The sequence below is a fragment of the Solanum dulcamara genome, chromosome 1 (genome assembly GCF_947179165.1).
Source record: "Solanum dulcamara chromosome 1, daSolDulc1.2, whole genome shotgun sequence".
NCBI classification, from domain to species: Eukaryota; Viridiplantae; Streptophyta; class Magnoliopsida; order Solanales; family Solanaceae; genus Solanum; species Solanum dulcamara.
Window position 1 is genome coordinate 37,963,454 of NC_077237.1, and position 144,179 is coordinate 38,107,632.

At 36.4% G+C, this 144,179-nt stretch overlaps 1 protein-coding gene across 3 annotated transcripts; it reads right to left on the reverse strand.

Moving 5' to 3' along the window:
• Positions 1 to 31,079: 31,079 nt before the first annotated feature.
• Positions 31,080 to 74,336, reverse strand: LOC129887651 (uncharacterized). 3 transcript variants are annotated; one of them, XM_055963639.1, is made up of 15 exons: positions 74,100 to 74,336; positions 73,857 to 73,934; positions 72,854 to 72,903; positions 72,675 to 72,728; positions 72,437 to 72,489; positions 69,892 to 69,964; positions 69,369 to 69,430; positions 65,524 to 65,592; positions 60,168 to 60,273; positions 51,644 to 51,705; positions 42,151 to 42,251; positions 34,040 to 34,135; positions 32,920 to 32,987; positions 31,766 to 31,811; positions 31,080 to 31,455 (listed from the first exon to the last, which is right to left on the reverse strand). In XM_055963639.1, the coding sequence occupies exons 1-15, from the start codon at positions 74,154 to 74,156 to the stop codon at positions 31,375 to 31,377; spliced, it is 1,056 nt and encodes a 351-aa protein (XP_055819614.1). In that variant the 5' UTR covers positions 74,157 to 74,336; the 3' UTR covers positions 31,080 to 31,374. The 3 variants fall into 3 exon arrangements, with proteins under 3 accessions (XP_055819614.1, XP_055819153.1, XP_055820350.1); XM_055963178.1 differs by having other exon boundaries at positions 51,644 to 51,708; positions 74,100 to 74,334; XM_055964375.1 differs by lacking the exons at positions 51,644 to 51,705; positions 60,168 to 60,273 and having other exon boundaries at positions 74,100 to 74,335.
• Between the last annotated feature and the right edge of the window lie 69,843 nt (positions 74,337 to 144,179).

Here is a 144,179-nt window from a genome sequence, read left to right on the forward strand (position 1 = left end):
GCCCTCTTGGCAATGATATACAATGTCCCTTTTGGCAAATAAAAATGCAATGGCCCTCTTGGCAATGATATTACCACCTCCGGTAATATAATATGAATAAAATAAAATATGAATGACCCTCTTGGCAAATGATATTACCACCTCCGATAATATAATATGAATAAAATAAAATATGAATGACCCTCTTGGCAAATGATATTACCACCTCCGGTAATATAATATGAATAAAATAAAATATGAATGACCCTCTTAGCAAATGATATTACCACCTCCGATAATATAATATGAATAAAATAAAATATGAATGACCCTCTTGGCAAATAAAAATGCAATGGCCCTTTTGACAATGATGAATGCAATGGCCCTCTTGGCAATGATATTACCATCTCTGGTAATATAATATGAATAAAATAAAATATGAATGACCCTCTTGGCAAATGATATTACCACCTCCGGTAATATAATATGAATAAAATAAAATATGAATGACCCTCTTGGTAAATGAAAATGCAATGGCCCTCTTGACAAATGAAAATGCAATGCAATGTTACCATTTTTTTATTTTTTATTTTTTTTGAACAATTATTTTCGTTGGGACTCATGACTTGATAGAAGTTTATACGAGGCCTCGGTGGCTCGCATCTTGAATTTGTGTTCGCTCCATTCTAGCAATGTTGGAGATCATTTGGAGTTGACTTCGAACTTCTGACAATTCTTGACTGAATTTTTGAGATCTTCCTCAAAAATTCTATCCCAGTTAGATCTCTTGACAAATGTCGAGCTGCTGAAAAAGGATTTGACATTTTTGTAGAATTTTTGAGATCCTCTCAAAAATTCTGTCTCAGTTGCATATATTAACATGATCTCCAATCTTGACTTGCTGGAGATAGTATCTTCTTGTGAATTTTTGAGATTTTCTCAAAAATTCTGTCCCAGTTTTCATTGTAAGGGAGAAATAAAAATCTTACCGGGAACATGACCGAGCCATTGTGGCGCCTACATATCCTATTGGTGCAGGAATCAGGTCAAATATAGTTCCAATTATGTGGATTATGAGTACTGCAAAATCTGAGACAAGATAATTAGTAGACACATGTGCAATATGAGTATAATGATATGAAAAACTGTATTACTTGTAATATTTACAGCTTAAAAGCACGAGATATGCCACCTGTTTGATATGGACGATCCAATGAAATAAAATAAGCATCTCACCCCGATGGGATTAGCCTAATGTCACAGTATTTAGAGTAAATCATCCAATTTCAAAGGATAAATGCAATTTTTTTTCTTAGCGAATGTAAAGAGATAGTCAAATTTTGACTACAATTAGTACCAACAATTAGGATTGCATAGAAATATTTCTCATTTCCTTTCTTATAACTGAGATTGACTTCGAGGTAATTCCTATAGCTTCAAGTAGTACCTCAAATATACTTAAGTGTCAACAAGAATTTTTCATCTTTCTTCAAACAAAGGTTTAGAATTATACCAATCCTCATGTTTCAAGTGCCCTCACAATAAAGAAAATCCTATTTCGCACATATCTGAAGTGTTTGATTTGAGGACATTTTGCAAAGTGCACTCATACTCTCAAGAATGTTCAACGCATAACTGTGATACCATATGCTTGGCCTGCATGTAAGTCTCCACTAATGTGAGAATATTTGGAATGAGATCATGTAGGGCTTGTCATTGGGTTGTAATGTGGGTTTGGGAACAAGTAGGATATTTATTTAGGATAAAAGTAACTTAATTCCTCCTTGAGTGTCACACTGAATATGTGCTTTTGACGATTGATACGCCTTTAATGTCTGATCCTCTTTCTTTTGTCTCGACTTCTCCGAGTCCTTATTTGATAGAGTTTTTCCTCTTTTCACCTTTTTCTTTTGTCTTGACTTCTTTGAGTCCTTAGTTGTTAGAGCTTTTCTCTTTTCTCTCCTTCTTTTTGAGGTTTCTCTTCTTTTGTTGGAGTAGTTTCCTTTTTGTCTTACATCGACCTTGTAGGATTTTTTTTATGAGAAAGTCTTCTTTGCTTTCTTGACTTTGGAGACTTTACGTCTTTTGCCTTTGGCAATTTCAAAGTTGGATCTTCTTCTATAATTTGCACGTCTTTGGTGCGCTCAAGGAGGTTGGGCCAAAAGAGGGATAGTGCATGTAAGCACTCAGAAAGAAAAGAGCTAAGAAGTGGTTGTCCAAAGAAAAGGTTTTAGGCTCAAAGTGGGAAAACTAGGGATTGATGTTATTTGGTCGGCTTTGAAAGGCACAATCGGGTCAAAAAAAGGCCTACAATCCTTTCTCAAACCAAACATAACTCAGGATTTCGCCTCAACAAACATATCAAGCCAAGTTCTAGATCAACAGTGCGATGCAATTGAATTTTAATCTAAAGCTCACCACACAATGCACATGAAGCCATGAGGTTGGTTATATTCTTACCTTGAATGCCCGCAAGAGAATTTTCAAACATCACAAAAGTACAAATGAAAGATACCAACAGAAGCTATGGTTTACCACAAAGCCAATCATTTTTATCATCCCAAATATTTTGCATGCTCCTAACTGTATTCGTCCCAATCAAGAAGATATGACTCTTAAAATATGTACACAATTTATTATTTTATTTATTTTCTATTTTTAATTTTTTTTTTTTGAAAAAGGAAATACCGAACCCAAAAAGGGCTGCCTACGTATCTCATCGAGATGAGAATCAGGTGTGCGTAGTTCTTGCAGATATGATATATAAAATAATTTAAAGATTTAGACAAACTCAGAGTGACTTCACTTAAGTCCAGTGCTAGTTGACATTTTTTCAATTGGGAAGTGTCCTTTTCCTATTTGCACCAATACATTTCGTGTCCTTTCAACCACTGGTGAGGACACCTATCGTTGTATTATTTTTTTTAAATATTCTTCAGAGATTATACATTGGTGTGTTCTTCCAATTTCCCGCAGGAATCAACTTGTTATTGTGCTCTTTTTGGGGATTGTCTCTTATTACTTGAATTCTTCCAATTATTCACGAGAATCACACATTGTTATAACCATCCCCGACTATTGTCGGGGACAGTTTTTCCTGCAAAGATATGAGAAAAGTGTGAAAGCGGGGCCATTATAAAAAAAATAAGTAACAAGATATAAGAGTAAGACTTCATAATCAAAGACTCCCCCGATTTATCTTTCAAGCTGTGTATTGGTGTGTCTTGTGAAATTTAAGGGCATTCTTATTTTCCATGAACTCTTTGTCTCTGCAAGATCCATAAGAGAAAGGGTAATAATTTTTCTTAGATTAAAAAATTGAAAGAGATTAGGGTTAAAGTTTATGGTTGAATATTGCCGTCGATTTGGGATTGCCGTGATTTCCTCTCTTGAAATAATGTCGTTTATCCTGTGTACAAAGAAAACTTCTCAGTTAGGGAGAGGGTGTTGACCTCAAAATTGAGATTCAATCATTTATCGCTTGATGTCATTTGATAACAGCCTCTACAAAGGAAAAAAAGAATCAACTTTGTTGAACCCTCGATCTTTGAGAAGTAAGCAAGTTTGATTTCCAAACAAATCAGTCTCTTCCTGAAAAAGAAGAATAACTCAAAAGCCAAAGTATTAATCTGTGTTTGTAGTAATTAAGGCAAAATATCACACAAAGAACTAAACATATAAATGTTGCTTTATTTGAAGACAAACTAATCCATGGGTGAAGAAAGACTAAATGAGTAGAAATTGACCCATTTTACAATTGATGTGTGAGAAATGTTGACTTGTATTGAATCACAGATTTTTTCTCTTCAACTTTGTACCCTCATTCTTCTTAGATGCATAAGAAGTTTTCAATTTCTTTGAAAGAATGAGGAGAAACTAAAACTTCAAAGACAGGACCGAGCCTTGAAAGGCTGCCTACGTATCTCACAAAGGAAAATTCAGGTCCGATGTAGTTCAACCAGATCGAGACCTTTCCAACTTGAGATGACAAATCAAGTATTTTTTGAAAGGAGAGAGTAAGATTTAGGACTTGAAAGTGAAATTCGAATTTTGTAGTGAAACTAAAGACTCTAGGAACATTTGGTCGCACTTTCGAACATTTGCTTTCGATAGTGGGCTAGAGTGTCTTCAAATAAAGCAACACATTCATTCAAACAGTTATAGTATATAACAAATAAACAGTCACTGTGTGTCCTAAACATATATGTGACCTTTTTATGCCAAAGGTAAGCCTAACTATTTTGAAGGATGTATAACATTATTTAAAACACTCCATTGCCCCAAAACTTATATTTATACAAATATTATGAATAAACTGAATGGGGATACATAATGGGGAGAAAGGGATACTAATGATCAGTCCCACGCAAGGGTACAATCCTAACTAAGCCTTTGTGGAAAATTCTTCGTTCTTGACTTCTTGACATCAACCTCTTTCGGATAGAATAACAACTTGCGAAGATCCTTCTTTGACTAGACTAAGCTACTAAAATAAACTTCCAACCCCGAGGGACAATGATTTGTCAAATGGCGTATACAACCTTCAAATATAAACACATAGGTATGATCGTCCATTTAGGCCGAGGGCCGCTTTGTACTTAAGGTGGTCTTTCTAATGGGCCCACTACGCCTTGGGTATTGGGTCATCTTAGGCCAATGCACTAAATAAGAATTTTGGTTTCGCTCTACGCTAGGTGGACTAGAGTGAGTTTTGAAAAGAGACTGGATACCCGAGTCGGATAAACTGCGGGCTGAATATAATAAACGGCGTTGAACGACCACGAACCAACTACCCATTTATTAATTCAAGAAGTAATGGTTATTTTCTGAAGGAACAGCCGCAGGTGACTACGTAACCGTCCTTAATCCTAATGCAAACTATTTGCCATTTGATGGAATTTAATGTCATGAAGTGCAACAATTATAATTTATAAAATTTAAACAAATAAAAACAAATAAACATTATTACAAACATAGTCAAATAATCAAATCTAATGGTTAGAACCAATTAAATTCCCCAGCGGAGTCGCCATTTCTGTTATGTCGAAAAATGGACAAAGTGTAAAATTAATTTCATCTTTATAAGAAAAAATCAATTTTAGTAAAAGAAGAGTCGCCACTTAATTTTTTAAAGAAATTAAGAAAACTTAATTTAAAAGACTCTAACAGATTTAAGTGTTAAAAATTTAGAGAAAAAAGATACGAGGTTCATATTACTATTTTAAGAAGGTTTTAGCACTTAAAATAGCCGCTAACATGCGGTTATCCAACGATTTAAAAATTATTTGACTAATTTTGAGAAATATTAATTTAAAAGGAAACGAAGACTTTGAAATTATTTTTTAGAAAAAAAATTGATAAAACTTAAACATTTGATTATAATATACATATATATATATATATATATATATATATATATATATATATATATATATATATATAAAGTAAAAGTTTATCAATGACTAAGTAAATGTAGAAATCATTTTAAGAATAAATTAACATGAATTGGTTTATCCTTAGGGGAATTCAATTAAGTTAAATCAAACTAATCAACTTCTACGTTAGTATAAACAAACGTAAATAAATAAATAAATTATTACAACCCGAATTAAATATAAATGAATAAAGTATGAAAATTTGGTCCAACACTTAGTTTCTGTACGCCTGGACTAAGTTATTGGGCCATCTGTATTTTGGGCCTTAAGCTCAATTCCATTATATATCGCATCTGTATATACACTGTATTGAATTGTATATACACCATATACCACGTGTCTGTTTCCTTTAGATGCTGTATATCATTGTAAATCATTTTATATCACTGTGTATCAGACTGTATATACATTGTATACAGTTTTTATTCCTTGTAGCTGCTGCATATTACTGTATATACACTATATATAGTGTTTTTCCCCTGTATCTACTGCATATCACTGCATATATATTGTATATAGTGTATATACAATATATATATAACACTGTATACATTGTTTTACCCCATGTATCTACTGTATATCACTGCATACATACTATATACAGTGTATATAAAGTGTATATAACACTGTATACAGTGTCTCTTCCCCTGCACATACTATATATCATTGAATATACACTATATACAGTGTTTATAACATTATTTCCTTATATCAAATTGTATACAAATTGTATATCAGTGTATACGACACTATTTTCTGCTTGTATTCCGTGTATACAACCCAATATCAATATTCAAATCATAGATATTACCCTTTTTTCCATGTATCAATTTTCAGTCATTTGATCAAGATGATAGGAGACTCAAAACTCAACGATATGCAAGGATGAAGTCCAAAAATTGACTCGAATTGATTTCACATGCACCAAAAATAAAATTACAGAAGCATTTACTCATTTTAAACTAAATCAAGGAATATATCATGGTATTTTGAGTTATTAAATTGATGAGCATCCTAGAAGTGATTAACAACATGCTAACTAGCTCAATTTTAAAGAAAGAATCAAATCAATTAGGTTATGAAGGTTCTAACTAAATATAACTTAATCATATTTTATTATCTACATTATGTTAAAAGAAGATTTTGAAAACATGAAAACCTATATTGTCAAGGAAAACTACTTGAAAAAATAATGAACAAAACTAAGTGTTTTCATTAGATAATCCTAACACATGCTAGCTAATTAATCCTAACTATAAGGAATTTCTATCACTAATCTAGCTATTCTTAATACATACTAACTAAGAAAAACAAAACTACAAATCAACTAACTATAAAACATGAAATAATATGAAATAATTAAATAAAATAAAGCTAAGAAAATATTTTACCTTTTTCCGGGCCACGAGATGGAAGACGATGAGCGGAAGACATTCACCACCATCCAAGAACTTGATGGAACTCCAATCTACAAAAAAGATAAAATAAAAGATTAAAAATTTAGACTCGAACATTCGTGGGTTCGACGTTATAAGAACACTGTTCTTAGCCTAAATTTTGACTTCAATCTCCTATTTTTCTTGAAAAAAAATATAGATTGAAAGCTAGAAATTTTCACAACTTTTAGGCTGGGGACAAAGTCCAAAAATCCTAGCCAAGTTAAGAAAATTTCTAACTTTGGGGTGGCTAAAAAACCTCTCACTTCTTCCTCTTCCTAATGAGAATATGAGCCTTTATATAGGCTCCAAAACCCCCAAATTTTCCATGTATTTTCGATGTGGGAGAAGTGCATTTTTAGTTTGTTTTTTTTTAGAAAAAACATTTCAAAAATACAAACCATAATTAAACTAACCTAACTAAAATTGTATTTAGTAAAAAATAAAATCTTTTGAGATAATTTTCGAATAATCACATAAATAGTAATCAAAGATATAGTTATATAGAAATATGTATATTATACTAAAATTTATATAAAGATAAAAATAGTTAAGAATAATATGAATATATATATATATATATATATGCATATATGTTTTTTTTATAAAAGCTAATTATTTCAAAACATTCGAATTCAAAGAAACTGGATAGCTAATTTGCATTGTGGATGGTCAAAATTGGGTGTCAACAATATTCTCACTCCTTTTCAGAATCCCATACGTGCCTCCCCCCCATATTCTAATACTTTTAATATATATATATTATTTATTTATTTATTTTATTATATAATTGGATAATATATATATATATATATATATATATATATATATATATATATATATATATATATATTCTCACCCATTTCCTTCCTACTAAAAATAAATAAATAAAATAATAATAATAATAATAATATACATATATATTTCCGCCCATTTCCTTCCTACTAAAAAATAATATATATATATATATATATATATATATATATATATATATATTTATATATATATAGTATTCAAGGCGTGCCCCCCTTTCCCATACCTTTACTATTTTATTTCTTCAACCCACGTGTGTCCCCTTCCTTGAATATATATATACATTAATCTACCATGAGCCCCTCCCCATTTTCCCATATATATATTAATCAACCCGCGTGCCCCGCCCACACCCCTTTGTCTCTTTTAAAATAAAAAATAAAAATAAATAAATATATATATCCAATTAAAAAATAAAATAAAATAAAAATAAAATATTAAATAAATAATATAATTCATCCGCAATGAAAAAATAATAATAAAATATATAAATAAATAAATATATTTCCGCCATTATGTTTTTTTATTTTTTATCCATCCCACATTATTTTATTTATCCGCCCATTTTGCGTTATTTTATTCATCCGCCCACTCCATATTATTTTAACCATCTGCCCATTCTGCATTATTTTATTTAGTTATTTTTTCTTATTATTTATCTCATCCGCATATCCCTATAAATAGAGGGGACAGACAAAAGAGAGCGAACACGGAGGAGAAGGAGGAGAGTAGACAGAAATTTTAGAAGAGAGAGTTTCGTATATTTCTTAAAGATTTTTTTTTCTCTACTACATTGGTCTTTGCTTGAAGAACAGAGGTAGATTGCAAACCAAATAATCCTCGCTCACTGCCCCGCAACAGGTAATATTTATTCCATATTCTTCCATTTTTTGCTGTCATTGTGATAAAATATTATCCTAAAAAATGTTATCTTGCTAATTTCGTCATTCTCTTCTTATTTGCGTGAACACTTTGAGAGCAAAAAATTAAGTCTTGATTTGGGACTCTAAGAAATTCGAGTCTTTAAGACTCGATGAAATCATCATTCCTTCCACACGGAGCTGATATCTTAGACTTCTTGAATAGCAAATAAAACAAGATGGTCCCATTCAGAGTCGATTCCGCCTGCTTATATTTTCAGCATTTATTATTATTATTATTATTATTATTATTGTTATTATTATCGTTATTATTATTATTATCATTATTTTTTTTTACCATTTTATTATTAGTATTATTATTAGTGGTAGTGATAGTAATATTAGTAGCAGCAATAATAGTAGTAGTAGTAGTAATAGTATATTTTATTTATCGTTATTGTTATTATTATAATTATTATTTTCGTTATTATTATTATCATTATTATTAGTATATTTTATTTATTGTTATTACTATTATTATTATTATTATTATTATTATTATTATTTTCGTTATTAATATTACTATTACATGTTAAACTTGCTTATATGATTTGAACATGTTCTCATTCATGCAATAACTAATATTCTATAGATGTTTGGGTTTGGGTACCTCTAATTAAAATAAGTCATTATAAAGGCAACTTTCCATTTTTTTTTGTATATAAAGAGATCAATATTTTTAAGCTAAGCTACTAGTGAAAAAAATAAAATAATATATTCCATTTAAACACACACTTATTTTATGCATAAACAATATTCGTCTATTATTTTCAAGTTCAAAAATCCTTTTCTCACTTAACTATTCAGCTTTATTTTTGAATTGTTTTAAACAACCTTTTCAGTTTAATTATTTAACCTAAGTTTGGCCGGTAATCGTTTTTAACGAATCTTAAAGAATGCTTAACCCCTTTCCTTTAGGATAACTAGAATCCTTACCTAGAATCACATAAGTTAAGTAGACCACTAATTGAAGTTTATTTTTAACATTGAATTAGTCAATTATTTAGGTATCCTAATTTACCTTAAAATAATTATGTGGCGACTTCTTAAAATTAAATAATTTAGGAATCATCAATATGTTGTACACCGTTTGACCTCGAGTTAAAATGTGGTATAACACTCACCTTGGATTTTCAACTCGTTAGCTCTAAATAATGATAACCTCACCAACATCATCTGTATTCTCAACAAAAACATTTAGCGAGGAGTTAGACGCTAGCTCAGTGAGTAATAACACTTAACCACAACTGTTTTAATGAGGTACAAGTCAAAAAATATGCCAGTTTTGATAACCAAAATCATGTATTAAATGCCTTTTCAGAAAAATAATAACAATAACCAATCTTTTGTGTGTCATGCAGCAACATCAACTTAATCATTTATTAATAAACTCAATAAAACACTTTCATATCAAATCATATATTTAGGAGGTTTTCAAGAATGAATCATGTAATCGGTGTGGCCCCTCATAAAGGAGTCAAATATTCATATTAGAAGATACCTTCTCGAGGGATAACGGTATGCTAGTTCTACCTTTCCTCTAGCAAGGGCTATATCGGTAATCTATAAATACAAGATGCACCAGGTCTATCGAACCCGCCGTTAGCTGAAATCCATCAAGGTCTACTCCTATCTATTCTTTTTCTTTATAAACAGTAGAAGCATTTTCAAAATAGTACAAGGTATTTAAGTTCTTATTGAATCATATTATATAAGACTTTAATGGAAAACACACGTTAAAATACTATTTTTCAAGAAAATATTAAATCCTTTTGATAATGGTGATCATGTCTCAGTTCTCAATAAACATGTCTTAAAATAGCAAGTTCATCTCAAATAACAATTTCGATATCATATCAAGTAAAAGACTTATCCCACATGCAAATTCGAAATATTTGGTAACATATTCACCTTATAAACTATGTATAAATCATGAAAATTATAAAACACAAATTGTGGTAAGATTACTACTCACAGAAGTCATGTCGAATTACCAAACTCTTCACCTCAAGCAATTCATATGACTTCCTTCGATCCATCTAAAATTCACATCATATCGATCTCGTGTTAATTTCTTCGTTTAGGATAATTCATACTACATTAAATATCCAACCCTCGAGTTTCCATGATTGACTCTCAATCTATCAAATTATATATAATTGGTTCTTCAAGTCATGCAAAATAGCCCCATTATTGATTATTTCACACTATAATAAATAAAGCTAACCTTCCTGTCCATCTACTCTTCTTTAGTATATGCCGAAATACAAAAATTTAGTCCAAACATTTAACGTACTCACTCAAATAATAAGAATTTAATAGTCCTATTATCTCTTTATACTTATTTTCCTAAACTTACAACCCCAAATCTATAACCATGGAATCTATAAATTTAAATCTTTAAACTAAGTTGAGAAAATTTTACCTTCCTCTTTTACTTCTCTTCTTAAATTATTCCTCAACGCCTTAACTTCACTTCATGTTCCTTTACTGGAATGAAAAGTAAGACCCATTAGCAACGGTCTTCTTCTAGCTCCTCGCGGATTCTCTGTATTCTCTTCCGAACAACGGATTTCCTCTTTCTATTAAGAAACCTGTGCAATCCTTTCCATTAAGGAAGAGCTCGACCCATTCATTCATTAGTATTAGTAAAGGGGCTAGTACGCTCAAATACAAAGAGATAGACTTAGACCTGCACAGAAAAAGGGGGAGTTTCTGCAAGTTAATATTTCATAACATAAACCCATGCGCAGAAGGACCAAGGAGGATCCTATCCTAAAGGAGAAGGAGGAGTCCCCCAGGTGAACATATTCTGCCGTAATCTCTTCGATCCCCTCATTTATGTGCTTGACAAAAAAAGGAATTTCAATAAGAAAGCAGCCCATTAAATGTTTCTTTTTTTTTCTTTTCTAAATCCTTTATGGTAAAAAAGGACAAAAAAATCTACCTTTTTTTTAAAAAATTAAACCAAATGACATCTGTGACCTTATTTTAGCACACAGGGTATTACAGAAGCGCGCCACATCTATGAATAAGAGGCTATAAGGAGTTCTCGAGAATTCTCACTTCTTTCATGATTTATGTTGTGCGATAGAGTATATTCTAAGACTCACTTACCTAAAGATTGTCTTTTGTGATTTTTAGAAAATGCCTTCAAGAAGAGAACCTACGCAAAGAGCAGTCAATGTTAATGAAGACCAAGCTCCTCTAGTCCCTCATGGAAATGGTCCCCTACCAGAACAAATAACTAATCTGGAGTTCGAGACCACTATCACAATGCTAGCCTAAGTAGTGGCCAACCAAGGGGTTGTGGCTCCTCCTAATGCTCCTAGTCCGGCCTCTAGAGTGAGGGACTTTGCAAGAATGAATCCTCCTGAATTCCATGGATCGAAAGTCGATGAGGATCCTCAAGAATTCATTGATGAGATATGTAAGATAGTTAGTATTATAGGGGCGACTATGGAAGAGATAGCGGATTTGGCATCCTACCAACTCAAGAGTGTTGCTCAAGTTTGGTATGCTGAATTTTGGTACACTCAATGGAAGTCAGAGAAAGTTGATGAAGGTCCTATTGAGTGGGAATCCTTCAAGATTGCTCTCTTTGATCCTTTCTTCCCTCTTGAGCTGACAGAGGCAAATGTGTTGGAGTTCATCAATCTTAGGAAAGACAACATGGTTATGAGGGACTATGCCCTCAAGTTTACTAAGCTATCTAAGTATACTCCTTCATTGGTTGCCGATCCATATGCCCGAATGAGCCAATTCATATCAAGAGTGTCCGACTTGGTTGCAAAGGAGTGTAGTACCTCCATGCTTATCAAAGAAATAGACATGTCTCGGCTCATGACTTTTGCCGAACAAATTGAGGGAGAGAAACTCATAGAGATGAGAATGAGGGATTCTAAGAGGGCCCGGTATGAAGGTGGGTTCTCTAATGCTAGAACTGGTGGTGGTGGTAGTGGCCATTCTCAACAAGGCCAAGGTTTGGGGAAGAAGTTTGTTAAGTATAGGGTACCATACCATAAGGCTCAAGGAGGAGGTATGAATGCTAGTAGCCCTTCATTTCCCAAGTATACAAAGTGTGGAAAGAATCATGGAGGGAAATTCTTGATGGGAATAGTGCTTGTTATAGATGTGGCAATATGGGCCATAAGTAATCCGAGTGCCCTCATGTTGCCACAAATGTGGATAAGGTCTTCCTCAAAGAGGTCAATTACAATAAGGTACCCAAGTTCAACCTAGGGGTATACAACGCAACAACCAATTTTATGCCCTTCATGCTAGGCAAGAGGTGGAAGAGACTCCCAATATGGTTACGGGCATGTTACAGGGTCTTTCACTTTGATGTTTATGCCTTGCTTGATATGGTGCCAACTTTTCTTTTGTTAATCCTTACCTTGCTATGAAATTTGATGTGTGCCCCAAAGGCTTGTTAGAACCTTTTTTGGTTTATACTCCTATTGGTGAGTCAGTGCTAGCCAAAGAGTCTAGAAATTGTCATGTCGTCTTGCATAAAGTTATTTCTTATGATCTTGTTGAATTAGACATGACCGATTTTGACATTATTCTTGGTATGGATTGGTTACATGCCTCTTATGCCTCCACTGATTTTAGAACCCCTAGGATCAAGTTTCAATTTCCTAATAAGCCTACTCTTGAATGAAAGGGTAATGATTCGATGGTAAAAGGGTCGATTCATCTCATGTCTTAAGGCCCAAAAAATGATTTCCAAAGGGTGTATTTATCATATAGTACGAGTTAGGGATGTTGATTCTGAAACTCCTACTCTTGAGTCGATTCCTCTAATTAATGAGTTTCCCGATGAATTGCCCAGTGTTCTTCCAGAAAGGTAAATTGACTTTGCCCTAGATCTCCTTCGTGATACTTAACCCATTTTTATTCCTCCTTACCATATGGTTCCGGCGGAACTCAAGGAATTAAAAGAGCAATTAAAGGATTTGTTGGATAAGAGTTTTATAAAGCCAAGTATATCACCATGGGGTTCTCCCGTGTTGTTAGTTAGAAAAGATGAGTCACTTCGAATGTGTATAGATTATCGGCAATTGAATAAGATCACCGTAAATAATAAGTATCCAATTCTGAGGGTAGATGATTTGTTTGATCAATTAAAAGGAGCAAGTTACTTCTCTAAGATTGATCTTCATTTCAGTTATCATCAACTAAGGGTAAGAGAGTGTGATATTCCTAAAATGGTGTTTTGAACAAGGTATGGTCATTTTCAATTTCTAATTATGTCGTCTGGGTTGACTAATGCTCCTGCTATTTTTATGGATTTGATGAATCATATTTTCAAGCTTTACTTGGACATGTTTATGGTGATATTTATTGATCACATTTTAATTTACTTTTGAAATGAGAAAGATCATATGGATCACTTAAGGATCATATTTGTAAGACCCCAGGGATGTAAAAGGTCCTAAACCAAGGAACAAAGGATGAATTTTTCAGAAAGTTGTAGAAAACTAGCACTAGAAGCTGACCACGAAAGGATTCACGGACCGTGATAAGCACCACAAACCGTGGTGTGCAACCATGGTAGAGATTCAGAGGCTCAGTCTGTAGAGGACGAACCATAATACAGGACCACAGAACATGGTGATCACCACGTGTAATGAAGCCCTTCGTGGTGAGCCCTTCCAAAACCCTCAGGAATTTTCCCAAGGTAGGGTCCACGAACGACCACCACAGGCCGTGGAGACTTTCGCAGACCATGTAGTGGTCCGTGGTTGCCACCTCTGCAGGCCTTCTACAGGACCTGCACCATATCTATATTTCATGGGCCGTGATGTGTTTCACAAACCGTCAAGGTGTCCGTGAAGAAGCTTCAGAGACTACCCTGGAAGTCCTTTTTCCAAAATTCTCTAAGTTCCTTATCATGGGACCCCACCACAGACCGTGGTGAGCACCACAGACCGTGAAGGGTCCCCGTGAAGTCTCTTTCGGTCAGATTTTTATAGGGGCATTCTAGTCTTTTCCTATATTTTAAATCAAAATGATATCATTTTGAGGAATGAATTATCTTATATAAAGACCTTAAACCCTTCTAAGACCTCATTCTTCACACTTAAACTTAGGGCTCTCAAATTCTCTGTTCCCAAACTCTCTCAAGAACCTCAAGGGAAGGCTAGGATTTCTAAATTCAAGGCATTCAAGTCTTCTTTCTTCCTCAAGTGTTCTTAGGGATTTCGTTTCCCTCAAGGTATGTGAGTTTTTATCCATGGGTCCTTCTATCCATGGAGCCCAAATGTTTTCTCAAACTAGTTTTTTAATTTTAAATGATGAAATCTTATGGGCTTTTACATGATGACTTTAAATGCATAGATTATGATATATTTGAAGTTTCTTTACATATATTGATGGATATTGACTCTTGATTTCATGAAGTTATGATGTTATTAAAGTGCCTATATGAAGGCTTGAAAAGAGTTTTAAGACATATATGGTGTTTTTCTTTAAGAATGTGTATTTTATGTATTTCCATTACTCTCATGCATGCAAGAATTCTTTAAAGGCATTGAAAGGTTTTTACGAAATGAACCCACCTAGTTTCTTATGATAAAGCAAAGTTGAAATGAAGTTTGACTCCAAATAAATGTTATGAAGTAAATGATTATAAAAGGGAGTCTTTATGAAATGATTGATTGATGAAGGGCTTCTTAGCCAAAGTAAGGTTTCAATGTGAAAAGACAATTTTTGCATTGAATTAAATGAAAGGTTTTAATGGGCTATTTCACCGATTGATGTTCTAATGTTAAAGTTATATAATTCTTATATTATATTAATGTTTACATGTTATTCCGTGGGACTTGACCTAGCACCAAATGTAGTATGTAGATGGGGGCTCGACCGAAGGGGTCCTTAAGTAAAGTCTCATATTGCATTAACTATGTGCCACCATAGGGGCCCTCGTCGGCTATTTTAGGCTAATAGATCCAGGATTAGCCATTAAAGTTAAAGTTAAAGAATGTTTAAAGTTGATCGGAGTTCTACCTGGCAAGTTGTCTCTTCGTGCAACGTAGGGGGATATGTTGGATTCCATGTAATAGCTCGCATGGTATTAAACGTCAGTTATGGTCGCTCCCCCATATAATGAATGTTTTAAGGATTAACATGATGATTTATCATGTATGCATTCACTTATGCATATTGCCTATACATGAATTTCTCTTATGTTCTTCATTTTATGGCATACTCACATACTTAGTACATTCAAAGTACTAACACATACTTTTGCCTACATGATATCACCATGTAGGGACCGGTTTTGCTCCACACTCTCCTCCCCATGGCTAAATTGAGCATTGAAGGCTGCTACTTTGGTGAGTTCCCATGTTGCAGAAATGACAGTCTTATCGTATCTAGCTTATGTTATGTTTAGACATTTAAATTAAGTTTGGTATTTTGACTTAATCTTGAGGGTGAGCTAGGGACATGTCTTAGCCTCCACCAAGTCTTAATGTAGAAGGTATTATTGGACATAGTAAATGATGTTATGTTGTCTTTGACTCTTATTTATGTGAAGCTCCTTAGTCCCTATATCCCTTATGTTTCCGCTTGATTTGTTTATCATTATCAATAAAATATTTAATGAATGCTAAGATGTTTGGGTGAGGTACCTCTGGGTGTCTCATTCGCCGTTTCACGTCTAGGCCCTAGGCTTGGATTATGACAAACTTGGTATCAGAGTACGAGGTCTTGAAATGGTCCTTAGAGTCCAACATACCACATCAAATAGGGTCTTGTTCATGGTTTTGAAGTGCACCACAACTATGAATAGGAGACTATGGGATGTTTAAAAAGGTCTTCACTTTTTTCAATTCATGTCGTTCCCTAGAGTGTCCTAAGTTTTCCTCTAACTAACAACTAATTTTATGTTCTTTAGATAATGCCTCGTAGAAGAGCACCTCCAAGAGCAACGGTTGATGATGAGGACCAAGATCTTTTGATTCTGAATGTCCCACATCATGAGGAAGGGGTAACTCATGCTGAGTTTTGTAATATTATCGCATTATTGGATCAAGTTGTAGCCCACCAAGGGCATCATGGTGTCCCTTCTCCTCAATTGCAAAATACGGCCTCTCAGATTCAAGATTTTCAAAGGATGAATCCACTCGAGTTTGATAGTTCTAAGTTAGATGAGGACCCTATGGAGTTTATCGATGAGGTGTACCATATTGTGGCTATCATGGGTGTGCCACCGAATGAAAAGGTTGAACTAGTGACTTACCAACTAAAAGGCATGGATCGAGTGTGGTATGATCAATGGATTGTTGATAGGACTTAATAAAAGGGACCGATAGAATGAGAAAAGTTCAAAAGTGCCTTCCTCGACTATTTCTTCCCATTGGAGCTTAGGCAAGACAAAATCCAAGTGTTCATCAACCTCCGTCAAGGGAGTATGAGTGTAAGGGAGTATGCCCTCAAGTTCACAAAACTGTCCAAGTATGCTCCTTTTATGGTCTCCAACCTCTGGGCAAGGATGAGTAAGTTTATTTCCATCGTCTCAAGCTTAGTGTCCAAGGAGTGGAAAATGTCCATGTTGGTCAAGAAGATGGACATCTCCGGTTAATGACTTATGCTGAATAAGTTAAAGATGAGAAGTTGAGGGAGAGGTCTAGAGGATTCAAGAAAGCTAGAGTAGATGGTGGAGGGTCTAACCCTCAAAGGTCCGGTTATGGTAGCATTGGCAAGGTTTAAGGTGGGCAATGATTTATGGGACAAGGTTACATTAATACTCCTCCTCCCAAGTTCAACAAGGATAAGGGTCCTAATCAAATGATCCCAAGAGGTAATATTGGCATCCATGTTTTTCCCCCATGTAAGAAGTGTGGGAGAAATCACAAGGGAGAGTGCTTGGCCATCTCAAATGCATGCTTCAAATGTGGCAAATCGGGTCACCATTCTAAGGATTATAGAGTTGGTGGTTGTAATAGGCCTCAAGGCAAAGTTGATCATGGCTAACAAGCTCAAGGAGGTGGCCAATGCACCAACCATTTCTATGCCTTAAATGAGAGGCAATAGGTTGAGGAAGCACCAAACATTATTACCGGTATGCTAATGATATTTACTTTTAATGTATATACATTATTGGACCCAGGTGCAAACTTGTCATTTGTTATCCCATTCTTAGCTAATAGGTTTGATTTATTGCCCAAAATGATAGTAGAGCCTTATTTGATATCTACCCCCGTGGGTGAGTCGGTTGTGGCTAGAAAGGTCTATAGGGGTTGTCATATGTCCATCTTATATAAAGTCGTTCCTTGTGATCTTATAGAGCTTGACATGGTAGATTTCAATGTCATCCTTGGGATAGATTGGTTACATGCATCTTATGCTTTCATAGATTGTAGGACTCATCGAGTAAAGTTTTCATTCCCAAATGAGTCCATTCTTGAATGGGAGCGTCGTGATTCGGTGGTGAAGGGTAGATTCATTTCTTGTCTCAAGGCTCAAAAAATGATTGCTAAGGGTTGTATCTACCACATAGTGAGAGTTAGGGATGTCAACTCTGAAAGTCCTCCTCTTGAATCAGTCCCCGTAGTTAATGAGTTTCCTGATGTCTTTCCCAATGACCTTCTTGAAAGAGAAGTTGATTTTGGTATCGATCTCTTCCTTGATACCCAACCGATATCTATTCATCCTTGCCAAATGGCCCTGGCAAAATTGAAGAAGTTGAAGGAAAAATTAAAGGATTTGTTAGAAAAGGGGTTCTTAAGGCCAAGTATTTTTCCGTAGGGTGCCCCCGTTCTATTTATAAGAAAGAAGGATGGGTTACTTCAAATGTGCATAGACTACCGACAATTGAATAAGGTGACTATTAAGAACAAGTATCCACTTCCTAGTATAGATGACTTGTTTGATCAACTGCAAGGGGCGAGTCACTTCTCCAAGATTGACCTTCGGTCTAGCTATCACCAACTAAGGGTGAGGGAGTGTGAAATTCCCAAGACGGCATTTCGGACAAGGTATGGTCACTTCGAGTTTGTGGTAATGAGTTTTGGGTTGACGAATAAGCCAGCGGTATTCGTGGACCTAATGAATAGGGTGTTCAAACTCTACCTTGATACCTTTGTTGTGGTGTTCATTGATGATGTATTGATCTACTCTCGGAGTGAGGAAGAGCATAAGGATTATTTGAGGGTTGTGCTTCAAACGTTGAGGGATAGACAATTATTTACAAAATTTAGCAAGTGTGAGTTTTGGTTGAAGGAGGTGGCCTTTCTCGATCACATAGTATCCGGTGAGGAGATCAAAGTGGATCTAAAAAAATAGAGGCAGTTAAAAATTGGCCTAGACCATTGTCTCCTTGGGACATTAGGAGCTTCTTGGGTCTAGCCAGTTACTATAAAAGACTCGTCGAAGGGTTTTATTCCATTTCATCTCCTATGAAAAAGTTGACTCAAAAGAAGGCAAAATTCATATGGATGGATTAGTGTGAAAAGAGTTTCCAAACTTTGAAAGATCAACTTACCTCTGCTCCTATTTTGACTCTACCGGAAGGAATAGAAGGGTTTGTAGTTTATTGTGATGCTTCCAAGATTGGTTTTGGTTGTGTATTAATGCAAAATGGTAAGGTCATAGCCTATGCTTCTAGGCAATTGAAAGTGCATGAGTGTAACTACCATACCCATAATCTTGAGTTGGCGGCCGTGGTATTTGCTTTGAAAATTTGGCGGCACTACCTCTATGGAGTACATGTAGATGTGTATACCAATCATAAAAGCCTTCAATATGTGTTCACCCAAAATGACCTCAATCTTAGAAAAAGAAGGTGGTTAGAGCTCCTCAAGGACTATGACATGAGTGTGCATTATCATTCGGGTAAAGTCAATGTGATTGCCGATACACTTAGTAGAGTATCTATGGGAAGTAAGGCCTATGTTGATGAAGGAAAGAGGGAGTTGGTGAAAGATGTTGATCGATTGGCTAGATTACGGGTGAAGTTGTGCAGTACCGATGATGGTGGTATGGTTATCCAAAATGGGTCCGAATCCTCTTTGGTAGTGGATGTTAAGTCAAAACAAGACCTTAACCCGACACTTGTTGAGTTAAAGAAGTTGGTGAAGTAAAAGAAGGTAAAGGTTTTTTTCACAAGGAGGAGATAGGGCATTATATTATCAAGGTCGGTTATGTGTTCTGAATGTGGATGACCTAAGGAGTTTGATCTTGGTGGAGGCACATAATTCTGCATACTCCATTCACCCTGGCTTGATGAAAATGTATCGAGACTTGAAAGAGTTGTATTGCTAGGGTGGTATGAACAAGTACATAGCAAAGTTCATGTCCGAATATCAGAATTGTCAACAAATGAAGGCCAAACATCAAAGGTCGGGTGGTCTAGCTCAAGATATTGAAATCCCTACTTGGAAATAAGAAGATGTGAATATGGATTTTTAGTGGGTTTGCCTTACACTCGGAAGAGACATGATTCTATTTGGGTGATTGTTGATAGAATGACTAAGTCGGCTCACTTCCTACTAGTTAAGACTTCCTATAGGGCCGAAGATTATGTAGATTTGTATATTCGGGAGTTGGTGAGATTTCATGGTGTGCCATTGTCAATCATTTTGGATCATGGTAGTGAATTCACTTCTCACTTTTGGAGATCATTTCAAAAGGGCCTCAGTACTAAAGTAAAGTTAAGCACTGTATTCCATCCATAAACCGATGGGCAAGACGAAAGGACAATTCAAAACCTAGAGGATATGTTAAGGACTTATGTGTTGGAGTTCAAAGGGATTTAGGATGATTACCCACCATTTGAGGCTTTGAATGAGAGGCGATGTAGATCCCTTGTTGGTTAGTTTGAAGTAGGGAAGATGACCTTGTTAGGTCTCGATTTGGTACTTGATTCTTTGGAGAAGGTGAAGATCATTAGAGAAAGGTTGAAGACAACTCAAAGTCATCAAAAGTCAAATTCTGACACTAGAAGAAGGGATCTTGAATTTGAATTTAATGTAGATGATTGGGTGTATTTGAAGGTTTCACCCATGAAGGATGTGGTTCGATTTGGTAAGAAAGGGAAATTTAGCCCTAGGTATGTAGGGCCTTATAAAATCCTAAAGCGGGTTGGCAAAGTTGCGTATGAGTTGGAATTACCTTCGAAAATGACCATGATTCACCCTGTGTTTGATGTGTCAGTGTTGAGAAAATATGTGGGAGACCCTAACTCCATTGTGCCTTTGGAGGTAGTGAAAATTGAGGAGTATTTAACCTTTGAAGAGGTCCAGTTGAAATTTTGGACCGGCAAGTCAAAAGGTTGAGGAACAAAGAAGTTGCCTCCGTTAAAGTACTTTGGAGGAATCAACAAGTCGAAAGCGCTATATGGAAAGCAGAAACGGATATGAAGAAACGTTATCCTCATATCTTTCATTCTACTCAAGCTTAAGGTAATAAGTCACTCATGTTCAAATGCTCAAGACTCTTATGTTTCAGTTTTCCTAAGTCCTCATATGCTTTCATGTTCATGAAGTTGAATTTTAAAGTTATGTTTTATGTTTAAGTTTAAAGATCTCATGGTTGATGTATTTCAAGTGTCATTGTATTCATATTGGGTTGCTAGTCCTCGTGCTGTGTTCTTTCTATGCTAACGGTTCTCATTCAGGGATGAATGTTCCCAAGTGGGAGATATTGTAAGACCCCGGGGATGTGAAAGGTCCTAAACTAAGGAAAAAAGGATGAATTTTCAGAAAGTTGCAGAAAACTGGCACCAGAAGCTGACCACGGAAGCCTTCACGGACCGTGGTAAGCACCATGAATTGTGGTGTGCAACCTTGGTAGAGATTCAGAGGCTCAGTCTTTAGAGGACGAACCACGATGGAGGACCACAGACCATGGTGAGCCCTCCCCAAGACCCTCAGAAATTTTACCAAGGCAGGGTCCACAAATGACCACCACGAGCTGTGGAGACTTTCACGAACCGTGTAGTGGTCCATGGTGGCCACCTCTATAGGCCTCCTGCATTACCTGCACCATGACCACATTTCACGGACCATCAAGGTATCCGTGAAGAAACTTCAGAGACTACCCTGAAAGTCCTTTTTCCAAAATTCTCTAAGTCCCTTATCACGTGACCCTACCATAGACCGTGGTGATCACCACGGACCGTGAAGGATCCTCGTGAAGTCTCTTTCGGACAAATTTTTAAAGAGGCATTCTATCATTTCCCCATATTTTAAATCAAAATGGTATCGTTTTGAGGACTGAAATCTCTTATCTAAAGACCCTAAACCCTTCCAAGACCTCATTCTTCACACTTAAACTTAAGGCTCTCAAATTCTCTCTTCCCAAACTCTCTCAAGAACCTTAAGGCAAGGCTAAGGTTTCCAAATTGAAGGCATTCAAGTCTCCTTTCTTCCTCAAGTGTTCTTAGGAATTTAGTTTCCCTCAAGGTATGTGAGTTTTCATCCATGGGTCCTTCCACCTATGGAGCCCAAATATTTTCTCAAACAAGCTTTTCAATTTTTAATGATGAAATCTTATGAGCTTTTAGATGATGACTTTAAATGTATAGATTATGATATATTTGAAGTTTCTTTACATATATTGATGGATATTGATTCTTGATTTCATGAAGTTATGATGTTATTAAAGTGCCTATATGAAGGCTTGAAAAGAGTTTTAAGACATATATGGTGGGTTGCTTTAAGAATGTGTATTTTATGCATTTTCATTACTCTCATGCATGCAAGAATTCTTTAAAGGCATTGAAAGGTTTTTACGAAATGAACCCACCTAGTTTCTTATGATAAAGCAAAGTTGAAATGAAGTTTGACTCCAAATGAATGTTATGAAGTAAATGCTTATGAAAGGGAGTCTTTATGAAATGATTGACTGATGAAGGACTTCTTAGCCAAAGTAAGGTTTCAATGTAAAAGGATAATTTTTGCATTGAATCAAATGAAAGGTTTTAATGGGCTATTTCTGTCACGACCCAACTCCGTAGGCCACGACTGGGGTCCGACCTGAACCCCCATATACAAATCTATCAGTTGTGGTCACATCAAATTATAAACATGCAATGCATATAAATCAAGTGTAGTCAAACCAGACTACAAACAACATGATACGTACATGAGAACCCCCATGGGTCATAATATTTCATATATCTGTAGCCTCTTTTATTTGCATCATAATATGAAAGGGCACGCAAGCCGACAAGGCTGCCATAACATAATAACATATATCATACATCATGTAGACCTAGCTGAACCAAACTGACATATACAACCCACATATACATGTTTGCAGACCTCTAAAAATATTAACGACAATATATGGTGGGACAGGGCCCCCGTCGTACCCCTGAATCACAAAAAATATTATATACATTAGTGGCTAGTATCAAAAACTAGACTCTGATACAATCGAGCCTCTTCCAGCTGAGCTGAACGGAATCCTAAACTGACGAACTCCCAAAACCTGTATCTGTACCTGCAGGCATGAAACGCAGCCCCCCGAAGAAAGGGGGTCAGTACGACATATGTACTGAGTATGTAAAACATAACATAATACAACTGGAGCATATCTGGGATAGAGAAACAGGGGATAAAATATTAAATAAAAAATCTGTACCTGTACCATGTGAATTATAAATAGTATGCATGCTCAAATTATACCATTTAGCCATCCCTATTAGGGATCCGGTGGATACATCTGTCAAACCATCATATACCCAGTGCCATCACCACCTTATTACAACATATCATCATATATATACATACGTAACCTGGCCCTCTAGTGAGGGGCAGTGGACAATGCAGTAGAATTGAGTATGAATCTGATAACCAGCCCGAGACTCAGAGAAGAAGTGTTACAGTATACACGAATAGAGTAGTGATTAACCATATGCAATTTAAATCATTATCAGAGACTCGACAGAATAAGAAAGTTAAGCTTTTGCCTGAGGACTCGAGTAGTAGTGTAGTCATCTCGAGTGTCCTCTAAATGCCATTATGGGCTATATCAATTGTAACCTCGGGGACCCTAAACATGTACCAACGTAAGGCCAAGCCGCGTATGGAATCACAAATACTTGTTATCATATAGTCTCTAAGACTTGGAGCTTGTATATTTGGTACTTCTTTAATATATAGAAGTTTCCAGGGAAATAGTTCAACTATTATAGGAGTTCAATCTTCAGAAGTAAATAGGAGATGCTTAAGAATGGAATTACCCCGAAGCTCGTATCATATTTAACTTACAACTAGGACATGCCAAAAGAAGAAAGAGAACAAGCTCTATTTAGTTTGTACTTCCCTTCGTGTGGTCATCATGTACATATTTCATACCCGGCCCATCTCGGGGATCGGTAAACAACTATGGCATCATAATCTCATTTTCATATCATGTACATATCAAGAGAAATGAGGGATAACTTTCCACATACTACTTTTTGACATGTAGAAGACTTAACATACAATACTCTATTCTTGCAGGAGTTTTAGTACTAAGCAATGGACATGGATTTTGAGGCGTACTTGGAGTTCTGGGAATGGAATTATCCTCTCATTTTACATACAATTTACTTAAGGCTAAAACATGCCAAAAGGGATGAAAGATAGCTTTATATACTTATTCCAAAAATATGCCAAGAGAAAGCTTCGCATACCTCTTATTTACTCTTTATCCCGTTTGCCTCGTCGTCCTTTGAACCTATTCAATATGGAAGTAATACGAATATCAACCACTCTTGACTTTCCATTATCTTAAGTTGCACCTTAGTATTCATGGAATCTATTTCCTTATTCGTCTTCTTGACTAGTTCTTTAATTAGTTAAGACGTTAACGAAAATCGGGCAACATTTCGTCTATAATGTGCCCTATATGAATTTCTAATTACACCTTTAATACCTACAGTCAACCAACAACCAGTTGAGCATTGAAGGCTACTACTTTGGTGATTTTGCATGTTCTAGGAACGACACTCCTATCGTATCTAGCTTATGTTATGTTTAGACATTTAAATTAAGTTTGGTATTTTGACTTAATCTTGAGGGTGAGCTAGGGACATGTCTTAGCCCCCGCCAAGTCTTAATGTAGAAGGTATTGTTGGACATAGTAAAGGATGTTATGTTGTCTTTGACTCTTATTTATGTGAAGCTCCTTAGTTCCTATATCCCTTATGTTTCCTCTTGATTTGTTTATCATTACCAATGAAATACTTAATAAATAGTAAGAGGCTTGGGTGAGGTACCTCTGGGTGTCTCATTCGCCGTGTCACATCTAGGCCCTAGGCTTGGATCGTGACAGTATTGCAAATATTAAGAGATAAGAAACTATTTGCCAAGTTTAGTAAGTGTGAATTTTGGCTAAGGGAAGTTGCATTTCTAGCCATGTGGTGTTCGGTGATGGTATCATGACTGATCCAAAGAAAATAGAGGCAGTAAAGAATTGACCTAGACCATTGTCTCCTTCGGATATTAAAAGCTTTTTGGGTTTGGATGGATACTATAGAAGGTTTGTTGATGGATTCTCCTCTATTGCTTTGCCTTTGACTAAGTTGACCCAAATGAAAGTGAAATTTCAATGGTCGGATGAATGTGAGAAAATTTTCCAGATATTAAAGGATCGTCTTACATCGGCTTCTATTTTAACATTGCCCGAAGCTTCGCATGGGTTTGTTATTTATTGTGATGCTTTACATGTTGGTTTGGGTTGTGTTTTAATGCAACATGGTAAGATTATAGCATATGCCTCTAGGCAACTTAAAGTGCATGAATGAAACTATCCAACCCATGATCTTGAACCTGCGGCGGTTGTGTTTTCTTTGAAAATTTGGCCTCATTATCTTTATGGGGTGCATGTTGATGTGTTTACCGACCACAAAAGCTTGCAATATGTGTTTAGCCAAAGGGACTTGAACCTTAGGCAAATGAGGTGGCTTGAACTCCTAAAGGACTATGATATGAGTGTGTTGTACCATTCGGGTAAGGCAAATGTTGTAGCCGATGCTCTTAGTTGGTTGTCCATGGATAGTGTTGCACATGTTAAAGAAGGTACGAAAGAGTTGGTTAAAGATGTTCATAGATTGGTACATTTAGGTGTGTGTTTGGTTGATTCAAATGATGTGGGTGTTCTTGTGCATAATGGTTCGAAATCATCTCTTGTGGCGGATGTTAAAGCCAAATAATACCATGATTCGATTTTGGTTCAATTAAAGAAGTCGGTTATCAAAAATACCATTGAGTCTTTCTCCAAGGAGGAGATAGGGTACTTCGTTACCAAGGACATTTGTGTGTTCATAATGTAGACGGACTAAGGGGGTTGATATAATGAGGCCCATAATTCTCGGTATTCAACCCATCCGGGATCTACCAAGATGTATTGTGATTTGAGGGAAGTGTATTGGTGGAATGGCATGAAGAAGGACATAGAGGATTTAGCTCAAGACATTGAAATCCTACTTGGAAGTGGGAATATGTGAATATGGACTTTGTGATGGGCTTGCCTCATACTAGAAGGCAACATGATTTTATTTGGGTTGTTGTGGACCAAATGACTAAGTCGGCACATTTTCTATCCGTTAAGACTTTCTATGGTACCGAAGACTATGTTAAGTTGTACATTCGTGAATTTGTGAAACTTCATGGAATTCCTTGTCTATTATATCAGATAGAGGTACTCAATTCATTTCACATTTTGGAAGTCGTTTCAAAAATTCCTTGGTACAAAAGTTAAGTTAAGTACCGCCTTCCAGCCTTAAATCGATGAACAAGCCGAAAGAACCCAAACTTTGGAGGATATGTTAAGAGCGTATGTTATTGATTTTAAAGGAAGTTGAGATGAGCATTTGCCATTGATTGAGTTTGCCAACAATAATAGTTACCACTCTAGTATCCGATTGGCTCCTTTTGAAGCCTTGTATGGAAGAAAGTGTAGATCCCCAGTGGGATGGTTTGAAGTGGGTGATTTGGTAGTTGATTCAATGGATAAAGTAAGGCTCATAAGAGAAAGATTAAAGATGGCTCAAAGTAATCAAAAGTCCTATTCGGACATTAGAAGAAGATAGCTTGAATTTGATGTGGATGATTGAGTGTATTTGAAGGTCTCACCTATGAAGGGTGTAATGCGTTTTGGTATGAAATGGAAATTGAGTCCTAGATATGTAGGACCTTATAGAATATTGAAGCGTATTGACAAAGTGGCATACGAGTTAGATTTGCCAATTGAGTTGGCTATGGTTCATTCGGTATATCATGTGTTGATGTTGAGAAAGTTTGTGGGTGATCCAAACTCTATTGTGTCATTGGAAATTTTGAATGTTGTAGAGAATTTCACTTATGAGGAGGCTTCAGTTGAAATCTTAGACCGGCAAGTAAAGAGGTTAAGGAATAAATATGTTGCGTCTGTCAAGGTGTTGTGGAGAAATCAACAAGTAGAGAGTGCTACATGGGAAGCGGAAGCAGACATGATAAAGCGTTATCCGTATCTCTGTCCTTCCACTCAAGTCTAAGGTACTAAGTTTTCAATGATCAAATAGATTAAACTTCTACATTTCAGTTTCGTATGTCTTTCATATGCATGCATGTTCATGAAGTTGGTTTTAAAGTCATGATTTGTTAAGATTGATAATCTCATGGTTTATGGTTTGCTATGTGTCATCGTATTCATATTAGGTTGCTAGTCCTCATTTTGTTTCCTTTCTATGCTATGTTAATCTCATTCGAGGACGAATGTTTCTAAGGGGAAGATATTTTAAGACCCCATAAGATGAAAAGTTGAACAAAAGGAAAATATCAGGAAAATTTGGACTAACCCCAGGTCTACGAGTCAGTCTACGACTCATAGTGACTATTATGAGTCATAAATGAGACTCGCAGAAGTGGGGTTAAGGTGGGAAATTGTCCAAGTAAGGAAGGCAAGTTGACGATTCAAATGACGAATTATAGAACAAATGACGACTCGTAGAACTGGGTCATCATTGCAGGGTCTGATGACCTGCATATGCCCACCCTCGGAACCTACTCTATGACTCAACAAGATGAGTCATAGAGGAGTTGACAACTCATCAAAACGAGTCGTACAAAAACATCAGAGACATGATTTTTAGGGGTTTTTCCAAAACCTACAAGACGAGTCCTCTTGACGACTCGTCACTATTCCTACGACTCGTAGAGTCAATTCGCAGGATCAAATCCGAGTTTTTAATTAAGGTCATTTCCATTTTTTCTCAAGTTCGGTTCAATAAACCTAGATACTTTTATTGCCAAGTTCAAAATCTTTATATACCCAATTCTTCAAATTCCCCTCATATTCAATTCATTCTTCAAAAATTCTCCTAAAGCAAGGTCACAAATCCTCTCAAGCTCTCCTTCAAGTTCCAAGCTAGGGTCTCAAAAGCAATCAGATTCATCTTCAATTTCTGAGCAAATTCACCAAGTTACGTGGAGATTAATCCATGGGTTCCTTTCATCCATGGAGTCCCAAGGTTTTCCTCAAAAATCTCATGAAATTTCATTATCTTTAAACCCCAATTTTGATGCATTGTGTTGGGATGTTTCAATTACATTTTTAATTGTTATCAATGATCATTACAAGTATGATTTTACACTAATAACGTGATTTCAAGTTGAATAATGAATGCCCATGCATGAAGCTATTTTCAATGATGGTTTACATGAATCATGATTATGAAGTCCAATGATTTTCAATTAAATTGATTGTGTATTCAAGTTTTACCCTAATTTCAAGTATGAATTATGATTACGCATTTCAATTATGATCAAATTATGAATTTCATGCAAATTATGAAAAAGGTATCTTAGGGCCCTATGTTGGTGACCAAGAAGCATAATAATATGAATTATGTAAGTATAATATTGTGATGTTGAGAGGATTATACTCACATTACAAGTATGTTATGAAAATGAGCTACTCTATGAATGTTAAATCTATGTACACGTTTCATGATATATGTTAAGTATGATCACTATGTATGTATTTCGTGGGATTTGACTTAGCACCGAATGATGACTTGAGGTGGGGGCTTGACCTACAGAGTCCTTATATAAAGTCTCTTGTCTCATAACTAAGTGCCACCGTAGGATTGCCCTTTTTGGCCTAGCTAGTGGATTCACATATAGCGTATGAACATGACCCGCCGAGCGGGGTAGAGTCTACCTTGGCAAGTAGATTCTCCTTTTTTCGTTGTATGGGGAGACAACGAAATTTCATGTTATAGCTCGCATGGTTTTATTGTCGGTTATGGTTCCTATCCCACATATGTATATTCTCTTATGTTTTTCATGATTCAATTATGTCTTTCAAATGCTTTGATCATTATGATTTTCTCATGACTTTACTTACCCTCTTTATTATGTACGTTCTTTGATCATTGCCTCCTATGATTTACATTGCATGACATGTCCACATACTTAGTACATTCAAATGTATTAACGCATGTTGTTGCCTACATTGTCTAATAATGTAGGGGTAGAGGATCACATTCCTACACGTGGCTAGTTGAGCTTCTATATCGACAGAGTTTTGGCGAGTCCTCATCTATCGAGGACTAGTTATGAGTCGAGCGTTTCATTTCAAAGACTTTTATTACATTCATGTTGAGGGTGAACTAGAGATATGTCTTAGTCTCCGCCCTTCTCTTTTAGTAGAGGCATTTGTTGGACAAAATGTTATAAAGTCTACGTAGTCAACTTTACAATCTCATTTATGATTCATGTTTAGATTCTTTCTTATGCTATGTCCCACTTTACTTTATCTTATGTACGCTTACGATATGTCAAGAGGCTTGGTTGGAGCCCTTCGGGGTTTCGATCGCCATATTACGACTAGGCCGGTCGGATCGTGACATAAAATCATCCCCCGAATTCAATGAAATCGTCGAAAATCCAATCCGAACATCCAAAATCAAAATGTCGATCAAAGTCAACTCTTGGCCTAATTTCACTTAAACTTCCAATTCAAGGGCTCGATTCCACGTAAAGACTCCAAAACTGAAAACAACAACATTCCTAAACCACTTTTCACATTTCAGAGCTGATGAAACTGACGAAGTTCCATTCTGAAACTTGTAGCTTCAGTTGTTACCAAAAATCACTTTTGAACAACTTAAGCCTCCAAAACTAAAAAACTTCCAAAAATCACAACTTTTCAATAAAATTTCAAAATCAACTTCACAAACTGGTAAAGCAAGACTCGGGTTAACTATCAAGAGGAATAAAATGATAAAAAAAAGACAGCTCGGTGCACTAAAACTCCCGCTATGCGCAGGGTCCGATACTAAAACGATAACTTTTTCAAAAATTTCTAAAAAATTACCTTCAGGGTCATTACATGGGCCAGGTTTCGGGGTCGAATTTCAAATTGATCGTCAAGATCTTGTCCTAATTCAAGTGTCAGGTTGGGGTCGAGTCCCAATTCGCATATCGAATCTCAATTCGAGAGCCGAGTCAGGTCCTGAATCGAGTATCGAGGACGAGTCTCAATTTGAATGTTGGGGTCAGCTCCCAAGTCAAGGATTGGGGTCGTATCCCGAAATGATCATCGGTGTTGCATCCCGAATCAATCATCGAAGTCGAATTTCAGTTTGGGTATCAGGGCGAGTCCCAAATCGATTATTAGAGTTGATTTTCATGACATAAACTATTTTCCTAAAAGATATTTTCTACTCTCTATTGAAAAAAAAAGATATTTTCTGAAAAATATTTTTTATTCACCAACCAAACAATAGAAAATATTTTTACTTACCAACAAAACATGATAAAATAAGTTAGAAACCCATGAAAACATTTTTCATGGAAAACAAGCCATTTCGTTTGATTGTGTAAGATGAAATCTTCTATTAACTGCTGAGAAACAAATGGCCTACTCCGGGAGGTTCGTGCACTTATACCGAGGGGCAATTGCTTTTTTTTTATTACTTGAAATTTAGGGTGACCAGTGGAAGAAGAAATGGAAGTATTGGGGGTAGGGTAAGATAAGGTTAGGGTGGTGGTGACATTCCACATGGTGTACACGTCACCCAAATATTTAGGAATTTTAATAGTTGGTCATAGTCATGGGGAGTTCTGTTAAAATATGGATACATGTGATAAGAATGATAACGGGACATTTTTGTTCGCAAAGCATAACAAATGTAAGATGGTAACAACATTTTAAAATAAAGGAATAAATATGACCCCTTGAACATGTTTCTGAATAAATAAAATAGCATTATTGATTATATTTGTAAGGATAATGTTGCTTACCTTAAAAATGAGCTGACAAGAGGTAAGAGAACATTCACATTACCAGTGGCAATGCACTAAAGATAAAGCTATTCACAAATGCATCAATAGAGAGATTCTATAGACCAACTTGAGATTCAGTACTTCCAAGTTGCAGTCACAAATTTCAGTTATCTTAGCTGGGTTGCTAAGCAGGTTGGAGGGAGGACCACGGCTAAACAATGACAAGATCACAGCAATGGGAGATTACCTTCACTTTCTTAACTTGTTCCAGCATGGGAATTACAAAAAAACAACAAAGGACAAATCACATTTGGTAATGAATAAATCAAAATTGGCTTCTTCCAAGTACATGAAGATGCAAGGCATTGTTATAATTGCTCAACATTGAAAGCATGAATTAGAACTAGATTTTGTATAGATTTTGTAAGTGCAAGAACTTGTCTTTATTAGAATGCCAAAATCCCATTTCATAATATCACTATTGCAATTATAAGTAACTGTTTTCGTACTGCTCCATGTATCCTCAAACAGAGAAATGAAGAAGCTTTTCAAATCTACTCTGGTAACAACTATATCAGCTTTACATCTTGAGGTGGTAATACTTGTCAAGGAGCTTCTCAGTGTATTCTCCAAAAGTAAGAGACCCATTGGATTGAATCAACTGATAAATAGAACAGACATCACAGTTAACGAAGTCGAAAAATCAAATTGCTATTGCTTTTTGTAGACCTGCCAACTGTAGCTATATATTCTCTGGCAGGGGATGGAGGATGGAGGGGGGAGGGGAAGAAAAGTAGTCTATGAACAATTTCAGCAAAGACATCATCTCAACTATTCATGTGAAGAAATGGAAATTCAATAAAAAAAATTCACAAGTAATGGCTTCCCTTTTTTAGTACTTAAATTAGAATGTGGTTTCCACTTATCCAAACAAGACATCTGTTATAGTAATATATAAGTCACATGTATACCTCCCGATGAATATGCACCTCCCCTGGAAAATAAAGCTTTTGGTTCCTATAAAGATTATAGAACAAGTCAAGTATCAGTTATATTTACATGCATAATTGGATTAAGCATGCAAAAGAAAATACTTGTAGTAACATAGGTGTTTAAAGTCAAGAGAATCATTACGAATATTGAATAATAACTATAAATGGTTGTGCTTGCACAGAAATTGTTAGTGTTGTGTAGAATATATGAACTCTATATTACGCAATTAAGAAGTCCAAGAATTAAGAGAAACTTTCCTCATTTTATGTTGTTTGGAATTCATTTACAATGAGTCCTCTATTATTACTTTTTTTATTAACAATGAGTCCTCTTTACTCATCAAAAATAAATGAATCAACAAACAACTGAGGTCCTCTTTTATTTTATTACTACTAATAAAAGAATCTTCAATAGAGTTTTTGAAGATTTTTCTTTTTTTCTTCTTTTCGTCTTGTTCTATCTAAAGATTTTATTAGAAGAAAGACTTATATTTCCGTATATTTTTACATTCCATGAGAAGGGGTATTTATACAAGTGAATCCTAACTAATTAAGGAGAGACCATCAATTACAATAAAAGGAAATATTTTATTCCTATAATTACGCTTCGAAAAGGAAAAATAAAGTTTTCAAAAATCATGCTAATTAATTTAACACAATCAACACACACATGTCTAACTTGCAAACCAAAGCATGGAAGCACTTTAGCTGAGGCCTTTTGTACGCAAAACGCAAGGAGCCACTAGAAAATAGAATTTCCTAGAACTCTAAAAGAAAATTATTTTTCAAACATGCCTCAGAGAAGAACGGTTGAAAGACTTTCAGAAATCACATTTTTCAAAAGGGCTTATTAAATCTTCTTTTCTATTTAAACTACTTCTCTTTCTCCAGTGGCACTTTTAAAAATTGAAATTTAGATGGACAAATGTCTCTTCTCCATTTTGACTTCATTCTATGGTCTAATGCCAGGGAAGGACTAGTGTAAAAATATTCTACCTCAGGAGAGAAACTAGGAACGTCCTTTGGACTTGATTAGTTTTATGTACAAGTGGCAGGAGATAGAGGGAACCATGGAACACTATGAGCATGACCCAAGGCATAGGGTCAGCCATTTTTAACAGAAAATTCCATACCAATCAGGTTGCATGAATAATGCAAATGTTGTGCGATCAACACCAGATGCAGCATCACCCCTTGGTGCCTGTTAAAAAGTATGAACAGAGAGAAGTTACAACACCAAACATTTCAAGAACTTGTCTTCTGTGGAAAAGAAAACCTCTAATTTTGCAAGAACTGGAAAAGACAAATTACTCTGTCCACCCAAATATAAACACATACAGAATGCACTAGCACTTGACTGACCTAATTTGAGTGACAGGCTTCCATGTCTAAGTCAAATGAATATTATAGAAAGAAAGCAGCAAGGTAGAAGCTTTTTGGTAGAAAAATGATTGGCTTACAAGATTTTTAGATTTTACATTATCTGCAATTTTACCGGTCAATTGCTCTCATTCTGCAACTCATAATCAGTCAACTACTTGGGTCATCTTCTCATGTTTCTGGTGTCCACCAAGGCCCCTTGTCAGAATTCTGGGCTCCAAGGTCATCTTTCCTAGTCAATATCTTGTTGATTCCTAAAGAACAGCACTTGTAAATAATGCAATAGCTCTCTTGATTGACTATGAATAAATGGTGATGTATCCCTCGTGTTTTCTTCATATTGTAAATGTTTCACTGACACAAAACACCAACTCCTTTGCCTATTATTCAATAGTTACACTCAAAGGGAAACTAGCAAGCATTCTACAGTTGCAAACCACTTAATGCATAGCTTCCCAACAAAATAATTTGGTTACATGAGGTAGGCAGAAAGGTTATAGATTGGGGAGTTACAGAGGCTCTTCAATTCCAAGACAGAATTGTAACAGGACTGATGAATTCCTACTGGAAATTAACATTTACCATTGTCAGGACCCTGATCTTCCATGGGAAATTTTACTTATCATCTTTATCCTCATGGTATTAGCCATTCAATGCAGGAGGTCGTACCACATACTTCAAGTGAAATACAATAACTATAATATTTTAATAGATAGGAAAGGATGTAGTAGGAAGAGTATGTAAAAAACATGGATTCTCTATTTCAACAGCATCTCTCAAAAACCCAGCAATTAAATTTTTATAAAAGAACATATGTAGCAAGAATAACAAACAGCTCTATAGAAAAGTTATTTTTTTTTAAGAAAAAAGTACCCGAACACAGTGTGGTGTCGCACAAAGTCGGCCACTTGAGAGGATCTCAGTTGTTTCACCTATTTGGTATGCTATTTCATCAACCCCATACTCCACCTAAAATAGGAAATAGTACGTTAAGATAGATTCCAGACCTTCACTATAAGAAAAATCATGGTAAACTCTTCATACATCTTTAATATATGAATAATCACAGCAAACTCAAAATGAGACAAAAGCTCAGAAGTCAAGAATGTACATGACAGACAATAAATTAAGCATACTTGCAATATAATTATGCATTGCAAAATAGAAGTAAAATTAAACAAACAAATAAATAAATGAAAGAATTGACAAAATGCAACATGAAACAATTTTTTTACATGTTTAAATGATATTCGATGGTCATTCAATTTTTCTTCTTAAGTGCATCAGCGTATTAACAAATGTACTCATTCTTGCAATGCAATTTGAAATGTTCATCAAGAGGATATGGGTATCATTTCCAATTTCTTTTCTCAGAAATTCATAACAGGTGCCCATACTGTACATGGTATACTCATGAGAATCACACGCAAAATGTGACTTAGGGTCAATGAAGTAGATGAAAGCCATGAAAAAACAAAGTTCGGATTTAAAGAAGCTAGATGATTTATTCCCAATTCCTAAGATCTGGTGGCAAAGTTACCCAGACGTGTACTAGTGGAATTATTTTGTCAACCCAAAACAAACAGGCACACAACAATAGCCTCTAACGACACAATTAGGTGTATTCTTGATATCATCCTAGGAAAATCAACTTTATTCAAGGACAAGAATGAAGCCTTGGAATCTCGTAGAAGGCCTATTTAAAAGAAGTCAAAATAAAGAAACTTCAAAAGCTAATTGGGCTTCAACTGGAAAAAAAAAGAGTCTAATTTTGGAGGAAGGGAGGATCTTTTGCCCAAGTGTTATAACTATTTTAAGGTATAAAATTTAAGTCCAACATGAGGTAGGTTGGGGATCAAAAATCAGCCTTTGAATGAGGTCAAAACCAGCCCACATTAGGACTAAGTTAGTAGTCTAATATGTGCCAAACTTGCACCCCAAGAAACTCCCACTTTGGTCACGTTCTTAGCATCATTCTTGAAGTTCTTGAATTCAATTCTAAAATTTCTTATTATCTTTATTTCTTGTACTTTAAACTTTGTTTTTAGATTTTGCATATGCTTTTTATTTATGCAATTCTTATCAAGTTGTATCAGCACGGGTAAATCAAAATTTTGTTCTTGATTATCTTGAGTGTTTCTTAAAAAAAATTGTAGCTAACCATCAAAAAAAATTCAGTAGCTTAAAAAATAAGCTACCAGTTGAGATTCTTGTCCAAGATCAAAATGGAAACCAACAAGAGGGGTAAAATCAAGAGTTTGAAGGTTAAAGCAACTATTACAAATTCTTGTTGGTCGAATTTCTTGAAAATTCTTTTTCTTTCTGGAGTTGATTCTTGTTTCACCAATCCAATATATCCTAGGACTTAGTAAAAAAAAGAAATTCCATATCTTCCATCTGGGGGTGTGACATGTAAGGTTTAACCATAAATCACAAAAAATAACTTTGAGAAGATGAAGGCAAGAGTATGAGAACATTAGAGGCAAAAAAGCTGAAATTTAATTTTTTGAGAGATGTAACCTATAGGTATTAAATACGTCAAAGAAGTACTTTCTAGAAGCCAAATTAAAAGCTAAGGATGGGGCATGCTTTAACTGTTTGAAAAGTTGGATGTACAATTTGCAGAATGGAATGTGGACCAAGGTAATGTTAATAAGGGCCATGAGAACTGATATAAAGTTTGGATACAGTTTAATTAATACTTATACTGTTGAGGTTGAACATACCTTGTGTTGAGCATATTTTACCTTAAATGTTGAAAAGACTAAAAGTAGATAAAATTGTGTTATTGTCATTCACTCGTGGAGTTGGAGATATGAGGATGTGATTTGGTGTGATGTAATTTCCATGTATGACTGTCATATCTTGTTGGGAAAACCATGGTATGCTTGTAATGGAGCTTAATAAAATATAATGAAGAATTGATACACTCTTAAGATGAATGGGAAGAGACCCTATCTTGCATCGTTGACTCCACAAATCTGTGAAGAATGAAAAGCGCATAGAGAGAATATGGATAAATTTGAGATAGAAAAGATTGAGAGGAGTACAGAAGTGTCTGTTGGGTGAAGAGAATGGAATGTCGAATGAGAGGAAAAAGTGTGTTTGAGAGAAAAAGAAAAGAGAGATGGTCATGAGATAAAAAAGGAGAAGGATGGTCATGAGGTAGAGAGAGAAAAAAAGGGTTTGAATGAATAAAAAAGTTTTGGTGAGGAAAAAATGCCCCAAAACACCCTCAGACTTGACCCTAGTTGTTTTTTTTTATAAATGAAGGTTATGTTGTATTCTTTCAGAATTAAGGAGATGATGGCTACCATCAAAAGAGATTTGCAGTTCGCTCAAAGTTAAAACAAAAACTTGCAACACAAAAACCTATAAGGATCTTATAAAATCTAAAATCTGCCGAGCATCCTCTACACCCTCTTAACACCAAAAAAAAGAAAGTCCTCATACAATTCCATTTGATTTTCTGAACTGATTCAGCAGTACTCTCAAAACATCTCTCATGTTTTTTTCTGTTGAAATTGTCCACCATATGCGGGGGGGGGGGGGGGGGGGGGGCATATTCCACCACTTCTTCTGACTTTTACTCCCCATCTTCTGATCCAGCAGCTCAATAGATCAGCAGGATGTTCTGGCTTGGTCCATCTAGTCTGTGTCATGTCCAAGAATAATGCCCACAACTGGGAAGTGACTTTGCAATGTAAGAACAAATGACTATTTGTCTCTTTGTTTCATTACAAAGGGAACGCCAAGAGGCTATCCGGAAGACTCTCCTTTGGAGCTTTTCATGGGTAAGGCAGGCTCTTCTAGCAACCAGATATGAAAACATCTTACCTTAACTGGCAGTTTGTTCTTCCAGATCTTCCCCCAAGGGCCACCAATTTTCCCTGGTATAGCCTGCACTTTCCTTCTGTATAGCCTGGTTACTGAGAGCTTTCCATCACCGTTATGCCTCCGTCTTACTGAGTCAACTCCACGTTTATTCCCTTAAAATCATTTAGAACCTGCAACAGACCAGCTACTCTCCCAATTTTCCAGTCATTCAAGAGTCTTCTAAAGCTCAGATTCCATCCTTGGAGAGACCATACCTCATTAACCATTGCTTCTAGATTGGTACTAGGAATGAACAGATCAGAATAGGAAACCATTAGGGGCTCCTGACCAATCCACAGCACTTTTGGGTGTGTTTGGTATGAAGGAAAATGTTTTCTTGGAAAATAAGTTGGTTTCTAACTTATTTTCTCATGTTTGGTTGGTGAGTGACAAATATTTTTCGGAAAATATTTTCTATTGTTTGGTTGGTGAATGAAAATATTTTTTAGAAAATATCTTTTATTTTTGGCTAGAGAGTAGAAAATATTTTTAGGAAAATAGTTTCTGAAATGAAAATCACCCTAGTAATTGACTTGGGATCCGATCCCGATCTTTGATTTGGGACCCAACTTGACTTTCAACCCAAGATTTGACTTCCAAATTTAGATTCGATCCCGACTTTCGAACCGAAATCCAACACACCCAACTCTAGACCTAACTTTCAAATAATTTAAATTTTTAAAATTTTTTTGGGAGTAGGGTTGGGGGGATGGCACGGGGGTCGGGGTTGGGTGAAAAAATGAAATTTTCAAAACTTGAAATATTTTTCAAAAACAAATTTTTAATTTTTTTTTTGTGGGGGGGGGGCAGGATCGGGGTAGGGTAAAAAAAATTAGATTTTCAGAAATAAATTTTAATTATTTTTTGTGTGTGGAGAGAGGGGGGGGGGACTGATGGGGTGGGGGGGCTGGTAGGGGGTGAGATAAAAAAATGAAATTTTTAAAATTTGAAATATTTTTCAAAAAAGTAAAGTTTTAAAAAAAAATTCGGGGTAGGGTGGTCGGGGTAGGGATGGGTAAAAAAATAAAATTTTCAAAATGTGAAATATTTTTCAAAAATAAACTTTTAATTTTTTCTTAAAAAAGAAATTTTAATTTTTTTTGGGGGGAGGGGGATCGTGGTAGGGGTGGGATAAGAAGAAAACATTGTAATTTGAGGTTGGGGGAGAGTTTTGGAAAATGTTTTCCTTAGTTTTTGGAAGGAAGTCATTTTCCTCAAATTTGAGGAAAATAAGTTGATTTGAAAAACATTTCCAAAACATTTAAGCCAACCAAACATGAGAAAATTGGACCTTCATACCATACACACTCTTCCAGAACTTACTTTTAGTGCCAACGCCTAATTTGATAGTATTGTCCATGACCAACTGGTTCCACAACATTCTAACTGTTCTCCAGACTGAAACCCCATAGGTAGTGTTGACTGGATTTGAACACCACTGCCCATTCTGACCATATTTGCTGACAATCACTTCCCTCCAGAGAGCTTGCTCCTCATTACCAAATCGCCATAACCACTTGGTTAATAGACATTTGTTTTGTAACCCCAAATACCTGATGCCAAGATCTCCAACACTTCTGCACAGCTGTGCAATTTTCCACTTTACCAAATGCATACCGTTACCCGCTTTATTACCCAACCATAAGAAATCTATTCTTAGCTTGTCTAATCTTTCTTCCACCTTAGCAGGCAAAGAAAAGATCTAGGACAGAGTTTATCAAAATAGTTCTCCCACCCAAAGATAGGTACTGAGTCTTTCAGTTAGCTAGTTTCCTTTCAGTTTTTTCAGTGATACCTTCCTACATCAACAGCACCTTGTGTTTGTTCCCCAATGGCATGCCAAGATAGGTACTGAGTCTTTCAGTTAGCTAGTTTCCTTTCAGTTTTTTCATTGATACCTTCCTACATCAACAGCACCTTGTGTTTGTTCCCCAATGGCATGCCAAGATACACCATTGGGAATTTCTCAATTCTGCAACCCAGAATATAAGCAGAGGCACTTTCAAATGTGTCAAACTTGCACCACAAGAAACTCCCACTTGGACCACATTTTCGACCCTTAAAATGGGTTTACTTGCTGCCCAAGAAGGACCAAATAGGTGTGAAAATTGTTGGAAAAGTGGTTGTCAAGTTACTTGCAAGTTGTCTTCAAGATTGCAAAAGATTCTTTCCCAGTCAAAGGATATGGCTCAGTTCCGGCTTATCGAGGACATGACCCTAGATAGGAAGATGTGGAGATCAATGATTAGAGTAGAAGATTAATAGATAGCTGAGTGTTGTCTCACTTTAGATGGAAGAGTAGAATGGCTAGCCCCATCTCCTCAAAGTCTTATTATTAGTAGTATTTTGTAATAACATCTCCTATTCTTCAAGGTGTTTTACTATCTGTTGATTCATTTACCTTGTATCCTGATACTTTGCTGTCATATTTTCCCTCAACTTTGCTTTGAATATCATCTCATTTGAGTCGAGAGTCTACCAAAAACAATCTCCCTACCCGACAGAAGCCAGAGTAAAATCGGCATACATCACCCTTCCCAAACCCCACTTGTGGGACTATACTAGGTATGTTGTTGGTGGTGATGGATGTGACATGACACAATTCAAGGGGAGATACTATTAGACCCTCAGGTTGATGGTTCGGGTAGCTCAGGCTTGGCTAGGAATTTATATGATGCACCTAGCCATGACCCAATGACTTCGGTTAAGATCAAATTTACTTGAGGCAAGACCTTGGCAGTGGCGTCACTAAGGCATGCAAGGCAAGGTGCCGCCAAGGCATGACAAGGGATGGACAAGCTAAGGCAAGGCAAGGCAAGGCTATGATTATGGCATGATCGTGGCTAAGACAAGTTCATGGACTATGAGCTAGGCAGACGACTAAGGAGACTAGCACCAATGGCAAACTGTGCGGAAAAGAACCTGCACACAACGCAAAGCATGTGGACAAGGCACGAAGTTGCGTGCTAAAGTGGGCATTTGGTGCCTGACTTGAAGGTTTCATGCATGTACGACGCACATGCGTCGGCAGTTGGGTAGTTACTTAGTTTCTAGTCGTTTGTGGCATTGTCAGCATGATTAGTAAGACTTGTGTTTTGAATTCAAATTGGCCTACCAATAGGGGGGTGTTAACTACATAGGATTGGACATGTGTCTGGCATGTGACAAGGTGTTGTGACCTACTTATTGGCACAGACAGACTAGTCACAAGCCAAATTTGGCTTGTGAGTGAATTTTCTAAGGCTGAGTGTTTGTGTGCTTCTTTGCGACACGAGTTGAATACAAAGTTGGGAAGCGGTTCCTTTATGTGCCTTGTGTTGTAAATTCGTATGCTAAGCTAATCTAAGTGTTAAACTAGATTGGGGAAAAAGAAAGAGGACTGAGTCATAGGTGTGTGACTGTTGCGTGGAGTCAAACCAGAGAGAGTTGACCCCATAACAGATACCATGGTATATATTATGTACAGATGACATAGTATTGATTGAAGACACATGAAGGAGTCAACGATAGACTAGATGTTTGAAAACCGACCTAAGAGTCTAAAGCTTTCATGTTGAGCAAGACAAAGACTGAGTACATGAAGTGCAAGTTCAGTGACGCATCACATGAGGCGGATGTGGAAGGGAGGGTTAATGCATGGGTCATCCCCACGAGAGGAAGCTTCAAGTATCTTGGGTCAATAATCGAAGGAAATGGGAATATCGCCGATGATGCCACACACCATATTGGAGCGAGGTGAATAAAATGGAGGCTCACATCTAGTGTCTTGTGTGTTAAGAATGTGCCACCGAGACTTAGAAGATAAGCTATATAGAGTAGTTGTTAGACCAACAATGTTGCATGGGAAAGAGTGTTGCCTAGTATAAAATTCACACATTCAGAAGAATGAAATCTAGAAGATATGAAGATATACGTAGATGGATGTGTGGACATAGTAGGAGAGATAAGACTAGGAATGAAAATACAAAGGGCAAGGTGGGAGTGGCCTCAATAGTGGACAAGATACGGAAAGTGAAGTTGAGATGGTTCAAGCATTTAAAGAGAAGAAGCACAAATGCCCTAGTAAGGAGGTGTGAGGGATTGGCAGTGATAGGTCTAAGGAAAGGTAGAAGTAGACTGAGGAAGAATTAGGGAGAGGTGATTAGACATGACATGACACATTTTCAGCTCACCAAGAACAAGACCTTAGAGATAGGAAAGCATGAAAGTTAAGGATTAGAGTAGATGGTTAGTAGGTAGTTGAATCATTGCTCTCTCCTATGGGAGAACATGGTTGGTTCTATCTTAGAGCCCCTTGTCTGTTCCCTCTTTTTCTTATCAGTATCTATATTATTATTTTATTCTTCAACTGTATTTCTAATGTTGTTTCTTTTACTTGGGATATCGTTACTATTTTCGGTGTCAGTACTTATCTATTGAATTTTCACTATAGCTTTTACTCTTGTATTTATCAAACATGTTTTTGAGAAAACTTTTTCTTAAGTCAAGGATCCATCGAAAACATCCACTCTACCTTACACAAGCTAGGGGTAAGATCTGCGTAGACCCACCTTCCTGAAACCCCACTTATGGGATCATACTGGTATGTCGTTTTACTATCTTATTCTTCATTTTTATTCTTATTATTGTTTCTTTTGCTTTGGTTATCTAATACATTTTTATTAGTATTTTCATTGCTTCTTTCACTCTTGTATTTTTCTCAAAGTTGTTTTGAAAATGCTTTTCTTGAGCCGATGGACTATTAGAAACAACCTCTTTACCACACAAGGTAAGGTTAACATTTGTGTACACTGTGGTATGTTGTTGTTGATGTTGTTAAATTACTTAGAGCTATTTATTCAATTCTTGAACCCTAACTTGATTCTTATCATCTCTTCTACAAACTAGAGCATTTTAAATGTGGCTAGAGGAGAATAACTTCTTGATCATCACAAGGAGATATTGTACTGTACTGGATCAGCTAAAATGTGCAATACAGGCAAAAATCTTTAATGATAAGGCGTAATGAAAAGAGTAATTGAATAAGAAATCAGGAACTGTTTATCAAGGAACTATTTAGTTGTAAACTATCCTTTTGCATTAGCATGTAATGAGCAGAAAGAATATACCTTGACTATTTGACCAGTTCGTGTTTTTATATAAAGGCCAGCAGCATTATCAGGGCAATCTATTTCTACAGCATCTCTAGTAAACATGCCACAAGTAAGACCTACAAGTTGAAATCAACCAGTAATTAGCTAAAGCAGGAGATAGAGCAATGAACAAGTAAATATCCCAAAAAAGAAAATGAGACTAACTTATAAAATATCCACCCAAGTTTCAATGTCATCAACAATCTTCATATTCATGCAAAATGGTTTAATGATGTAAATGGCAATACAAAAACTCGATTGAAGGGTGAAGTTGCATCTGATTATATACTTGTGTAACACCACGCACTATTCTAACTTAGATTAATTCCGAAAAGTCCCAGAAAAATAAACCAGTGTACTGTTCAGGTGAGCCATGAGGTCACCTATGATCCGTAGAGAGTTCTACGAGTCGTAGGTGCAACTCGTAGACCCCCTCTATACTTAGCCAAATTCTGAGTTGTTGAGACCAACCCTACGAGTCCAAGTTATGACCCGTTGATCACTGTACGACCCGTAGAGTCAATCGTAGGGTCCAGTGACACATTCCAGTAGCTACTACTGGAATGTGCACTTAGATCCTACGATAGGGTCTACGACCCGTAATAGTTTGTACAATCCGTAGATGGGGGTCTATAGGCCCCAAGCTCAATCCACAGTAGAGTTCTACGAGAGGCCTTTGACGACCCGTCTTAGGGTCAACGACCCATAGAAAGGTAGTCGTAAACCCATTGAACAATTTCCATAATGTCCAAATTATGGACCATGGTTTCTACGACTCATCTTCTACGGCACGTAGAAGACTCTACGGTCCGTAGAAGAGCCCGTAGCAGCCCAGACCTAGTTTTTAATGAGGATTAGTTTGGTCTTTTCCCACCTTTCCCAAACTAAAACCATGATGTTTTGGGACAAAAAATTAGTCCCTTATCAATACCCAACGAGGCTTTTCTCTCATTAACACTTGGAATATTTTGAAAGCAAGGATTAGAGAGAAGGAGAAAAGCTAGGGTTCAAGAGTTTCAAGCAACATCTTCGAGTTTCGCTTAAATAGTCGTCGTTCCGGGTATGTAAGGCTATTCACAACATTGGACTAAGTTCGTCCTCGTGCCCCCACATCTTCATTTAGTTAAGTATGAGCTTGAGTTTGAGTTTCAATCCTGTATATTGAGTTTTGACTTGATTATGAATTTTTCGTTGAGTTTCCTATATATTTATTGATATTGAGATCATTCATATGAGTTCAAGTTCTTGAGATTTTTGTTCATGTTTGCTATCACATGAACCCTAGTTGAGTATTTGCATTGTTTATATTTTATGCATTAAATTGAGATAAAAGCATGATATATTTCATTTTTTAATTGAGAAAGAGTTTGAGCATGAGTTTGAGTTTTGAGAAGTCTTGTATTCACTATTTTGAGCAAGATCATTATTGAGTCTAAATGAGTTGAGTAATAATGCATTTAAATATCTATTTTGAGATTGAGTTGAGAAATCAAGTTATGCTTTTAAATGTATTCATTGAGTTGAGAATATAACTATTTTAAATAGAAGAGATGAGTTGAGAATAGTTTAGTTACAATTGAGAAAAGTCCAATGAGACTAAATGAGTTATTTGAGTACATATACTCACTTGAGATATGAGCATAATAAATATATTTTTGGGAGTAGTATTGAGCACCGATTTGAATAAGAGTATAGAACAACTTGAACCCCATAAATTACGTAGCCAGTGTAGGATATGATCATGTCGTTGATTCGGGCGACTCCTCATTAGCCTCATTGATGGATTTTATATGGATCCATGACATGATTTGTGTCCCTTACCCTGGCAAGGTATTGGACAGTCGCGGCAACGACAACAGTTCGTTGTATCATCACGAGGCTCATAGTGATGGTAGTCGGTTAGAAAAACTCTCCAAGAGTAAAATACTATTTTTATATTGAGTTACAAGATATAAGTGTCAAAAACACACCTAAACTATCCCTCTTTTTTGAGTTTCATACCTAAACTATTGGGAATGTGAGTTTCATACCTAAACTATCACTTATTAGTTTGAGAAACACACCTCTCTATTTTATTCAACTCTCATCATAGTGTGTGTGCTACACTCTCTCATTCATTTAAAAAAAATTATCACATCACACTCCACATAGACAAAATATTTCACCTTGACAAAAATTAAATAAATTATTAGAATTAGTTAAAATTAAAGATTAAATTATTACCATTCCTCCACCCTCCAAAAAGAATTTATAAAATAAAATATAAAATATTTTTATCAACCCACTCCTCCACTTTTTCTCACCCCCCCCCCCCCAAATTTTTTGTTTTATTTTTATTTTTAAAATTTCTTTTACAAAAGTTTTTTTAAAAAAATTCTTACTTCATCTTCCCACCTATCCACCCCCCTCAAATAATAATTTAGATATTATTTTTATATTTTTTTAAAAAAATATTTTTACCCCGCCCCACCTAACCCTCCGCTTCCAATTTTTTTTCTCATTTTGTGTTAGATACATGCACATAATTTTAGTAAAGTATTGTTTTACTTGCCGCAAGACTTTCCTTAAAATAAAATATTTTTGTTCTGTTATATTTGGTACGCAAGTAGAAAAAATATTTTCCTATGAACATATCTAACACGGAACGAGAAAAATAAAAAAATAAATAATAAATAAATTAAGAGCGAAGGGTAAGATGGGATGGGTATAATTTTATTTTTTTAAAAAAATAAAAATAATAACATTTTTTAGGAAGAAGTGAGGGAGGAGTGAAGTATGAATTTTTTCAAAATATTTTATACAAGAAATTTAAAAACAATAAAAGGAAGGGGGATTGCTGGAGGGGGGGGAGGGTGGAGTGAGGGAGAAAAATAATTTTAACTTTTTTAAAAAATAATTTCTTTTTTGGGATAGAAATACTTTAGTTTTAACTTTTAACTAATATTAATATTTCATTTAATTTTTGTCAATGTAGAATATTTTATCAATGTGGCAAGATTTTTTCAAAAAATAGAGAGAGTAGATAGAGTGTATTACACATATCACTGAGGTATGTTTCTCAAATTAATAAGTGATAGTTTAGGTATGAAACTCACACTTTCAAAAGTTTAGGTATGAAACTCAAAAAAGGGGATAATTTAGGTGCGTTTTTGACACTTATCTCTTATTTATTTACATTTTGTAAAGCATTATCTTACTGCAAGTGTGTCCTGTCTCCTTCCTGTCTCTCTCTCTCTCTCTCTCTCTCCCTCTCCTCAATTTTTATGCGTCTGCTGCCAAAACCAACAACACCACGAGGAGCGGAACACTCAGGCGAGCAAACACCAGGTAGCTCCTCTGAGATCTGCTCAGCCACGCGCCGTCACGCGCCGCCAGCAGCCCCAGATCTGCGACGCCACGCGCTACACGCTCCGGCGCGTGTGGCAGTTTCCGGCCATTTTTCGGCTCCGTTTTTTCTCCCAGGGTGGTCGCCTCTGCATTCCGAGGCTGACCATATATTTGTATCCTGTTTTCCGGCGAGTGAACAGTGCTCCGGCGGGTGAACAGTACTTTCCGGCAGTGAACAATGTTTCGACAGTGATCAGGTTTTACTAACTTGGAGTTGGTACCTCCAATAGTCCATTTCCGATATTTTAGCCTATAAATATTTATTGCAGTGCCAAATTAAGGACCTGTCTCACTGTTCTTAAACAATTGCTAACTTGTGCTATACTATTGATCGTCCGTTTATCTGAGAATAACCTTTCAGTAGCATATTTCTGCTTTTCTGGCTTTAGTGTGCGATGGTAGAATAGGGTCATGTCCTCGGTTGGGATCAAGGGCCAGGGTTGGGAGGGCTAAGGGGGCGGAGGGAGCTTCTAGATTGAGAGTAGGGTCTTGGAATATTGGGACCTTATCGGGAAAGTCCATAGAGTTAGTTAAGATTCTTAAGAAGAGGAAGATTAATATAGCTTGCGTCCAAGAGACTAAATGGGTAGGACCTAAAGCTAAGGAGGTGGATGGGTTCAAACTTTGGTTCTCGGGCAAGTCGAGGTTTAAGAATGGAGTAGGGATATTAGTAGATAGCGAGCTTAGAGATCAGGTGGTAGAGGTTAAGAGGACAAATGATAGGATGATGACGATTAAGTTAGTCGTTGAAGGGATCACCCTGAACATTATTAGTGCCTATGCGCCGCAAGTGGGGTTGGACGAGGAGTCAAAAAGGCGCTTTTGGGAGGACTTGGACGAAGTGGTGGTCAGTATACCGCCTACTGAGAAGCTATTCATAGGAGGAGATTTCAATGGGCACATTGGGTCTGTTTCGACGGGCTATGACGAGGTGCATGGAGGATTTGGCTTCGGGTGCAGGAATAGTGGAGGAGCCTCACTCTTGGATTTCGCAAAGGCTTTTGGTTTAAGGGTGGCCAACTCGAGTTTCCCAAAGAAGGAGGAACAATTGGTAACCTTTCGTAGCTCGAGGGCGGCGACGCAAATAGACTTCTGGCTCTTTAGAAAAGAGGATAAAAGCCTCTGTAAGGACTGCAAGGTCATACCAAGTGAGTACCTTACGACCCAACATAAACTATTGGTCATGGACTTGGAGATAAGAAGGAAGAAGAAGAAGAGGGTCGTGGATGACCGACCGAGGATTAGGTGGGGTCGTTTGACTCCGTCTAGTGCCCTAGAGATGGGGGAGAAGCTGATGGCTATGGGGGCGTGGGATAGTAGGGGGAAGGCGAGCAGTATGTGGGATAGGACGGCCAGCTGCATTAGGGAAACAGCTAGAGAGGTGCTGGGGGTCTCACGAGGCCGCCATGGCGGGCACCGAGGGGATTGGTGGTGGAATAGAGAAGTCCAGGAAAAGGTAGAAGCAAAGAAGCAGGCATATGCAAAGTTGGTATATAGCAAGGATGATGAAGAGAAGCGAACGAACAGGAAAAAGTATAAGTTAGCGAATAAGGAGGCGAAGATGGCAGTTTCGACGGCCAAAACGGCAACCTTTGAACGCCTTTATGCAGAACTAGAGGAAAAAGGCGGGGATAAGAAGCTATTTAAGCTTGCCAAGGCGAGAGAGAGGAAGTCACGCGACTTGGATCAAGTGAAGTACATCAAGGACGAGAATGGTCAAGTACTGGTACAGGAATCCCGCATTAGACAGAGATGGCAGTCATACTTTCACGAACTCTTGAACGAAGAAGGGGACAGAGACTTTGTGTTGGGAGACTTGGAGCACTTGGATAGGCATCGCGACTTTGGGTATTGTAGGAGAATAAAGGTTGAGGAGGTTAAGGGAGCTGTTCGTAGGATAAGCAGGGGAAAAGCGACCGGACCTGACGAGATCCCTGGGGAATTTTGGAAGAATGCAGGTAGGGTAGGATTGGAGTGGCTGACTGCGCTGTTTAATGTCATTTTCAGGACATCGAAGATGCCGGAAGAATGGAGGTGGAGTACAATCATTCCCGTGTACAAGAACAAGGGAGACATTCAAAGCTGCAACAACTATAGAGGTATCAAGCTGCTAAGTCACACTATGAAAGTGTGGGAAAGGGTGATAGAAATGAGAGTGAGGAGTAGTGTGTCTATTTCAGAGAACCAGTTTGGATTTATGCCGGGGCGCTCGACTACAGAAGCCATTCATATCTTAAGGAGATTGGTAGAGCAGTATAGGGAGCGGAAAAGGGACTTACACATGATATTTATTGACCTAGAAAAGGCCTATGACAAAGTTCCAAGGGAGGTCCTATGGAGATGCTTGGAGGCGAAATGTTTACCTGTGGCATACATTAGAGCGATTAAAGACATGTATGATGGAGCTAAGACCAGGGTAAGGACGGTAGGGGGGACTCGGAGCACTTTCCTGTTACGATGGGGTTGCACCAGGGATCGACTCTTAGCCCGTTTCTATTCGCCCTGGTGATGGATCAATTGACTAGACAAATACAAGGTGAGGTGCCTTGGTGTATGTTGTTCGCGGATGACATAGTCCTGATTGACGAGACTCACAACGGAGTTAACGACAAGCTGGAGGGCTGGAGACAGACGTTGGAGTCTAAAGGATTTAAATTGAGTAGGACCAAGACAGAATACTTGGAGTGCAGTTTCAGTGGCCTGCCGCGTGAGGCTGACGGGGAAGTGAGGCTAAGTACCCAGGCCATTCAAAAGAAAAGCTTCAAATACCTTGGGTCTATTATACAGGAAGATGGGGATATCGACGACGATGTTTCACACCGCATCAGTGCAGGGTGGATGAAATAGAGGCTCGCCTCCGGAGTGCTGTGTGACAAGAAAGTGCCACCAAAACTCAAAGGCAAGTTCTACAAAGTGGTGGTTAGACCGACCCTATTGTACGGGGTGGAGTGTTGGCCAATCAAGAAACTTCATGTCCAGAAGATGAGAGTCGCGGAAATGCGAATGCTGCGGTGGATGTGTGGGCACACTAGGATGGATAGAATTAGGAATGAAGATATCCGAGACAAGGTGGGAGTGGCATCGGTGGAGGACAAGATGCGGGAAGCGAGACTGAGATGGTTTGGGCATGTGAAGAGGAGAGACACAGATGCTCCAGTGCGGAGGTGCGAGAGGTTGGCTATGGACGGTTTCAGGAGGGGCAAAGGGAGGCCGAAGAAATATTGGGAAGAGGTCATTAGACATGATATGGCACAGTTGCAGCTCTCCGAGGACATGACCTTAGATAGGAGGCTATGGAGGACTCGGACTAAGATAGTGGGCTAGGTGGCCGATCGGTTCTCCATAGTTGTCGTAGTCGCGCTCATCTGTCTTAACATATGATTTTGCATGGGATTACTGCTTATATTAGTTGGCCCAGTCTACTTTGGGTATCCTATTTTATCTATAGTAGTTAATGCTCCTCTATCCCCGATCTTTCCTACCCTGACTTTATCGCTTTATCGCTCTCATTATTCATATCTTTATATTGTCTGTTATATGCCTGGCTTTACTGACCTATGTCTTGTTTTTCCTTGTTTCTCCTCCCTTGTTTCTTCTCTCTTAAGCCGAGGGTCTTTCGGAAACAGCCGCCCTACCTTTTAAGGGGGGGGTTAGGTCTGCGTACACTCTACCCTCCCCAGACCCCACATGGTGGGATCACACTGGGTTCGTTGTTGTTGTTGTTGTTGATTATCTTATTTATATATTGCATGCGTTATTGAGTTGAGTATTTTCAGCATTCATTGAATTGATTTAAGTATTCTTGCGTCAGTTTCTTTTCAGCTATTTTACATACTATATATTCCATGTCCTGACGCCATTCGGCGCTGCATCGTTTTATGATGAAGACACAGATGATAGAGATCCTCAACAGGCACATCGTTAAAGATCAGCTTCTATTTAGCTTTTGGTGAGATTTCCTTGCATTTGGAGGAACTCTTGAGTCATTATTTCAGTCTTTATATTACTAGTATTTTGAGGTAGCTGTGGGCCTGTCCGGTACCCATTCAGAGTCAGTTTAGAGGCTTCATAGACTAGTCACAGACAGAGTTTGAGTTCATTGAGATTATCTTCAGAGTTATGTTTTAAACTATTCATTCATTACATATTTGAATATTTAAGATTATTTCTTGAGTTAGAATTACTTATATTATTTACAGGTGCCCATATGAGTTATTGCTTATTGTGAGTTAATGTCTTTCGCTGAGTAGTTAACCAAGCCAAGGGTTTGTTTGGGACACAACAATGGTTTCTGAGTGCCGGCTACACCTAGGATGTAGACTCAAGGTGTGACAACGGCAAAGAAACAATATATTTTTAAATTAACATTTTCTTGTAGGAAGATGGAGCTAGATCTAGAAATAGCAGACACCTATTACCATGGACTTATCTTCCATTATTATCCACATAAATCCCCTCCATTGACCCCACTAACATACTAAATGACAACATACATACCGGAAAAGGAGGATTTATCATCACTATACACCTGTCTTTTACTGTTTTCAAGATCACTGATTGGTAATTACTCATATACCCAAAAACACAGAATCAAACAGACAAATACTCAACAAAATCAGACAATACGGAATGAACGATACCAATCACTATTCATAATTCTCTCGGCCAATGTTTCGGAGCTGAAGCAGCTTAACACTAACTTATTTAAATAGTTATAGGCTTAACTTTCAACACTAATGACCAGTTAATTGTTTGATTGTCAAAACAACAACAACATACCCAGTGAAATCCCACAAGTGGGGTCTGGGGAGGGTAGGATATATGCAGACCTTACTACTACCTCATGGAGATAGAGAGACTGTTTCTGAAAGACCCTCGGCTCAAAAGTCACAGTCCATATATATAGCATAATGGGACAAAACACAAAAAATAATGCAAATTTTACAGGACAAAAACTATAACAAGAACAATAATTATAGCAAAGTAATGTGATAATGTGATACTCAAAGGCAATAACAACACAACTATAAAGGCACGCCTAAACCTATGACCACCCTAAATCGGCACACGGCCAGACACCATTCTATCCCTACTAACTTTCTACCATAATCCGCTACCTCCACTCCTTTCTATCTTAAGGTCATGTCCTCGGTGATATGGAGTAGCGTCATATCTCGTCTAATCACCTCTCTCCAATACTTTTTCGACCTACACCTACCCCTCCGCATAATCTCCAAAACCAACCGCTCGCACCTCCTAACTAGAGCATCGACACCCCTCCTCTGCACATGTCCAAACCATCTTAGTCTCGCTTCTCTCATCTTGTCTGCCACATATGCCACTCCCACCAACTCCCGAATAACCTCATTCCTGATCTTATTACTCCTAGTGTGTCCACACATTCATCTCAGCATCCTCATCTCCGCCACATGCATCTTCTGAACATGAGAGTTTTTTACTGGCCAGCACTTCACTCCATATAACAAGGCTAGTCTAACCATCATTTTGTAGGACTTGCCTTTAAGCTTAGGTGGTACTTTCTTATCACACAGGACTCTAGAGGCAAGCCTCCATTTCATCCACGCTACCTCGATGCGGTGCGTGACATCATCATCGATGTCCCCACTATTCTGGATGATGGATCCAAGATATTTAAAGCTTTCTGTCTTGGGATAGGTTGAGTAGCAAGCCTCACTTTCATGCCCTCTTCCTCCATCGCAACACTAAATTTGCACTCCAAGTATTCTGTTTTGGTCCTGCTCAATCTAAACCCTTTGGACTCCAGCGTTTGTCTCCAAACCACCAACCTAACGTTAACTCTGTCCCAATAGAGTTAACGATAGGTTGGCTAGTACTAATAACTAGCAGATAAAATTTGCAGTCAGAGTTCCTTGAGGAATACAATGTGATTAGATGGTATTTGAAGTGGTGACCATAAATCATTTACCAAGTTATAAACATTAAATAAGTTTTACTTTGTTCAGCTTCCTGATTAAGTTGAAATGCAGTTGTAATACCATCTTGCTACATGTACCTACAATTCAAGAAAATTACTAATAGTGGACTTCAGAAAATTAAGTACCCGTAAGGGATCCGTGATCTGTATGCCATCCACACCATGATGACATGGAAGCATGGGCGGGGCTGCTGCAACAAAAAATGAGCAATTTGTTAGCTGAAGGCCACAAACATTCTAAAATCAATGTATCATCCCTTGATTATTGCATTTACATTATTGGAGTTAACTTATTTTCAACCTTTTCAAGAAACAATATAGTTAAGGAAAACAATGTGTGCCAACAGAAGGCCATAAAATATTATTGTACGAATAAACTAACTCCAGTAGACTACTCAAGCAGCATTGAAGACAGAAGACAAAAATATAATGTGAATGACAGCCTTGGGCTCCTACTTCCCGGGAACTGTCAGTTTGTAACTAGATGTGCACTTGTATCTACAGAAAGTCACTGCTGTGATTATCACCTATGTGGTTCAAACTCCTCAAAATCCCTGCCACGCCTGTGTTGACACGACATGGATGTGGATGTGGGTGTGGGATCCACACTAGATTTGGTCAACTTACCTTAGGTGTGTTGACTATATCTATGATCGAAAAGTATAGATTGATTGGATATTTGGTTTGATTTTCGGGTTTATATGTCAGATATAAAGTATGACAATGCTTTGCTATTTTGCGAGATTTCATGTGCATAAAATATTAGGTGTTAATAAATAATAAATTTTATTACTTTTAGTTCATTAACTTTAATTAATCGAAATATATACTATATATGTCGTAATTACACTTATTGGTTGTATCTCAACACCCGTATCCGCACTGGGATCCATAGATCTGAATACTAAAATTTATGTGATGAAGAATCCGACATCTAGATCTGCACCCATATCGGATACCCAAAAACATAGATGATAACAGTCTATTTTAATCCGTGAATATGTCTTCTAAATCTAAGAAAACTCAAAGCTTAGTGCCCCTTTACTGGTAGCATTACAGAAGCGTCTATTATTTCTTCAGAATGCACAATAAAATTTTACTTGCATCTAATAGCAGTATCACATACACAAAATCCAATATATATTGAAATTTGAAATGAAACACACTTCGTCTTGTCAAGATCAACTTTACAATGTCATTTATATTGCCCTCTAACATCGAAGTAAATGAAAGCAACAACTGGAAACAAGAATGTTAGGGTGTTCACCATCAGACAGGGCTGTATGGGACGGCTTAACTTGATTATTTCCCGTGTATCTTGATATATATTTGTTCTTAGGTTGCTTAGGAGTGTTGTAGACGTATGTTCAACTAGATATAGACCATTACATAACAGAATCAGTACCAATTTTAGATATTAGAAATAATAAGGTTGTAAATTTTGGTATCGGAGGAGAGTATGTTTTATTCATCTGAACAGTATGCAATGTAGAAGAGAGAAAAAATCCACACATGTTATTCATCCAAAGAGTACATATTTTATAGGAGAATAAATCAATTGAAAAAGGAAACTAATCCCTTGTTTTCTAGTAATACAAGAATTAAGGGATTCTAATCTGATCTATAAGTATCTGAAACTTCCTAAGTTATCATATCCTAGTTAATACATTTTCATGACGGGATACAAATCAATACTCTCAGTCAAGTTGACACGTAGATATCTGACAAGCCTAAATTGCTTACAAAACTCTCAAATATCAGTTTAAACAACCACTTAGTAAAAGATGTGTTTCTTGATCCGTTGGTATAAATTGCAAGCAGACACTTCCTTTTCCAATTTTCTCCTTGACAAAATGTTTATCCACCTCAACATGTTCTCTTCTATCATGTTGAACTAGACTGTGAGTGATTGGTGTGGAATCTTTGTTGTCGAAGTATAACTTCATCAATAGAGTAATAGATCTTTAAGCCCTCGATTGTCTTAAGCCAAATCATCTCAGGATTCCGTAATCCATGGATCTGTATTCTACTTCTGCACAGCTCCATGTTACAATATTTTTCCTTTTTTCTGCTCCATGTCACGAGATTTCCCCAAATAAATGTGCAATATATGTGATCACGAAGGACACTCGAGATCTTAAAGCTTCATTCTCAACATTTTCTTTGAGAATGGTAACATAAGTCTATATATCCACAGGTATACTGCATCAAAAAATGTAGTCCCCCTTCAAAAGTATTACAACATACATTTTTGCATCTATCAACAACTCCTATAAATAATCTAAAACATCAAAAATATCTTCTGTTTGAGCTATTAGTTTCTGTTTACACCAAAAATAATATAAAGCTAGGCAGTTCATCTAAAACTCCTGTAGGTTGCTCTGATTGTCTTCAAAACATCTTTTGTTCCTTTCCTTCCACATTGTCCACCAGATGCATTCAGAGACAATCTTCCATCTCTCTTCCTTCTAGGCAGCATTACCAACCATGTTCCAACAGTTGAGTAATCTTGTTATGTTCCTTGGCTTTACCCATTATTCCTCCTCAAACATACGAACATTCTCCACAACTGATCAGTCCATATACAGTGTAAAAAGAGATGGTTGATTGTCTCATTTTGTTTCCCGCAAATAAAGCACCTAGAGCACAAATGAGATCCCCTCTTGTTCAAATTCTTCTGAGTCAACACTGCTTCTTTCGCTAGGAGCCAGGTAAAGCAGTTCACTTTATAAGGAATCTTTGTTTTCCCAATCATCTTCCATGGCCAATCCTTCTCCTTAGCCTCTGATGTATTCAGATCCATATATGTTGAACTGACTGAAAAATGCATGTGTTGTCCTTCTGCCACACCAATCTGTCCCCTTCCTATGTTAAGTTGTTAAAATCTGCCATTATACAGTGAAAAGAGGCTACTCTCCATCTCCCACATTTAAGTGTCTTTTGAGCTGTAGGTTCCATGCTTGTCCAGTCCATTTGCAGCAACTGTAGCTTGTTGTTGTTGGCATAAAGAGTGAAGTACAGGGTATGACTGTTTCAGAGGGGTGTTGCCAATCCATTTATCATTCCAAATGAGAGCCTTAGTCCAATGCCAACCTTGACCCTGGATCTGGATTGCATTAGTGGCAATAGGTACCTGATTGCTCTCCACAGTGTGCATCCATATGGAATTGTTATGTTTGGCATCCATTCATCTTCCATTCCATATTTGGCTGTGATGACATCCTTCCATAACATGTTGTCCCCAACTGCAAACTTCCATAACCACTTCATCATCATACTCCGATTCTGCTTCTTTAGATTTCTGATGCCCATACCTTCTTTCTTGCACACTGTCAGCTCCACCAATTTAACAAGATGGAATTTCTTCTTGTCTTAACTACCTTTTCATAGGAAATATTTGCTTTTTGCACCCAAAGGCATATCAAGGCATATGGTTGGAAGTTCACCTATTCTGCCACCCAACCTCTCTGCCAGATACTCCAGTTGTGTCACTTTATTAATGGGATAGATGAAGCTCTTTCCCCAATTAATGTGGAGATCAGAGACTGCTTCAAAGAAAATGAAATAACTCTCAGCATCAAGATCTGCTCATCCTTTGCTTCACAAAACACGAGGGTGTCATCTGCGGAGATGAGTTATTTCCATGTTGTCTTCCTCACCAACCTGGAACCCCTTTATCCATCCCCTCTCTTTTGTTTTGTTGTGTTTAACATGTTACTCATTACTTCCATTGTTAGTATAAACAGGAAAGGTGTGAAAGGATCCCCTGCCTTAGGCCTCATTTATTTGCACTTAATGGAGGTCTTAATGGAGGTCTGAATCTGAATGGTTCAAACATTAGACCATTAGGTGCGTTTGTTTTCATTAAGATTTAAGCACTAAATTGGTCGGAATAGGTCTTTATCATTAAGATCTAGAACAGAGTCTTAATATCATTAAAATGTATTCTTTTGTGGATAATATTCACCATCACTCTATCCACAATCACCAGCCACCACCACTAACCACCACTAACCACCTCTACCATCACCATCACCATCACCACCATCACCATTGTCGAACACTATTACCGCCGTCTATCACAAACCACCTAGGTCATCACAACCACCATTGTTGCTAACTATTATTGTAAGTTGCTACCACACTTAAATCCTCCATCATTATAACTATCCATTCCCACCGCCACCACCACTGCCACCATTGTCAACCCCTATTACTGCCGTCTATGACCAACCACCTATGTCCTCACAACCACCATTGTTGCTAACCACTATTGTAAGTTGTTACCACACTTACCTCCTACGTCATTATAATTATATCCAATGCCACCACCACCACAATCTCTATAGCCGCCGTCACCTCCACCACTACTCACTACCGCCAATTTCTACTACCAGCGAACTCTATCATCACAACTACCACCGCTACCAACTACCACCATACATTCTTCGATCACTACCACCACTGTTGCCACCTCCACCACTACTATCCGCTATTACCACTACTGTGGTCAATCTCTACTACCAACCACCCCATCATCATAACTAACACCACCACCAACTACCACAACTACATCATCAACCACCACACATTCTTCAGTCACCACCACCAACACCACTACCAATCGCCACCATTATGACAGTCACCACAACACCGTCACAACTACCACAACTACATCATCAACCACCACACATTCTTCAGTCACCACCACCACCACCACTACCAATCGCCACCATTATGACAGTCACCACAACACCGTCACAACTACCACCACCATCATTACTAGCCACTAACAATAATTATTAACATCACCACCATCACTATAGACTATCTCCACCATTACTAGCAAGCGCTTCATTTTTTTTATCAAATAATGATTTATTGTTATTAATGTTTTTAATAAACTCATTCAAATGTTGAAAAACAAACATTCTTAATCATTAAGTGTTTAGATCTAGAGACATCTTAATCATTCAGATGTGCATTTCGATTCAAAAATCTAAATATTAATGAAAACAAATGATCCCCTCTGAGATGGAACTAGCATGCCTTAGACTTCTTAAGGAAATAAGAATTATGTTAACCCATTGACACTCCCATGAATCCGAGTGCTTACTGCCTGCCAAGACAGGGGGAGACATTTAGGGTCTGTTTGGAAAGCTACCTGATAATTGAAATTGGTGTAATTACTACGATAGTAATTACCAGCCTCGCAATTACACAATCTAGTAATTACGATGACCTATTTATTTGCCACAATGTAATTAAAGTGTAATTACAATTATACTGTTTGATTGCATAAGTGTAATTACAAAGTTATATCAAAGTTTAAAAATAAAAGTTGATTATCTAAACTTAAAATTTATATAAGACAAATAAGGGTCTTTATAAATGATATTAAATTAAATATTTAAGATATATATTGTCTTTTGAAAATATATTAATTAATAAAAATACGTTCTTACTAATATTATAAAAAATAATTGATTTATATTTTTAAAAATTAGTATATTTTAATTAATTAATCATAGAAACTAAAAATACAAGATTTCTTTGAACATCATGAAATGCATGTTTGACAAAAACATTAATAATATAAATATAATGTCATAAAATTATTAAAACATTTGACAAAAAGATGATCTATCAAGTCTAACTAAAAATAAATGGCTTGTAATGTGAAATATCATGTCAATACTATAAAATAAATGAAATTGAAAATATAACCTAAGTTCTAAATTCAAAATAAAATTTTAAACACAATACTACTCCTATGTCAAATTTCAACATAACGTACATATATATGATTTTTTTTAAAAAGGTAAATCTGAAACTTTATTAAACAATGACTTCTTCTTTAATTTAAAAATTCGAATACTAACAAAATTATGCTAATGAAAATAATAAACATAAAATAAATAAAAAAGTAATACGGAAAATTGCATTGAATCACATGAAGTAAAGGTTGAGAAAGAAAGGAAATGAAATTTAAATTAAAAAAATATATTTTTAGAAAATATTAGAATAATAAAAATAACAAGAATTAAAAAAATATTAATAAAAAATAAAAGGAAGAAATTAAAAAGGAATCAGCTTGTAATTACACCAATTCACAGCCTTCCCCTGAGAATTGTAGAGTGTAATTATCCCCTGCCAATTACATTCAATTACTTGCTAACCAAGTAATTACATGGTCAACCAAACATGCTAGACAGTGTAATTACATTCAATTATACCAAATCCAATTACTAGGGTGACTTTCCAAACAGGCCCTTAGTGATCCTTGAAGATATAGGTGGTTGGTTGGTAAGTTGAGTTATCTCATAGTGACCAGACTTGATATTTCTTTTCCTACGAGTGTTGTAAGTCAGTTTATGGATTCTCCCAATAAAAGTCATCGAAAAAAGGTTGTTCACAACTGCAATAAATAAAGTAAGCTCCATGTAAAGGAATACTCTATGAAGATCAAAGATCGACGCCATGAGCAATTATTGGATAAATAGACGTTGATTGACAAGATGACCTTCTGATAGATGATCTACACCCGGAAATTGTGTTTTAGTAAGAGGTAATTTGGTGTCCTATAAACATAAGAAATAGAGTGTGGTTGATCAATCTAATATGGGCGCAAAATATCAAGCAACAGTTGTAGCAACCTGTGAGCTAGTTTGGATTAAACAGTTGATTAGAGAACTAAAATTTGGAGAAATCAATCAGATGGAACTTGTGTGTTAACCAAGCAGTCCTTAATATCGCATCAAATCCAGTATTTTACGCGGACTAAGAGCATGTTTGGCCTAGCGGTTGGGAGATCAAAAGCACTTTTTTAAAAAATCAAGGTGTTTGGCCAATAAGTAAAACTACTTTTAAATAGAAGTATAAAACAATTTTTACGTGGTTGGGAAGAAGCTAAAAGATTTCGCTTCCTAAAAAATGTAGGAAACAGAAAAATTATTTTTTTCAAGAACAAAAAATACCCCTATCATTTATACGTATATAATAATATATCTCTTCTTAATTAATTAGCACATCTCATAGGTTTCCATTGAGAATTTTGTTTTCATTTTTACACAATAAATTCTTTATTTTATTTTATGTTTTAATTTGTGAAATGATTTTTTTATTTTTTGACTTGATGTTTTTAATCTATACTACCTTAAAAACATGAACTTCCTAACTTGATTGTTAAATTACTATAATACCCTCAACTTAAAATACCCCCTAACTTGAATGTTAATTTATTATAATACGCCCAACTAAAAACACCCAATTTAGTATATCTTCCATATTTTGAATTTATATTTATTTATTTAATTATATTGTGTTAAAAGCAGACACCTTTTCACATTAAAGGGTTGTGACTTTTTCAAAGGGTTGTGACTTTTTCGACGAGTTGTGATTTTTTCGTAGGATTGTGGCTTTTTCGATCAGTTGTGACGTATCCGAAGGGTTGTAACTTTTTCAATCAGTTGTGGTTTTTTTGAAGGGTCGTGACTTTTCTAAAGGGTTGTGACTTTTCTGATAAGGCACAATAAACGTCTATTCATACTACCCTTTGTTGTTTATAAATAGAGTGGTTCCCTCTCATTTTTAAACTACGAATTTTCTAAGTTTTCTACTCTTCTTCTTCTTCTTAAAAAAATAAAGTGTGATTTGCAACTATTAAGTGGTTTGAAGTTTAGCGAAATTTAAGGTACACTTGTGTTTGTTCATGACTAAATTTGATTGTGCATCACATTTTTCAGCAGGGGACCTTTGTGAGGGACTTTCACCAATTATTTTTCAATTATTCTTTGTATTGTGAAGGAACATTTTGACGCAATTGGATTTTCACAAATTATTTTTCAATAATTCTTTGTATTGTGAAGAACATTTTGACTCGATGTTGATTGGTCTTAAATATATCATATATATAATTTGGTATACACTTACAACGCACATATCAAGAAACTAGTTATATTTAAATCATCATATTAATATTATAACAACAATATTTACTATTTGCTTTGATTTATTTAAGTATAATATTGATTGAAAATTTATAATATGTACTTTTAATTAAATAAAAATTTAAAAATTAAATTAAATTTTTTAAATAGATATTTAAAATAATTTCTCTTTATAAAAAAAATTAATATTAAAAGTGCATTTATAACTGTCCTTTTTCGTAATTTGACTCTCAAAAGTACTTTTAAAAAAGATTAGTCAAACACAATTTGCTTATAAAAAGCACTTTTCAAATGAATTAGCCAAACACAAATTGCTTTTTCTCAAAAGCACTTTTCTAAAAAGCTATTATAATAAAAGTGTTTATGAAAATAAACCGTTTTTAGCTCGGTCGTATGACTTGTATGCACCAGTTTGAGGAGTGCTAGAATAGGAATAGGACTTGTATATAGTATCCAACGTGGAAATGGATTGTAATGTAGTGTGTATAAATAGGGCTCCATTGTTTCTCACATGATTGATATGCATCCGCTTGAGGGGGAGTATTAGAATGACTTGAGGAAATATTCAAGTAAAGTTTTTCACTGAATTCCTTCATTCTCTTATTTTTCCCAAAAGACTCCATGCTACGGGAATTTTCACTCACCATACTGATACTGATGAAAGGTACCTACAGAAGAAAAAGAGAGGGAAAGACCATTACCTATGCTGAGCTGGAAAATAGTAAAGCAGACGACCTTTATGACATCTAGAATGAACAAGTGTTTGTTCAAGGCCTTCACCCTCAAGCATCACCATCTCTCTGGATGCTGCATTATTTGCATTGAGCGACTAAACTGATGTGATTGGAACTCATTACCTCAAGCTAAAATAATGTTCATACAAAAAGAAAACACAACAAAAATAAGGAAGCAAAAGCAGTTTCTTTTTAAAAATGAAGAATGGTTTGACGGTAGAAACATATCAAAATATAGACCATCAGGGTGACCATTGCAGTTCTGTTAATAAAGCTCAATTACAACCATAATGATTTTGTAAAGGTTCCAATGAGCAACTTAAGAAAACTGTTCCTCATATCTGTTGCAGGAGGAATCAAAGTGAAATAAATACTATGGACACATTTACAGCATGTCAAGGAAACCAAACAGCTTTTACCATTACTTTGTTTAAAGAAGCCAGCACAGCACATGAACCAGTAAGAAGCCAGACAGAAAAGTGAAGAAACTGGTTTTGACATCAATAAAGAAAAAAATAATCAAATTTACATATTATAAAAAAGAGGGAAAGAATCCTCCATATTAAGCCAAGTGGCAGCCTCACAATTGGCCACTTTGCATTGCTAAAAAGAATTAGGACAAAGCTAACTACTTTTGTCATGATAGAGGCCGGTAGAAAAATGGCAAAGAACCGTGTCTTTTATTTTTGGGAGTCAAAAACCTAACTTCTGAAATGCGTAATACATCACGTCTTCCACCCAGCTTATGTTTCTTATCAATACACAATCCTTCTCCATTGAATTTCACAACACAGATTACACTGGATTATGGTTTTACAATGGAAGGTCCAATAATTGTTGATGTTGGTTGTTCTGATACAAGTAGTGTGTAGAGTAAATTCAAGATCCTGTTGCCATCATTTGCAGTCGACTATAGAAAGCAATAGATGTGTTGAGATCTCAAGTCAATCCCTTGGAAGCCTCTAGAGTAGTGCAACCTATATTGAAATTAGAAGGTATCTTGAACTTGAATTTGCCACTTAAATTTTGAATTGTTTATCATTAATGAGCTTTGGATTTAAGTTGGCTATGTAACTGTTTGTAGGAATGCAATTGAATACCCAGATGAGGTGAAATTCAGAAAGCTGCAGAAGGTCTGTAATTTATATAATGGTCTTAGGTGATTTAAACTTGTCAAGATTTCATTTAATTTGTTCATCACAATTGATTGGTGGATGTTGCAGACCAATCCTCTAAACACGATCTTGCTTCTCTTCATAGCAGTAAACTAATTATTTCGGTAATAACTTCTTCCATTTAACAATGCTTTGTGTAATGTTAAAACAAGATTTCTTCCATTGCACATTGTTGTGTAATGTTACTAATTAGAAAAAAGAATTTGCTTCTCTTTGGACATTCAACAGGGTATGGTTTCACATGTGTTTTTAAAATTTTATGAATAAGGCGCTGTTGAACATCTTCAAGAGGTAATGCTTATTTCTAGCTGAGGAAAATAATAATTTGAAATTCCAACATACGGGTCAGGGTGATGTACTTCCATTTAAAATTTTATAAGCCTACATATAAGCCTATTCATCTTTCGTGGAACATAGCATCTTTGCACCTGATATTTGACTATCCGCCTATCTTACATAGATGTTCATGTTGACGATGAGAACATGGGTAATTGAATAAGTTGTTTCAATATTGTTGCTGACATCTGAATATTTATGTATATTGTTGCTTTTGTTCAACTAACATCATCTTGGGTTTGCCAAGCAGCCTCATAAACCTACAAACCCAATTAACCAACTTGGGTGATTCTTATTTTAGTAATACAATGTTTTCACATGACTCACTATCAATTTCATGCTTTTGGAACTTCAATCAGATACGATTTGATTTCGCCAAGTGTTAGAGATTAATTATTTGTCTTTTCTCATTATGGCTCTGTACGTGTGTTGTAATTTGATCATACTTCTCTTATTGTTATAATTCATGAGTACATTGTGATTTTTTCAAAAAAAAATCATGTATACTGAAGGTTTTCAGTTTTATTTGGTCTTGGCTATATATAGAGAGATCTGTCTTTGAGATAAAATATTAATGTTGACATTACATAGTAATCAAAATGTTAATGTCAGCATAATTAATTATGTTTCGGTTGTGCAGTTCTGTTTAGCAGTTGTAACATTCCCAGAACTTTTTATATCATTCTAGCCATTCAACCAAAAGAATTTTCTACTGTTATAAAACGTAAATACGTCGTTGTTGTGTTTTCTTAGAGAGCAATGCATAATGATCTGGTCCAGGAATATGACATGAGCATGTCCATTTATGTTTTTTGGTTTAATAAGCTCTATATTTCAATAATGAACAGGCTGCAGATAGAGATAAGACTTTCACGGTAATTTCAATGCTCAGCAAATAAAGAAGCGAATGATCAAGATGTTCCTGCAAACTATTGGCTCTGATTTCTGGTCAGGTGCCGCTCTTGCCGCATAAGGAGATAAGCACAATCTCATATTTATAGAAGAACAGGATAAAGAAATCATTATAGATGAAAGGAATATGCAGACAAAGACAACACAATCAACACCTAAAACACCGACACACACAAAATGGAAGAGATGTGGGAGTTGAAAAGGCTGATGTTCAATATGAATTTTGGGGAAGTGTACCGAAGGGAAAGGGCAGGCAATAACGGACACCAGTGAGATGCAAATAAAAATGTGAACTGCAGTGTTCTATTAATTTTCAGAGAGCTTATCAAATCCCTTTTCATGAGTTGGAATACTAACATTATTGCATACGGGAAACAAATATGGGGAAGTGGAATCCTGAAGATGTGAAACAGATTTGGCCTAATAGATTACCGACTACATAACATTGGAAGCTAAAAAGAGAATTGGAGGTATGGTCATTTATTTTGTAGGATGAAATTGGAAGATTGTATTAAGGTTACACACTCACTGTCCATCTCATTGTTGATGGACTTGCTGAAGGAAACTCTTCACTGATTAATCAAAATGTAGATGAGGCAGAAGAATCACCTATCAGGTAACATAAATTATTATTGATCTTCAACAATAATCAAAATGTTTATACTTTCTTACTAACATGGTCTACCCAATTCTATGTCCTGCATTTCTCTTTTAGTTGTAAACATTTTCGGGTTGCATTAATCAAGTGTTACTATCTTATCTATTAGTTTGATGAAACACCGACGGAGGTAAGTTTTTACCATCTATGATTTCATAATTTTATTTGTTATACATTGCATAGAAAAGCAATATTTTGATTCAATTAATGTGCTCAAACAAATGTCGACCGTGCATCGCGCAAGTACGTATACTAGTCTTTATCTTTATCTTTATATCTTAAAAAAGGAGAGGAAAAACCCATGTCTTTAAGCCAAGTGGCATAACCACAAAAAGCCAAGTGGCGTTATTAATACAAAACAAACTACCTTTCTAACTAATAAAATTTTGAATTTTAAATTGATAACTTTTGAATTGTAATAAAAACTTCTGGAAACAACCGTGCATATAGCGGCAGAAGCCTTCTGAAAATCTCCAAACATTTTGGCAATAACCACCCATGTTGTAAACTGCCCATAACTTCCCGGGAAATTGCTCCCAATTGCAGAAACTTACGATTTTTAAATTCATGAAGTGATAAAAAATTCTTTCTTATTAACAAAGCCAAACAGATTCTTCTTCCATTTTGATAATGGAGACCTAGCAATTTATGAGTATCATCATAAATGAAATAACACAAACCCAGATTTCACGGTAAGTTTATTTCCTTGGTGCTTTCTAGCTTTTTCCCTCTTTCTTACCTTCAAATTTATCCATTATTTTCTCATTTTACGTAATAATAGGAGTATCGTTATTCCTCCATGTTTGTGATCACCGGTTACTACTTTCAGTCTACCCATTTTACAGGTTACTCCTTATATATTAACTTTTTGTATTCATGGGCTTTGACAATCAAGTAAATGGATGCAAATGTAGAAGTCCTTGAAGTACGCAGAGACAAATTAACAACTACGATTAGAGCGCTTCTCTTTTCCACCCTCTTCCTCAAATAGGTATTGTCTATATATTTATACATTTGTTAAACTATAGTGAAGAACAGCTCTTTTTGTAAAATTTCAATGGAAACAAACTCCCTATAGACTTGATAGCTTTTTCCTTTTTCCCTTTCTACAGAAGGATTATTTCAACATGTTATAGACAAGGAAATGTATTTATCAGTTTTTCTGTCTCATTTTAATACAACACTCCATTACTATATTTCTACAACAAAAGTAACATGCATCAACTTGATTTGTGGTAGTAATGGTAGGCTTTGCTCCTCCTTTTCATTTGGTGATTCCATAAAAAATTAGTTTTGAAGTAGCTTTGAATTGTTTAGAATCAATCGGTTGCTTTGATCTTTTGTGGATTATATAAGGGTTACAAAGTCATCACCACGTGGATTATATATTGTTTATAAAGAATATATGTGTGATTTGTTATAATTATATTGGAAGTTCATAGTATCTTTTCTTCAATTTTTATCATTGAGCTACAGATCTATTTTTGGTGGCATTTTCAAATGAAAAATTAATCTTTTGAGTTGTGGTTAATTTAGATTATTTCTAATATTGATAATTTTCTAAGATTATACATTCTGCAGTGTTTAAAGTAAGCTGAATGGTTAAGTCTCTTTTTTTCTACAGTTCGAAAATTTTAGTACCAAATGATGATCAAGTGTGCTAAAATATGTGTGGATAAATGAAAAAAACAATGGAGTCATAACTGGTAATTGTTTGACTTATTCGAAAGGAACTTAGCTACATGTTAGCAAAAGGATAAAAATGCATGTCTTCCTATCATGCATTAAAAGACTTTTTTAAGAAGAGGAAATTTAATTGCTGGTAATTATTTTAGACCTAAGCGAAAATTTTGTGGCATGGTTATAATTGAAAAGTTTATTGAGTGTCCTCAAATATAATTTTTTGCACAGATAATTTTTTTAAAATTTCTGCGCATCATGCGAGTACTATACTAGTTGTCCGTAAAATGAATGAATTACAAACCAGAATGTCATATTACTACTCCGTCCAATTACAACTAGGAAATTAAAAGTACTATCTCTATCTTCACTGTTTAAGATGGTGAAAATGCCAGTACACAGTCATCAAACATCATCTCAATTATGTTAAGAGTGTTGTCCACACATAAACAAAGGACAACCAATACTTGGTTCTATTTTAGAATCAAAACATGGTTCAGTAACAAGTCAATATTCAGAACCAGTGGAAATAAAATAGATGGTCCAAAGACAAAATACGCACCATAGCGATCACAGTGATACGCCAAGAGCAATCCCACATCCAGTATCAGCTTTCCTAGAGTTTTAAAGGCTGTGAAGCAAAACATAAATGTTGAAGAACTCAGCAGTGGTAATATCCTGAACAAAAAAATATTTTACCATTTCCAACTACCAAAATTCTTGCTAAAATTGGTATATTTAAATGTTTCTGATGCATCATAGAACAAGAATATTGCAGAGGCACAGAGAATAAGGCAGGCGGCAACATGATATGAATTTGTAATGTACTTTTTCATATTTGATATCTAGCATCAGGTTATACGAGTATATAAGTTGTTTTTTAAAGACAACGTTTATGTATTCTTCTTCTTCTTCTTCTCATCCACTCTTTTGAAATTCCCAAATTCCCAAACAAAAAAATGAAATAGAAGGGTTAGATCCAGAGATGACCAAAAGAAAAGGATCATATTCTGAGATAACCGAAAGAATCCTGAGATAACGACGTCCCTTACTGAAGACTTTTTTTATCAGCCACCACCAACAACAACCATAATTGATCACTACTGCAAACCACTATACCATAACATATTATCCACAACCACCATCATTAGTCAACATCATCTCAAATCGACACGCACAATCACCATCATTAGTCATCACCATCACCAATTGCCATATGTAAATTTTAAAATATTTTGTTGATATAATAGTAGATCTATTTAGTATTTTATTAGAAATTTATATTATTATTTTTTAAATAAAGACAAATTTTATATATTCAGATGTTGAGAAAATAGTCTTAACTATCTAGTATTCAGATCTTAATGCAACATCTTAATATTCATATTTTCAAACCTCTAAATCTTAATGCACATCTTAATATTTAAATGTGTATTCAAATTTAGATGTCTTAATCTTAATGAAAACAAATGAGGTCTAAAACACCCGAGCAAGAGGCTCTATCACAAAGCTAATGTCGTAAAGTCAGGGGTGTGGCAATATTGGCGAGATTAAGAACCCTACTATGACATGATGAACAAAACAGAGTCCACCTTGGTTGTCTAATTCTAATGATACATAAGAGGAAACACACTATCTTAAAAGAAGCAAACAAGAGCTCAAAGTTTTATATAAAAGATTTACTCAAATTCAAGATATGTACATTAAGGTGTTGCTTGGTTGTTGTCTAGGAAAAGTGTTGTGCATGTATTACAACTAGCATAGCTAATACCATGTTTGGTAGCACTAACTGTTTTGTACAAAATTCAGCATTCCGAGTATGATGTTTGGTTATCATTTTACAATTCCACACAAGTAAAACATGTATAAGTTATGAGTAGGGGTGTCAAATGGGGAGGTTGGGTTGAAATTGGAGATATTAAAATGGGTTGAAATAGAAATCGGGTTGAGTCATGACCCGTCCAAATTTACTTTGGGCTCAAATGGGCTAAAAATCAAGTTGGGTAGTGACCTGCCCAATTCGACCCGCTTATTCTCAATAATTTTAACATATTGTTATTTACCTTTTATAATCACAATTTGAATTTCAACTCAAGAAAATAAAAAATATAAGTTACAAATAGATACATAAATCCTAGAAGATATAAATATATAGTAATTCATACCTTCAACGTGGGAACATACATTACACCAATGAAAATAAAGAGTCTTAAAACATGTTAAAATTGGAGATTAAAATGGCCTCAACTGAAAATTCTTTTAAAATGGATTAAGGCTTGAATGGGTTGAGATTGAGCCAATTCAAAGTATCTTGAGCCCAACCCATAAAATTCTAGGCGGGTTGGACGGGTTATTTATAGTTGGGCTCATTTATAGTTGGGCTCATTTTGACACCCCTAGTTATGAGTTAATTTATGTATTATTTGATGTTGGATAGAAGATCAAATATTTAATACATGAATTAGTAATACATGGATAAAACAATTAAAATGACAAATTTACCCTCTATCACGCCATACTTAAGTTTATGGATTTGACTTTAGTGCTTTCATGTGCCAACTATATACCGTAACTTGCCTCATTTTTGAAGATCAAACATTTATAATGCATTGTAAATAAATATTTTATTTTAAAAATGATATAATGTATATCAATTTCTAATACAACAAGCCAAACATCCAAAGTAGTAATTCATGCATCGTAATCTCTGCATAAATAATCCCCGCATTACTTATTCCTCCATAACTAAACCTTGCATAACTACACCATGCATAATTAATGTTTACATTACTAATAATTGCATAACTCTAACCAACAACCAGAAGTCTTTTTATAGGCTTACAAAATCTAAGAGTAAAAAGTTACCTACCAATGTGGGACTAAAACTTACTACATGATAAGGACAACTACTATTATCTAGATAATGTTAACTAATATTATCTAGATAAAGTTGACAACTAATATTAAGAGGAGATGCATCAATGTCCGGCGAAGGAAGTGAAGAGGTGTGAGAGATTGGCTATGGTGGGTCTTAAGAGAGGTAGAGGTAGGCCAAAGAAATATTGGGGAGAGGAGATTAGACTAGACATAGCACACATGCAGTATACCGAAGACAAGACCTTAGATAGGATGATATAGAGGTAAAAAATTATGGTAGAAGGTTAGTAGCTAGTCGACGTTGTCTACTTTCCCTTATCGGTAGTATTTTTAGTACATTCCTACTATCTGATGCTTCAATTTTATTATTACACGTTTCTGTTTGCTTTAGTTATTGTACTATTTGTTGTTGCTACTTATATCTTTTCTTCATCATGTTTTTAATAATTGTGATGTTCGAGCCAACTTGCGCGCACCTCAACTAATTCCATGGGATACTTGTCACCTACTACCAACAATATGTACTTAGTAACTTTATCAACCAAGGCTAGAACATATATCTTTTCTACATTAATCTCACTATTGTATCTATTGTATTTCCTTTCCTACTGATTTTGATATTGATATGCTTTACTTGAGTCAAAGGTCTATCAGAAACAGTCTCTCTGCTTTCACAAGGTAGAGATAAGATTGCATACACACTATCCTCCCCAGACCCCACTAGTGGGATTACACTAGATATGTTGTTGTTGTAAGGTTGACAACTAATATAAGATGATAAGTTTTTTTCATCATGATATGATAAGTGGTTGCCTTAGCAAGTGATAAGTTAATGTATTAGCACGTGAATCTTGAAGATTCTGTTAGTTATACTGGTGGTGGGGATGGTGGTGACAGTGGCGGCGTGGAGAGAGGGGATAGGAGAATGGAAAGGTGTGGTGCCATTAATGGAGGATGGCAGTGACAATAGTGGCAGGGCAAGAGAGGAGAAGGGGAGGTGGAGGTGCAAGTGGTGGCAGGAGAGAGAAGGGGAAGAAGTTAAAAAAAAATATGCACGCTTAATGTTACAAACATTGTTCCACATCAACGAAGTATGTCTATTAGACATACTTTGGCTTGGGTTCAAGTACTAAATAGGTACAACCCTTAGTTCAAATGTCTAAGTGAAAAATCCAAACAAGTATTAGCGGCTACATATGTATTCAACCATAAGAAATTGAATGATGACTTATCTTTTCATGATATCCCAGATAATTGCCCTTCCTAAAAGGACAAAATTACTTGCCAAATGTTACATAATAATAACAGTTTACATAGAATCCATTTCTCCACTTGTACAAAAAAAAATTCATTCCCTCTAAATAAAATAAAGATAAGTTGTAGAATTCACAAGAATCCCCTGTAATCAGATTTCTTGTTAATAACAGGGCATTATAGGACAAAACATCTACTTGGTATTGATCAGAGGTTATGAACAAACTTTAACCCACCAACTAAGAAAAAATAAGACAAAATTGTGTTAGTATGTACCTGTTTCAAGTTCTGGCAGAGCCTTATGAGGCCATGTATTTGACCCACAATATGATGGATACCTTCAACACAACTAAAATTTAGCTGCATGAAAGTTAAGCATGCATATGCAGTTCATCTCAATTCAAAAGCAACTGCATAAGAAGTAGTCTCTCCATTCCACTTTATTTGGCACTATTTCCTTATTAGTCTATTCCAAAAAGAATGGTGTACTCCTATATTTTCTTGATGAGAAGCTTTTATAGCCATACAAATGCTATGACATGTATAAAGATTACGAGTTTCAAAAGTTTTATAGCCACACAAATGTTATGGCATATTTAAGACCACAAGTTACAAAAGTCTTTATTTTTTCATTAAACTTTACGCGAAGTCAAACTATGACAAATAAAGTGAAACGGAGAGAGTAGTAACTAAAACCCATCTTTCCTTTCCTAAGTAGTGTGACTTAGACTTCACTTTACCTCTCAATTCTACACTATATTCACTCAGTTCTTTACGAATGAAGCAGTGAAAAACTTACCGTTCAATGAGGGATTGCTCTGTCGTAGGTACATCTAATATTGGATTTGCATAGAAAGATCCTTTCAGCAAATCTGCACAAGCAAAACCATGACACATTTAAATCCGTCAAAATGATATATTTAAACGACAACAATTTGCATGTTTGAGGAAAAGTTAAATAAGTGAAACCAAGATATTTGCACATGTAATATACAATAAAGAGATATCAATGTTATGGTAGACAAATAGCTTATTAGTTATTGTCACTTCTCTAGTTCAATAGTAGGTCCCTTTCAAACCATGATGGGTGTTCATGGGTTTGGACTAGGCATTGTGAGAATAGTGAAGATGAAGAAATGTCATTTTAATCAACGAGGGTGGGTAACTTTTCTAGATGCATCACAGCAAATCTGCCGCACCATAATGCAACCATTGTGCAGGAATAATTTATTCAAACTATTTTTTCCAACATGCAAAATTGAATTGTTAATACCATGTTCTTATAATCTAAACCCAAAATCAACAATTATAGTCATATGGCAATTTTGTGTTCAAACAAATATGCAGAGAATGCTCTATTTTACTTTGTAAAGCAATCTCTTTGTAATCAATGAGGGTTAGTAACTTTTTCTAGATGCATCACAGCAAATCTGTTGCACCCTAAATGCAACTATTAAGCAGCAATATTTTATTCGACCTTTTTGTAACAATTGAATTGTTAATCCCATGTTCTTTTAATCTTACCCCACAATTCACAATTACACTCATATGTCAACTTGAATAAGTAAGACGAATTTATGAGTTTCTGAACTTTGTGTTCAAACAAATATGCAGAGAATGCTCCATTTTACTTTGAACACCAAAGACATCAAAGGTTACAACTTACATGAGAACAAAGAGAACTCCGAAAATAAAGGGAATAAAATGCCAAAATTGCACTGTTCTCACATTTTTTGACAAATTTCAATCAAACTGCTCATGTAGTGGTGACCTGGTAGAATGATACCAGAATTTCAGGCACGTCCACTGTGTTGGAACAACAGTTTGTGATCATTGGTTAAGCATTTTCATACCAAATTCTCTAATTGACTTCCTGCACCTCTAGTCTCTTTTTAGTATGATAAGTTACTTGTCACTTGTTGGATGAACTCATTGTTAACAGGGGAAATTGTTCAGTGACATGGGTACTTGTAGTTTGACCATACAACAACTTAGCAATCCATTTTGCCCGGATTTCGCAAAGCTAGTATCTGTCTCCAAAAGCCCATTGGAGGTGAAGGCTTTTCAGATGTCCTTTTGAATGATTAATGAGACCTAGTCAAGGGGAACATAGAACCAGAGGGTTATATTATAACATCATGGAGAGGAGGAAATCTACAAGAAGCTTTAGATATCAGTTTTGGCAATCATTCCCATTATGAATTTAGTTGATATTATCATTTAAACTGCTGAATTTTGTGAATCTTTATAAGTTCCAATGTCGTTAAAGGACCACTTGAGGCACACTTAAGTCCAGACGCTAGATGTAGTGCAGATTGGACGCTTCTCCTTGCTTAGGTAGTACTCTAGTTCAAACATCAAAGATGTATGCCTCAATTACCATGACTTCTATGTTTTAAGGGCAGCATTGAAAAATAAATAACGTTGGTAAAAGCAACATGGGCAATTAACATTAGCATGTCAGTAATTAAGAATATAAAATTAGATCTAGTACAAGCTAAGCTAATCCAAATAGAAGCTTAACATTGTACTAATAACAATTTCAAAATGATCTGAATGATTGGCTTGGTAATACTCCATATATTTCACTTAATTTCATCTTTTTCTTTCTTGGTCCATATGATTGTATTTCTATTTATGTAATTTTGTTTTCTTCATATAAAATTATTTATATTTTTCATTGGCCCCTTTCTTTACTAGAGCATGTTTGAATTGCATTTTGCCCTTAAAACACCAACCTATACTTGGCGCTTTTCTAGTTTTAGGGGTCGTTTGGTAAAGTGTAGTAGAAAAAATAATGCATGCATTAGTTTTGTGTATTACTAATACCTTATTTGGTACACTTTTTTAGCCTATATATAACTAATGCTCACTCTATTGTGTATTGAGGTGGTTATTACTAATACCATGGATTTCCATGTATTAGTAATACAAAGGGTTTCAACACATGCATTAGATTGATTAATGATAAAATTACCCCTCACATCCCTATCAAGACATTTCCCATTTCCCAAAGCTAAAGAGTGTGGAGGGTATTTTGTATACAAATATTATTTTATAGAAATTATGCAAGACTTGTTATTTCTAATGCATGATATCAAACAATGTATAAGAAATAATGCCTGCATAACTAATCTCAGTGTTACTAATGCAAGCATTACTGATACACCCTATTCAGCATTATTCTTATACACTCTACCAAACGACCCCTTATAGTCTTTGACTAAATGATGAGTTCATCTTCATTAGAAATGTTAGTTTGAGTAATATAGTGTGCATATGATGCTAAACTATTTGCTGAATGAAACAACAAAATAATCGAATTTGAGTAGGCAAACTCCTACCTAGCTTTCCGGATTCGAGCTTTTCTTTTCCATGACTCCATCCAAAGTTGTACCTAAAAACCATTGCCAAAATTTGTTGAAGATGTGGGTCAAAGAGAATAAATGGACACACATAAGCATAATTGCATAACTTTTTTAAAAAAAAAAAAAAAAATTCTTGTAGTTCTAGATAGATTGCAAGAAGCAGGTGATATTCAAGATCAAAAAAACAAAAATAAAGCATTCGATTATGGCTCACCTGCTGTTAGGGTCTTCAATCTCCCTTTTTACATCTTCAGGAAGGTTGGCTAACCTTTTGAAGAAAAGACACTGATTATATGAACAGTTAGCTAGTTTTTTTCCTATACACAGATACACTTTTCATGTTTCTACCTATCTTTGATCTACAGATAATATTTGATATATGAAATTTTGTACCTGGGACCAAGGTGGAGAAGATTCTGTCGCCACAATGAATAACCAGGAACCTAGAGAATATAGTCCAAACAAAAGAGGTATGAAGCAACGTAAATTCACAGTCATGTCATGAACATGAAACAGATACAATATGCACTTCTTATAATCAACACTTTTCAGAAACTCCAAGCTGGGCTTTATGAGACTTCGACCAACTTCTACAACATGTTCACATCTTACGATATTCAAATTTTGAATCTCTCTAGATCTTGAATTGGTTGGGCTGGATTCATCTTTCCGTGTTAATTACGTTTCTGAAATTGATTCTCTTACAATTACCAACTAATTAGTGCATGCTTTCCCTTCGACGCAAAAATAGCAATAGATGCATCATGTTTGACAATATATATGTTAACAAACCTTTGAAGGGTTTGAGTTCCCAATTTAGGGACCAAACAGCTCCCACACTAACTAACAACTTAAAATATTTGCTGATAGCATGTCAAGACAAATGCTTTTATCGCCAATCATTTCCAGCACATAAAAGAAAGAGCAGGCATATGTCAACTACAGGAGTGTTACTATTTATGTGAGAATGTGTGTGGCTACTGGGTATATATATATATATATATATATATATATATATATATATATATATATATATATATATATATATATATATATATATATGAATTTAAAAGATACTGAAGGACAAACACATTACTTAATTTCAATAAACAGTTGCACAAAAGAATAAACAATAGAAATTCAAACGGAAGAATAGTTCCTGCCGTTAACAAACTCCTTACAGCATAGACAATGAAGTAATCCATCAAGTATCTTACTATAGTCAAATTCGAATATTTTCTAAGTGAATGAGAAAAATTTACTTATTTTGTGGGCTTATAAGTTATGCATCAATAAACTACTAGATAAGTAAAACAATAGCAAAAGAAAAGTAAGTTCGATGCAGTATGTAGAGAAGTAAATACTAATGTAACATATTGGAGCGGTGAAAAGTTACCTCCGATATGGATAGAATTCCAAGACCATTTGGGCCAAAACCTTGTTCTATTTTTGCTGATAAATCAGCATTCTTGTCCTATTTGATCAACAAGCAAGTGGCCAGAATTAGCACAAGAATATTTGACAAAATTGAATTGCAAAAATGAAGAATATCATATTTTGGTTCAAAACTTTTGAGTTAAGAGTTATTGTTTTTTGAAACCAAACTCCATGAAAGAAAAGGTCATGGGGTTATTGTCACCTTTAGTTGGGTATATGGTATGGAAACAGTTGGAAATTGAGCGGAGAAGGAGCTCATCGTGATGGGAAGGCGAAGCGAGGGAGAATGAGGTTGTGTCAGTGTATAAGAGGGATTCACAGAGAAGATCCGATGCGGCAGTGCTGAATGCTGAATGCTGAATGCTGAAAGCCGTAACCATTCGCCAGGAAAAGGTCAAATTGTATAGTCTTGACAAAATTATCAAAATAGTCCTTAATATATTTGTTTTGGTTCTTCACATATAGGCGCTTTAACAATAACAAAAATAGTCAATGCATATAGATATAGATAATTAATCCTTGAATACAAATAGTTTTCTAAGAGCCGGTTTGAAATGATTTTATAAGTTTTCAACTTTTTTGAGTATTTGGCTGGTCAATTTAAATGCATTTGGGAAAATAACATTTATACTCCAAAAGAGGAAAATATTTATTCTTAAATGTCTCATTCTTTCAACGCATTTGGGAAAATAACATTTATACTCCAAAAGGGAAAAATATTTATTCTTAAATGTCCCATTACTTTCATACTTCCTTTTATTTTAAAATGACATAAATTTATTTTAAAATTCGCGCACTGATGTCATGCTGACAGCAGCGTCCACCTTACATGATACCGATAGGGTATCAATATAACAATGAAGTATCACAGAGGATTAAGTTTAGTCTGATATGATACTAATATGGTATCGATATATCGCAAAGAATATATTTACTAATTTAGAGTTTCATAAATAAGATTGTGATTTTAATAATTTTCTCTTAATTATTTTATTTTTATTTCTTAGAAAAAGAGTTCAATCCTATATAATACCGATAGAGTATCAATATACCAACGGAGTATCACGGAGAATTAATCTCAATCCTATATGATACTGATATGGTATTATTATACCGATGGAGTATAACAAAGAATTATTTCATAACAGTGATGTTGATATCATTTGAGAAATTAAAAGGGAGAAAATGGGGTAAGGATGTAAATAGTTTAGGCCGTGAATCTATTAAGAATAAATAGTTTGGTTTGAGTTCAATTTGGTTAAATACTTTCACAATTGGTCTATTTTGTGTAATTTTCCAAACCATTTTGTGCTTAAAATAAGCTCAAAAAATTAATTTAGCATGTTTGGCTTAGCTTATCTAAAGCAATTTATAAGCTGAAAGCAGCTTAAAGACCAAAAAAATGTTGGAGTACCCCAACTTATTTTTTTGGGCTTATCAACTGATTTGCTTTAGATAAGCTAAGTCAAGCAAGCTCTTATTTTCTTCTTTTTTTCTTTCTTTTTTCTTTTCATTTTTTGATTAAAAGGCCTGTGGACGCCTAATATTACTAAAGCAAAAGGTAGTCCAATTAATTGGTTGGCAACATCAAAGATAACGATGCTCATGCTCCTACTACAAGAAGGAGTCACCATAAGTTGTCAATTGTTATTTTCTTTTGCTTGTATTATCTTTATGAGATGTTGAGTTTGAAAAAAAAACTAATGTCCACTAAAAAATTCATATTCAGCTAAGATTTGGGTTGAATCCACCTTGGACATTTCAAAGCTCTCACCAGATGTTATGGATTCAAGTACAAACAGAAAGATTGCCATGACTCAAGCTATGCCTAGACATGACATGAGGATTAGGATCCCGAGAGACCCCAGCCAAGCCTCTTAACATATCATGCATGAGCATACATAAGGTAAGTAAGACAACATCAAGAGACAATCATGAATGCGGAATATAAGAGCCCGTTTGGATGGGCTTAAAAAAAGTAACTTTTATGTATGAAGTGCTTTTAGAACTTTGAAGTGCTGAAAGTTATTTTTATAAATAAGCAGTTGAGTGTTTGGATAAAAGTGCTTATGATGTGAATTTTAGGATTAAAAGAATAAAAATATGTAGTTTGGGAATTTAGTTAAAATATAAGGGATATAAAAGTAATTTCCATGGTCAAAGAAAATGACTTTAAGCACTTTGGGAAAAAAAGTTAGGAATCCTAACTTTTCATTTTTTACTGACTTTAAGAACTTTATGGCTTAAAGTCAGCATTAGACAAACACTTCCAAAAGCTAAAAAGGGGCTTTAAGTTGGTTTTGACCAACTTAAAGCCAATCCAAACGGGCTCTAAGTCTCAACATGAAAATCTCGATATATGAGATATCAAACTAAATCTCCGAATAAATGAGCAATATAGACATAACAATCTAACACGCCTCTACTAGTCTAGATGGGACATAAAATAAGTTTCTAGCTCACCAAAGCATAAGGAAGCAAAATCATGAGAACATGAATGAAATCATAAATGTTGTATCCTCAAAACATGAAGACTCACCAACAAATAGATAGCGAACTCCAAAATTTAGCCACGAGCGGGATGCATAGAATGATAATCAGACCCTATATGATACAATGTAGGGAAAAGTATGCGCTAGTACATGAATGTACTAAATATGTGAGAAACATACATGAACAAGAATAATCGGATATAATCAATATGAACATGTGATGCATGACCAAATATCTTGAAAACATGAAATAAAACTTGAAAACGCTTAAGAGTATTTAATAAGGTCAATGCATCACAAAACATCATTTAAGGACTTATAAGAAGAAGCATATACATATATGGCATATTAACCTTAACCAACATTTAAGACCATGCGAACATGGAATCTGATGTAATTTCCACACCGAGAAGAGAAAGGCTACTTGCCAAGGTAGACTCCATATAAACATGAACATGAGCTATATGTAGATTCACTAACTAGGCCATTAAGGCACCTACGGGGACACACAGTTTGGAACTAGGGGTTGCTACTAGGGACTCCCTTACCAAATCCCCACCACAAAGCTTTGTAACACTCCCTAAAAATGTTATATATGGTGTTCCAATTCTCGATAAAAATGATACTGCTTCTGTATTTTGGGCATACCTTTTCATAGGATAGTCTACATTAGGTGATTCAAATTTTTAAGTATCCCCAACATCATTACCTACAACTTTTGTGAGATCATGTCTTAAGATTCGGAGGTTAAGTAGGTCAAATAAATTCATTTTTGCAAGACCAGGTATTATGACGAAATGGAGTATTTATAGAAAAAAAATCATATCTCACTGTAGGGTGCTTCAAATCAGTTTATTCTTGAACTACATGAAAGAAAACTTCTAGATCTACAATTTATATGAGACATCAAATCCTATTAGGAAGTTATCTTGTTCAAACGTAGCTCCGAGAAAGGGTATTCCCTAAAAAGAGATTCATCTCACTAACCATAGAAGGTCTAGATCCATTTGACATCACCAATGACATTAATAGTCCTCCATTTGACATCACCTATAACATCATAATCCTCCATTAAATTTTTAGATTTTTCTTTATAATTATTTTAATTATTGTTAGGTCCCTCCTTCACATCTATAAATACCTACCTTATTTCATCATTTTGTTCATCAAGCTTTCTCAAGCAACTCTCCTCTCTATACACTTCTTTACTCATTCTCAAAATATAGTTTTAGCTTTTAGTAGTGTAGAAACACTATTTCGGTAATTCATATACTCTGAGTAGTATACAAAATACTCCGATGAGGAAAAAAGGCTAATATTCAAGAGTGTTCATTAAGTCCTTCGATTTTGAGTAAAGCTTCGGATCTAAGGTATGCGGGAATTTATTCATGGATCTTTTCATTCATGAAGACCAAGTGAATTATCAAACTCTTCTATTTAATTCAAGTATGAAACTTTATGGGTTTTCATATCATGATTCCAATGCATAGATTATTAAGTATTTGAAGTTTAATTACCTATCTTATATTAGCATATGTAAGGCTTCAATGAGAGTATTCCTTCCACTCTCATGCCTAAAGTATTTTGATTATATGATAAATTATGTTTATTTACCCAATTCTTTTTAAGCTTTGCTCTAAGGTATGTGAGTATTGATTCGTGGATCCTTTCATCCATGAAGCCCAAATGAATTATCAAAGTCTTCTATTTAATTCAAGTATGAAACTTTATGGGTTTTCATATCATGAATCCAAATGCATAGATTATTAAGTATTTGAAGTTTAATTACCTATCTTATATTAGCATATGGAAGACTTCAATGAGAGTATTCCTTTCACTCTCATGTCTAAAATATTTTAATTATTTGATAAATTATGTTTATTTTCTTTAAGCTTTCCTCTAAGGTATATGGGTGTTTATCCATGAGTTTTTTTTCCACCCATGGAGTCCAAAATTCTTTCAACTAAATCTCTTGATTTCAAATAAGATTTTCTTATGGGTAATTCTTATTTCTACTTAATAGCATGACTCATGGTTAAACTAATGAGTATTGGTCTATTTTGATGCAAAATGATTCCATATGTATGAATTGATGGTTTTTTCAAGTATTTTCTCTGTTTAGCTCTTTAAAGGTTCTTGAAATTCAATTTCATCATTCTTTTATTTTATAAGACTCCATTTTGATCGTAGACATTGCTTTTATAAATATTAGTTTGGAGTCAAAGCTTTTAAGTCAAACTTCATTGAAAATATAGTAAAACTAGGTGCGTTCAAATCACTTCAACTTTCAAACATATATGTAAATGAATATGCATAAATACTTTGAAATCCATTAATTAAAAATCATGCTTTAAAATAATAATGCCTATGATCATTTCCCACGTTTACTAATATCAAACTATTGGACCAACAAGGAAAGTTCTAGGTTTTCACAATGCATGAAATTTAAGTTATCCTCACCAGACATGGCATGCAAATACAATCATCAAACAAAACTCTAAAACCCTAGCATACGTGCAACGATCATTTCAAATTGCACAACTTGATATTCAAATAGTCAATACAAGATGCTCAAAATTCATACAAGGATTGTGCAACTCCAAAATGACAAACTCAAGTTATCACCAACACATATCTCACCACTAACACTCTTCAAGTCAAAGATGTTGTACGCAATTGGCAATCAAATATTCTACACAAGCACAAGTTCAAAATAAGAATCAAAACAACTTCAATACTGAAATAAAAGCGAAAAAACTTATACTAATAAATAAAAAAAGAAGAAGTTAAATACATCATCAAGTTATAATTACAACCCAAAAGTCAATGTATCTCAAAAATTACAACTCAAAATAAAATAAACTCCTCTCCTCCACAAAAAATAGGCATTGATCTAAATGCCAAAAAAATAATATAAAGCATAGAGAAAGAGAGTGTAAGAATCCCTATCAGGCTAAGCACGAGGAGAAGTCTAGACTACTGGTGAGGCTTCATCCTAGGCATCAGTTCTCGTCTCATCTCTATCCCCTAAGTTCAGTACAACTGGCTCCTTAGTGGGTTCATACCCATTAGAGCCGATCATAAAAGTGTCACAAAAGGATGACTTCATCGCCACTTGCATAAACACCTCCTCTATTTCCTCTAATTAAACATATGGGTCAATTAGCTAAACATCAGTCCATGATCCTCAACCATACCTAACTCCTCCTCATCAGTCTTGGAGGTCTTAGAGTCAGGTTGAACAATAGGTTCAATATGTCCGGTTGCATTAGCCGGAGGAACCTTAATAGATGTGCCATTGAGAGCACCAAAATTTGCCTACAACATAGAAATATCTGTGGATTTCAACTCATCCACATCCTTTCTCAAAATATTCACTTCAACCCTCAAGGATAACAATCACCACTAACTCCTTGCTCTCTCTCATGCTCATCAACCCGATCAGAAAAGGCATTAAGATGACCTCCATACACTCATTAAGTCTCTCAATAATCCCGTATCTCTTTCCAAAGGGGACCAAGAGTAGTTGTTATAGAATGCTCAATTATGAAAGGCACCTTATCCTCTAATTGAGAGGCTCACACATTAGGCGAATGTGCAAAGTTATCCATCTACAACACTATTGCCTAAGTCAGGAAGAAGGAACTAAGTAGTAGTAGGGATAGGAGGGGGAGTTGGAGTAGGAGTACTTTGGCAACAATAGCCCGAGTGGGGGGAATAGACTCCACCTCCAAAGACTCCACATCTACGACTGAGGTAGTGTCCACCGATCTCTTCTTTTTCTGCTCAATCTTATCATAAAGATTTTCTGCTTCAATCCTCCAAATATCACAGGCAGAAAAAGGAGTAATCTCAACATCCTTCTTGTCCACAAAGGGGACACCAACTCTCTGGCATAACTCAGTGATCAAATAAGGAAATAAAAGAGAAGTATGATTTTGATTCACCTGCGTCACAATCTCTAGAGCTATGATCATTGCCAAATCAAGTTTGTACCTTTCAATGATAAAAATCAGCGATGCCGCCTTTGATTGGCAAACTATAGACTTATTTTGTGAAGGCATAAGCGAGCTCAATATGAGTACCAACAAATAGAGGGTAGTAGTATGTATGTTCTCCTTCTCAATCATGATTCCCTTTACAATCCATGGAGGGGTAACCTTAGTCAACAACGGGTCTAACCATCCCCCACATCTCATCTAATGTTTTTCTCATCTTCAATGTGAGCTCATCACATTCTTACACTGTGCAATCTAACACCTTGATAATGGTGGATCAAAAACACTTTACGTTAGAACCGTGAACCTCACCAATATCAAGTATTTCTCTCTTCTTACACTTTGGTACAATCCTAGCATAGGCTTCATAGAAATCATGAACTCATGTGGGGGCTTAAAGCTTTTGAGGCTTTGTAAACTTCTCAAATTTATGGAATTTAATGGTCCTTTAAATACATGGGTATCTATTCAAAACACCATTCTCAAGAATGGTTTGCTGCCTATAGACTTTAGAAGACCGAAGTGCTATGATGGAGCTGTCAGAGGAATAGCACCAGCCAATTGATCATGAACCACTTTGTAGCGTATTCGATCCTCATACGCATAGTGGAATACACTTTTGGAAGTGGGATATGAATAAAAGTGTTGGAGCCATCATCATTAACTTCTTAATCAGACTCAATCTAATCGTACTCTAATGACCTTGTTTTATCACTTTTATCATCCCTCGGTGACTCGGATACATTCTTGCCTTTGCCACTCACATACGTAGACTTACGTTGAGTGGTATTAGGATTGGCCACCATCTCTAAATCATAACCCCTTTTTGTTTCTTGAAGGGTGGAGGAGGATTGTTAGGTGTAACATTCTTGCATGGTATCCCTTTTTGACAAGGCATATCTACACAAAGAAACATCAAGAACCATATCACAGGTGTAGGGTTAGTAAAAATGAAAGAATATGGAATGCACATTTGGTGTTCGCCGAATGGATTTGGTGTATCGCATAATCGATTCAGTGAACTTAAGGGTCATAGCCTAATGAACCAGCTGCTCACCCTCACAAGAACATCTAACTCGGCAAAGGGAGAAGTAAATGAGCAATTCACCAAGTTCACTCGGTGAGCCCAATGAAGCTCGCCGAATTGACTAAACATAAGGCCTCCCATTGGTTACAAACGACTATCATAGGGCCATTCAACGTGTTACCGAGTGTTTGGCATACCACCAAAAATGCATAAATCAATTGCCTACATGTAACCTATTCGTAAACATACTAGAATTCAAATAATTTAAGGCATTACAACACAATCATTACCCTACCCATGATGATTCAAAGGTTCGAGGTACTTAGAATTCCCCAAATTTAATTCAAAATCCAATAACACGACGATTTCCCTTAAGAAAGATATCACCAAATCCATCATCGAGCCAAATCAAGTCGATTATTTGATTTAGGGATTACTCAGACTTTCCCTAATTACACATGAAACCCACATCATAGATCACAACTATGATCCCACAATTTAATAAAAGCAATAAGAATTTGCCCAAAATCCCAATCAATTTCATGAAACCCCATTAGACCCACATAAATTTGGTTCACTTTCAAGCCATATGGTTCATTTAAATAAAAAAAAATACATTCACATAAGGCATGGGTAATATATTCACAATAATCATAAGATCCATTAACTAAGCTGAATCAACTTCAACTTTAATGAAAAACAAAGTCTTGAGAAAATCGACCTCAATAGAGTATATTTTTAAGAAAGCAAAGTGAGGGAACAAAGGATATGCAGTTCCACAAGTAATTAAAATATGTTTGATGATGTTATTTGTAAGAAATTAAGAGTAAAAAGGAAAATATATCAGAAGAAAGAAAGAAAAGAATATGAAAATGGCCTAATTTTAAAGGTCAAAAAACCATAGGCTCTTCAACTCACGTCCATTCAGCGATCCTGACTAACACAACCAAAATGGATTTAGCAGATCAACCAAATAAAATGATGATGCAACAACTCTTCAGTGAAATCCTTTAGTGATCTGGTAAACTCGGTGATATGGACACCATCATCGAATAATAATCGATGACTTGCCTAATGGACTAGGAGTTACACAATGAAAACCCCCAAGAATTGGATTTCTAATACAAACAGTGAACTTACTTGACCACACACCAAATAGGTGCCTTCTACTTCTAATTGCCAACTCTTTCACTTTCAATTTTAACCTACACATACAACACACATTATTGAAAACAATATAAAGTAAAAATTGGGTTGCCTCCCAAAAAATGCCTTAGTTTACTTCATGGAACGGTGCTGACACACATTTTAAATATCATCCAAATTGATGACATCAATAGTAGCCATTTCTGGACTTTCCCCAAAATACAACTTCAGACATTTTCCATTCACCTTAAACTTAGAACCTTCCTCATTTTCAACCTCTATATCCCCATTTGGATAAGCATGAACCAATGAAAAATACTGGACCATTTAGATTTCAACTTGCCCTGAAACACCCTTAACCTTGAGTTCTAGAGCAAAATTTTAATACCCCAAAAATTCCTAGTTCAAATCAGTTCAGAAAGAGTTTAGAATGTTTTTAGTTTTTGCACCAAATCAGTTTTATGGACACCATCTACGGTCCATACAAGTAACCATGAACCATAGATGTGTCCCGTAGACAAGGCTTTAGAAATCAAAAAAGTCAAGTTAGGGCTTACGAGGGATTTCATGGGTTAAATAATATTTTATGGGCCATAGACCTTGTTGTAGATTGATGTTTAGAAAGCTAGAATATATACTTGAATAGGAAAGGAGGAAGTATGGATCATAAAAGTGTTTACAGACCATGGATGATCTGTAGACTAACGTCCTGAAACTTCCAAAATCTTTGGATAGCTCTGATTTCCACAAACACCTTTTAGGGTTCATAGAGGGTTCTATTGACCATAGATGGGTCTCGTGGAATCAATCTTTAGTACCTTAGTATCTCAGCAACTTAGGTTTTATGGTAACTCATACGAGTTATAATGATTTCTACAGATCGTAGAAAGGGTTGTAGAGTGAAACTTTAAATTTCATGTCGAGTTAAGGGAAGTTTCCAAGTTCTTGCTCAATCCATGACTTCTCAATCCAACATGAAGTTGTAACTCTCATGAACCCAAATGTGGGTACGAAGACAACTAGATTTTGAGGTTTTACAAGGATGAATCCTTTGGAATCCCATTGTTTAAAGGTAAATGAGGACCCACAAGAGTTTATTGATGGGATCCAAAAGATTATCAACATTATGGGCGTCACTCAGGTGGAAAGTGTAGACTTGGCCACTTATCAAATGAAAGGTGTTGCTCAGATTTCATTAAAGCAATGAAAGGAAGAAAAGGAGGTTGATGCAGGTTTATTGATTAGGACAAGTTCAAATAGGCATTTCTTGATCAATTCTTCCCTCTTGAGATGAAGTGAAAAAAGTGCAAGAGTTCATTAACATGAAGCAAGATAATATGAGTGTGAAATATTATGCTTTGAAATTTATGGAACTCTCCAAGTATGCTCCGACTATGGTGGCCAATTTTAGGGCCTGCCTGAGTAACTTTATTTCCAGTATTTTTGAGACGGTTGTGAAGGAGTGTAGAACTGCCAAGTTGTTCAAAGAGATGGATATCTCTAGGTCGATGACTCATGCTCAACAAATTGAAGAGAAAAAACTTAAGGAGAAAGATAGGGAGACTAAGAGGGAAAAGACAAATAGTGGTGACTTCTCTCATCAAAGATTCGGTGGTGGTGGTAGTTCTCTTTTTAGATAAAACTTCTCTAGACCAACTTCATCTAGTGCTCCAATTCAGAAGTTAAACAAGGACAGGGTATCTAACCCTAAGACTTAAGAAGGTCTTTCTAGTTGTTAGACTTTCCCCACTTGCCAAAAGTGTGACAAGAGTCATCCAGGGAGATGCTTAGCTAGTACAAATGGTTGCTTTGGATGTGGTAAGATTGGACATAAGACGAGGGATTGATTTTCGCTTGCTAGCAAGGGTAGAGTGATTCGTCAACATGCTTAGTCTACTTCTTTAGGACGCCCGACCCAGCAAGGTGCTTCATCTGGTTCTAGTCCCGGACAAAACCAAGGCAAGTTTTATGCTCTTTGGACTCGATATGATTAGGAGGATTTCTCTAATATGGTCAATGGTATGTTACAAGTCTTTCAGTTTGATATTTATGCCTTATTAGATCCAAGAGAGAATCTTCCCTTTGTTACTCCTGATGTTGCTATGAAATTTAATGCCAGTCTTGAAATCTTGTTAGAGCCTTTCCTAGTCTCTACTCCTTTGGTGACTCAATTTTAGTTAAATGGGTATATTAGAAATTGCCCAGTCTTATTTTTTTAGAAAATCACCTCTACTAATCTTCTAGAGCTAGACATAGTTGATTTTTGATATCATTCTAGAGCTACATGCCTATTATGCATATATCAATTGTAGAACCAGGGTCGTAAGATTTTAGTTCCCAAATAAGCCAATCATTGAATAGAAGGATAGTACTTCAGTGCCTATATACCAATTTGTTTCTTACCTTAAGGCAAGGATGATGATTTTCAAAGGTTGTATCTACCATCTTGTTCAAGTTGAGGACACTAGTTCTGAAACTCTAACTCTTCAGGCCATTCCAGTTGTGAATGAATTCCCAGAAATATTTCCCAAAGATCTTTAGGGACTTCCTCCCGAAAGGGAAATTTACTTTGACATAGACCTCCTTCCACATACTCAGCCTATCTCCATTTATCCTTATCTAATGTCTCTAGTTGAGCTTAAGGAGTTTAAAGATTAGTTGAAGTACCTTATAGATAAAGGTTTCATCAGACCCAATGTTTCTCTATGGGGTGCTCCAATTCTCTTTATTTGTAAGAAAGATGATTTTATCAAAATGTACATTGATTATCGACAGTTGAACAAAGTCACAATCAAGAATAAGTATTTCATTTCAAAGATTGATGACTTATTTGATCAGTTTCAGTGTGTTTGTTTCTTCTCAAAGATAGGCCTCAAATCAGGCTATCACATACTCAGATTAGAGATTGTAATATTCCAAATACAGCCTTCAGGACTCGGTATGGTTACTATGAATTTTTGGTTATGTAAAAGACTAAAAAATGTTAATGTAGCTTTTATGAAATTGATGAACAAGGTGATCAAATAATATTTGGATATGTTCATCATTGTCATCATATATGACATCTTGATCTATTCTTTAGTGAGGATGAGCATGCAGACTATTTAAAGATTGTCTTGAAAATTTTAAAGGACCGTTAGTTGTTTGCTAAGTTTAGCAAGTATTAGTTTCAGTTGAGGTCGGTAGTGTTCCTTGGCCATGTTATTTCTAGAGAGGGCATAAAGGTTGATCCTCAAAAGACCAAAGCAGTAAAGAACTGGCCTAGATCTCTTTTTCCCTTAAACATCAAAAGTTTCTTGGGTTTAGCTGGTTACTACAGATAATTTTTAGAAGGGTTTTCCTCTATTGCTTTTCCTTTGACTAAGTTGACTCTAAAAAAAGTCAAGTTCAGTGGTCTGATGCTTGTGAGAAGATTTTCTAGGAGTTGGAGACTCGACTCTTTATAGCCTTAGTTTTGACTCTATGAGATGGATTAGATGGTTTTGTTATATATTGCGATGCTTCCAAAATTGGTCTTGGTTGTATGTTGATTGATGAAACATAAAAAGGTCAATGATTATGCTTCTAGGCAACTTAAAGTTCACAAGAAAAATTACTCGAGTCACAATCTTGAGTTGGTGGTGGTGGGTTTTTCCTTAAAGATATGGATGCATTATCTCTATTGTGTTTAGGTGGATGTATTCATCAATCATAGGAGTTTGTTATATGTGTTTAATCAGAAGTATTTAAATCTCCGCCAAATGAGGTTGCTTGAATTATTGAAGGATTATGATATGAGTGTGTTGTACCATCTGAGTAAAGCTAATATTTTGGCGAATTCTCTTAGTAGATTATCTATGGGTGCTGTTGCTCGTGTGGAGGATGAGAAAAAGGATTTGGTTCATGATGTTCATAGATTTTCTCATTTAAGAGTTCCTTTGGTTGATTCAGAATATGGTGGAGTTGTTATTCAAAATCGTCTCTTGTGAGTGATTTGAAGGTAAAGCGAAATGAGGATCTAATCTTGGTTGAACTGAAGGAAGCGGTTCTCAAAAAGACTACCAAGGATTTCTCCCAAGACGAGACTGTGTACTTCGATATTAGGGTCAGTTGTGTGTTTCAGATGTTGATGGTTTGAGGCAACAAATCTAGTAGAAGCTTAGAGTTCCCGATATTCTATTCACCTAAGAGACACTAAGATATATTGTGATTTATGGGAATTTTATTGGCGGAATGACATAAAGAAGGATATTACAGAGTTTGTGGCTAAGTATCAAAATTGTCAACAAGTTAAGGTTGAGCATAAAAAACCTAGAGTTATGGCTCAGAACCTTGAGATTCCTACTTATAAGTGGGAAGATTTAAATATGGACTTCATCATAGGTTTTTCTTGCACGTGTCGATAGTTTGATTCTATATGGGTGATTGTGGACCGAATGACTAAGTTGGCATACTTCTTTCGGTTAATTTTTCCTATTTAGCCAAGGACTATGCTATACTTTATATTCGAGAGATGGTGAAATTTCTTTGTGTTCCATCATCAATCATTTTTCACATAGGTACTCAGTTCATATCTCATTTTTGGAGATTATTTTAGAAGGGCCTTGGTACATATGTTAATCTTAGTACAACTTTTCATCCACAGACTAATGGCTAGACTAAGTTGACTATTCAAACTTTGGAGGATATATTGGGAGCTTTTGTTATTGACTTTAAAGGTAATTAGGATGATCACTTAGCTTTGATTCAGTTTGCTTATGATAATAGATACCATTCTAATATTCAGATTTCCATTTGAAGCCCTCTATGGTAGGAAATATAGGTCTCTATTGTTTAGTTTGAAGTTGGTGAGGTTTCTTTGATAGGGACCGAGTCAATCCTTGAGGCTATAGAGAAAGTTTGACTCATTAGAGAAATATTGAGAACTATCGATAGTAGGCAAAAATTCTATGCAGATGTGAGAAGAAAAGAGCTCTAATTGAAGTTGACGATCGGGTTTATTTAAAAATCTCACCTTTGAAGGGGGGTGTGATGAGTTTTGGAAGCTCAGTCCTAGGTATATTGGCCCTTATTATATTTTGAGTCATTTTGACAAGGTAGCCTATGGGTTGGACTTTCCCTCCAAGTTGGAAACCATGCATCCGGTGTTTCATTTGTCCTTATTAGAGAATTGCGTTGGTGATCCGACTTTAGTTGTGCCATATGAGAGTGTTGGCATTAAAGAAAGTCTCTCTTCTAAAGAGGTTTTGCTTTAGATTCTTGATTATCAAGTTTAGAAGTTGAGAAACAAAGAAGTTGCTTCAGTGAAAGTCCTTTAGAGGAACCAGATAGTTGAGGGTGCTACTTGGGAGGCTGAAGCTAATATGAGGTCCAAGTACTACCATCTCTTTCCTTCCACTTAAGTTTTAGCTTGAGGTACTAGTTCCACTTGAGTATTTTTTTGAATTCATGTGTTTCAGCTATTCTAATATTTCTATATGCATGCACAATCATGAAATCTGTTTTAGAGTTTATATTTTATCTTGGGGTCTATTACTCCTTGATTTTATACATTTTGATATGTTTTGCATTCATATTGGGTTGTTAGAGTTTTCCTACTCTATTCATGATAGCTTGAGTCATATTTGAGGACGAATGTTCCCAAGGGGATGATATTGTAACACCTCAAAAGTTTGAAAGTTCATTTGGAAAGAAAGTTGCAAAAATATTGCTGATGCACTGGTTATACAAGCTTATGTACGAATCATAGATATTTGTACGGGATGTCGAAATGAGTCTGGTTACATCCTTGAAGGCCTAGAAAGTGTAAAGTCTCATATGAATCTTTTCAAGCCAACTGTATAGGCTGTGGATGGGTTTGATCATGCCACTTGACTTCAGGAAAATTTGAATTTATGGATAGTTTTATGAGAGGTTGTATGACTCATATAAGGTTCCACGAGCCGTAGACTAGGCCGTAGATTAAACTTCAGAATTTGGAAACTTACCTTGCACAAGATGAAGGGTTGTATGGATTGTGGAAGTCTTTACGGACCATAGACTAGTCTGTAGATTGAAGCATTGAAACTTTATATATTTAGAGAGTTTCTTGACTTTTATGGATGACCAATACAGGTCACAGAACCCTTTATAGACCATAGAAAGTGGTCATAGAGTGAACTTCACATTTTAGGATTTTTCTTTTGTCTTCTACAGAACACTTCATGGACCTTTGAAGTTTATATGGCTCTTAGAAGGTGCCTGTAGAACCTTCCTGATGATGTAACATGGATTTAAGGTTCTTGTAATGATTTAAACTTGAGAATTTACATGTCTTCTAAGCATTTGTTAGTAGATTTGATTATGTTTGTCTTTGTTTTGCAGGAAAATTGATTGTGGCATTGAAGACTTGAATACCAATTAACTATAACTGAGAGTTGTCTTTTACGAAGCCAGCCTACAAGCCATAGGAACTTCTACAAGCTGTATGTGGCATTTGTAGAAGGAATGTTGATTTATGAGGACAAGTCTGGAGCTGTGAGGGGTGTTTATGAGCCGTAGAAAATAAGTAGAGCATAGATTCCAGGACTGGCCCTACGAGATGAAGCTATGAGCCGTAATAATATGTCCATAGAAAAGAGATTTAAGGATGCCTTGAAGCTACTTGTATTAGTGGACCTATGACTCATCCGAAGTACTATGATCCGTAGGCACTAGTCATAGAAGCTTGCCAACCTATTTTCCCTATTTTTCCTAGATTTATTTTAGTTAGGACTAGATGTCTATAAATACCCTTTGGGGAATTTTTTTGTTATGTTATGCACATTTTGGAATTTGGGAATTAAGCATAGATTGCTTTTGTTCTTAATTTTTGAATTCTTGGATTTTTATCATTGACTTTGCTTTTGAGATTTAATTAAAGCTTTTGGATTTTCATACTCATTATTGTAAGTGCATGATTTATTTTAACCAAATTATTATAAATCGAGATCACCTAATTATGAGAAGCAAGTTCCACAACTAGGGTTGTGGGAACCATGGAGAGTTAACGACGTAGACCTTATAAAATATAATACTTGAATAATGTGCATGAATGTATTTTTTTTCCTTCGCTTTGAATACTTTTTAACGAATGCGTGCGTTAGTACTTGCCTTAATCTTACTTGTTGGACAAAAGAGGTAATGGATGGGAAAAAAGATTATACAACAGAGATTTGAGGCCATCAACCCTCATCTAATAGCTTGAACGGACCTAGAGTTAGCTAATCTGGGATCACTGGTAAGGGTTAGTAAAGCATACAGCCGTAGATGGACCAAGTTGTGTGGTCATAATCACTTATTTTCCCGACCAAGGACTTAGGTGAGATTAACTTACTGATCTTGCATGTAACACATTAGACAAGGATTACTATTATAACGTTCTATTGAGTTAAGGATTCGTAGGGAACACATATACCCTAGTTTTGTCTTTTATTGAATTCATTCACATAAAATTATTGCTTTGCTATTTGATACTTGCAACTGAATCAATTGATTTCTTTCATACAAAACCCTCTTTTTTAAGGAAATAATCCCATTACGATTACAAATAATAAATGATTAACCTAAGTCTAAACCTTATTCCTCATGGGATCGATCCTAATCTATGTTAGGTTCTATATTCGATAAACGAATGCATTATACTTCTTTTGGGAGGCATAATTTGGGCGTATCAAATTTTTCCGCCGTTGCCCATAAATAACGCTTTTATATTAGATTAATTGTTCTATTTGACTAATAGTCATTATTTCCTGATTTTATACTTTTTTAAATAGGTTAAGTTCTAGTGCATGCCAAATACACAAAATCAAGGAAAACACCTGATTCCATTTAATCCTAAAAATCAAAGAGCTCTAAGGAGAATGGCAAAAAACAGTGGTCAGAAAACTGAAGCTGGAGTAGCAGAATGGCTCAGAATGGATGAAGAGGATGCAAACTAAAATCCTCCTCAAGATCCACCATGTAATGTTCACAATAACCTACCGATAGAGATACAACATACTCCACCCAGACAGAGACCTGAGTTCGATATTTGGAACAATTATGGGGTCAATCATGATGCCATTGGGACTATGGGTGCCATTGTGTTACCTCTATTGCCTTCTGGAGAAAAGTTTCATATTTCTAGTGGTTTGATTTAGATGATCCACAGTTGAGGATTGTTCACAACCTTTCCATCTGAAGATCCATACACGCATCTCAGTAATGTCGTGTATGTATGCAGGAGCAGTGTTGGTAACTCGAATTTAAATATGGACATCATCGGATTTGAGTATTCCTATTACCACTTATTAGTGATGCAACAACTTGGTATATAGAGCTTTTATAAGCCTCCATCACTACTTGGGAGCAGTTACATAGGGCTTCATCAAAAATACTTCCCATTGTCAAAGAAACTGCATAATCAATAATTTCCAATAATTATTGGGAGAGTTGATAAGTGCTGCATGGGCAATGTTTACAAAGTATCTGAGGAGTGTACCAAATAATAAAATCCCCGATGAGTCACTTCTTGATATATTTTACCAAATACTGGATGATAATAAGAAAGCTGTGGCAGACACCATCACTAGAGGAGCATTCATGGCTAACACTTTTGAGGAAGCTGCTGAGAGTTATTGCTAAAAAATAGAGCATGGAGTAATAGGGATGTCGAAACCATGAGGAGCACCTTTGTAGTTAGAACTGACTAGAATTCAAGAATAGCAAACGAGGAAGTACTCCAAGAAATAGCACAATTAAGATCGGAGTTCAAGTTGGCATTAAAAAACTTGGGTTCAAAAAAAGTCAATGCAATAGACCAACAAGGCAGAGCGCCAATACATGATGATTTAGGACACGAGGAAGATGCATACCATGTGAATAAGTAGATAGGGGGGTTATGGAATAATGCCCAAGCTTCCAATCAGGATTCTTGGTACCAATGTCAAGGGAATCAAGGTCGAAACTATAGAAACTTCAACCAAGAGGGTTACTAAAACTATGAAAACAACTATAATCATAAGGGATACAATGAACAAAATCACGGCCAAGACATAGTAGATGATTGGGCAAGGAGAGATAATAATAGAAATGAAAAGAATGGTGCATATATCCCACCAGGCAATCAAGATTGAGGATACAAAATTGCAAGGATTGAAGACATGATAGCCAAGATGACTCTACTGAGGAGAATCTTAAGGAGATACACAATGATCTATTAGGAATGAATCAGAAAGTATAGTCACATGCTAGATCCATCAAATATATTGATCAATAATTGGGTCAAATTTCCTTATCCCTGAATCCACACCAAAAAGGAACACTCCCAAGCAATTTAATTAATCCTAAAAATGATGGAAAATACATGGGAATAACCACTTGAAGTAGCATTCAAGTAGTAGATCCACCAATACTAGTAATTATGGATAATGCACATGACTCCGATTCTAGTAGGGAAGAGAGAGCTGCCAAATCAGATTAGAAAGTTGAGGGTAAGAAGTTGAGAATCGAACAACCTCTAAAGAGGGATACAAATCTCGATGTTGAGGTTGACAAGGAGAAAGAAACCACTTAGAATCCAATTCCCATGCCATGACCTCCCCTATCTTTCCTAGAGAGATTAAGAAAGAAAGTTTAGGATGGAAAATATCACAAGTTCATCTCCATATTGAAACAAATTTTGGTTAACGTCCCTCTTATTAAAGCATTAGAGCAAATGCCTGGATACACAAAGATTATGATCGGCTTTGTTACAAAGAAGAGAATTGTGAGCTTCGAACATACCGACAACTTGCATCATTATAGTGTAATAGCTACCTATTCACTCTTGCAAAAAAAATAAGGATTCCAGAGAGTTCACTATACCATGTACTATTGAAGCATTCAACTTTGCTAAAGCTTTGTGTGATTTGGGTTCTAGCATTAATCTAATGCTTCTAGTAGTCTTTCAAAATTTAGGCTTGGGAGCCCCCAAACTGATGTCAATGCAGCTCCTTATGGAAGATCGTATCGTGAAAAATCCTATATGAATTATTTATGATGTTTTGGTGAAGGTTGAATCATTCATATTCTCAGTGTATTTTTTCATTCTGTATGAGGTAGATTTTGAGGTTCCTATCATTCTAGGAAGAGCATTCTTGGTCACTGTACGTGCTTTGGTTGATATTGAGATTGCACAATTGAAGTTTAGAGTAAATAATAAAGAAATTATTTTCAACGTATGTCGGTCAATAAAGCACTATAATGATTTGTGAGTAGTTTCTTTGGTCAATCACCTATTGAGGAGAGATTGGATGTTGAAGCATTAGCAACTGCGATCATGAATTTTGATAGAGACCACATTAGGGAGTATGAAGAGATGGTTAATGCATTTGACGGTATGTGGAAGTATAATTTTGCACCAACTAAGCTCGACCTAGATCTAAAAAATAAAGCAACCCCACCTACTAAACCATCTATTGATGAACCTTCGACATTAGAGCTCAAATCCTTTCTCACTTGCAATATGCATTCTTGGGGCTCAACAACACATTCTCGATTATAATATCTGCTGATCTAAATAAAAGGCAAGTAGAAACATTGATATCTTGTTTGAGGCACTTCAAAAGAGCAATTGGATGGTCTATAACTGATATCAATCCATCAGGCATATGTTCTCACAAAAATTCAACTCATGCCAGACTACAAACCTAGAATTGATCACCAAAAGAGACTTAATCCACCTATGAAGGAGGTTCTAAAGAAGGAGATTATCAAGTGGTTAGATGCTGGAGTGGTTTATCCATTTGCAGACAGTAAATGGGTAGGTCTTGTTCAATCTGTGCCAAAAAAAAAGTATTACTGTGGTGCCTATTACAAAGAAAGATCTCATTTCAATGAGGTCGCTCAATGGTTGGAGAGTATTTATAGATTATCAAAATTTTAATGCATGGATAGAAAAAAGATCACTTCCCAATGTTGTTCATGGACAAAATGTTAGACCTGTTGCTGGAAAGGATGATACTGCTTTCTTGATAGTTATTCGGGCTACGATTCGATTTCAATCGCACCCGAAGACCAAGAAAAAACTACTTTCACTTGTCCATATAGGACATTCACCTTCGAAAAGATTTTATTCAAATTTTGTAATGCATCAACGACTTTTCTACGTTGCATGGTGTCTATATTTTCGAAAATGGTGGAAAATACAATTAAAGTTTTCATGGATGATTTTTTGGTGGTTGGTAACTCATGCAAAGATTTCTTGGCTCATCTAGGTGATGTACTAAAAAGGTGTGAAGGATGCAGTTTTGTGCTGACTTAGTAGAAGTGTCACTTCCTAGTCAAAGAAGGCATAGTGCTTTGCCATAAGATGTTGAACAAAGGCATTGAAGTTAATCGATTATAGAATGAGGTGATTGAAAAGTTGCCTCCCCTTATCTCTATTAAACTTATTAGAAGCATTTTGGGACATGCTAGTTTTTATCATAAAATCATCAAAGACTTCTCCAAAATAGAACACCCATTATGCAAGTTACTCGAGAAGGAGATGAAGTTTGTTTTTGACAAGGCTTTTCTAAAAGCATTTAAAGAGTTGAAGGAGAAGCTGATTTCGACATCTATTATCATTAAACCTGACTAGGAAGAACCATTCAAAGTTTTGTGTGATGTGAGGGGTTTGGCACTTGGTGTAGTGTTAGAAAAGAGGTGTGAGAAGATTCTTCATCCCATCTACTATGCTAGGAAAGTCTTCCATGTTGCTTTCTACACAGTGATCGAACATGAGTTGCTTGTTGTAGTATTCTCTTTTGAAAAGTTTAAATCCTAGTTGCTTGGTTCCAAAGTCATTATGCACACCAATTATGTAGAATTGAGATGGTTCATGGCAAAGAAGGATGTGAATCCAAGACTGATTCATTGGGTGATACTTTTGCAAGAATTTTACTTCAAAGTTAGAGATTGAAAAGGGACCGAACATCGGTTTTCGATCATTTGTCTAGACTGGAAGAAGAGGAAATATTGAAGTTAGAACATAGGGTTGAGATAGATGACTTTTTTCCTGATGAGCAAGTGTTGGCAGTATCACATTATCTAATTTTGTGGTTTCTAGATGTTGCTAATTACTTGTAAGTGCTGTGGTGCCTATTGATTTATCTATTCACCAATACCGAAAATTTATGTTTGATATGAAGAAGTTTTTATAGGAAGAACCATATTTTTTCCGTGTCTCTGCTAATGGGATTATTCATCGCAGCATACCGAGGTTGAGATGGTAAGTATTTTGAAAGTATGTCATTCATCGCCCATTGGAGGTCATCATAGTTGTAGTTGAACAACCTACAAGATTTTGAAACTCGGGTATTACTGACCTACCATTCATCAAGATGCTCATGATTTTTCCAAATCATGTGGTCGATGTCAAAGAGAAGGAGGTATTTTGAGGAAACATGAACTCCCACTAACTCATATTATGGTGATTGAATTGTTCGATATATGAGAGATTGACTTTATAGGACTATTTGTGAGTTCAAATAGGATGAAGTATGTACTTGTTGTGGTTGACTATATGTCTAAGTTGGTAGAAACTATAGAACTTCCTAAATATGAAGCAAAAAGTGTCACCGCATTCCTCAAGCGAAATATTTTCTTCAGATTTGGTACACCAAGGGCAATAATCAGGGATGGAGGTTCCCACTTTTTCAATAGGTTTTTCAAAGAGTTTCTTGTGAAGTATGGGGTTTGACATAGTGTGGAGACTCCTTACCACCCACATATTAGTGGGCAAGTTGAAGTCTCCAATCGCGAGATCAAGAAAATCCTGGCAAAGATGGTGAATACAAATAGAATGGGTTGGTCGAAAAAGCTTGACGATGCTTTATGGGCATATCACAATGCATTCAAGACTCCCATAAGTATGTAATCTTACCAACTAGTGTTTGGGAATTCTTGCTATCTGTCCATGGAGTTGGAGCACAAAGCCATATGGGCGCTAAAGAAGATGAATTAGGATTGGGATGCCGTATCAAAACAAAAGATGAATCAAATGAATTATCCTTAATGAGTTTCACCCAAATGCATATGAAAGTTCAGCCTTGTACAAGAAGATAATGAAGAAGTATCACAAACAAAAGATCGAAAAGAGAGCATTTGCACCCGGAGATTCAATACTTTTGTTCAACGCAAGGTTGCACTTATTTCCTAGAAAACTCAAGTGGAAGTGGGTTGGACCGTTTCAAGATGTTCAAGTATTTTAACATGGTGCGGTTGAATTGGAAAATGTGATGGAACAAGGTTCAAATTAAATGGGCAAAGAATCAAAGCTTACATATACATCAAGGAAGGGATCAAGGTCATGAAAGTATGGGCTATTGCTAAAGTTTGATTAACAAAGAAACTTACGTCGTACCGCGATGTTAAATCAAGCTCTAATTGGGAGGCAACCCAAGATGTTTTTATTTTCTATTTCTTTGTAATTTTCACTTTTTAGTCTTAATTTTTAAGAGAGTATAGATTAAAATAGGGCCCATGTCAAAATCGAGTCAAGAAACAGAAATATGTAGGCCTAAAAGTGGTTACATGTCCACGGAAAAAAAGTAGATGCTGGAAATTTTAAGTGCAGAAGGTTCTATAGACTATTTCTGTGGGTTTTAGTTTGTCCTACGGCTCGTAGACATGGTTTTTAGAAGCGAAATTCTAAGACCTGCTGCAGCTTTAAGTCTACGAGTTCACCCTACGAATCATAGAAAATTCTATGATTTTTTGACTGTGATTGTAGACTCCAGGTATGTTTTATGAATCTTTTTAAGTGTTAAATCAAGTTACAGAACCTATCCATAGATTGTAGAAATTACTATAGTCTGTAGAAGGGCTTCGTCAACACCCAAGTCCTTTAAAAATGCACCCCGACCTGCAATTAAAAGGAAATATAACCCAACGTTTTCCCTCACTTTGAGTATATCACAAACTATCATCTTCTACAAACCACCATTGCTACTCAACCTTTTACTCCATTTATTTCATCCTCATCTAATCAAAATTTACATCATCCCAAGTTCCAAAATCCAATTCCCCATTATCCCCATTTTCCTAAAATCGCAGAAACGAATTTCCAGAAATCAAAGTTTAGTGAGGAAGCAATTTGAGAAAGGGTTGATTTTGATTTGAAAGCTCCAAACCTTTAGGAATACATCTAAGTTCAATAAATCATGAAAATTTGGGCCTTTAAACCTGAATTAGGATTCAATGAAATTGAAATTGCGCAACTATGTAAAGATTGAACACTAGGAATGATGGGTTGTGAATGTATATGAACTCAGAATACAAGTTTGGTTTGGTTGATTGAATTTTTATTAAGTAGAAGGATTGGGTATTTTGAAGTTTGGAAACTGAACTTAGTTTCATGTCTACGGAGGTTTTCTATGAGACGTAGTTTATCCTACGATCCGTAGTTACCCTTTGTAGCCTAAATCCCAAGGGCTAGTAATTGAACTTCAAGAACATCAAAAGCATGAGTTCTACTTATGGGTCATAAAATCCTCTACATCCCGTATATAAGGCTCATACAAATGAAATCTAAAATCAGTAGCTAAACTTACATAAGTTGAGTTGCACGAGCACTTGTTATGGGTCGTAGACCTTTCTATGGTTCATACACAGGTCTCGTACAACAAAAGTACTGAAACCAGTAGCTCCAGCTATGAGATACTGTCATGACCCAAACTAGGGCCTAGATATGATACAATGATTAAGATTCCCAATGAAACCCCAACCAAGACTCTTAGCATATCATAAGCATACATAAGATAACAAATAAGAGGAAACTCATAAAAAGGCAAAGAAGACATAGCATGACTAGAGTGAATCACGACAACAAAGACTCCATACACCCACCATGCCTCTACATGACTAAATAGGCAGGGACTAGGACATGTTCGAAGCTCACCCTTAAGAAAGTAATGACATGACATAGAATAGTCTCAAAACATCTTCAAATTCTAGAAATGACTATAAGAAAAAACAATGACTTGATTTGCCCTCAAAGAATGAGGACTAACCACACAATCTTCAAATGGATCACCGACAAGCCACACGAATAGGATGGAGTGTCCGTCCCTACATTGTGATATAATGTAGGCAATAAATTATGTGTTAGTATGTTTGAATGTACTAAGTATGTAGGCAATGCAATGCATAATAGAACCAAGTTGCGCAAATGACCTTTTCAAATAGCATGATAAGAGAAATAGTGAAATCATAAGTAGGCATAAGAAAGATCAATACACAATAAACTATAAGAGTATCATAAAAAGTAATGATTAGGCTTAGTCTTGTAAAACATCATAAGGACCATACATATGTGGGATATAACCGTATCCAACAATAAGACAATGCGAGCTATTTCATAGAATCTAATGATCCCCACATTGAGAAGGGGGGAGGCTACTTGCCAAGGTAGACTCCGTCTAACATTAACATGTGCTATATGTGGATCCACTATCTAGGCCATAAAGGCAAACCTACAATGGCAATGTAGTTTAAGGGACTAGAGGTTTCTACTAAGGCTTAGGTTGAGCCCCCACCTCAAAGTCCTCTCGGTGCAAAATCAATATCCCACGAAATACATATCATATCATAAATCATACTTGTCATAAATTATAAGCTTTTCATAATCATACTTCATAAAACTTGTTCATAAGAATAACTCATTATCATGTGAGTCATGTAATGTGTGTGTAGTCCTTCCATCATTACAGATCCTTTTCATAGAAAACACCATTAGGATCTTAAGTCACCTTCTTCATAAACTTGTTTGAATACTCAAAATTCATGATCATGACTTATACTTGAAATTATGGTAGAAACATGAATACATGATCAATTGACTTGAAAATCATAAAATTGGATTGAAAACATGCATGATAATATACTTTATATCAACTAAGACATAATTCATGAAAATAATATCAATTGGATGTATACTTGAAATTACCAACAATCCATATCATGAACCCTAAAGATCACTGTAGGAAAATTCATAGAGAAACTCTTCAATTCCATGCAATAATCATCAATTTATATTAAATTAGATTCATAATCATAATTTGTGCATTTTAAATAGAGATCATAAACCCATAAAATACATACTTGAATTTTTGATAAAAAAATGAGAAATTGGTTGGGCGCCATGGGTGAAAGTAACCTATGATGAAATATCCACATAACTTGATTGAGAAGACCAAATAAATTTGATGAAACTTGAAATTTTAATGGAGAGCTTGAGAGAATTTCCGGAAGATCTTCCATGGAGTTTTGGAGAGCTTTGTAGAGAGAGAATTATTTGAATAGGTGAATTTTGGCAAAATTAGGGGCGGCAAATGGGTGGATTGGATTGAATATGGATTGAGTTAAAATTGATTGAATCACAATCCACTCATATAAAAATCGGTAAATATGGATTTGGTAAAATATGGTTTGGATAAAATTGTTGTAATCCACTTTAATTTCCTAAAACCAAAAAATATTAAATCAAAGCTAAATTTTTAATACCTCAACTCCTCCAACCTCACCCCACCTCACCCCTATATTATATTATTATTTTAAAAATAATTGTTCACACAGAAGAAGAAATTTAACTTTTTTTTTACTCTATACCCGTACCCCTACCCCACCCCACCCCACCCCAACCCCTCACCCATACCCCCACCAAAAAAGTTCAACATAAAAATAATTTTATTTTTGAAAAACAAAAAAACAATTTGCCCATCCCACCCCACCCCCATCCCCTCCCCCTAAAAAAAATTCGAAAAGACTTTAATTTTTTTTGAAAACAATATGATTGCCCACCCCCAGGACACCCCCAACCCCATCCTACACCCAATTTTTTTTTAAAAACTTTTAATTTATTTCATCCCTATCCCACCCCACATCCACCCCAACCCCCATTTTTTTTTATTTTATTTTCAAAAATAAATATTGTAATTAGAGATTTTTATTATAAGTGGGTGGTGATATATGGGTATATATGGATTTTTATGTTTTAGCCATCTTGTCCATATTTTTAAGAATTTAAATAGGTTGAAACTCATATTTATCCATTTAAGAAAATACGAGTGATCTATTTAATTTAATATGGGCTAAATGGATGCATTTCACTTATATGGGCTGAAATTGTCACCCCTAGGTATAATGAATAAGATTAGGGATTTAAGTTAGTTTTTAGGGTCAAATTAGGTCCTAAAAATGTCTAGGTTCATTAAATTATAGTTAGGAAAGTTTTCAAAGTGTCCCCACTTAAAACTGAATTCGGACGAAAAAACATACCTAGGTCCACGATGTGGACTTGTTCCCTGATAGGCCAATTTTGAGCGAATGCGAATTTGCTAACTTCCACACCTGTATTAGCACTTCTAGAAGGAGCGGAGGGTATGCAGTGTATTGCGGTGCCTCAAGGGTTGGATTAGTATGTGTATTAATGCAACATGGTAGAGTAATAGCTTATGCCTCAAGACAACTGTGGCCATATGAGAGAAACTACCCAACACATGATCTTGAACTAGCAGCAGTTGTTTTTCCTTTATAGATATGGATCCATTATTTGTATGGGGTTCATGTTGTCATTTATTCTGACCATAAGAGTATGTAATACATTTTTAAGCAGAAAGACTTGAATTTGAGGCATCGAAGATGGCTAGAGTTAATAAAAGATTATGACATTGACATACTATACCATCTAGGGAAATCAAATGTGGTATCCGATGCTTTGATTCTTAAGAAAATAGCGAGTTCTAATAAGCATACAATGGAAAAGCAAGGGATGGCTAAGGATCTACGTCAACTAGCTAGTCTAGGAGTTTGCCTTCTTGAAACCCCCAAAAAGGGATTGTTGTGCATAATACGATAGAATCTTCACTGGTAGTCGAGTAAAAAGAGCAGCAGTTCAAAGATCCAATTCTATGATGACTTAAGGAGAAGGTAAACCAAGATATTACAAAGGGATTTGAGCTTACACAAAATGGAGTACTTCGTTGTCAAAAATAGATTATGTGTACCTAATGTCAATGGGCTAAGAAGGAGGATAATGACAGAAGCACATCATTCAAGATATTCCATCCATCCGAGATCAACTAAAATGTACTAGTACCTGAAGGGAGTGTATTGGTGGGGGGACATAAAGTAGGACATTGCAGAATTTGTGGCTCATTTTCCAAACTACGAGCAAGTCAAGGTAGAGCACCAAAACCCGGGAGGTTATATTCAGTGTATGGAACTTTAAACTTGGAAGTAGGACATGATTTACATGGAGTTTATTACTAGTTTACCTCGCTCATTTTGTAAGTTTGACTCCATATGAGTAATAGTTGATAGACTCACCTAATCGGCATATTTCTTATCGGTTAAGACTGATTATACAGCTGCGGAATATGCAAGGTTGTATGTGAAATAGATAGTTCGGCTATAGGGGGTCCAAATCTCTATTGTATCTGATTGGGGAGCTCAATTCACCGCATAGTTTTGGAAGTCATTCCAAAGAAGTTTTGGAACACAAGTGAATTTAAGTACAGCCTTCTACCCCCAAATGAATGGTCAAGCAAAACGCATAATTCAAACACTTGAAGATATGTTGCGAGCTTGTGTATTGGACTTCAAGGGTAGTTGGGTTGATCATTTGCCACTTATTGAATTTGCTTATAATAATAGCTACCATTCAAGCATCAAAATGACACCTTGTGAAGCTTTGTATGGAAGGAAGTATAGGTCACCAATTGGGTGGTTTGAAGTGGGTGAAACCACCTTACTTGTGCAAGATCTAGTTCAACAAGCTATGGAAAAGGTTACGGTAATACAATAACAGCTAGAAACAGCGCAAAGTCGACACAAATCATATGTAGATGTTAGAAGAATAGAACTAGAATTTTCTATAGGAGATTGGATATTCTTGAAGGTGTCGCCAATGAAAGGGTTAATGAGATTTGGTAAGAAGGGAAAATTAATCCCACGTTACATAGGACCATATAAAATTGTTAGAAGGTTTGAACAAGTTGTATATGAATTAGAGCTACCCCAAGAGCTTTCAACAGTTCATCCAGTATTTCATGTCTCAATGTTTTAGAGATGCATTGGTGACCCATCTCGTATCACTCCTGTTGAGCAGGTACAAGTTACATAAGATCTCACCTATGAAGAAGTACCAATTTATATCCTAGATCTTCAGGTTAAGAAGCTAAGGAATAAGGAAGTAGCTTCAGTAAAGGTGCTTCGGAGGAACCAGCAAGTAGAAGAGGTGGGAAGCTGAAGAAGCGATGAAATCCAAGTACCCTTATTTATTTGAACCAAAAAAGGACATCCAAGGTGCAGAATTGGAACATTAATAGGTACGAATGAATGGGCATTTATTATGTGGGTAACAATTGATTTAAACTTAGTTTTGAACTTATTTAAGCTATCTGATTATGCTAGTATTCGGGAATGAATGTTCTTTAGGGGGGGAGGAAGGATGTAACACCCCGTATTTTATGTGTACTATTCCTACACATATGGAACTTGAAATATATTTGTGGTATAAGTAATGAACTTGATTTCCTAGATGAGCAGTGACAATAAAGAAGCTTTGAAGGAAACTTCCATACGTTGCCATGTGGCATATGTAAACATCAACTTTAAATATATTTAAATTTTTTGATCGAAGGGCTATATTTAAGTCTAAAGTTTAAAGTGCTCAAGTGTAGAAGTTTTAAGTTAAAGTAAGGAGATTATGATCCGCAAACGGAATAAAAATTGAGGTTCTTCTTGGACTTCATTAAGCTATCAAGTGTCACCTACTTGCTTAGCTCAAATGGGATAGGTAGCTGGGAAAGAATATTTCATGTATTAGTGGGCTCACTTGAGGCCCAAGTTAAATAAAAAGGAAAAGGAAATGGAGATGAGCCTTACACCTAATCTGTCCAAATCGAACTATTTGAGCCCAATAAGGGTTTTGTCCAAACGAAGGGTATAAATTTGGCCCATAGTTTAATAATAGAAAAGGGGAAGTTTGTGTTACACCCTGTACTTTTGTACCTTAGAAGGTTCTTAAGCTTCTTAAGTATCTTGAAATGTTCTTAAGTTTTTGGAAGGATTCTTAAGTTTCTTAAAGCTTCTTAAAGCTTCATAGAAGTTACCATGGGAGCCGGATAGTCCATAACTCTATCAAACAACTCTAAGGAAGGGAGAATGTGACACCTCATGATAGGGACGATTGGAAATAGCATTGTAAGAATCCAGAAGAAGTTGGAGACCAAATAATGAGTCGTAGGACTCAACTTACTTACGTAAGCTACCAAATTGGAAATCTTACATACTTAAGCTACTTGAGTACATACCAAGCTTACGTAGCAAAAATTACATAAGTTCATAAAATAAGATGAGATTACAAACCCACGAGAAGGAAAAGAGAGTGCCACGTGAAAGCATGAGAGAGTGCCACGTGGCAGCATGAAGAGTGCCATATGGCAGTAAGGGAGAGTGCCATGTGGCAGCAACTGGAACAAGGGGGTGGACCCCACCTTCCATGTGGAAGCCTATGGTAGGAGGAAGGGATGTGTTGGCCCAATAAGGGCTTGATACGTGTCACCACTTAGGGCTTGACATGTGTCACCCCCTAAAGTGGCCTCTATTTATATATGTTATGACTCATTCTTATCTACAAGAGAAGTCATTTATCTTCCTAGTTCAAGAGACTTCTAGAGAAAGAAAGAAGAGAAGAAAAATCTAGAACTAGAGAGAGAGTAGGTTTAGCCAAGGAGAAAGAAAGGTAAGCCTCCGATTTCGTTCTGTGAATTAATTATATAGGGTATAACAAGATGTTATGAAGATGTTAGTAATGTAAATTTATGGTTTGGAGGAGCACCAAAACGTTAGCAGGCAGCCACAAAGTTTTAGTCACGCTAAAGGAACTTCAGAGGTAAGTTTTGGCAAGTTTGGCGAGTTTTGGGAAAGGTAAGGTTTTTTCTTTCAAATTAGAGTTTATGACGATGTTATAAGGTATATTACATGTCTTAAATAAGGTTGAAAGTGGAAAAATTACATAAGGATGCTTGACGTTAGAAACAAACTAAATTGAAGTCGTCATAGCTAAATTGAAGTTGCGTAGGGTGTTATGATTGTGGGTCGTGGTTGTAACTGGTGTGGTTGTGTGTTGCAGGGATGTAAAGGTTATAAAAAGGGTTTGTTTTATTCTGGTTGCAGCCATACGACCCCCCATTTAGTATGGTTAAAGGTTTTATGAAATAAAGGTTAAAAACTCTATTTTGGTATCGTAGTTTTGAGCTAGTTGTTTGGAGTTGTATTGGGTAATGTTGAAGTTATTTATTTATATATATGCTTCTGGTTGTTGTTGTTGGTATGGTTTTTGACATTTTGGCCCAGTGAAATCTTAGGGATATTGAAGTTATAAGGGAGTTGCTGCTCGATTTTTGGTAACTTTGGAACTAGTAACAAACTAGTCGAGGGTACTGGATAAGGAAATGATTCCTATGGGTACTTGTTTGTAGAGTTGGAAATAGGAAAGCGAAAGGTCATTAACCTCAGTATTACTCTCATATTATTAGGTCAAGGAGGTAATGAGGCGAGCTGGATTACAGTTAATCCACAAAAGGTATGTGAAGCTTACCCTTTCTTTTCTTTTGGCATGTCTTAGACTTAAGTTATATATATACGAAATTTGGGAGTCATTCCATTCATAAAGCATTGAGTAGGATTCAAGACCCTTGTTCACTTCTGGATGTTAGAACTTCTGCAAAAAGTGGAGTCCTCTCCTTTCAAGTCTTCTGTAGGATGATAAGTAGTACATATAAGGCTTGCCTATTTCTCTCCTTGAAAGGGGCTTAAGGTAAGGGAAATGATGTCTGATATGAGTTTAGAGATAATTCTATTTAGAGGTTCCGGACATAATTCGTGACTCGTAGTCACCTTTGAATACTAAGGGTCCTAAAGTAGTTACATTACTACTCCCGAGCCACCTATATGTTGAATAGTAAGTGGAAATATAAGCTCCTATTCTGAAAGGCTCTGAGAGGATAAATGTCTCTAATTGCATAAGCTATATCTCTGATTACATAAGGTATGTTTCTAATTGCATAAATTATGTCATTGTTTACATAAACTGTGTGGCATTATCTTGGTACACGCCTGTGGTTCCTGAGGCCCTAATTGATGAAATCCCTAATAACATCTAAAGGGTACCTCGGAGAATTACTTCCCTAGTCTTCAAGTGACGGTTCACTTGACTGTTTCATTGAGTCTCAAGAGATGACCTGGTTATATATGGTTTCTCACTACTCTACTCATGCATGCGGTAACCCTTCTTTCACTAAGTCCCACGATGGGCCGGGAACGTTATTGTGCACAGCTTTATTACTCCTTTACCGAGTCCTAGGATGGCTATGTATATGTTTGCATGAAGTATACGATGATGAAATGTCGTAGATGATGAAGTTGAAGCATACGATGACGCTGTATGTGATGAAGTTATTCACCAAGTCCCAGGATGGATATATATATGTATATACATGATGCTATAATGAAAATGTGGATCAAGCCATACGTTCCTCGGCATTGTTTCAAATTATGGATAGGGCCGAACATTTCACGATATATTTTACTATGTGATAATGGCACCAATACCCATAAAGGGGCCAGGTGTGGTACGTTATGTACACTACTCTTTCACCGAGTCCCTCACTAAAGGGTCGGATACTTACGTAGGCATGCATATGAAAATATAGGGATATACTTGTGACCCCGAGCCCCATAGTGGACCGGATATACTATAATGACATATACAATAAGATTATACCGTATACAATGATATGATGCCGTATACGATAACTTGATGAAATAATGTACATGATGAGAGGGGATGATGATATGGTGATATGGTAATATGATGAAATAGTTATGATACTGGGTTCCTTAGCGAGCCGGGCACATTGTATGATGATGTATATGACTACGTGTCCTAAGGTGCAGGTACATTAATTTATTAATTGTTACACTTGTACCCTGCATCCTTGTTTCAGTTATGGTCTCAACTATGATGTGCTATGTTTTACATATATCGTACTGACCTTCCTTTCTTCGGAGGGGGCTGTGTTTCATGCCCACAGGTATAGGTACTTACTTTTGAGATCCGCCAGCTTAGGAATCCCACTCAGCTATGTCAGAAGTGCTCCACTATTCCGGAGCCTAGCTTTTGGTGCTGATCATATAATGTATATAGTTGTTTATTCAAGGGTACGATGGGGCCCTATCCTGCCATATGTCACTGTTAATATTCTTAGAAGTTTGTAGACATATATAGGTGGGTTGTTTACGAGTTTGATTCAGTTGTGCCTATATGGCATATTATAAATGTTATTATGTTAAGGGAGCCTTGTCGACCCTTGCATGACATAGTGCAAATGAAAGAGGCTATATGCAGACAAATTTGCTATCACCCTCTGGATTCTTGTGTATAGTTCTTATAGTTGAGATTTATGTATACAGAGGTCCAGGTCGGACCCAGTCATGGCCTACGGAGTTGGGTTGTGACAGAAGTGGTATCAGAGCGGTCTTTCCTTGGAATATCTACAGACCGTGTCTAGTAGAGTCTTGTTTATCGGTGTGTTGCGCACCACATCTATAAACAGGAGGCTACAGGGCATTTAGGATATCACCTTTCTTTCATATCTAAATCGTGCGATAGAGCTTACTCATAGGACATGAAATTTTTCTAACCTTTGGTTTCAATTGAAGAATGCCATCGACACAAGAAAAGAAAATGACGGATGATATTGGAAGTTACCAGTATACAGGTAAGTAATGGTGTGAAGGAGGCATACTGGATAAGGTAAGAAGATTGAAATATGATTGAAATGTAAAGTCGAAGATTGAAGGGAAAAGTAGACAGGAAAGTGTAACGGGTGCAGTTCGAGTTGGACATACGAGGTAAGTCCATTATTTTATACTATTATTGATATTTGGCACCCTGTGTGGTAGTGATATGAATATATATATATTGGCCCTGTGAGGCATTATTGGTATTTCCTGCGTGCAGGTTTGGGATAGTAAGGAATATAGAGGAAACTCTACCAAATTGTTTTTTGAAATAAAAAGAGAATGAGATACAAGGTTGTAGTATATCTTGAGAGATTGTATCCATGGTAATGATAAGATTTGACTAAACTAGGACTACAACTGACTTTGGGAAATAAGTCAATTGCGATATGGGTGGTAATTAGAAGGTCGATACTGATATGGTGAGAAGAATGGTGATGGATATGAACGTCTTAAGACTGCTTGCGAGGTATTAAGGATGAGAATGATGAGGAAGGATAAATGGGTTAAATATGCTTGCTCCACCAGGTGGAATTATTCCAGAGTAAGGATCGTGAATAAAGGTTAAGAGATATTACCCTCCGAGATTGACCATAAGCAGAATATAGTGTGAATATAATGAGGATCATCATGGAAGTACGTAGGGCCTAGTAACAAAGTAACTAAAGAATGTGATTGTGAGTAAGATTAGAAGTCATCATCGAGTACACGATAAGGATGAAAGCGCATGAAGAAGAAAGGGGTATTGTGTATATGTACCTCCACCAAGGAAAATAGTAAGACCCCTCAAGGATAAGGGAGGTAGCTCTGCAAGACTATTGATGCATTGCGAGTCCATTAAGAGGAATAAGTGGTATTCACTGGGATGAAGATAGTGTTATAGCAAAGATAGAAACACGTGTCATCAGAGTATAAGTGCCCCCGAATGGAGAATCGGACATAATTATAAGCACTAGTGACGTACTGATTGGGATGAAGGAAATGCGGCTTCGACTAAGCTACTATATTAGTTATATGACTTGAGTACCAGTACTTGAACTAGATTGTGTACTATTTATTGAGAATTCTAAGCACCCCATGGTTGTATTAAGATTTCTTATAGGGGCAACCTAAAGTATAGACGAGTTAATAGAAGGTGTAGACATGGTGCAGTATGTTAAATATGTTGGAACAGAATCATATGCGTATGAATAGTTGAAAATAAATAGAGGATGAAAGGGGTACGCCCTAAAGGGGGGATGTGGAAGAGAGAAATACATGCGTGAGAGAAATCAACTGATACTATCACATATTGACAGGAATGCTTAAATTTCAAGCGAGATCCTATACTGGCCAAGTTAGCAGGAGATCGAGGCTAACAATGAACAGATAGGAGCCGTGGTGTCTGAGACCGTGTGAAGAATCATTGGTAGAACCCTAAGGGATGGGTGCCTACCACAAGGGGTGAATATGATAATAGAGTAGGACTGAGCAAACTAAGGACCGTGTAAAGGGTTATAGGGCCGTGTTTGGGTAAAGATTAAGATATGGTAACAACATCATTGGCCGCTAATATGGTGACATACAAGTAGCAAAGAGAAAGAATAGAAAATTTGTTATGGTAGGAAATAAGGAGACCAAGGAGGACGTAAAGGAAGAAAAGAAAAGTGTAGGACAAAATAGCATTGGCGCGAGCAAATTCTAGTGTGAAGTCGATATGTAAAGCAAGATGGGCCGAGAAATGAAAAGATTATATCTATCTTATACAGGTTGTATCAGAATGGTTATGCAACCTATAGATATGTATATGTTGAGTATAGGGCAAGTGAGAAGTACACAAGAAAAAGAGCTAGGATATTTTGGATACATTACAGAGAGATGTCAAGATGGGTTAGACCAAACTACCGAGATGGGGTAAGTACTAAGGGAAAAATAGGACCTATCCATGGTTGAACTAATGATCTATCCCAACGTCGAGTGTAAGACAGGGGAGGAGAGGGCAAGGCGAAGCATGAAGACTAGCGAGAAGACGCTAAGGTAAATCTTGGGCTAGGTTGAGTGCTTTCGCACATTATTGCAAGGAGAGCATTGGAATGTGACATAAGGACTTCCCAACATTTAACTTCGAAATTCTAGTGGGATATGGTGCGTTAGTGCTGCTATGATCGCACGAGATGGAAGAATTTGAACTAGCAGCGAAGCAACGATACGAGATTATGTACCTAGAGTGTTATAAGTTATGTTAAGGGAATTATAAAAGGGCTTAAGCAAAGCAATCAGGATTAGCTGATTACTAATAGATGGCGCACTTGTATGCCACAGTTCTTCAACATAATACCAGTTAATGATAGGCAAACCACGAAACGTCTATACAGGTCATTGTGTGAGGGGACTTCAACACAACTTGGTAGCCGACTCTGATGGGAAAAAAAGAAAAACCCAAAAAGGCGAAGGTACCAGTTGATGTCATCTAAAAAAGGCAAGAAGTAATATACTAGGTCAAAGATTCCACAACACGACCTTAGCTACATGACTTACTTTGAACTCCCTGGACAAATAATTCTATATGGAATGTTATCCGTAGATTAACAAGATCAGCCCATGTTTCTCCAATGAAAGACTACCTGCTTAGCTGAGATGGTGTGAAATTATAGGTCAAGAGGGTGGTAGTTCCTTACGAAGTTCCCATAGCTATTGTCCTAGACGAAGGAGACCAAGTTACAGTTAACTACCGAAAAGCAGTTTATGAAGAGATTGGGAAGACAGATAGGTCTTCGTACACCATTTTACCCTTAGACTAATGGACAAAATAAGCTTACTAGCTAAACGTAGACGATATGTTATGGGCCTATATGGTTGACTCCAAAGATAGCTCAGAAAATTACCTACCACCTGTCAAAAGTACTTACGATATTAACTATCATTCTAGTATCCAGATGGCTCCGTATGAGACTTGGTATGGCGGACAATGTAGGTCTCCAATTAATTGGTTTGATGGTAGTAAAACATGACTAATACGCCCAGATGTGGTTCAATAAGCGGTATAGAAGGTGAAGCTTACTCGGGAGAGATTATTAGCAGCTTCGAGTCTATAGAAGTCATACGCGGATCATCCACAGAGAAAGTGATGAGAGCCAGCAAGAAAGAGAACCTTAGTCTGAGCTGTATTGGCTCTTATCAGACCCTCCACCGAATAGGCAAGGTTGCCTTCGAGTTGGACTTACCGGCAGATCCGAAAGCAGTACATCCAGTCTTCCAAGTATCGATGCTTCACAAGTGTGTTGATAATCCATCCCGAGTATATTCCATAGAGGATATCCAGGTCACAGAAGAGTTATCCTATGAGAAGCAATCAGTTGCCATCCTGGATTGGCAGAGTAGGGGGTGGTGAATTAAGGACGTAGCTTCCGTCAAGGTGTTATGGCAAAATAAGAGTCATGAAGAAATAACCTGGGGAGATGAAAGGGAAATAAAGCACAAGTATTCGTACCTATTCTCTACGTCTATAGGTAATCCCAACCTTTAGAACTCTGATATTGATTGCTCAGTGAAAGTATGTGTTATTGCGATGGAACAGAGAAACTCTCTATATAACCGGTATAAGATATTGAGGAGGGTTTTGGTTCACATTCGAGGATGAATTTTCAAAAAGGGGGAAGTTTGTGTTACACCCCGTACTTTTGTACCTTGGAAGGTTCTTAAGCTTCTTAAGTATCTTGAAAGGCTCTTAAGTTTTCGGAAGGATTATTAAGTTTCTTAAAGCTTCTTAAAGCTTCTCAAGATTCTTAGAAGTTACCATGGAAGCCAGATAGTCCATAACACTATCAAAAAACTCTAAGGAAGGGAGAATGTGACACCTCATGATTGGGAAGATTGGAAATAGCATTGTAAGAATCCGGAAGAAGTTGGAGACCAAATAATGAGTCGTAGGACTGGACTTACTTACGTAAGCTACCAACTTGGAAATATTTCATACTTAATCTACTTGAGTACACACCAAGCTTACGTAGCAAAGATTACATAGGTTTGTAAAGTAAGATGAGATTACGAACCCACGAGAAGAAAAATAGAGTGACACGTGGAAGCATGAGAGAGTGACATGTGGAAGCAAGGGAGAGTGCCATATGGAAGAAGCTTGAGAAAGGGAGTGGACCCCCACCTTCCATGTGGCATCCTATGGTAGGAGGAGGGGATGTGTTGGCCCAATGAGGGCTTGACACATGTGACCACTTAGGGCTTGACATGTGTCACCACTTAGGAGTTGACATGTGTCACCCCTAACGTAGCCTATATATATATATATATATATATATATATATATATATATGTTATCACTCATTCTTATCTACAAGAAATTCATTTATCTTCCTAGTTCAAGAGACTTCTACAGAAACAAAGAAGAGAAGAAAAATCTAGAACTAGAGAGAGAGTAGGTTCAACCAAGGAGAAAGAAAGGTAAGCCTCCAATTTTGTTCCGTAAATTAATTATCTAGGATATAATATGATGTTATTAAGATGTTAGTAATGTAAATTTATGGTTTGGAGGAGCACCAAAATGTTAGCAAGCAGCCACAAAGTGTTAGTCGTACTAAAGGAACTTCCGAGGTAAGTTTTGGCGAGTTTTGGGCAAGGTAAGGTTTTACCTTTCAAATTAGAGTTTATTATGATGTTATAAGGTATATTAAATGTCTTAAATAAGGTTGGAAGTGGAAAAATTGCATAAGGATTCTTGATGTTAGAAACAAACTAAATTGAAGTCGTCATAGCTAAATCGAAGTCGCATAGAGAGTTGTGATTGTGGGCCGCAGTTGTAGATGGTGCGGTTGTGTGTTTCAAGGATGTAAAGGGTTATAAGAAGGGTGTGGGTTCTTCTGATTCCAGCCACATGACCCCCCGTTTAGTATGGTTAAAGGTTTTACGAAATAAAGGTTAAAAACTCTATTTTGGTATCGTAGTTTTGAGCTAGTTGTTTGGAGTTGTATTGGGTAATGTTTAATTGATTTATTTATATATATGCTGCTGGTTGTTTTTGTTGGTATGGGTGTTGACATTTTGGCCGAGTGAAATTTCGGGGATGTTGAAGTTATAGGGGAAATACTGCCCAATTTTTGGTAACTTTGTTGGAACTAGTAACAAACTAGTCGAGGGCATTGGATAAGGAAATGATTCCTATGGGTACTTGGTTGTAGAGTTGGAAATCGGAAAGCAAAAGTTCATTAACCTCAGTATTACTCTCATGTTATTAGGTCAAGGAGGTGACGAGGCGAGCTAGATTACAGTTAATCCACAAAAGGTATGTGAAGCTTACCCTTTCTTTTCTTTTGGCATGTGTTAGCCTTAATTTATATATATATATAAAATTTGGGAGTCATTCCATTCATAAAGCGTTGAGTAGGAGTCAATACCCTTGTTCACTTCTGGATGTTAGAACTCCTACAATAAGTGGAGTCCTCGCCTTTCAAGTCTTTTGTAGGATGATAAGTAGTACATATAAGGCTTGCCTATTTCTCTCTTTGAAAGAGGCTTAAGGTAAGAGAAATGATGTCTGATATGAGTTTAGAGATAATTCCATTTAGTGGTTCTGGACGTAATTCATGACTTGTAGTCACCTCTGAATACTAAGGGTCTTAAAGTAGTTAGATTACTACTCCCAAGCCACCTATATGTTGAATAGTAAGTGGAAACATAAGCTCCTATTCTGAAAGGCTCTGAGAGGATAAATGTCTCTGATTGCATAAGCTGTATCTCTGATTGCATAAGCTATGTGTCTGATTACATAAATTGTGTCTTTGATTGTATAAACTGTGTGGCATTATCTTGGTACACACTTGTGGTTCTTGAGGCCCTAATTGATGAAATCCCTAATAACATCTAAAGGGCACCACGGAGAATTACTTCCCTGGTCTTCAAGTGATGACTCACTTGACTGTTTCATTGAGTCTCAGGAGATGACCTAGTTGAATATAGTTTCTCACTACTCTACTTGTGCATACAGTAACTCTTCTTTCACCGAGTCCCACAATGGGCCAGGAATGTTATCATGCATTGCTTTATTACTCTTTCACTAAGTCCCGAGCCAGCTATATATATATATGTATGAAGTATATGATGATAAAATGCCATATATGATGAAATTGAATCATACGATGGCACCATATGTGATAAAGTTATTCACCGAGTCCCGGGCCGGATATATATATATATATGATGATATGATGAAAATATAGATCGAGCCGTACGTTCCTCGATATTATTTTAAATTATGGATCGGGCCAAACATTCCACGATATATTTTACTATGTGATAGTGGCACTGAGTCCCATAAAAGGGCCAGGTGCGGTACATTATGTACACTACTCTTTCACCGAGTCCCTCACTAAAGGGACGGATACTTACGTAGGCATGCATATAAAAATATAGGGATACACTTGTGACCTCAAGCCCTATAGTTGACCAGATGTATTATGATGACATATACGATAAGATTATGCCATATACGATGATATGATGCCGTATACGATAACCTAATGAAATAATGTACATGATGAGAGGGGATGATGATATGGTGATATGGTAATATGATGAAATAGTTATGATACTGGGTTCCTTAGCGAGCCGATCACAGCGTATGATGATGCATATGACTACGTGTCCTAAGATGTAGGTACATTAATTTGTTAATTGTTACACTTGTCCCTTGCATCCTTGTTTTAGTTATGGTCTCAGCTATGATGTGTTATATTTTACATATATCATACTGACCTCCCTTTCTTCAGAGGGGGCTGTGTTTTATGCCCACAGGTACAGGTACTTACTTTGGAGATCCTCCAGCTTAGGACTCCCACTCAGCTATGTCGGAAGTGCTCTACTATTTTGGAGCCTAGCTTTTGGTACTGATCGTATAATGTATATAGTTTTTTATTCAGGGGTACGGCGGGGGCCCTTTCCCGCCATATGTCACTGTTAATATTCTTAAATGTTTGTAGACATATGTAGGTGGGTTGTTTACGAGTTTGATTCAGTTGTGCCTATATGGCATATTATAAATATTATTATGTTAAGGCAGCCTTGTCGCCCCTTGCATGACATGGTGCAAATGAAAGAGGCTATATGCAGACGAATTTGCTATCACCCTCTGGATTGTTGTGTATAGTTCTTATAGTTGAGATTTATGTATACGAGGGTCCAGATCGGACCCAGTCATGACCTACGGAGTTGGTTCATGACATTTTGGTAGCCCAAGATGGATAAATAAATGGCCCATTATGTGTATAAATAAGTCCAAGTAGATGCATCACTTACTTGGACCAATTTGGCTAATTTTTGGCCGAAATTAAAAAACTTGAGAGGTGGGGAAAAATAGGGTCTTTACAATCCCCAAGTTGCTGTCCATTTCCTCACTTTTAAGAGTTGTAAAAATCATATTTCTCTCTAATTTTCTCTTCTTTCTTTCTAAACATAGCATCAGCCACAAATTCCCTAGAGTTTTTGAATAAACTCTAGTCCTTGAAATGTAAGATAAGTGCAATTACTAATGGATTTAGCCTAATTCTCCCATGGGAAGCTAGATAAATATGTTATTCAAGTAGGGTTGAATCTGCCCATAATTTAATTGTTTACTTTCCTTGGTTATTAAGAGGCTTTTCCCTTTTTCTTTGGCTTATGTGAAGGGAATCTCTTTGCTATTGAAGAGTTAAAGTTAAAAATAAGAACTTATAAAAATTAAGGTAAGGTGACTGCACTATTTTTTCTTTCCTTAAACACAAGGTTGAGTATGATATTTTAAGTGTATTTCGTTATAAGAACTCAGGGAATAATGATGGAAAACTATGGCTTTATGTACTCTATTGTATGCTAGATGGTTAGGACAATTTTGGGACTGTTTTTATATGTAAACACATTAGGGACAGCTTGGTTGATGTTGGAAAGGGTATGAATTGTTGATATTGAAATATAGGGAAAGGATGTAATGTTACGCCACCTAATTGTTGTGTGAGGTTGAGATGCATTATACTTTGTGAAATATTTTAGATACATTATGAAGGTTAAAGAGTCTTGGTAAGTTATGTATGAAACGGTGTGTTGTACAAATAAAAATCGAGAAGGAGAGGTTGAAAGAACACCCTTAATTTTGTAATTACGGGCCTGCTACCCGAGTATTATTTTGGGTGAGATAATACTACCTATATGTGTTTATTGGCTACTGATACTAGTTTTATCACCTACTCTATTGTAGAGAAGTATTGGAAAAGAAAGGAGGTTACATCGAGGTAATAACAAGGTGGTACAACAAGGTATGTAAGGCTATTTGATGTCCTATTCTTCAGCATGAAAATTTGGTTTTCCTTGCAAATGACACGTATGGGCAGCCTGCAAGCTCCACTATAATTAACAAACTGGGTTCCACTCTTTAATGTGTCTATTTATCCCAACATGTGTTTATTGTCAAATCTTCATATATACTTTGAATACTAGGCTGCATGATTTTTCCTTTTAGCTAAATTAGTTCCATGTGTTATTTCAGCTCCTATGTATTTCACTAATTGTGTAAACTACTCTCTACATTGTTATTATTACCTTATATGATTATTCACATGTCACTTGTCCACCTTATAGTCCTACAACTCAAAAGTTCTATAACCACCAAAAGAACCATCTCAAATGTTAATGAGAAGATATAAAGTGAATCTAATTATTGGTGGGGGGTATCCTAGGGATAGATGAATCACTTAGCATGGGTCGATACCAATATTATGGGTGGTATCCTAGGGATGAATGGAAAGCCTGGGTCAATCTCGATTTATATACTTGCCACTGATAAGTTTGTCATTAGTATTATATGTTGTGCACAAAGCGTAAAGCAAAGAATGGTAAAGTAAAGGAAATAATGTAAAGTACATGATTCCACAGTTTGATTAAAGGTGGTCTTTAATCCTTACATTAATACATGATTTAACTTGAGTTCTTGTTTCACATACAATCACTTTATGCCTTACATATTCAGTACAAATTTTCATACTGACATCCCTCCTAGGGACCTGCATTTCATGTTGCAGGTACCGGAGCTAGTAGATCTCCCTTGTAGGAGTATGGAATATTCAGTAGCTATTAGTGAGCTCTAGGTTGATTCAGGGCTTTTCGAGTCTATAACATATGTTTTTTGTATTATTTAGTAACTAGGAGTAAGGCGGGGGCTTGTCTCGACCTTAACAAAGTATTATTTATCATTTAGAGGCTTTGTAGATTATATAGCATGAAGTGTGATTGTGTCTCATATTTTAGACATCATGGCTCCAACGGCCAAGTCTTGTGCATTTTCTTTTGGCTTATTAACATTGTCTACTTTCATAAAAGCATAATACCCATCATGGCAAAACCTTCATAGAAAGTACATGATTACAGGTTGGTTCTCCCGAGCCTTTTCGACAATGGGTGTCTGTCCGCCTTAATAGGATTTTGGGTGTGACATATATAAAGGGGAACTTTGTTACTTTTAAAGGAGATTTTGAATAATAATATATTGAGAGTTCTTTAAATCTTTGTGGAAAATTGCTTTTAAATTTATCTTTCAACCTAACTAGTTCATAGTTTAAGGTAGTAAGATAACTTCTTGTTTGATATCTTTGGTTTCTTCTTGGTATTCTTTAGAAGCCGATTAGTACTCTTATTAATTATTGTCTAGCATTACTCACGAAGCGGTCAAGATCCGATTCTAAAACTTGATTAGTTTCTGAAGTAAAGTCATTTAGTTCAACTATTAACCAATTTATTGTTAGTTGGATCATGTCAAACCCATATCTTTGAATTCTTGTTTAGTTTCTTTAATTAGTTTCCAGTTTTGCTTCCACACTTATTTTAGTTAATACTTTACTTTGTTTTGTATTACCATCCTTTGTGTTATCACTGATGAATGAGCTTTTGAGGAGTCCCAACATTCTAAGGGTGTTATTCCAAGGTAAAGAAGATCTTTCTTATGAGTGTCAAGGTACAATAGCTAAACTTAACAGTTTTACAATTGTAAATAAACAAAGTGTAAGTGATAGCTTGCCTTTATGTGAGACTAATGTTTCTTTACCATGTGTTGATTATATACATGTTGAGAGGGTGGATACACTAGTTGATACTATTATGGACGAATTGATTCTTCTAGTAAGATCAATTTGTGTCCACCTAGTGTTGACACCTATGCCTTGAATGATAGTTCATTATCATGTGACAATTGTGTTGATAAAATTGTATTTAAATGTAGTTCACTAATTGAGGATTCTTGTGATGTGATTAATGAACCTCAATTTGGTGATAATGATGATAATGTTGATCATTTGAATATGAGCGACTCTTTGTGCATATCTTTTGTTGAAGATCCTATTACTTGTTTGGCTTATAGAGATCATGTCCTTGAAAATACTTTGAAAAATGATAAGGGTCTTTTTGAGAGTGAACTTACATGTTTTAGTTTTTTCGCGGTGGTTGATCATTCTCTCTTTAAGTATAATATCTTATTTGAAGAGATTACTCCTAGTAAAATTCCTAGTGGTATGAATCATGAGAGTAATGTAGTTTGTGAGAAATATACTTTTTATAGTAACCCACTATGGTGCGAAGATTTTCCTCCCAAAGATGGAAATATCTTCTTGGAAGATGAAAATACTCTTAAGGGGAAGGATTATGATGAGAAGGAAGGTGGTATTTGTTTTTCCATTGCCTTTTCTTCTTAGTGTGTTCCAATTCTTGATGGTATGACCAATGATTTTAATCCTAGTAGTAGTCTTACCTATGAGCACCTTGGATGAAATTATTTTGCGGGACACCTTAATCTACTACCTATTTGCATATGATGACACTTGTGCATTGTAGAGATTATATCTTATGTTAATAGTAGTTTCAATTAGGCAAATGGAAGCCTATTTGTCTCAATGATATCTTCTCCCTTCCTATTTGACCCCGGTGTTGGCCTAAGTTATGTTGAGTATAGTTGTAGCACTTTGTTTCTTTCACATGATTATTACTTGGTGTTATTACTTGATCCTATATGCTTGAATGAGATACTTGTGCCAACTTGTGTGTCGAATACATTGGTATTTGACCCCGGAGATGAATTGGAAATAATGACATTCTTGAAGTTAGCTAGTTTATTAGGTGGAGTCTTAACTTGGGTTAACCTTGTTCATGACTTTGCACTTAGCTACGAGGGTGTCCATGTGCTACTTGACTTAAAAGGGGCTTTGTGCTTGTTGAAATATAGAACAATAAGGGTTTACTTCTGTGGTTGCCTAAGTGTAATGGTTCCTTTTCTTTACCCCATTGTCAAAGTCACTTGAGTAGCCAAGTATCTCTTGTTTTGATGGGTTACAAACCCTTGGTTGATCATTTTGATTCTTGGGTATATGTTAAGTTTGTGCGTACTTAGCATGGTGATAGAATATTTATTGCTAACACTAACCCTCTTGTCATGAGGATCTTGTTGTTACTTGTTTTTCCTATGGTTTTGCAAGGCTTGGATTCGAGGACGAATCCTTTTCAAGAAGGGAAGAATGATACAATCCAGATTGCCTCAAGGACATTCAATCAAATCCAAGTTAGGGATCTTTATAGGTTGCAAGGATTGATAATGAAACTAGAGATCGTTGAGCTAGTTTTGATAGCAAAGAAAAGATTTCATACCTTGAAGATCACTTGGATGGGCCTTGTTGAGCATCAAATAGAGGTCTTCCACATATGGATGATAACTTGGAGAGATAAAGTAAGGGTAATGGAGGAAGCTGTCAAGTTGGCAAGCATGAACCATTCGGCGACATGCTGAACATGTTTCGCGAGGGCCTCTTAGCTCACTAAATGCCTCTGAGATTTAGGACTTCATGTGCTAGGCTCAATTGCTAGGAAGGGAGAGATTTGGAGACCCTCCGAATGGACTCATCGAGGATGACTCATATCACCAAACGAACCAAATAATCAAACCCCAAGATTTAAGGCACGATCGATAATGAGAGGGAGAAAAGATGACCCATCGAGTTGACTCAGTCAAGATGACTCAACTCGTTGACCTGCATTTTATGGGCCACGTTTGGGTCTTGTAGCTTTAAACTATAAATAGGTAGTCTTTTAGTTCATTTGGTAGATTTTGATATATTGATGAATGATGCATTTGGTCTCTTTTGAGAGACTTGAGAGCTTGGTGAAGCTTCTATTGAACCTTGTTTAGAAACGAGGATTGCTTGGAGATTCAATTTCCTTGAGGTCTTCGTAAGAGATTTAGTGCTTGATTCAGATTAATAGATTAAGGTCTTTAGATTTAATATACCTTTAAGTTGCTTTTGATTTCCTTTTCTTATGTAAATCTGTCTATATAGTCACGACCCAACCCCATAGGCCGCGACTGGGGTCCGACCTGGACCCCCGTATATAGAACTATTAGATATAAGAATTATACATATGAACCCCAGTGGGTGATAAAATTTTCATACACGTTTAGCCTCTTTCATTTGCATCATGTCATGAAAGGAAAAGCAAGACGACAAGGATCCCATAGCATAATAACGTTTACAACTCATCGTACAACCATAATCGAACAAAAATTACACATTAGCCACATACATATGGCTACAGACCTCTAAGAATAATAATAACAACATGTGTCGGGACAGGGCCTCTATCGTACCCTTAAACAAACAAATATATACATAGGAGGACCAGTACCCAAAAAGCTAGGCTCCAGAAAAGTGGAGCACTTCTGACATAGCTGAGTGGAAATCCTAACCTGAGGGATCTCTGAAATAAACATCTGTACTTGCGGGCATGAAATACAACACCCCGAAGAAAGGGGGTCAGTATGATACATGTACTGAGTATATAAAGAATAAAATATCATAACTGAGACAACAACTGAAATAGGGATGCAGGGGACAAGTATAACATTTAACTATCTACCATACCTGCATCTTATAAAATAAAGGCACACATATTATCATCACGTACTGTATCTGGCCCGTTTGGGGACTCGGTGTAACAACTACATTATTTTGTCATCATAAGCACATATGTACTATTAGCGCTATGGAACGTACAGCCCGATCCATATATATAGCAAGTACACGCCGAGGAATGATGGCCCGATCCACATATCATATAATAATACCGAGGAACGACGGCCCAATCCATGTCTTATATAATAATGCCAAGGTACGACGACCCGATCCGTATATCGTATAATAATGTTGAGGTACAATGGCCCGATCCATATATAATATATCATGATGCATATACGTGCACGTAAAACTCTGTAACATATCAAACATCCCTTAGATATCACCATAAAGCATGTTCAAGAGCTCCTAGGTATAGGAGCTTACACATCCCATCACTATTCAGCCTATAGAAGGTTCAAGGGTCGTAGTTCAACTACTTCAAGGTCCTTATCATTCAAAAGTGAGTACAAGTCATGAGTTACATCCAGAATCTATAAATGGAACTATCTCTAACTCATATCACATATCGTTTCACTTACATTAAGCCATTTCAAGAGAAGGGAGGGATAGGCTTCACGTGTAATACTTTTTTTCATGTAGAAGACTTATAAGACTATAACTTAGCTATCGCAGGAGTTCTAACATCGAGAAGTGAATAAGATTTATGAACCATACTCGGGGTTCTATGAATGGAATTATCCCCACATTACATATACCATCCACTTATGGTTAAGACATGCCAAGAGAAGAGAAGAGTTAAGCCTTACATACCCTCTGCTTTTCATCATCTACGAGACAGTCAGAGACACTAACTCAATTAGCATAGGAGATCTCACATCAAGAAGTAGGTAGGAGTTGTAAATCATATTCGGAGCTTCATGAGTAGATTTGTCCCCACCTTTCATATACATATCATACTTACGTCAGAGACATGCTAAGATAAAGGTGGATAGCCTCACATACTTACTACTTTCCCTAATATAGAAGGCTTGAGGGCCCTAGTTCAATTACTGTAAGAGTGCTTTCATCAAGGAGTAAATAAGAACTGTGAATTACGCTTGGCATTTATGAGTAGATTTACCCTTAAGCTCATATCATTCATTACTTAACTTGAAGACATGCCAAAAAAAAAGAAGAGATAAGCTTTACATACCTCTTATCAATTGCTTTTAACCCGGCTTGTCTCGTTGTACTCCAAACCTATTTAACATGAAGGTAATACTAATATTAATAACTTTTAACTTTCCATCTTCTAAATCCACAACTAAGAACCCATAGGAATCAATTCCTTATTTGCCTTTCTTGACTAGTCTCGACCAGTCTATTAGTTAGTTAAGAAGTTAATGGAATTCGGGCAACATCTCCTCTATAACTTGCCCTATCCAAACTTCCAATTACATCCTCAATTAATACATCCAACCAAAAACAACAACCAGCAGCCAATACACAATTATACCACGTCAACATCACAACAAACAAGTCCCAAACCGCCCGTTCAAAACTACCACTCCAAAAAACAGTTTTCAATCTTTATTTCATAAAATCTTCACCATACAAAATGGGGTGTCATGTGGATGCAACCATAAGAACTTATACCCATGTTTAGACATACTTCCAGCCCTGCAACACTACAAAACAATTTCCAATACGACACTATAATAACAACAACACCAATTACATTTTAAGCCACTAGAATACATCAAAACTGTCCCTACATGACCTGCAACTTCCTTCAGCCGTGACGTCCATATTTTCACATCTCAGACTCATTTTTAAACACCTATAACATGCTTAAACCTTTAAAAAAATGTGGGAGAAGAGAATGAAGCCATACCTTAACAAACGGCTTCCCAAACTTGCTGAAAATTACTTCGGAAGCTCCTTAACATGCTGAAAGTTGCAGGCTGTTCACGTCACTTCTTTGCTGCCCAAAATAGTAATTTCACATTGTTAAAAACTGTTATTTAACCATAGGATACCTTAAATAATTAATTCATGGAACAAAAATGGAGGCCCTACCTTGTTGCAGCCAAGCTGTAGCTCTCTCCTTTGTTTCTCTCAAGTTCTCTCAACTTTTCTTAAGTAAAAGATGAAGAATAAGGGTATTTTCAGCAACTTACACACATATATATCCTTCTTTGGAGAGGGACATGTGTCAACCCCCTAGGGGTGACATGTGGCAGCCCCTTAGGGCACCACCTCAACCATGTAGCCTATCCAAAGCTGCCATGCGGCAGCATGGGGTCCACCACAAGTAGGTGAGTCACCTACTTGGTCCAAATAGGTGCGTCACCTACTTGTCACCTATTTGTCACCTGCTTGCTTCATTTTCGTGGGTTCATAATCTCGTCTTACTTTAAGAGCCTATGTATTCCTTGCTACTTAAGCTCGACGTGTACTCAAGTAGCTTAATTACGTAGGACATCCAAGTTGGTATCTTACGCAAGTAGATCGAGTCCTATGACCCATTACTTGGCCTCCAACTCCTTCTGGATTCTTATAACCTTATTTACAATCTTCCTTATTATGGGGTATCTCATTCTCCTTTCCTTAGAGTTATTTGATATGTGGTGGATAATCTAGATCACACGGCACTTTTCAAGAGACTTAAGACAGTGTCCTAAGGTGCGAAAGTACGGGCATAACATCTATTGATTAGGTGATTTTTTAGGGATTGTAATTGGAGGTTTTAGGATTTAATATATCTTTTCATTACCAATTGTTCCTTCTTTTGTATATATTCTTTTATATTTCTTTTTGTTTCAAAATTTGTGTTCTTTTTGGTGGTAAGAATTACATCACCAATTCCCCGCGGCTTTTATGAACTTGATGAATAGGGTGTTCAAATGATATTTGGACCTGTTTGTAATTGTGTTTATTGATGATATACTGGTTTACTCTCAGAATGAAGAAGAGTATCAAAATCACTTAAGGATTATGTTGCAAACTCTAAGAGACAAGCAATTATTTTCCAAGTTTGACAAATGTGAGTTTTGTTTTAGGGAGGTGGCTTTTCTTGGTCACATTGTGTCCGATGAAGGGATTATGGTTGATCCTAAGAAAACCAAGGTGGTTAAGAATTGTCCTAGACTATTATCTCATTTGGATATTAGAAGTTTCTTGGGCCTAGCTGGATACTATAGGAGATTTGTGAAAGAATTTTCATCGATCTCGTCTCCATTTACCAAGTTGACTTAAAAGAAGGTGAAGTTTCAATGGTCGAAAGCTTATGAAAAGCGTTTTTAAGAGTTAAAAGATCATCTCACTACTACTCCCATCTTGAACTTGCTGGAAGGGTCCGATGGTTTCATGGTATATTGTGATGCTTCAAGGGTTGGTCTTGTCTGTGTATTGATGCAACATAGTAAAGTCATAGCCTATGACTCTAGGAAACTTAAGGTACATAAATAGAATTATCCAATCATGATTTGGCGCTAGCAACGGTTGTTTTTTCTTTGAATATTTGGAGAAACTACCTTTGTGGTGTCCATGTGGATGTGTTCACCGACCATAAAAGTTTACAATACATGTTTAAGAAAAAGGATTTGAACCTTTAATAAAGGAGATAGCTTAAATTCTTGAAGGACTATGACATGAGTGTGTTGTACCATTCGAGTAAAGCTAATGAGGTTGCCAACATACTAAGTAGGTTGTCCATGAGTAGTGTTGAACGTGTTGAGGAAGATAAGAAAGAATTGATCAAATATTTCCATAGATTGGCATGTTTAAGTGTGCAGTTGGTTGGCTTTGATGATGGGGGTATTCTTGTGCATAATGGTTCAAAATGATCTCTTGTGGCAGATGTTAAGGTCAAATAAGACCACGATGCGATGTTGATTGAGTTGAAGAAGTCAGTTGGTGAAAAAGCTATTGAGGCTTTCTCCCATGGGGGAGATGGTATGCTTCATTATCAAGGTCGGTTGTGTGTACCTAATGTTTATGGATTAAGATAGTTAATATTGAATGAGGCTCATAGTTCTCAGTATTTGATTCATCCGAGTTCCACCAAGCTATATCGTGATTTGAGGGAAGTGTATTGGTGGAATGGCATGAAGAAGGACGTAGTTGAATTTGTAGCTAAGCGTCCAAATTGCCAATAAGTTAAAGTTGAGCATCAAAGACCGGGAGGCCCAAGACATTGAAATTCCTACTTAGAAGTGGGAAGATGTGAATATTGACTTTATAACAGGTTTTCCTTGTACTAAGAAGAACATGATTCTATTTTTTGTAGATCGGATGACTAACTCGGCTCATGTTCTAGTGGTTAAGACTTCCTATTGTGTTGAAGATTATGCTAAGTTATATGTTCGTGAGTTGGTAAGACTTCATGGTGTGCCTTTTCCATGATATTGGATTGAGGTACATAATTAACTACACACTTTTAGAAGTCATTTCAAAAGTGTCTTGGTACAAAGGTCAAGTTAAGTACCGTTTTCCTTCCTCAAACCGATGGTCAAGTCAAAAGAATTATCCAAACATTAGATGATATGTTAAGGGCGTTTGTTATTGATTCTAAAGAAAGTTGGGATTAATATTTTCCCTTGATCGAATTTGCGTATAATAATAGTTATCACCCTAGCATCCAAATGGCTCATTTTGAAGCACTATATGGGAGAAGATATAGGTCCCCAGTGGGATGGTTTGAAGTAGGTGAGATGGCCTTGATTGGTCCTGATTTGGTGATAGATCCTATGGAGTAGGTAATACTCACAAGGGAGAGGTTGAAGATGGCTCAAAGTTGTCAAAAGTCCTATTTCAATGTTAGGAAAAGAGACTTTGAATTTTAGGTAGATGATCGGATCTATTTGAAGGTTTCACCCATGAAGGGTGTAATGAATTTTAGTAAGAAAGGAAACCTAAGTCCTAGATATGTTGGAACTTATAGGATATTGAGACATGTTGGCAAGGTGGCTTATGATTTACATTTTCCACTTGAATTAGCTATAGTTTACCCGGTGTTTCATGTGTTTATGTTGAGAATGTTCGTGGGTTATACAAATTCTATTGTCTCTTTGGAGGATGTAAATGTTTAAGAGAATTTAACCTATGAAGAACTTCCGGTGGAAATATTAGACCGGAAAGTTAAAAGTTGAGTAACAAAGAAGTTATATCCATCAAGGTGTTATGGAGGAATCAACAAGTAGAAAGTGCTACGTGGGAAGCAGATGAGGATATGATGAAATGATACCCGTACCTCTTTCCCTCTACTCAAGCCTAAAGTAGTAAGTTGTTCTTGTTCAAATTTGATTGAACCCTTAGGTATTCAATTCCTCCTATGTCATTCATATGCATGCATGTTCATGAAAAAGTTGATTTTAAAGTCATGGTTTTATGCTAAGTTGAATTTTTCATGTTTCATGCTATTTAAGGTGTCATCATGATCATGTTGGGTTGCTAGTTCTCCTTTCATGTCCTTCCTATGATAAATTACTCTCATTCGAGGATGAATATTCATAAGGGGGAGACATTCTAAGACCCTAAAAGTTGATAAGTTAGAACCAAGTAGAAAAATCTCAAAATCTTAAACAAACCCATGTTTACGAGTCACTCTACAGCTCAAAGAGCTTTCTATGACTCATAGAGGTGAGTCGTGGAGTGGCCCCTCAAGCAAAGTAGGTTGTTTCCCTTAGAAGATGTTCTATGACTCAACAGGATGAGTCATCATCTTGTTGATGGGTCGTAAGAACCCCTCATAAACTGAAATTCAGAGTCCTTGTATTAGGGTCCCTCAAGGTCAAGTCTATGACTTGACAGGATAGATCGTAGAAGCTGTGATGGGTCGTAAGAATAACTCATAACAAAACTTCATAGACCTATGAAATTGCAGGTTTTTGGGACCTACAGGATAGATGGCTTTTATGGGTCGTAAAGAAGTTTACGGGTTGTAAATATGACTCGCTCTCAAACATTAGAGATCTAATTTTCAGGCCTTTTCTCAGACCTTTAGGATAAGTCATTTTGATGACTCGTCAATTCTTCTACGACCCTTAGGAAAGGTCTCGTAGGTCCAAAGTATGAAGTATAAGAGGGGTAATTGTGTCTTTCAAAAGTTTGGGTCAATAAACCTATACACTATTATGTCAAAGTTCAACCCTATAAATACCCAATTCTTTGAAATTCCCTCATTCACAAGTCATTGTTCTAAATTTCCTAATGCAAGAACTCTCAATTCTCTCAAGGTTTCTTGTTCAAGCTCAAGCTAGGGTTCCATATTTCTTCAAGGTTTCTTCTTCAATTATTAGTGAATTTAATCGAGGTATGTGGGAATTGATCCATGGGTTCCTTTCACCCATGGAGTCCTAATATTTTCCTCAAAAATCTCCTTATATTTTATTAGTTTCAAACCCTAGTTTTGACGAATTGCATTGGGCTGATTCAATTCCATTTTTAGATGTCATCAATGATCATTATATGCATGTTTCCATATGAATGCATGATTTTGTGATGAATTATGAATGCCCATGCCTAAAGCAATTTCCAAGTTATGATTATGAAGTTAAAAATGATTTTCATGAATAGATTACGAGTTCAATGATTTTTAAGTAAAGTTTTCATAATTTAAAGTTGAAATTTATGATTTTATGATGATGATCAAGTTAATATCAAAGAAGTTATGATGATTATCAAAGTTAAGATCAAAGAAGTTATTATGAGTTTGATAAGTACAATTCTCACAGAATCATGTTAGAGATGGTGATAAGTACAATTCTCACCGAAGTTATGGATTATTATGAATCACTAAGTTAATGAGTTATTCCTAATAAGTTTTAAAGATGGATTAATAAGCAGTTATTATCTTTTCCTATTATGTTGTGATCATGTTTTAAAGACTTTTCGTTGTGATATTGAATAAGCACCAAGAGGACTTCTACGTGGGGTTCATTCTGGAAATGCAATTAATTACCCAAGGGAATTCTAGTAGCAACCTAAAATCCCAAACTATGTTGCCTGCATAGGATTGCCTTCATGTCCTATCTAGTGGATCCACATATAGCACAATTGAGTTGAGTTAAGATGAGTAACATGATGGAGTATACCCTATCAAGGTAGCCTCCTCTTTCTCGATGAGATTTTCATCGAATTTTATGTAATAGCTCGCATGATCTTAGATGTCGGTTAAAGGTCTTAGCCCACACAAGTTGAGGTTAAGCTATGAGTTATATGATAAAGTTTTTATGATATGCATTAACCATGAGTTTCATATGTTTACAAATGATTTTAAGTTCCATTCTTGTTCATTATAATTGGTCATTCATCTTACGACATATTGTTCATGTTCTTATTAATTATTCATGCATACATCACATACTTAGTACATTCAAATGTACTAACACATATTTTGCCTACATTGTTTCATAATTTAGGGGCAGACGACACTCACGATCATCCTATTCGTGGCTAGAGTTTATTAGATATCAAGAGTTAGTGAGTACTCATCTTATCTAGGGCAATGAATTTGTTTCTTTTTGCTATTATTTTCACTTCTTCTTATTGTTCGGGTGAGTTAGGAGCTTGTCCTAAGACCTCATCAAAGACTAGATTAGAGGCATGTTTAGACGACTTATGATGTAGTCTGATTTGGACATCTATTTATTTGACTTTCCTTAGTACTGCCCCTTTGAGTTGATTTCTTACGCTTTTAATATGCTTCTTTACCTTATGTATGCTATGTATGCTAAGATGGCTTATGGTTGAGGTCGCTCACATCCCGATCATCGTATCGCGGCTTGGACCTAGTTTGGATCATGACACAATATTCGGAAGTTAGGGATGACATTCTTCCTTGTTATCAACTTGTACCAACCTACAAAATATATCAAACAATGTTAGTGGAAAAATTCCTCACGCCTCTCGTATTTGAACTCACACTCATCTTCCTAAAGTGTCTTCCCAAAGTTGATAGTGTTACACCCCATACTCTTAAGCTCGGAATGTCTCATAATCTTCTTAGAAGTTATTATGTGAGACGGATAGTCTACAACATTATTAAACAACTCCAAGGAAGGGAGAATGTGACACCCCATAGTAGGGAAGCATGGAAATAGGGTGATGAGGAGTCAGAAGAAGTTGGAGGCCAAGTTAGGAGTCGTAGGACTCGACTTACCTACATAACCTACTAACTTAAAAGTCCTACACACTTAAGCTACTTAAGTACACGTCGAGCTTAAGTAGAAAGGAGTGCATAGGCTCTTGAAGTAAGACGAGATTATGAGCTCACAAAAGAGAAATAAGGAAACGACGCGCCTACACGAAGCAAGTAGGTGATGCACCTACTTAGACAAGCAGGTGATGCACGTACTTAGGGTCAAGTAGGTGATGCAGCAGCTTGGGGTGGACCCTACTGCCACATGGCAGCATGTGATTGGCCGAATAGGTTGAGGTGGCACCCTAGGAGGCTGCCACGTGTCACCCTAGAGGTCTGCCATATGGCACCTTCTAAAGAGGGGTATATATGTGTGTTAAGTGACTCTTAGTCACATTTCTCATCCAAATCTTCAGCCAAAAGAAAGGAAAAAAAACGTGAAGAACAAAAGGAGAGAAAACGTTGGAAGAAAAAGAACGGCAGCCATGGTTTTGAGAAATTAAAGGTAAGTTCTGCAATTCTTCTCCGTGAATTAATTATATACGGTGTAAATCAACCACATTTATATGTATACATGTATATTACAATGTATACGGAACTATAACTCCAGCTTTACACTTGGAACAAACAAGAGAAAGCTGAAGAAAAACGTTGGAGACAAGGAAAGAAGGGCTACGGGTTTGGGGGCTGCCAAGGTAAGCCTCCGAGTTTTATTCCGTGAATTAATTATTTGAGATGTTACAAGGTTATATAATAGTGTTTTATAACCAAAAATTCCAATTTTGGCAGTGGAGAAGAGATATAAACAGCCCGCTTAATTTCAGCACGTTTGGAGAAGTTCTGAGTTGCAATTTGGCAGTTTTGGCCAATTTCGGGTAAGGTAAGGTTTCTCCTCTTAATTTGGAGTTTATGGTATTGTTAATAAGTGTATTATATTTTTTTTAAGTGGATGGATATGTGAAAACATCATAGATATGCTTGACGTTCGAAATAAACTAAGTTGGAGTCGTTATAGTTGAATTGTCATCGAAGTAAAGGGTTGTGCTCGTGGCATACTGCTGTAGGTGTGTAGGGGTGTGTTTCAGGGCCTAAATGTATTCTAAAAGAGGTGTGGGTGCTTCTTGTTGCATCCACACGACCCCTCGGTTTGTATAATTAAAGGTGTTACAAAATAAAGGCTAGACACCCTATTTTGATATCGTAATTCTGAGCGAGTCGTTTGGAGTTTATGTTGTATATTGTTGGTGTGAATTTCTTAAACGTATGCTGCAGGTTGTTGTTTTTGGTTGGATTTAATGTTTAGGTATCTAATTGGAAATTTGGATAGGGCAAGTTATAGGAGAGGTGCTGCCCAATTTTCGTTAACGCCATAACTAATTAAACAACTAGTTGGGGAGACGAACAAGGAAATAGATTCCATGAATACTAAGGTGCAACCTAAGATGCTGGAAAGATAAGAGTGATTGATATTTGTATTTCTTTCGTATTGAATAGGTTCAAAGGATGACGAGGCGAACGGGATAAAGAGTAACTCATAAGAGGTATGTGAAGCTTCTCTTGGTATGTTTTTGGTATAGGTCTGTAAAGCCTATCTTTTCTCTTTCTTTTGGCATGTTTTAGATGTAAGCAGGATATGATACGAGATTTGGGGGTAATTCCATTCCCAGGTTTTGAATATGACTTCAGGACCCTCACTCACTTTTGAATGTTAAACTTTAAAGTAGTAAGCTACTATCTTCGAGTCTTCGATAGGTTAAATAGTAACTGGAGGTATAGGCCTCTATCCTTAAGGTCTCTACGAGGATAGATGTCAGGATCCAATAAGCTGTTTGGCAACATTATGACACATGTCTATGGTTCCTGACGCTCTATACAGTCCTCCGTGATACCTAGCAGGTATTTCATTTACTTCCAAGTGATGGTTCACTTGATGACTTTATTGAGTCTCAGATTATGATTTAAATTGTGTTTTGTTTCTCACTACTCCACTTGTGCATATTGTAACACTTCTTTCATCGACCCCGGGGCCGGGAATAGTAATCGTGCAAAATTCCACTATATTGTTCATCTCGCCCTCACTAGAGGGCCGACTACGTATGTATATATATGATGATGTGATGATGTGTTGTAATAAAGAGGTGATGGTACTACATATATGATTCACCGGATCCCTGATAGGGCCGGCTATATTGAAAATTTGAGCATGCATGATTTTACTTTTCCAGGTATAGGTTTCTGATTTGATATTTTATACCCTACTTCTCTATTTCAGATATGCCTCTAGTCGTATTGTGTTATGTTTTACATACTCAGTACATATGTCGTACTGACCCCCCTTTTCTCGGGGGGGCTGTATTTCATGTCCGCAGGTACAGGTATAGGTTTTGGGAGTCCGTTATCTTAGGATCCCGCTCAGCTCAGCTGGAAGAGGCTCTATTGTATCGGAGCCTAGTTTTTGGCATTGGCCGTTGATGTATAGTATTATTGTATTATTTAGGGGTACGGCGGGGGACCTGTCCTGCCATATGTTGTCATTGATATTGTTAGAGGTCTGCAGACATGTATATATGGGTTGTGTATATTAGTTTGATTCAGCTGAGTCTACATGATGTATGGTATATGTTATTATGTTATGGCAGCCCTTTCATGTTACGACACAAACGAAAAGGGCTACAGGTTTATGAAAATGTTATCGCCCAATGGGGCTCTGTTACATGATATTGTTTTAATTACAGTTCAATTTGACCACAACTGATAGTTAGGTATAAGGGGGGTCCAGGTCGGACCCCAGTCGCGGCCTACGTGGTTGGATCGTGACAGAAGTGGTATCAGAGTAGTTCGTCCTTGGATTGTCTGCAGACCGTGTCTAGTAGAATCTTGGTTATCGATGTGTTACGCGCCACATCTATAAACAGGAGGCTATAGTACATTTAGGATGTTACCTTTCTTTAACATCTGAGATCGTGCTTTAGATCCGAGTTGTAGGAAAATTCCTTATACTAACCTTAGATCTTAACAGAAGGATGACACTAACAGAAGGAAGTAATTGACGATATGGGAAGTTATGAAGCACGCAGGTAAGTAAAGTAAAGGCACATAAGATAACCGTCGGGTAAGGTATTGAAGTAATTTTGAAATGTAAAGTTGAAACCTGAAAGGAAGCAGATAGGAAGTGCAACAAATGCAATTTGAAGTTGGACATACGAGGTAAGTCCAGTATTTTTATATTATTATTGACGTTGAAAGCCTTGTGTGGCTACGATATGAGATGATATTGAAAGTCCTGTGTGGCTGTGATATAAGATGAATATATATATATATATGTTGGCCCTGTGAGGCATTGCTGGTATTTTCTGCATGCAGGTTGTGGGATAGTAAGAAGTGTAGAGGAGACTCTGCCGATATTTTTCCAAGACAAGAAAAAGGAATGAAACATAGCTTTATGAAATGTCCTGGAAGTGGATACCAAGTCCCCCTATTGTGTTTAATTAAAGCTGTAGGAGGTACTCTTCATGACATCGACAAGGGGAACCATTCCTACTTGGAGAATTTTATTTCAGAGAAACAAAAGCCTACCTGAGCAGTAAAGTTCAGATCACGGTACCTTCAGCCATATTTATGCTGTAGGAAAGGAAAGAAAAACTTCGGGTAAAGGGTAAAATGTCCAGCAATTGAGTTCACTTTTCTTGAAAAGTATAAAGCCCCAACTCTTAGTTAAAAATTAGATAAGTTGTTCATAACTCGAGGATAAACTCAGAAGGAGACTAGGTAGGTCAAGTATTAAAAGAAGTACTGTGATGTGTAAGAGATTCTAGTTTCTTCTGACAATGGTTGAAAAATGGGTTACGATAATAGTTTATAGTTCTCCACCGACTAATTGGGGAAAGAACTTCTAACAGAAGCATCTCAAAGAGATATCAGGAATTGAATATGAGTACGAACTAAAAGGGGGATGTGTAAGTATGAATTGAACGGTGTGATACAATTATACAGGGATAAAGTAGGACCACTAGTAAGGCGTATTGGGTATACGTTGACTAAGTTAAAAGCCTGTGGTGGGTACACAGTAAGGGCAAGGGGCATAAGGTATAAAGGAATGATGCGTGTACAAAACGTTGCCCCAAAAATAATAGGAACCCTTAAAAGACAAAGACGGCAGACTCAAGGAATAATTGGTATAACCTACATTCACCCCAAGGAATGAAAGAGATAGGTTGGGATAAAGCTACTCCTTCGACGAAACCTTGAACAGTTATTGTTGGAATACTGGTACTGCCTACTTGGAATTGGAAAGACTATTGGTACTAGTTAAATTTTGATAAAGATAAGTAAAATGTGGCCTTAGACAAGTTATTCCACGAGTCCCCTTACTTAAGTACAGATTAATAGAGTAGATATCGCACTATGTATGGAAAGGTTCCAGCCGCTTTGTGATTTAGTCAAGGTTCCGTACGTGGATAATCAAGTTATAAAATGTACGGAAAAATGGGGACATGATGCAGTACTAAGTAGATTAGGGAAGGAAACCGAATAAATTTGAGACTGGACCTAGAGAGATAGAGCAAAGTATAAGCAGATAAAAGTATAGGCACCCTATAAAGGGGGGAAGCAAGTGAGAGGACTGTCAGGGTAAGATGGAGGCAATTGGTGGGGCAACATGCTGGAGACGGATGTGTAAACTACAATAAGATCCCTTGCTGAACCAAGTTAGAAAGATCTGGAAGCCACTAGTAATTGGGTAGAAGTCAGAATGGTACGTAAGATAGCGTTAAGAGGTTTTGACGAGACCCTAAATGATATAACACTAGAAGGTGGGCACGTATAAAAGCAAAAGAATATACCAATGAAAGGATATCGAATAACTCAAGGGACACTACGAAGGATAATGACAGCATGCTAGATCAAAAGCCAAATGTTGGCTGTAGAGTTGGTCGCAAATGATATTGCGATAGATAAATAACCAAAGAAAAGAAATAGCAAGACTCCTATGGTAGGAGATAAGATGAGCAAGGAGTAAATAAGGAAATAGAAAGAAGTGCGACAAGGTATTTCTTGCACTCTCTTATATTCTTGTAAAGGTAAAGAATGACACGAGAATGTGTCAAGAAGGTTACAAGCGGGGGTAAGGAAAAATTGTGAAATGGTTTAAATAAGATGGACAGGACTAGCTGGTTACTATAGGATTGGCAAGCTTATATGTCAAATTCCTTTAAAACTATGCCATCTAATGATAGACAGAACTCAATGTGGCTCTAAAGGTCACTATATGAATGAACTTTAGTGCTACTCAGTAGCCAACCCTAATGAATGGGTGTGTACAAAAAGGGGTGAATACAATAGAAGGAGTTAAACCAAAATGACCAAAAAAGGACATGGTCGTAGTGGAACTAAATATTTACCCCTATATTGGTTGCAAGTTAACAGAGCAAAGGGCAAGGCAACACATAAAGACTGGTGAGACGATGCTAAGATAAATCTTGGGCTAAGTTGAGTGCCCCGCACATTATTGCAAGGATTACCATGAAACGCGACATGAGGACTTCCCAAAAAGGTCACCCATCCCAATATTTCTCTCTCCCAAGCACGCTTAACTTCTAAATTCTGGTGGAATTTAGTGCGATAGTGCAGATGTGGTTGCGCGAGATGGAAGAATCTAAACTAGCGGTGGAGAAACGACATGAGATTATGTTCCTAGAGTACTATACGTTACGTTGAGGGTATTGTAAAAAGGACTTAAGCAAGACAAGAAGAATTAGCTAATTGCTAACTATCGACGCACTCGAATGCTACAGTTCTTCTACATAGTACCAGTTAATGAGAGGCAAACCACAGAATGACTATATGGGCTAGTGGGCGAGGGAATTTCGACACCACTTGGCAGCCAGCTCTAAGGGCGAAATAGCAAAACCCAAAAGGTTGGGGTACCAGTTGATGTCATTTATGGAAGACAGGAAGTAATACATGAGGTCGAAAATTCCACAATATGACCAGGGCTACAAGACTCACTTTGCACTCCTTCGATAGATGACTCTGGAGGGAATGTTACCTAGGGATTAACGATATTAGCCCATGCTCCTTCAATCAAAGTCTACCTACTCAGCCGAGAGGTGTAAAATTATAAGGTAAAAGAGTGGTAGGACCTTACAGAGTCCCCATAGCTATGATCCCAGACGAAGGAGCCCAAGTTATAGTTAACTACTGAGGATCAGTCCGCGAAGAAACTGGGAAGACAGATAAGTCTTCGTACACTACTTTACCCTCAAACCTGATGAATAGGCTAAAGTGTACCACTTAAATGCTAGAAGATATGTCATGAGCTAGTGTTGTTAACTTCGAATATTGATGGGATGATTATCTATCACTTATCAAGTTGCCTACAATAATAATTAGTACTCCAGTATCTCAATGGCCCCGTACTAGACTGGTAGAGCAAGACATGTAAGTCCCCTATTGGATGGGTCGATGTTAAAAAGACTAAGTTAAAAAGGTCCCGACATGATTAAGCAAGCTATTGACTAACAACCTAGAGTCGGCAGAAATGATATATAGATAATCAACATCGACATACAGAGTTCAAATTGATGATTGGATGTTCATAACAGGGTTACCCAGAAAAGTAAACTTAACCCAAAATACATTAGACTGTATCAAGTTGCTCGTAAGGTGGGCAAAGTGGCCGGTAAGTTGAGCTTACCACCTTATTTGGAAACTATACGCCTAATCCATCAGATAGGGATGCTTCATAAGGATACTGATGAGCCACCTGGGGTATGTTCCATAGATGATATCCAGGAAATGGAATCCTGTGAGGAAAAACCTATCGCCATCTTAGATCGGCAAACTGGAAGATTGTAGACTAAATATGTGCCTCCCGTCAAGATACTGTGGCAAAACCAAAACCAGAAAATGGGATGACTTGAGAAATTGAAGAGGACATAAAACACAAGTATTTATACCCATTCTGGATGTCTACAGGTAACCCCAACTCCTGAAACTCGTATGTTAAATATTTGGATGAAAATATGTGTTATTGAAATAGAAAACAATCTCTCTACAGTCGGTATAAAGTCTTGAGGGAAGTTTTATTTAACATTCGGGGATGAATATTCTAAAGTGGGGAAGGATGTTACACCCCACACTCTTGAGCTCACAATGTCTCTTAAGCTTCTTAGAAGTTACTATGTGAGACGGATAGTCTACAACGTTATTAAACAACTCCAAGGAAGAGAGAATGTGACACCCCATAGTAGGGAAGCTTAGAAATAGGGTGATGAGGAGTCGGAAGAAGTTGAAGGCCAAGTAAGGAGTCGCAGGACTCGACTTACCTACGTAATCTACTAACTTAAAAGTCCTATACACTTAAGCTACTTGAGTACACGTCGAGCTTAAGTAGCAAGGAATGCATAGGCTCTTGAAGTAAGATGAGATTACGAGCTCACGAAAGAGAAATAAGGAAACGACGCGCCTACTCGAAGCAAGTAGGTGATGCACCTACTTGGAAAAGTAGGTGATGAACCTACTTAGGGTCAAGTAGGTGATGCAGCTGCTTGGGGTGGACCCCACTTCCACATGGCAGCATGTGATTGGCTAAATAAGTTGAGGTGGCACCCTAGGGGGCTGCCACATGTCACCCTAGGGAGATGCCATGTGGAACCTTCTAAAGAGGGGTATATATGTGTATTAAGTTACTCTTAGTCACATTTCTCATCCAAATATTCAGCCAAAATAAAGGAAAAAAAACGTGAAGAACAAAAGGAGAGAAAACGTTGGAAGAAAAAGAAGGGCAGCCATGGTTTTGAGAAATTAAAGGTAAGTTCTTCAAGTTTTCTCCGTGAATTAATTATCTATGGTGTTCCTCAACCACATGTAGAATTATACATGTATCTTACGATGTCTACGGAAAGCTAAAGGAAAATGTTGGAGACAAGGAAAGGAGGGCTACGGGTTTGGGGGCTGCCAAGGTAAGCCTCTGAGTTTCTTTTGCATGAATTAATTATTTGAGGTGTTAAAATTTTATATAATAGTGTTTGATAACCAAAAATTCCAATTTGGGGCAGCGGAGAAGGGAAATAAACAACCCGCTTAATTTCAGCACGTTTGGAGAAGTTCCGAGTTGCAATTTGGCAGTTTTGGCCAATTTCGGGTAAGGTAAGGTTTCTCCTCTTAATTTGGAGTTTATGGTATTGTTAATAAGTGTATTATATTTTTTTTAAGTGGATGGATATGTGAAAACATCATAGATATGCTTGACGTTCGAAATAAACTAAGTTGGAGTCATTATAGTTGAATTGTCATCGAAGTAAAGGGTTGTGCTTGTGGCATACTGCTATAGGTGTGTAGGGGTGTGTTGCAGGGCCTAAATGTATTCTAAAAGAGGTGTGGGTGCTTCTTGTTGCATCCACACGACCCCTCGGTTTGTATAATTAAAGGTGTTACAAAATAAAGGCTAGACACCCTATTTTGATATCGTAATTCTGAGCGAGTCGTTTGGAGTTTATGTTGTATATTGTTGGTGTGAATTGCTTAAACATATGCTGAAGTTTGTTTTTGTTGGTTGGCTTTAGTGTTTAGGGATCTAATTGGAAATTTGGATAGGGCACGTTATAGGGGAGGTGCTGCCCAATTTTCGTTAACGCCTTAACTAATTAAAGAACTAGTTGGGGAGACGAACAAGGAAATAGATTCCATGAATACTAATGTGTAACCTAAGATGCTGGAAAGCTAAGAGTGGTTGATATTCATATTTCTTTCCTATTGAATAGGTTCAAAGGACGACGAGGCGAACGGGATAAAGTGTAACTCATAAGAGGTATGTGAAACTTCTCTTGGTATGTTTTTGGTATAGGTATGTAAAGCCTATCTTTTCTCTTTATTTTGGCATGTCTTAGATGTAAGCAGGATATGATACGAGATTTGGGGGTAATTCCATTCCCAGGTTTTGAATATGACTTCAGGACCCTCACTCACTTTTGAATGTTAAACTTTAAAGTAGTAAGCTACTATCTTCGAGTCTTCGATAGGTTAAATAGTAACTGGAGGTATAGGCCTCTATCCTTAAGGTCTCTACGAGGATAGATGTCAGGATCCAATAAGCTGTTTGGCAACATTATGACACATGTCTATGGTTCCTGACGCTCTATACAGTCCTCCGTGATACCTAGCAGGTATTTCATTTACTTCCAAGTGATGGTTCACTTGATGACTTTATTGAGTCTCAGATTATGATTTAAATTGTGTTTTGTTTCTCACTACTCCACTTGTGCATATTGTAACACTTCTTTCATCGACCCCGGGGCCGGGAATAGTAATCGTGCAAAATTCCACTATATTGTTCATCTCGCCCTCACTAGAGGGTCGACTACGTATGTATATATATGATAATGTGATGATGTGTTGTAATAAAGAGGTGATGGTACTACATATATGATTCACCGGATCCCTGATAGGGCCGGCTATATTGAAAATTTTAGCATGCATGATTTTACTTTTCCAGGTACAGGTTTCTGATTTGATATTTTATCCCCTACTTCTCTATTTTAGATATGCCTCTAGTCGTATTGTGTTATGTTTTACATACTCTGTACATATGTCGTACTGACCCCCTTTTCTCGGGGGAGGGGGGGCTGTATTTCATGTCCGTAGGTACAGGTATAGGTTTTGGGAGTCCGTTATCTTAGGATCTCGCTCAGCTCAGCTGGAAGAGGCTCCATTGTATCGGAGCCTAGTTTTTTGCATTGGCCGTTGATGTATAGTATTGTTGTGTTATTCAGGGGTATGGTGGGGGACCTGTCCCACCATATGTTGTCATTGATATTGTTAGAGGTCTGAAGACATGTATATGTGGGTTGTGTATATCAGTTTGATTCAGCTGGGTCTACATGATGTATGGTATATGTTATTATATTATGGCAGCCTTGTCGGCTTGCATGCCCTTTCATATTACGACACAAATGAAAAGAGCTACAGGTTTATGAAAATGTTATCGCCCAATGGGGCTCTGTTACATGATATTGTTTTAATTACAGTTCAATTTGAGCACAAATGATAGTTAGGTATATGGGGAGTCTAGGTCGGACCCCAGTCGCGGCCTACGAGGTTGGATCGTGACAGATAGATAGCTATCTTTGCCCAATCAATTCACAAGATCACTAATTCTTTATGGTGTAGTCAATTTTTGTGACTCTTGAATGAAATATGACTCAAAGGAAACTTAAGATCATGAATTAAGAGAAGAAAAGTAGAAGAAAAGAGGCACACAAAAAATCAGACTAAACAAAAACTAAGTAACAAAAGTAGAAAAAATTGCTCGTTGTTACTTAATTTGAAGAATCAAAGAGATGATTTGATGTTTATAAACTAGTTAACAAGCAATAAATGATGTTAATTAGCTATTAAACAGATGATAAATGAAGACAAATGAGTGTAGAAGAAGAAAAAATTGAATTCGGATACTTAAATTTTTTGAACCCTCAAAGAAGTTCATCACTTGAAAGAGTTTGATTGAATGATTTATGATTAAAACTAGTTAACAAGTAATTAAATATGTTAATTTCTTATTGGGCATCTGGCTAGTGATGTGGAGCTGATGTGTCTGTTTTGTTGGCAGTGGACTGTTGATGTGGCAGTCCACGTTCAAATTATATTTTTTAATTTTTGTTTTTGAAATTTAATTTTTTTTTGAATTTTGAATTATTTTTTCAATTTCCGCTAGTGGGCCAATAAATAACTTGACCAACTTTGAATTAAAAGAAATTGGATCAAATGTACATTTTGGCCTTTTTCTTGTTCTTCAAGATCTTCAAGAACACTTAGAACACCAAGACACACACCAAATGCCAACACCCTCAAATCAATTCGGAATAAACTCAAAATTTAGGATTAGCTTCCAGTTAACGTAGGGAACAAACCTCAATAATTATTAACCTCCAATGCCTCTACAATCAAAAGACCTACTTTAAATGTTTGAAAAGTTTCAAAAGCTCAAAAGCCTTCAATGACAACTCAATTTTTACAACACCAAATTGAATGAAATTTGAAATCTAGACTCAAAAAATACTAGGGAATAAGAATCTAGTGGCAAAAACAAAAATCAAAGCAAAATAATTTTCAGATTTTTTTTGGATGATTTTTTTTGGGAATTTTGAAAAGATAAAAACTTCAAGACTTAAATTTGTGAAAACAAACCTAAGCTTAGGCTCTGATACCAAATTATAAGATTCCAATTAGCGATAAACCAACTGAAATCAAATGCAGAATTCAGACAACACAAAAGTAAGATAAATGAGAAAGAGGGGATGAGAAGGGAAGAAAGAATGGCTAATTACACGTGACACAACCTTATCGTATAGGTGAGGGACCATGTTTGTTATATGAGTAGTTTTGGTGTAAGATAGATTGGAAGGTGTGGTAGTGCCTTGGACATTTCTGCATGTGTACTCCAAGTTAACGTGGATGAAAGTATTTAAACTTGAGGTAGTAAGGTGGTATTTGAACTTAAAGTTTAAATTGAAGTGTTAAGTTAAAGCAAAAGAGAATAAGATTTAGAAAATGGAATAAAATAAGTGAGCTGCTTGCTTGACTTAACTAAGCTAGTAGGTGACAAGTAGGTGCATCACCTACTTAGACTTTTGACCAACTTTAAGAGCCAAGTAGGTGTATCAACTTCTAAGATTTATTTGACCATCATATAGTGCCCAAGTATACTCACCATCTATTTGACAATTCTAGCCCAAACCAAATGAAACAAAGAGAGAAGAATGGGCATCCAAGTCCTAAAAAATTGAAGTCCAAAAAGACCCAAGTTAAATGGCCAAGTAGGTGCATCAACTACTTGACAATTTATGGACCAAAATGAGCTAAAAAAGTCGGCCAGAGCAGGTCCTTTTAAAAGGGATTAAGATCAACTCTTTTTAGCCATTTAAACTTGGAAAAAATCAAATTTTCTAGACTTCTCTCTTACTCTCTCTTAGATTCATATAGCATCCCAAAATACCATTAGGTTTCTTGAAGTATTCTCCCTATTTTCAAGCTAGGATTGAAGGAGAGTTCAAGGTCTTGGAGGGTATGAGTTAAGAGAATAAGAATCTCTACCAATTAAGGTAAGCTACTGTATCTTTCTCCCTCTCTTGTGCTTAAGTTAAGTAGGAGAATTGGTATGTGTTAGTGAATTTGGGATTGTTCCTTTGACATGGTGTAATCTTGGGGAGGATGTTGTGGTAGTTTGTGCATGTTGGGAAAGCCATGGAGGGAAGTCCCCTTTAACTTGAATTGTGAGCTCATTTGAGTATTTTAAATGTAATGTTAACTGGAACTCATTGGACAGTGATTGGAGGCCATGATTTCATATTTCTACTACCATATTATGATGTTTAGCTACTGTTTTCAGTATATTATAATAAAGGTACATAACTGGAGGTGTGGAGAAGTTATGAGGACTTCTTAAAGGACAAAACGTAGAGTGTGGCGATATACCACTTAATCGAGTATTTCATGGGTTTACTTCCTGCTTACTGGTTTACTTAGATCAAGTAGCATAAATCTGTTAATTAGTTACCAATACTAGTTTTATTACTTATTTCATTGTAGATTAGTAATTTAAAAGGATAGGGGTTAATTCATTGTACTATTCGAGTGGTACAACAAGGTATGTAAGGCTATTCAATTCCATATTCTTTGGCATGAAATCTAACACTTGTGTCATTACCAACTAGAGATCTTCCTAAGTGCCCTTCCAAGTAAAAGATACATAGTGTCTGCATACAATCTCCAATGTAGTTAATGATCTTTTCCCCCACTTTCTAGTGTGTCAAGGTACATCGATATGTGTTTACTATTAGATCTGGAATTTTACTCTTCCAAGCACTAATATAAAAGAGGTACTTCCCACAACAATCTCAATAAGTTCTCCCCTTAGTCAATTGAAGTCAGTGTGTCATTTAAATTTCTAAGTAGTATTTTGGCATTACGTTTTTCCTTATATGATTTTTACTTCCATAAGTGATTATTATCATGTCTTGTATTACTGATCCATAATTTCAAAGCTCAAAAATGATCATGACCACCAAAATAACAATCTCAAAGGATAATGAACAATATGGAGTAATATGTACCATTGCAGGTGGTAGCCTAGGGGGAAAAGCCTAGCATAGGTCGATCCCAATTTGTATAGAAGTGTCACTATCCAACCCCGTAGGCCGCGACTAGGATCCGACCCAGACACCCCATATATATATCTATCAGTTGTGGTCACGTCGAATTATAAACATGAAATGAATATAAATTAAGAGTAGTCAAACCAGAATACAAACAACATAACACCGTGCATCAGAACCCTATTGGGCAATAATATTTTCATAAACCTGTAGCCTCTTTCATTTGCATCACATCATGAAAGGGCACGCAAGCCGATAAGGCTTCCATAACATGATAACATATATCATACATCATGTAGATCCAGCTGAATCAAACTGACATACACAACTCACATATACATGTCTGCAGACCTCTGAAAGTATTAAAGACAATATATGGTGGGACGGGCCCCCGCTGTACCCCTGAATAAATGGAAACAATTATATAAATTAGTGGCTAGTGCCAAAAACTAGGCTTCAATATAATAGAGCCTCTTCCAGCTGAGCTGAACGGAATCCTAAGCTGACAGACTCCTAAAACCTATATCTGTACCTACGGGCATGAGATGTAGCCCCCCAAAGAAAGGGGGTCAGTACGACATATGTAATGAGTATGTAAAACCTAATATAATACATATGGAAGTATATTTGAGATAGAGAAACAGGGGATAAAATATCAAATCAGAAATCTACACCTGTACCCTGTGAATCATAAAAAGTATGCATGCTCAAATTATACCATATAGCCAGTCGTATCAGGGATCCAGTGAATACATCTGTAAAACCATCATAGACCCGGCATCATCACCACCTTATTACAATACATCATCATATATATATATATATATATATATACATACATGCCCTAGCCCTCTAGTGAGGGACTCAGTGGATAATGCAGTGAACTGTGCACGAGAATATGCCCTGGCCCATGAGAATATGCCCTGGCCCATGACTCAATGATAGAGAGATTACAGTATGCACGAGTAGAGTAGTGAGTAATCATATGTAATTTAAAATATTACCAGATACTTGACCGTATAAGAAGATTAAACTTTCATCTGAGGATCCAAGTAGTGATGTAATCATCTCGAGTGTCCTCTAAATACCATTATGGGCTATGTCAGTTGTAATCTCGGGGACCCTAGACATGTACCAAGGTAAGTCCAAGTCACTTATGGAATCAGAAAGACTTGTTATCATATAGTCTTTAAGACTTGGAGCTTGTACATTAGTTACCCCTTTAACATATAGAAGTTCCCAGGGAAATAGTTCAACTACTATAAGAGTTCAATATTCAGAAGTAAATAAGAGATGCTTAAGAATGGAGTTACCCTGGAGTTCATATCATATTTAACTTACAACTAAGACATGCCAGAAAAAGAAAGGAAATAAGCTCTATTGTCATGACCCAACCCCATGGGCCGCGATTGAGGTCTGACCTGGACCCCCGTTTACGTAACTATCGACTACAGTCAAATTGGACTATGTATAACGTGATACTACTCACAAAAACCTCAATGGGTTAAAACTTTTTCATGTTCATATAGCCTCCTAGATATAGGAACCAAACACATGAACCTAGTGGGTGATAAAATATTCATACACATGTGGCCTCTTTCATTTGCATCATATCATGAAAGGGAAAGCCAGCCGATAAGGCTGCCACAACATAACAACTTTTACAACATATCACATAGGCATAACCGAAATAAACTCCTAAACAACCCACACACATATGTCTACAGACCTCTAAGAGTATTAGTGACAACATATGGCGGGATAGGGCCCTCGCCGTACCCCTGAACAAATAAATATATACACAGGAGGACCAATACCAAAAAGCTAGGCTACAGAATAGTGGAGCACTTCCCATAGCTGAGCGGAAATCCTAAGCTGGCGAGTCTCTGAAATGAACATTTGTACCTGCGGGCATGAAACGCAGCCCCCCGAAAAAAGGGGGTCAGTACGATATATATACTGAGTATAGAAGCACAACATAACTGAGATAACAACTGAACCAAGGATGCAGGAAACTGAGTATAAAATTTAATAGGGTACTGTACCTATACCTCACAAAATAAAGTCATGTATACCACTATCACATACTGTATCCGGCCCGCTCGGGGACTCGGTGTTACAAATACATTATCTATCATGATAGGTATATATATGCCATTAACGCTGTGGGACGTACAACCCGATCCCTGTATATAGAAAGTACATGCCGAGGAACGACAGCTTGATCCATGTATCATATAATAATGCCGAGGAACGATGGACCGATCCATATATCGTATAACAATACCGAGGTACGACGGCCCGATTCGTATAATGCATAATAATGCAGAGGTATGACAGCCCAATCCGTATAATGCATAATAATGCCGAGGTACGACGGTTCGATCCGTATAATGCATAATAATGCCGAGGTACGATGGCCTGATCCGTATAATGTATAATAATGCCGAGGTACGACGGCCCGATCCGTATAATGCATAATCTATCGTGGAATGTACGACCCGATCCTTACATAGCAAAATATGCCGAGGTACGTTCGACCCGATCCATATATATATTATAATGCATATACGTGCCCGTAAAACTCTGTGACATATCAAATATCCCTTAGATATCACCATTATTACAAATATTCCTAAGAGACCCCAGATTTAGGAACTTACACACCCAATCACTATTCAGCCTGTAGAAGGCTCGAGGGTCGTAGTTTAACTACTTCAAGACCCTTAGCATTTAGGAGTAAACTCGAGTCACAAGTTATACTCAGGACTTACAACTGGAACTGCCTTTACACTCATATCATACCTCAATTCACTTATATTTTAAGACATTCCAAAGGGAAGAAGAGACAGGCTTTACACATACCACCTTTCGTCATATAGAAGCCCTAAAAGGCATCAACTCAATTACTACAAGAGTTCTAATATCACGAAGTCAATGAAACTCATGGCTCATGATTGGAATTTATGAATGGAATTACCCCAAGCTCAAATACATATCATTCATTACTAACGTCTAAGACATGCCAAAAAAGAGAAGAATAGCTTTACATACTTATGCCCAAAAGCATGCCAAAAGAAAGCTTCACATACCTTGTTTGAATTATTCCTTATCCTGCTTGCCTCACCGTCCTTTGAACCTATTCAACATGAAAGTAGTATGAATATCAACCCCTTTTACTTTCCAGCACCCTAGGTTACATCTTAGTATTAATGGAATCTATTTTCTTAGTCGTTTTCCCGACTAGTTTTGTTATTCGCTAAGGCGTCGACGAAAATTGGGCAGCACCTCCCCTATAATGTGCCCCATCCAAATTTCCAATTAGATCCCTAAGACCTACAGCCAACTAAAAACAACAACCTGCAGCAATTCACACCAACAATATACAACATAAACTTCGAACGACTTATTCAAAAATACGGTAGCACAATATGGCGTCTAGCCTTTATTTTGTAATGCCTTTCATTATACGCAACGAGGGGTCGTGTGGCTGAAACCAGTAGCATCCACACCCCTTTTAAAACGTGTTTGGGCCCTGCAACAATACATTACACCCCTGCAGCAACAATTTACAAGAATGACACTTTATTTCGACGACAATTCACTTCTAGCGACTCCAATTTAGTTTATTTC

Bases quoted from the DNA above. Each gene is read 5' to 3' on its own strand.
- LOC129887651 (XM_055963178.1), bottom strand. From the start codon at position 74,156: ATGAGCTCCTTCTCCGCTCAATTTCCAACTGTTTCCATACCATATACC. The intron at 60,274-65,523 runs GTGCGTATTTTG...CAAATAATGCAG, and splicing joins GTATCACTGTGATCGCTATG to CATCCAGAGAGATGGTGATG. The intron at 31,456-31,765 runs GTATACATGTGA...TCTATTTATCAG, and splicing joins AGGTGCATATTCATCGGGAG to TTGATTCAATCCAATGGGTC.